The sequence below is a fragment of the Salvelinus namaycush genome, chromosome 9 (genome assembly GCF_016432855.1).
Source record: "Salvelinus namaycush isolate Seneca chromosome 9, SaNama_1.0, whole genome shotgun sequence".
Taxonomy (NCBI): domain Eukaryota; kingdom Metazoa; phylum Chordata; class Actinopteri; order Salmoniformes; family Salmonidae; genus Salvelinus; species Salvelinus namaycush.
The window spans coordinates 48,172,561-48,316,739 of record NC_052315.1 but is presented as its reverse complement, the minus strand read 5'-3'; the positions used below and the strand labels follow the sequence as shown (position 1 = coordinate 48,316,739).

Below are 144,179 nucleotides of genomic sequence, written 5' to 3'. Positions count from 1 at the left end.
GTACCTATTAGAACATCCAATAGTCAAAGGTAAATGAAATACAAATGGTATAGAGAAATAGTCCTATAATAACTACAACCTAAAACTTCTTAACTGGGAATATTGAAGACACATGTTAAAAGGAACCACCAGCTTTCATATGTTCTGAGCAAGGAACTTAAACGTTAGCTTTTTTACATGGCACATATTGCACTTTTACTTTCTTCTCCAACACTTTGTTTTCGCATTATTTAAACCAAATTGAACATTTCATTATTTATTTGAGACAAAATAGATTTTATTTATGTATTATATTAAGTTAAAATAAGTGTTCATTCAGTATTGTTGTAATTGTCATTTATTACATATATATTTAATTGGCATCGGCTTTTTTTGGTCCTCCAATAATCGGTGTCGGCGTTGAAAAATCATAATCGGTCGACCTCTATCATGTAGTAACCAATAAGGTGTTAAACAAATCAAAATATACAGTTGAAGTTGGAAGTTTACATACACCTTAGCCAAATACATTAACTCAGTTTTTCACAATTCCAGACATTTAATCATAGTAAAAATTTCCCGTCTTAGGTCAGATCACCACTTTATTTTAAGAATGTGAAATGTCAGAATAATAGTAGAGTGATTTATTTCAGCTTTTATTTCTTTCATCACATTCCCAGTGCATCAGAAGTTACATCAAATCAAATGTATTTATATAGCCCTTCGTATATCAGCTGATATCTCAAAGTGCTGTACAGAAACCCAGCCTAAAACCCCAAACAGCAAGCAATGCAGGTGTAGAAGCACATACACTCAATTAGTATTTGGTAGCATTGCCTTTTAAATTGTCTAACTTGGGTCAAACATTTTGGGTAGCCTTCCACAAGCTTCCCACAATAAGTTGGGTCAATTTTGGCCCATTTTGGCCTCCTTGCTCGCACACACTTTTTCAGTTCTGCCCACAAATTTTCTATAGGATTGAGGTCAGGGCTTTGTGATGGCCACTTGACTTTGTTGTCCTTAAGCCATTTTGCCACAACCTTGGAAGTATGCTTGGGGTCATTGTCCATTTGGAAGACCCATTTGCAACCAAGCTTTAACTTCCTGACTGATGTCTTGTTGCTTCAATATATCCACATTGTTTTCCATCTTCATGATGCCATCTATTTTATGAAGTGCACCAGTCCCTCCTGCAGCAAAGCACCCCCACAACATGATGCTGCCACCCCTGTGCTTCACGGTTGGGATGGTGTTCTTCGGCTTGTAAGCCTCACAATTTTTCCTCCAAACATAATAATGGTCATTATGGCCAAACAGTTCTATTTTTGTTTCATCAGACCAGAGGATATTTCTCCAAAAAGTAAAATCTTTGTCCCCATGTGTAGTTCCAAACTGTAGTCTGGCTTTTTTATGGCAGTTTTGGAGCAGTGGCTTCTTTCTTGCTGAGCGGCCTTTCAGGTTATGTCGATATAGGACTCGTTTTATTGTGTATATAGATACTTTTGCACCTGTTTCCTCCAGCATCTTCACAATGTCCTTTGCTGTTGTTCTGGGATTGATTTGCACTTTTCACACCAAAGTACGATAATCTCTAGGAGACAGAGAGCCAGTTTAATCATTGGGCTTGGTGGTTTTTGCGACTGCACTTGAAGATACTGCTTTGACTGACCATGTCTCAACTAATTTCTCTTTGCTTATTTGAGCTGTTCTTGCCATCATATGGACTTGGTATTTTACCAAATAGGGCTGTCTTCTGTATACCACCCCTACCATGTCACAACACAACTGATTGGCTGAAACGCATTAAGAAGGAAAGAAATTCCACAAATTAACTTTTTCGCAAGGCACACCTCTTATTCATCCCTTTACATTTGTGTTGATAAGGTAGTTGTTGTGAATTTGTTAATTACTTATTAGATATTACTGCATGGTCCAAACCAGAAGCACAACATTTCGTTACACTCACATTAACATCTGCTGACCATGTGTATGTGACCAATAAAATGTTATTTGAGTTGAAATGCATTCCAGGTGACTACCTCGTGAAGCTGGTTGAGAGAATGCCACGAGGGCAAAGCTTTCATCAAGGCAAAGGGTGGCTAGTTTAAGTATCTCAAATATAAAATATATTTTGATTTGTTTAACACTTTTGTTTTGGTTACTACATAATTCCATATGTGTTATTTCATAGTTTTGATGTCTTCACTATTATTCTACTATGTAGAAAATTTGTAAAAAATAAAGAGAAACCCTGGAATGAGTAGGTGTGTTCAAACTTTTGACTGGTACTGTACATGTTGGTTGTCTTGCTCTAGGACGCCCACAGGCTTCACAATACGTGTCTGAAAGCCTCCCGAGTGGAGCAGTGGTCTAAGATCCTGGTTCGAGTCCAGTCCCTGTCGCAGCCGTCCGTGACCGGGAGACCCATGGGGCGGCACACAATTGGCCCAGCGTCAGCAGGGTTTTGCAGGCAGGAATGTTCTTGTCCCATCACGCTCTAGCGACTCCTGTGGCGGGCGGGGCCTAATGCACACTGACTCAGTCACCAGGTGTACGGTGTTTCCTCCGACACATTGGTGCGCCTGGCTTCCGGGTTAAGCGGGCATTGTGTCAAGAAGCAGTGCAGCTTGGCTGGGTTGTGTTTCGGAAAAGAAGCGCGGCTCTTGACCTTCGCCTCTCCCGAGTCCATACGGGAGTTGCAGCGACGAGACAAGACTGTAACTACCAATTTGGATACCACGAAATTGGGGGGGGCGGGGAAAGACTCATCTGAAAGCCCCCGGTACCAGTAAAAAAAAATATGGAAGTACAGTGCATTCAGAAAGTATTCAGACCCCTTGACTTTTTCCACATTTTGTTACATTACAGCCTTATTCTAAAATGGATTAAATACACACAAAAAACTAAATCTTCACACAATACCCCATAATGACAAAGCGAAAATTGTTTAAAAACATTTTTTTACATAAGTATTCAGACCCTTTGCTATGAGATTTGAAATTGAGCTCAGGCGCATCCTGTTTTTCCATTGATCATCCTTGATGTTTCAACAACTTGATTTGAGTACACCTGTGGAAAATTCAATTGATTGGACATGATTTGGAAAGGTACACACTTGTCTATATAAGGGTCCAATAGTTGACAGTGCATGTCTGAGCAAAAACCAAGCCATGATGTCGAAGGAATTGTCCATAGAGATCCGAGACAGGATTGTGTCAAGTCACAGATCTTGGGAAGGGTACCAAAACATTTCTGCGGCATTGAAGGTCCCCAAGAACAGTGGCCTCAATCATTCTTAAATGGAAGAAGTTTGGAACCACCAAGACTTCCTAGAGTTGGACACCCAGTCAAACTGCGCAATCGGGGGAGAAGGGCCTTGGTCAGGAAGGTGACCAAGAACCCAATGGTCACTCTGACGGTGCTCCAGAGTTCCTCTGTGGAGATGGGAGCACCTTCCATAACGACAACCATCTCTGCAGCACTCCACAAATCAGGCCTTTCTGGCCACTCTACCAGACGGAAGCCACTCCTCAGTAAAAGGCACATGACAGCCAGCTTGGAGTTTGCCAAAAGGCTGTGCATTGATGCTCCCCATCCAACCTGACAGAGCTTGAGATGATCTGCAGAGAAGAATGGGAGAAACTCCTCAAATACAGGTGTGCCAAGCTTGTAGTGTCATACCAATAAGACTTGAAGCTGTAATCGCTCCCAAAGGTGCTTCAACAAAGTACTGAGTAAAGGGTCTGAATACTTATGTGAATGTAATCTTTATATATTTTTTGTTAAATTGTAATACATACGTTTGTAAAATGTTCTAAAAACCAGTTTTTGCATTGTCATTATGGGGTGTTGTGTGTAGATTGAGGTTGTATTTATTCCATTTTAGAATACGACTAATGTAACAAAATGTAAAAGTCAAAGGATACTTTCTGAATATGGACACTGTTTAGTGCCAAAATGAAGGTGTTAATACAGGTTTAAAAATTATTTTAAAAAAAATAAAAAAAAATCCTGATCTTCTGTATCTCTCAGATATAGGACAGACACTTCAGGACAAACTTCCTTTTGATTTTCTTTTTTTTGGGGGGGGGGGGGGAGACTATCTGTTCCATGTAGTGAATCTGCTATTCGGTGTGATTGTATGGGCTAATAGCAGAAAGGCCCAAAATAAATAAAAAAATTGAAAAAAATTATACTTTAAGGGATCTTTTTAAAATTCAAAATCAAATGGCTGAAGAATCCTTGTAACCCTCCCCCGGCTTAGACAGGCCGTAGACACTTATGGGTTAATATGAAGTTCATAGCACAAGTTTACATTAGTCTGTTGTATGGTTTTGATGCGCCCACGGAGCAGACTGTGCAATTTGCATTGAATAGGCCTACATCAAGTAGCCTATGCCTGCAGCTGTAAAGTTTTTGTAGGATGTTGTAGTCCAGCCTACATCATCTAGATTGCTAACTAAATATATAAGTGTTTTGAGTTCCTACTTCCTCAGGTGGTGAATAATATAGCCTATATAGGCCAATAAGCACAAATGTTGGCAAATTTGTCTGAAGAGCCAAAAATATTTGATTCTTCTGGATCCAATTTTGACAGGTAGCACATCAAAATATCAATCATGCATTCTGATGATCTCCAGCCTTGTCCTCGTCAACATTCACACCTGTGTTAACGAGAGAATCACTGACATGATGTCAGCTGGTCCTTTTGTGGCAGGGCTGAAATGCAGTGGAAATGTTTTTTGGGGATTCCGTTCATTTGCATGGCAAAGAGGGACTTGGCAATTAATTGCAATTCATCTGATCACCCTTCATAACATTCTGGAGTATATGTAAATTGCCATCATACAAACTGAGGCAGCAGACTTTGAAAATTACTATTTGTCATTCTCAAAACTTTTGGCCACGACTGTACATTATTTTCTTTAGGAATGTAGTGTAGCAAAAGTACTTTTAAGTATTTTTACTTAAGTATTTTACAGTAGTGCCCGTGGACCGTATCGGCAGTTGGGTTTAGCTGAACGCCCGAGGTAGCTTGCGTTGTATCGATTTTATGAGGGGTTAGTGTAACAGATTTATGAACGTGCTGTAAACTCACTCCACAGCTAGCTTGAAATGTTGCGGCTGGAGCCACCCAATCGGTGCCTTTTTGTATGGCTCAATCGGTTTACACGTTGTCAACCATCGTGGTCATGTGTATGCTGCGAAGCAGAGGATCACTGTTTCGAGCCCTGTGTGGGGACTGGGACAGTGGAGGAAGCTAAACTGTTTAGCAGCACCCTGACCTCTGTGACACCTACTTCTCCTGTGTGTTTTTGTGAAGAATGCATGGCCAAAGAAGGAACGCTTCTCTTTTCTGTGGATGTCTGCCCTGCGGTCATAGATTTGGATGTAGAGGAAATGGCCCCGGTGGTGCTATTCTGTCTACAAACAGCTCCACGTATGAGTCTTTCTATAAATAATGGGGCCAATGTGTGACATTGGTATAAACATTTCAAAATGGTTTAAAATAAAAAAGTAAAAAATGCATTTCCACAAGTGTACTTGGAGGAATAAAGATGAATATATGCTAAATGATCCATAACTCCAACTATACTACACCATAGGCGTAGGACTATGCATCCTTTTAAGCAGGGTTCATACAGACATTGGCAAGTCACATTCAAAGACTTTCAGGGACGTTTTAAAGCACTTAATTGTAATTTAAGGACCTCAATGTTATACAATGATATATATTTTTTTATAATTGTACATATAGAACCTAATATGGAACCCATTTGCTGTTTTTATAATGAAAGTGACCACAAACCACGTTTGTTTTTAAAGGAAGGATTTGTATGGAAAGCCAAGTGGAAGCCAACATTAGATTTTGTTATCCTCATAATAACTGCATGTGATTTTTCGAACAGAGTAGTGCAATACCCTTCAATTGAAGCAGCGGGAAACAAACAAAAGTGGTCACATCTCTCAGAAAAACCGATTTATAAAATGTAATCACAAATAATTAGAAGGGAGCAGGAGAACTTATAAATTGTCTACAAAAATTACAGTATCTTTTCAAGCCCCAAATTGAGGATATTTACATTTTAAGGTAGGCCTATTCCAGTATTGGAATTTCTGAGCTCCAAATTAAAGTGCAGGTAGCCTACTTCAAGCCCCTTGTATGGTTTAAAATTGCAAGTCTAATATGGAAAACAAACTGTATTTTTCATGTTTATTCATTACCAGATAACCTAGTGGGCTTACTCACAATATTATGTAACTTGTCATTTATATACAGAATAATTAATAGGAATAGCGATGGGTGTTGCGCAATAGTCTATCCTACACACTTGTGCGAAGTAGACTCTGTGTTCAATCCCAGGCACAAAAACATGAACTCTATACCTTGATGCTTTCACTGTTAAATCTAACAAGACCCTGCTGTACATCAAGCAGACGACAACAAATGACCAACATCATTTCGCTAGGGATATTAGCTCCAATGTGGATCCAGGCACCACGGTCTTCACCGGCATAATGAATGAGACACCAACATATTCTGGACATTCCTCGCAAACATCTTTTTTCCCAGCACTTGGGATGTTGCATCGCATGCTTAATCACAACAGCTGTTTGTCATTTGACTGTCATTTCGAAAATTCCTTTCTGGATCAGATGATGATGTGTGACAATATCGTGGCGTAACTAATCAGCTGGCCACCAAATGCGCACCCAACAATTATTATGCATCATTATTGAAGAACCACGTTAATGACGGTATCAATTTAGGTTTTAAGTATGAAGGTAAGGTGACTCTTTCGGTTAAAAGCATTTGGTTTTGCAATGCATCAATTATTTTGGGTGAATGTGCCTATGAAAACTGTTTTCACCCCATAACATAGGAGTCATAACATATGTTACGTAGTTACACTGCATTTCTGAGGTCTCTGTACAACAAACTGTCTGACGGCTAGATCCAGGATTCTTACAGGCTTCAAGTTCAATGTCTAATTGAACTGATTAATGCTAAATATAATATAAAGACAACTTACACTGCCATAAATGCAAGGACAGAAAAGTAATGTTTTTTTTAAATAAAATTTTATTTGGCACATGCGCAGAATACAACCTTACAGTGAAATGCTTACTTACAGGCCCTTGACTCTATTTCTTGAACTGCATTGTTGGTTAAGAAAATATTTACAAAATAAACTAAAGAAAAAAATAACAATAACGAAGCTATATACAGGGGGTACCGTTACTGAGTCAGTGTTTGGGGGTACAGATTAGTGGAGGTATTTTGTACATGTAGATTGGGGTAAAGTGACTATGCATAGATGATAAACAGCGAGTAGCAGCAGTGTAAAAACAAAGGGGGCTCAGTGTAAATAGTCCGGGTGCCATTTTATTATTTGTTCAGCAGTTTTATGGCTTTGGGGTAAAAGCTGTTAAGGAGCCTTTTGGACCTCGACTTGGCACTCCGGTACCGCTTGCTGTGCGGTACTGGAGTGAACAGTCTGTGATTGGAGTCTTTGACAATTTTTTTGTGGTCTTCCTCTGACATGCCTAGTATATAGGTCCTGGATGGTAGGAAGCTTGGCCCCAGTGACGTACTGGGCCGTACGCACAACCTTCTCTAGCGCCTTACGGTCGGATGCCGAGCAGTGGCCATACCAGTTGGTGATGCAACCGGTCAGGATGCTCTCGATGGTGCAGGATGCTCTTTGTCACGCAATCTTAGATAAATCCATCAAGACACCAACCATGATAAAGGGTTAAACAGGTTTTAAATGAACATGTGACTTTTAAGTAGAGCATTGACCCCCCCCCCCCCCTTATTTCTTAACTTCTCTAGGATAGGGGGCAGCATTTTCACGTTTGGATGAAAAGCGTGCCCAGAGTAAACTGCCTCCTACTCAGTCCCAGATGCTAATATATGCATATTATTATTAGTATTGGATAGAAAACACTCTGAAGATTCTAAAACTGTTTGAATCATGTCTGTGACTATAACAGAACTTATTTGGCAGGCAAAACCCCGAGGACAAACCATTCAGATTTCTTTTTTTTGTTGAGGTCACTCTCTTTTCAATGAGATTTCATTGGGAATCCAGATTTCTAAGGGACCTTCCTGCAGTTCCTATCGCTTCCACTGGATGTCAACAGTCTTTAGAAATTGGTTGAGGTTTTTCCTTTGAGAAATGAAGAAGTAGCCATGTTCAGAATGAGGCTCCAGTAAAGTGTACTGTTTGTTGGAGGCGCGTGACCAGAAAGCATGCTACACATTATTTTCCTCCGGTATTGAACACAGATCATCCCGTCTTCAATTTTATCGAGTATTTACGTAAAAAAATACCTAAAGTTGCATTACAAAAGTAGTTTGAAATGTTTGGACAAAGCTTACAGGTAACTTTTGAGATATTTTGTAGTCACGTTGTGGAAGTTGGAACCGGTGTTTTTCTGGATCAAACGCGCCAGATAAATGTACATTTTGGATATATATCGACGAAATTAATCGAAGAAAAGGACCATTTGTGATGTTTATGGGACATATTGGAGTGCCAACAGAAGAAGCTCATCAAAGGTAAGGCATGAATTATATCTTTATTTCTGCGTTTTGTGTCGCGCCGGGAGGGTTGAAATGATGGTCTGTGATTGTTAGCTGGGGTGCTATCCTCAGATAATAGCATTGTTTGCTTTCGCCGTAAAGCATTTTTGAAATCTGACACGTTGGCTGGATTCACAACAAGTGTAGCTTTAATTTGGTATGTTGAATGTGTGATTTCATGAAAGTTACATTTTTATAGTAATTTATTTTAATTTGGCGCTCTGCATTTTCACTGGATGTTGGCCAGGTGGGACGCTACCGTCCCACATATCCCAGAGAGGTTAATGTAATGACATTACAAAAAAAATTGCTGATTTATTTTCAATTACTTAACTGTAACACGCTGCCCAGTGTAGGAAATCCTCACTGGTACCCCTAGTGTTTTACAGAAGACCCATATAGTCTGGGCCTGCTAAAGTAGGACTCTGGGGTGGAAGTATAAAATATCAATTAATTCAACCGGTGTTTAATAATCTGTTTGCTGTGTTTCCTCTGCATGTCTTCGCAGCAAGGTGCGTTAGCCCCCTGGTCCAAAGCAACATTCAAGGCTGCAAACACCAATAACATTCAGTTGAAACAAGAATAAGCTAGCATAAGTTTGAATTTGTTTAGATAGGCAGTAGTATTAGTAGGTGAAACACTAACTGCATTTGTCAAAGAAACAAGATCAAGGGCTAGAAGAGCAGTGGTCTCAAGTTGTGCCAAAAGCTGAGGAATTGGGTAACATGCTGACCACTCGCGTTGCAAAATAAATTTAAACAAACATGTTATTCAATTATTGCACCCACCCTGCTCGCGCGCGCCAACGAGCGTTGCCAAGCACTAAAATAGAAGTCAGTTCTATTTGTGATGCTGAACACGGTGCAAATCCTGCCTCTCCCATCTCCTCCTCGTTTATAGAGGCAGATTCCCATGTGCCATCTCCTCATTGGTTATACCCACGTGGGTGATTGAAAGATGTACTGAGTTCGGTCAGTCATCGTGATAACTATGAAAGTTAGATGAAAGTTAGTTAGATACCAAAGAAGAAAAAGCCTGGAAGGAGGAGAGATGACTAGAAACTATTCGGTTGACCGTTTTATGTGTGGATTAATTGTCGGAGTAGAGGACCTTGTGCATTTCAGGTAAAAATAACAAAGCCGCGTTTATATCCCAGGACAAATTATCTAGCAACAGCAAGCTAGCTAAATAGGACATATTAGCTAGCAACTGCAAGCTAGCTAGCTAAATTGCCATAAATGTTTAATGCTTTTCGACCTGTCCCCAAATTAATATAATTGGTTCAGAGTTTGTTTTGATATTTTAACCTGTGTTTGGTGCGGGGGGACAAAGTTAATTTGCGCACGATGGCGCACAGTGTAAGAATGACAGATGAGAGTCTGAAGTGGTTGACAAACCACTTTTTGTCCTTTTGCCCAATTTATTTTAGAGGTTCTGGTCCAGTTACTTGCAGGTACATTGTGGAGATAAACTTGGTTGGCAGTGGATGGGGAATCTATTCTCCCCATCGCGTCAATGGATGTGATGGGACAGAAGACCATATGCAGGCTCTACATGTGTACTGTTTTGCTAGTTATTCTAGTTCTGTTCAAGGTGCCTATTCATAAAGGCCTAGTCCTATTACAAATATGGGGATGGATGGAGAGGTGCCAGGAAAGAGGATTCAGCCTCCTAGAGAATAGAGTTGGTGCCGTCTTCTACCGTCTTCCTCTATAGGATTCCTGCAGGTCAGATTATACCACCCCCTCTCCCATTCCTCCTCCCTCTCTTGGTTTAGGGTTCTGGAGTGTCCCGATAAGTGGTGTGATTCTGGGATTAGGGTTAGTTCCACTGGAGTGTCTTTTGGGATAATAGATGCTACTGGGAATGTGGATGTTGGGAAACAAACAACACATTATCACTGGAGGACAGAGAACACAGAAAGCCCAGCTGGTGACTGTCTGCCCAGGACCTTACAAAGACTAGGCTCCCGCAGGGGGTCTTTGTGTTCGTTGTGTATGTGTGCGCATTACTTTGTTCGTACAGTGTATGTGTTTTGTGTTATTGTCTAGGCCTAAGTATGTTTTAGGTCAATTCCACGCTAACAGTGATGCTGAGATTTTTCACTTTAAAATTTGAAACAAGGATTGCAAAGTTACCAAACTGCACTGATCTTTAAGTAAATGTGTTTTTGTAATATATTCTGTGGAAATTGGTAAAAGTTGTCCTTGTGCATAGAGTTGTATGGTTTGTTTAACTTTGCAATCATTCATTTTGTTTGCCGTACATTTTTAAAGTGAAAAATCACTCTTATGGTAGAATTGCTCTTTATAAGATTGTAGCGAGTAGAGTGGCTGTCTAAGTTGTGCCCAAAATGTAAACAAAAAGGTTACGCCCTTTGTTGGGAGTTGAGGAAAGTGTCAAAAACAATTTTCCTCTTGAGTCTGTCCTACGATCCGCTGTCTGTCCTATGATCCGCTGTCAGCATCCCTGTTCTCAGTGTTCCTGTGAAATGACCTAAGTGTGTGTGTGTGTGTGCGCCCGCCCACCTGGGTGTGACTCAAACCTAGCGCCATAAGTGGTTTCTTCTGCGGACACGACAGCTCAAGCTCTCTCACGCCAAACAGCCAGTTAGTCAGAGGCACAGATAAAGTTGCAGAACAATAATTGTCTGTGTGTGTCGTCTGTCAAGACCAAAGCTCTCCACGTGCTGAAGAATCGCTGCATTGTCTCGTGTCATAAAATACTCACAGCTGTCACAAGGCCATGGCCAATAAAGAGTTAATGAAGTGCCATTCGGTCTTTATTTGCGCTCTGCACAGAGGTGTCACTGTTTAAAGAATAAAGATAGCCAAGTGATTATGATATTCAGTGTTTTGTGGTGGCAAGTGAGATGCAATGACATGCTAGGTGTTCCCATATAATTCCAGTCATTGATCCAACAACTATCCATTTAAAAGCGCGTCTTGGCAGAAATGTATATGAGTGCATTCGGAAAGTAATCAGACCCCTTGAATTTTTTCACATTTTGTTACGTTACAGCCTTATTCTAAAATGTATAACATTTTTCCCCCCTCAATCTGCACAAACTATCCCATAATGACAAAGCAAAAATAGGTTTTTAGACATTTTTGCAAATGTATTACAAAATATATATATATATATAGATATATATATATAGATATGTATATGTACAGTGGGGAGAAGAAGTATTTGATACACTGCCGATTTTGCAGGTTTTCCTACTTACAAAGCATGTAGAGGTCTGTAATTTTTATCATAGGTAGTACACTTCAACTGTGAGAGACGGAATCTAAAACAAAAATCCAGAAAATCACATTGTATGATTTTTAAGTAATTAATTTGCATTTTATTGCATGACATAAATATTTGATACATCAGAAAAGCAGAACTTAATATTTGGTGCAGAAACCTTTTTTTGCAATTACAGAGATCATACGTTTCCTGTAGTTCTTGACCAGGTTTGCACACACTGCAGCAGGAATTTTGGCCCACTCCTCCATACAGACCTTCTCCAGATCCTTCAGGTTTCGGGGCTGTCGCTGGGCAATACGGACTTTCAGCTCCCTCCAAAGATTTTCTATTGGGTTCAGGTCTGGAGACTGGCTAGGCCACTCCAGGACCTTGAGATGCTTCTTACGGAGCCACTCCTTAGTTGCCCTGGCTGTGTCTTTCGGGTTGTTGTCATGCTGGAAGACCCAGCCACGACCCATCTTCAATGCTCTTACTGAGGGAAGGAGGTTGTTGGCCAAGATCTCGCGATACATGGCCCCATCCATCCTCCCCTCAATACGGTGCAGTCGTCCTGTCCCCTTTGCAGAAAAGCATCCCCAAAGAATGATGTTTCCAACTCCATGCTTCACGGACCAAGGTTTGGTAACTAACTACTGACATGGTACAAATTGGTTTCATGAGAATCACCCCAATAGTCGCAATGAAGCGCATCATGCCTTTTATTCACGCCCAACAGATGTGTTGTTGGCGTCACCCTGCCACCTCACTGGGTTTACTTCTATATCGTAACGATATGATGGGGTTGTTTAAGGGTAACACTTATTTTTTAAAGACAACATATTCTCTCTTACGAAAGCGACCCGACCCAAGAGGGAGCAAACGAAATGGAACCGCACAGCATCTCACAATGCTAGGCCGTAAGAGCAGAGTTGAGCGTAAATGGAGCATAACAGATAGCCCCGTAGTGGCCCAGCAGTGTTTTCAAGTAAAGTTTGTTTACATCTCTCTAAAGCATAATAAGGGAGTCCTGATCCAAATGGTTCCTCCGCAGGGATTTCAGCAATGCACATACTCTCTTTCCAGAGCAACACACACACACGTAAGAGTCCCTGAGGGCCTCTCTGGTTCACACCGTATCATCACTCATTATGAGAATCGGTCTGCAGCTCGTGCCGTGCACCAAAGCTTCTCATACACACCACTGATGAGGGCCCAAGGGAGAGAGCGAATCACGCGCGCACACACACACACCTCCCTTTCCCAGCTTGTCAGTCCAGGGGGGTGGGGGGTGGGTATGATGGACTAGCCAAACCAGTGAAGCCACATGCCAAAAGCCCTACACTGGCAGAGAGAGCGGGAGGGGTGTACTTCACCACTAGGCTTCTCAGCACATTTTCATGCCCTTATATGTTCATGAGCCACTCGAGGGAGGGGCTGCCCGCCCCTCGCTGTCAGTTTCACATATCACCTCCAAACAGGAAGTGTTGTGGTGCAACTGAGTAGCGGCGGGCAGACAGATGCTGGAGGCGCCGACCTTATGAAGAGAGGGCAACTCTCTGGGTGTACAGTGGCTGAGAAGTGAGAATTTTGGTAGTGAACTCACTCTATTCGTCCTTCATGATTTAGCCTCAATAACAGAAAAGACAGGGAGAGGAAAGTTGACCATAAATGGTTGAAAACATATTTACCCAATGTTATCCCTATCCCTCTGTGCGTGTCCTGATGTTTGTGTTGCTGACCTCACCAGTCTCCAGACCTGAGATCTCAAAGTTTAGGAAAACGTTGCCTGTGTGACTCACTGATCTAAGAGATTTGTGTTGGTACTAAGCCTACCCTTGCATTTCTGACGTTTGTGTTTGAAAGTGTGTTCCTTTTGTTTTTGCAGGTACGCATAGCAGCAAACTTTGTCATCCACGCCCCACCAGGAGAGTTCAATGAAGTTTTCAACGGTGAGCTTTTGTGTGTGGCCTATGTTTTAGGATGCGTGTGTGTTGACCAAAGCCAGGAGCAGGGGATCACAACTCGCACTTTAGGTAGTAAGCTGTAGCGAGTATTTCTCCCTAGAGATGTTATGACACATAATTCCTCAGCACCTTGAAACCACACACATACAGAGCCTTCTCTCTTAGCATCCAGCTAACACTCACACATACAGAGCCTTCTCTCTTGGCATCTAGCTAACACTCACACATACAGAGCCTTCTCTCTTGGCATCTAGCTAACACTCACACATACAGAGCCTTCTCTCTTGGCATCTAGCTAACGCTCACACATACAGAGCCTTCTCTCTTGGCATCTAGCTAACGCTCACACATACAGAGCCTTCTCTCTTAGCATCTAGCTAACGCTCACACATACAGAGCCTTCTCTCTTAGCATCTAGCTAACGCTCACACATACAGAGCCTTCTCTCTTAGCATCTAGCTAACGCTCACACATACAGAGCCTTCTCTCTTAGCATCTAGCTAACGCTCACACATACAGAGCCTTCTCTCTTAGCATCTAGCTAACACTCACACATACAGAGCCTTCTCTCTTAGCATCTAGCTAACACTCACACATACAGAGCCTTCTCTCTTAGCATCTAGCTAACACTCACACATACAGAGCCTTCTCTCTTAGCATCTAGCTAACACTCACACATACAGAGCCTTCTCTCTTAGCATCTAGCTAACGCTCACACATAGAGCCTTCTCTCTTAGCATCTAGCTAACACTCACACATACAGAGCCTCCTCTCTTAGCATCTAGCTAACACTCACACATACAGAGCCTTCTCTCTTAGCATCTAGCTAACACTCACACATACAGAGCCTTCTCTCTTAGCATCTAGCTAACACTCACACATACAGAGCCTTCTCTCTTAGCATCTAGCTAACGCTCACACATACAGAGCCTTCTCTCTTAGCATCTAGCTAACACTCACACATACAGAGCCTCCTCTCTTAGCATCTAGCTAACACTCACACATACAGAGCCTTCTCTCTTAGCATCTAGCTAACACTCACACATACAGAGCCTTCTCTCTTAGCATCTAGCTAACACTCACACATACAGAGCCTTCTCTCTTAGCATCTAGCTAACACTCACACATACAGAGCCTTCTCTCTAGTTTTCTTAACTGTCAGCTCTGAAAGAGAGGTGAGCCTTGTTTTTTAATTTAATTGAACCCTTATTTAACTAGGCAAGTCAGTTAAGAACAAATTCTTATTTACAATGACGGCCTACCAAAAGGCCTGCTGCGGGGACGGGGGCCTGGGATTTAAAAAAAAATACAATATAAATATAAGACAAAACACACATCACAACAAGAGAGACACAACACTACATAAAGCGAGACCTAAGATGACAACATAAGGCAGCAACACATAACAACAAAGCATGGTAGCAACACAACATGGTAGCAGCACAAAAACATGGTCCAAACATTATTGGGAAAAGTCAACAGCACCAAGGTCAAGAAGGTAGAGACAACATTACATCACACAAAGCAGCCACAACTGTCAGTAAGAGTGTCCATGATTGAGTCTTTAAATGAAGAGATTGAGATAAAACTGTCCAGTTTGAGTGTTTGTTACAGCTCGTTCCAGTCGCTAGCTGCAGCGAACTGAAAAGAGGAGCGACCCAGGGATGTGTGCGCTTTTGGGGACCTTTTAACAGAATGTGACTGGCAGAACAGGTGTTGTATGTGGAGAATGAGGGCTGCAGTAGATATCTCAGATAGGGGGGAGTGAGGCCTAAGAGGGTTTTATAAATAAGCATCAACCAGTAGGTCTTGCGACGGGTATACAGAGATGAGCAGTTTACAGAGGAGTATAGAGTGCAGTGATGTGTCCTATAAGAAGCATTGGTGGCAAATCTGATGGCCGAATGGTAAAGACCATCTAGCCGCTCGAGAGCACCCTTACCTGTCGATCTATAAATTACGTCTCCGTAATCTAGCATGGGTAGGATGGTCATCTGATTCAGGGTTAGTTTGGCAGCTGGGGTGAAAGAGGAGCGATTACGATAGAGGAAACCAAGTCTAGATTTAACTTTAGCCTGCAGCTTTGATATGTGCTGAGAGGACAGTGCACCATCTAGCCATACTTCCAAGTACTTGTAAGCTCTAAAACTCTCAGAGGTAGTAATAACACCTGTGGGAAGAGGGGCATTCTTCTAACCAAACCACATTAACTTTGTTTTGGAGGTGTTCAGTACAAGGTTAAGGGTGGAGAAAGCTTGTTGGACACTAAGAAAGCTTTGCTGTAGAGCATTTAACACAAAATCCGGGGAGGGACCGGCTGAGTATAAGACTGTGCCATCTGCATATAAATAGATGAGAGCTTCCTACTGCCTAAGCTATGTTGTTGATGTAAAGTGAGAAGAACGTGGGGCCTAGGATTGAGCCTTGGGGTACTCCCTTGGTGACAGACAGTGGCTGAGACAGCAGATTTTCTTACTTTATACACTGCACACTCTGAGAGAGGTAGTTAGTAAACCAGGCCAAAGACCCCTCAGAGACACCAATACTCCTTAGCCGGCCCACAAAAATGGGATGGTCTACCATATCAAAAGCTTTGGCCAGGTCAATAAAAATAGCAGCACAATATTGCTTAGAATCAAGGGCAATGGTGACATTGAGGACCTTTTTAAGGTTGCAGTGACACATCCATAACCTGAGCAGAATCCAGATTGCATACCCGAGAGAATACTATAGACATCAAAGTCAGTCAGTTGATTATTGACAAGTAGCATCCCACCTCTTCAACAGCCAGTGACACTGCAGGGCGCCAAATTCAAAACAACAGAAATCCCATCATTAAAATTCCTCAAACACACATGTATTTTACACCATTTTAAAGATACACTTGTTGTAAATCCAGCCACAGTGTCCAATTTCAAAAAGGCTGTACGACGAAAGCCAACCAAACGATTGTTAGGTGAGTGCCTATTCACAGAATAACACAGCCATTTTTCCAGCCAAAGAGAAGATTCACAAAAAGCAGAAATATAGATAAAATTAATCACTAACCTTTGATGATCTTCATCAGATGACACTCATAGGACTTCATGTTACACAATACATGTATATTTGTTCGGTAAAGTTCATATTGATATCAAAAAATCTGAGTTTACATTGGCGTCTTACGTTCAGAAGTCACAAAACATCCTTTGATTTTGCAGAGAGCCACATCAATTTACAGGAATACTCATATGTTACTCAATACTCAATTTACAGGAATACTCAACTGTTATGCATGGAATTTTAGATGCACTTCTCCTTAATGCAACCGCTGTGTCAGATTTCAAAAAAGCTTTACGAAAAACGCAAACCATGCAATAATCTGAGTTGGCGCTCAGAGCCCAATCAAGACACAAATATAGCCGCCATATTATGCAGTCAACAGAAGTCAGAAATAACATTATAAACATTCACTTACCTTTGATGATCTTCATCAGAATGCACTCCCAGGAATCCAGGTTCCACAATAAATGTTTGTTTTGTTCGATGATGTCCATCATTTATGTCCAAATTCCTCCTTGTTGTTCTAGCGTTCAGTACACTTTCCAAACTCACGATGCGCGGGCAGGTCCAGCGGAAAGTACGGACGAAAAGTTAAAGTTATATTACAGTCCGTAAAAACATGACAAACGAAGTATTGAATCAATCTTTAGGATGTTTTTAACATAATTCTTCAATAATGTTCCAACCGGAGTATTCCTGTGTCTTCAGAATAGCGATGGATCAGAGCTCGCTCTCACGTGAACGCGCATGGTCAGATCATGGTCACCTCATGGGAGACCTGACTCATTCCTCTCTCCTTCGGCCCCACTAAACAGTAGAGGCATCAGACAAGGTTCTAACGACTGTTGACATCTAGTGGAAGCCTTAGGAAGTGCAACATTACCAATATCCTACTGTATCTTCAATAGGAGCTGAGTTGAAAATCGACCAACCTCAGATTTCCCACTTCCTGGTTGGATTTTTTCTCAGGTTTTTGCCTGCCATATGAGTTCTGTTATACTCACAGACATCATTCAAACAGTTTTAGAAACTTCAGAGTGTTTTCTATCCAAATCTACAAATAATATGCATATGCATGTCTAGCTTTTATTACTTTGTAGCAGGCCGTTTACTCTGGGCATGCTTTTCATGAAAATACTGCCCCCACCCCAAAGAAGTTAAGGAGCTCCTTTAGCACCTCGGACTCTGTGACTGCCTGCAGGGAGAAACTTTGTAGCGGGGCAGTGGGAAAAAGGGAGAAGCATCAGGGATAGTCGCATTAGAAGGGGTGGGAGATGAGGAAATGTAGGACGGGCAAGGAGGCATGGCTGAGTCAAATAGGAATCCTGACTTAATGAAGTGGTGATTTAAAGAGCTCAGCCATGTGCTTCTTGTCAGTAACAACCACCTCATCAACATTAAGGGACATGGTCAGCTATGAGGAGGAGGGTTATTCTCCAGGTCTTTAACTGTTTTCCAGAACTTCCTGGGGTTAGACCCACAGAGAGAGAGAACTGCTCCTTAAAGTAACTAACTTTGGCCTTCCTGGATAGCCTGAGTGCACGTATTTCTCATTTGCCTGAACGAGAGCCAGTCAGCCTGCGTATGCGTGTGCCGAGCGTTTCGCCAAATGCAATTCTTGAGGTGGAGTAACTCTGCAAGATCACGGTCGAACCAGGGGCTGAACCTGTTTTTAATTCTCATTTTCTTTATGGGGACTTGTTTGTTAACAATACCTCTGAAAATATCAAAAAAGAAGGCGTCTTCGACAGAGGGGATCACACTGATTCTATACCATTTTACAGAGGCCAGTTCATGAAGGAAGTTTTTTAGCAAGCGTCTATGACAAATCACAACAGTGCGTGTGTGCTGGAGGCGAGCGAACGCTCGGGAGAGAGGGGTGAGTGTGGTGGGGGTACTGTACCGGACAGGGGGAGACAGGCCTTCTGTATAGCTTGGAAAAAGAACATTGGAAGCAGTAATCTCTGGTTAATTCTGGTCAAAATTAGGTTGTAGGTTTGGAGTATTGATCTGGAGCTTAAGGCCATGCTGTGGAGGGTAGCATCATGCATATGTACCTGTCTAAATAATCCAAGTTTATCTAACTCCAAATCTATCCTTTTGTAAAAAAAAAAACATGTTGAAAGATGTGAGAGCTCCCATTTAGCTGTCTCTCTCTCTCTGAGGGGGGCGTGTCAACAAAGTTTGACACGTAGCTGGCCCATATCCCCCTCAGAATGTGCACTAGGCCTATACTGCTAACATAAAGCATGAATGGCAGACCAGTCATCACTAGGGCTGTTACGGTGACCGTGTTACCGCACCAGCGGTCATGAGTCATGACGGCAGTCAAATTCCACGTGACTGTTTAGTCATAGTAATTAGGCTTCTCCCAGCTCTGATGCTGCTGATCTGCTGCTAACCTCCCTTGGGTACGTGAGACGTTAGCGTCCCACCTCTTCAACAGCCAGTGAAACTGCTGGGCGCCAAATTAAAATACAGAAATACTCATTATAAAAATTCAGAAAACAAAACATATTTTACATAGGTTTAAAGATTAACTTCTTGTGAATCCAACCACTGTGTCAGATTTAAAAAATACTTTACGGAGAAAGCATACCTCACGATTATTTGAGAACATAGCCCACTAGACAAATCATTACAAACAGTAACCAGCCAAGTAGAACAGTTACACAAATCAGAAATAGAGAAAATTAATCGCTTACCTTTGATGATCTTCATATGGTTGCACTCAGCAGACATTCATTTACTCAAATGTTCCTTTTGTTCGATAGTCTCTTTATATCCAAAAACCTCAGTTTTGTTCGCGTTTTCTTCAGTAATCCACAGGCTCAAACGCAGTCAAAACAGGAAGACAAAAAAATCTAAATTGTATCCGTAAAGTTCATAGAAACATGTCAAACGATGTTTATATTCAATCCTTCAGGTTGTTTTTAGCCAAAATAATTGATAATATTTCAACCGCACAATAACGTCGTCAATTTAAAAGGTAAACAAGAAAGGCACTCTCTCGGTTGCGCGCATGAAAAAGCTCTGTGACACTTTAGGGTCCACTCATTCAGACTGCTCTTACTTTCTAATTTTTCAGGTTACAAGCCTGAAACAATTTCTAAAGACTGTTGACATCTAGTGGAAGGCATAGAAACTGCAATTTGAGTCCTAAGTCAATGGATACTGTAACGGCATTGAATAGAAAACTACAAAACCAACAAAAAAAAACGACTTCCTGAATGGATTTTTCTCAGGTTTAAGCCTGCCAAATCAGTTCTGTTATACTCAGACACTATTTTAACAGTTTTGGAAACTTTAGAGTTTTCTATCCAAATCTACCAGTTATATGGATATCATATCTTCTGGGCCTGAGAAGCAGGCAGTTTCATTTGGGCATGCATTTCATCCAAAATTCCAAATGCTGCCCCCTACCCTAGTGAAGTTAATAGCTTACCAAACTTGCTAACTGCCAGGTACTCAGCACTCTATTGTCCCTCTAATCACTTTGACATCAATGTAAATGTAATCGCAAATCTAATCAAACACTTCATGAGCGCTCATGTTGCACAACATTTATTTAGGCTATGCACCTACGTGAGAACAGTGATTGCCTCTGTTAAAAAGAAGATCCCATCAGCTTTCTATAGGCTAGGCCTACTATATGTATTTCTCACCTAATATGAAGCACATTGCTTGTCTTTACAACAGGAGTATAGCATACCTGGCTGACATGAAAATGAACCATGGGAAAAGCGTCCTCCATTCGCTATTTAAGTGCACAGATGATGTGTTTTTTCCCCGCTGCCCCTGTTTAGAGACAGGTGCATGATAATGGTCCATTTTTAAATCAAAACAAATTTCACACATATTATTCAGTATATGTTAAGACCAGATTAAATCAAGAGTGTGAGGGGTGCCAATATTAGCCGATCACTTATGAATGATATGTTATGACTTGTGAATGATGCCCAGCATAAGGCAAGAAACAGCGCATGCTTTTTTTTGACTTTTTCCAGGTTTGTATCACAACTAAAGTGGCCAAATAACTTCTTAAAATGAAGCACATTAATCAGCTTTACAATGGGTGTTGAGCCTAACTGGCATACATAAGCAGTGCTTGAGTTTCAAGTTTGAGGAAGATAATTTTCACCATAAAAATACCTTTTTATTTATTTATATATATATATATATATATATATATATATATATATATAAAGCTTTACGTGGATAATCACATTTGTGGTCACTTTTGAGAATGGTGTGTTGCTGCTAATGGAACATTTGCACTTATAGTTTACTGCGATGTGCGCTTTGCTGCTCTTATAATGTGAAGAAATAGCCTAACTTTTTATTGCTACTGTAAATAATGTGAACCCTATGGAATTACCTGGACTTCTACATAAATTGGTCATAAAATTTGATCTGCATCTAAGTCACAGCAATAGACAAACGGTCTGCTTAAACTAATAACACTCAAACAATTAAACGTTTTCATGTCTTTATTGAACACGTGTAAACATTCACAGTGCAGGGTGGGAAAAGTATGTGAACTCTTGGTTTTAATAACTGGTTGACCCTACTTTGGCAGCAATAACCACAACCAAACGTTTTCTGTTACGGATCAGACCAGCACAATGGTTAGGAGGAATTTTAGACCATTCCTCTTTACAAAACTGTTTAAATTCAACAATATTCTTGCGATGTCTGGTGTGAACCACTCTCTTGAGGTCATGCCACAGCATCTCAATCGGGTTGAGGTCAGGACTGACTGGGCCATTCCAGAAGGCGTATTTTCTTCTGTTGAAACCATTCTGTTGATTTACTTCGGTGTTTTGGGCCGTTGTCCTGTTGTGCTACGATTGGCAGACAGCCTTACATTCTCCTGCAAAATGTCTTGATAAACTTGGGAATTCATTTTTCCGTCTGATAGCAAGCTGTCCAGGCCCTGAGGCAGCAAAGCAGACACAAACCATGATGCTCCCTCCACCATACTTTACAGTTGGGATGAGGTTTTGATGTTGGTGTGCTGTGCCTTTTTTTTTCTCTCCACACTTAGTGTTGTGTGTTCCTTCCAAACAACTACATTTTTAGTTTTATCTGTCCACAGAATATTTTGCCAGTAGCGCTGTGGAACATCCAGATGCTCTTTTGCGATCTTCAAACGTGCAGCAATGTTTTTTTTGGACAGCAGTGGCTTCTTCCGTGGTGTCCTCCCATGAACACCATTCTTGTTTAGTGTTTTACATATCGTTGACTCGTCAATAGAGATGTTAGCATGTTCCAGAGATTTCTGTAAGTCTTTAGCTGACACTCTAGCATTCTTCTTAACCTCATTGAGCATTCTGCGCTGTGCTCTTGAGGTAGAGTAGCAACAGTGCTGAACTTTCTCCATTTATAGACAATTTGTCTTACATTGGACTGATGGACATCAAGGCTTTTAGAGATACTTTTGTAACCCTTTCCAGCTTTATGCAAGTCAACAATCCTTTATCTTGGGTCTTCTGAGATCTCTTTTGTTCGAGGCATGGTTCACATCAGGCAATGCTTCTTGTGAAATAGCAAATTCTAATTTTGTGAGTGTTTTTTGTAGGGCAGGGCAGCTCTAACCAATATCTCCAATCTCATCTCAGGTCGTTAGCCTCGGGGTTCACATACTTTTTCTAACCTACACTGTGAATGTTTAAATGTATTCAATATAGACAAGAAATATACAATGTGTTATTAATTTAAGCACACTGTCTATTGTGGTGACTGAGATGAAGATCAGATCTAAATTGATGCAGAAATCCAGGTAATTCCAAAGGGTTCACATACTTTTTCTTGCCACTGTATTAACATTTTAAGTTAAACGTTCTCAACTGTTGCATCGGGCTCATTGCTTGAAACAGTTTTTTTGATGCTAGTGGTTACATTAATTTGGGATCTATTGCATCCCACAACTTTACCAGACTATGATTGGAATATTTACAGTGCATTCGGAAAGTATTCAGACCCCTTGACTTTTTCCACATTTTGTTACGTTACAGCCTTATTCTAAAATGTATGAGATTTTTTCCCCCCTTAAGTCTACAACCAATAGCCCATAATGACAAAGCGAAAACAGGTTGTTAGAAATGTAATACCTTATTTACATACAGTACCAGCCAAAAGTTTGGACACCTACTCATTCAAGGGTTTTTCTTTATTTTTACTATTTTCTACATTGTAGTAACCAAAAACGTGTTAAACAAATCAAAATATATTTGAGTGTCTTCAAAGTAGTCACTCTTTGCCTTGATAGCTTTGCACACTCTTGGCATTCTCTCAACCAGCTTCATGAGGTAGTCACCTGGAATGCATTTCAATGGTCTGATGAGTCTAAATTTAAGTTTTTTGGTTCCAACCGCCGTGTCTTTGTGAGCCGCAGAGTAGGTGAACGGATGATCTCTGCATGTGTGGTTCCCACCTTGAAGCATGGAGGAGGAGGTATTATGGTGTGGCAGTGTCACCAGCAAAGCACCGTCTGTGATTTATTTTGAATTCAAGGCACACTAACTTCTTGAGCCTATGGGGGCGCCATTTCGACTTTGTTAAAATGAGTTCCCAAATTAAACTGCCTCGTACTCAATTCTTGCTCGTACAATATGCATATTATTATTACTATTGGATAGAAAACACTCTCTAGTTTCTAAAACCGTTTGAATTATTTCTCTGAGTGAAACAGAACTCATTCTGCAGCACATTTCCTGTCAGGGAGTGAGATTTCAGAAATCGAGGTCCCTGTTCTGAGGCCAGTTTATAAGTCCCCATGTAAGCCATCGGGCTACATGCACTGCATACGTCTTCCTCTAGATGTCAGTAAGCGGGGAGAATTTGAATGGAGTGGATTGCGCAATCTGGGCCCTTTATAAGACCGTGGAACGGAAGTACCGTCCTTTTCAACGGTGCGCCTGACGCATGAAGACATCACAATGGCTTCCTGCAAACGCTTTCGTTTTAGTAGTTCTATATCTCCGGTCATGTTTTTATTCGTTATAGGTGTTAAAGACATCATAAGGTAGTTAATTTAAACCGACTTAGCAGTTTATAGCAGTTTATTGCGATTTTCTGGGATTTCTTTGCCATGCGCTTTCACGAGTTGGACACCTCTCCAGTTGGCGGCTAACATTAGCGGCTATTTCGACCGGACAAGAGGACATCTTTCAACCCAAAGACGATTGTTCTGGAGAAAGGACACCTTGCCCAAGATTCTGATGGAAGCTCAGCTAATAGTAAGCAGTCTTTATGCTGTTAATTCGTACTTATGTTGACAAATGTCAGATAATAATTCCGCCATGAATTATGGTGCGGTCTCGCTTTAGCGCACGCTGTATGCTTGAAGTAACGGTAATTTTAAAAATCTAACCCAGCGATTGCATTAAGAACTAATTTGTCTTTCAATTGCTGTCCAACCTGTATTTTTTAGTCAAGTTTTGGAATAGTTACTGATTAGAATAGGTGCCTCTTCAAAGATTTCTCCTGCCATTTTCTGGGCAGCTTTGCTACTTTTCTCATTGTATAACCACGATTTGTGCCGCTAAATATGCACATTTTCGAACAAACTCTATATGCATTGTGTAATATGATGTTATAGGACTGTCATCTGAAGAATTCTGAGAAGGTTAGTGAAAAAATGTATATCTTTTGGTGGTTTATACGTAATCGCTATGTTTGGCTTGAATCAATGCGGTTGTGATGTTTGCTATTGTGGTATGCTAATATAACGCTATATTGTGTTTTCGCTGTAAAACACTTAGAAAATCTGAAATATTGTCTGGATTCACAAGATCTGTGTCTTTCAATTGCTGTACGCTGTGTATTTTTAAGAAATGTTTTATGATGAGTAATTAGGTAATACACGTTGCTCTCTGTAGTTATTCTAGTCGAGTTGTGATGGTGGCTGCAATGGTAAACTATGATTTATACCTGAAATATGCACATTTTTCTAACAAAACATATGCTATACAATAAATATGTTATCAGACTGTCATCTGATGAAGTTGTTTCTTGGTTAGTGACTATTTATATCTTTATTTGGTCGAATTGGTGATAGCTACTGATGGAGTGAAAAAATGGTGGAGTAAGAAAAACGGTGTCTTTTGCTAACGTGGTTAGCTAATAGATTTACATATTGTGTCTTCCCTGTAAAACATTTTAAAAATCAGAAATGATGGCTGGATTCACAAGATGTGTATCTTTCATTTGGTGTCTTGGACTTGTGATTTCATGAACATTTTATTATATGATATCCCTGTGGCTTTAGGCTAGGCTATGCTAGTCAGCTTTTTTGATGGGGGGGATCCCGGATCCGGGTTTGGGAGGTGTTAGAGGTTAACCAGCATGGCTACCACAGCATTATGCAGCGATACGCCATCCCATCTGGTTTGCGCTTAGTCCCACTATAATTTGTTTTTCAACTGGAAAATTACCCCCAAAACACACCTCCAGGCTGTGTAAGGGCAATTTGACCAAGAAGGAGAGTGATGGAGTTCTGCATCAGATGACCTGGCCTCCACAATCACCCGACCTCGACCCAATTGAGATGGTTTGGGATGAGTTGGACCGCAGTGTGAAGGAAAAGCAGCTAACAAGTGCTCAGCATATGTGGGAACTCCTTCAAGACTGTTGGAAAAGCATTCCTCATGAAGCTGGTTGAGAGAATGCCAAGAGTATGCAAAGCTGTCATCGAGGCAAAGGGTGGCTATTTTGAAGAATCTCAAATATAAAATATATTTTTGATTTAACACTTTTTTTTGGTGACACATGATTCCATATGTGATTTTTCATTGTTTTGATGTCTTCACTGTTATTCTACGTTGTAGAGAAATCCTAAAAATAAAGAGAAACCCTTGACTGAGTAGATGTTGTCCAAACTTATGGCTGGTACTGTAAGTATTCAGACCCTTTGCTATGAGACTCGAAATTGAGCTCAGTGCATCCTATTTCCATTGATCATCCTTGATGTTTCTACAACTTGATTGGAATCCAGCTGTGGTAAATTCAATAGATTGGACATAATTTGCAAAGGCACACGCCTGTTTGTATAAGGTCACTTAGCTGAAAGTGCATGTCAGAGCAAAAACCAAGCCATGCGATCGAAAGAATTGTCCATAGAGGAACAGATCTGGGGAAGGGTACCAAAAAATGTCTGCAGCATTAAAGGTCCCCAAGAACACAGTGGCCTCCATCATTTATAAATGGAAGAAGTTTGGACACCACCACCACAATCTGGGGAGAAGGGCCTTGGTCAGGGAGGTGACCAAGAACCCGATGGTCACTGACAGAGCTCCAGAGTTCCTCTTTGGAGATGGTTGTCCTTCTGGAAGGTTCTCCCATCTCTGCAGCACTCCACCAATCAGGCCTTTTAAGGTATTGGCCAGATGGAAGCTAGTCCTCAGTAAAAGGCACATGGCAGCCCGCTTGGAATTTGCCAAAAGTCACCTAGACTCTCAGACCATGAGAAACAAGATTCTCAAAGTGCTTGTCAAATTGTGAATGACAGACATTGTCTACAGCCTGTGCAAAAAAAACAAAGCAGAGCTCATGTGACTTTTTCAAATCATCATTAGTCGCATCATGCAGCCTTAGAATGTATGAAAAATCAAAACATATAGTCCACCGTTAGTATCACAACTAAAGTTACATTAATAATTCAATTAAAGCATATTGGAGTACCTGTTTCTTTAACTGCTCAACACAGAATAGCCGCATGTTCGCACTCCCTCAAATCGATTGGAGAAAATATCCTTTCTAAGCTAATCTTGTCTGCTCATTTTAATTAATGTAGCCCACAGACATATGGCATAGCCAAATCAGGGCCTAATATAAGGACAACTCGGAGTATGCTTTTCTTTTCTTTTGAAATAGACTACATTTTCTTCGTGTTTCTTTATAGACTTGTCTAAAATAATGGATTTATTGTGATTGCGTATGCTATATTACACGGATTTATTGCGTGGAAGCAAGGAGATGCTAAATCGTTTTTTTTGTTAGTTAACAGTCAACTATCGTGAGACCGGCAGTTATTTGCTTGACAATCACCGGGTGACAAAATGTCATGACCGCCACAGCCCTAGTCATCACCAAGCCAGACTGGGTCATACAGTCAGTAGGGCAGCTCTTCCTCACTGAGGCCTCAGCCCAGTGCATATGAACACACACATGCCGGTGAACGGACAAAAACCCAGGGACTAATTAGCACACTATCTAGGTTTCCATCCAATTGACAACAGATTTTATGCAAATATTCTAAAATCTGCATAAAAACAATATTCCCACCAGAGATTGTTCCATCAAATTGAATTGCTGCAGATTTAAAGGCTGTGCGTGATGACAGTGCACATAAAAATACATTTTGCGGTTAAATCCACTGTACTGAATAAAAGTTAAATGGGTTTCCATCACATTTTCAGCTCTAGTGATGGTTTTCTCACAATTTGTTTAGCGTTATATAGCGTGTCTACCCACGCTGGTATTGGCACATGCTCTCTAGCCAACAGCACTCACTATCTGCGTATATCCTACATGATGAGAATATATGGACAAAAGGGTGAGATTATAATTTTTCCAACGTCAGCCACGCATCGATTATCATGTCACCAGAATAAGACCCTAGATATTTATTGTAAAGGAGCATCAAGCTCATCACCTTGTACTTTTAACACCCTGTGAAGTTCATAATTTATTTCATCTGTAGTTGAATAAACTACTTTTTCAAAGTCATAGTGGGAGGACCACACTACATGTCATCGCGTGACTCAACGTTTACTTCGATATGATGTTAATGTTTATGCATAAAAGCAGTTCCGCTGACATTTCTCGCGTAGTTCATTTTGCTGTACCTGCTACGTGCCGACCCGGTAGCGACGAACCTATCGTTTCTACTTGTAGAATCGCAATGCTCATCAGAGGCCAACAACTTGACTTTGAGCCAATCACAAAGCACGAACCCCCACATGGGGGAACCAACAGGAGTGACAACAAAAATGAAGGAAAGGGGGCATCTTCTCTGTACAGCCACAGATTAGCCAATCAGACTTCATATGCAATGGTAGCTAGCTAAGTGCACAGATGCAATGCACACAACACTAAATACTTCCTCCAAGCTAGCTAAACACTGTAGCTAGTATTGACATTATAATTAAAGTGGATTAGATAGTTTCCATAAAACAGCTGCCTGTGTTAGTGCCTGTAGCTAGCTATGTTGGGCTAGTTAGCGAATATGCTAACGTTAGTGGGCTAGCTAAACATTTGGATGTGGATTGGCACTGGCACTACGGGATTATGGAGAGTACATTTTGTTTCTTCGTTATCTATCTTTGGTCATGTGGCTAGTATCAACAAGGGCCTTCTACAAAATAGCAACATTTAGCGCAGCTAGCTACTGATGGGGGGTCACCTTGGGGTCATGAATGGGGCTGCACCAAATGATTGATGTATTATAATAATTGATTATGCTTATGTTGTGTTAAGAAGGGGAAGGGCTGTAAGACCCCTCTCCCACTACATTTATAGGGTCCTGGACTACAGATTAGCAATATATATATGCATTATAAGGTTTAATATTGTTCCACAGTTCTTTTCTATTCTCTGCTTTTTATAAGAAACGGTCTGAGAGATGTGTGAGTTATTGCAGTCAAAACAGGGTGTCTGTGAGAAAGCGCCTCAGGGCTAAAAGAGATTCATAGACACAGAACCCTGCAGGGGAGTGAAAGAGATAAGAGACTAGTGAGACATACCACTATAAAGCAATTTGGGGAGTGGAGAATTACTGCTGAGCCCTTAGAAAACACTGGAACTATTGTCTCTCCTGCAAGTTTGTATAACTGTATATGCATGGGCTTGGTCTCATGAGTAGAAGGTGTTGACGTAGGCAGTTACATCACTAGGGGTTGACTGCAAGCATATTAAAGCAACTTGGACCCTTTCCTATTTTGCAGAACTTACTCGGAAACATGCGTGCTATATTCCCTTTGTCAACATCTGTCTGCAATTGCATTAATAAAGGTTATTGTCTGATTGCTGATTTCACCAATAAGAAAATGATCGACAAGGAACCTACCCCAACACTACCAAGCTAACATTGGAATCTAGACCATAAGCAACACGAACATGCATTGCCAAACAACACTCCTGCCACCTTCTGGTTTGGTGTATTTTGGTGGCTGATGACTTCAAGGTCTTTGCTGTGTGAACACAAACGAGATTGACTGCCGACAGTGTTCAGAGGTGCTAAGTACTGTGTGCAGCAAACGTTAGACAATCCCTACCGGTGTGTCTGAACTTTAACACACTGCCTCTGTTAAAAATGTGACACACTGTCAAAGGACAGGGGAGCCTCCTTTAAGCAGCTGACAGTGAGATGAGGTTGTGAAAAGAGGGGAGGAATTGAGAGGATAAGTGTGTGTTGGGGAGAGGGCTTAAAGATGATCTATTTATTGGATGGATTCCGAGGGCTGTGCGTGCGTATAATCCTGCCCCCCATCATGATTAGCTTTGTCACTGAGGAGCGCTGGGGGGCTGTCTGCGCCTCCTTATCGCAGCCAAACACACACACACTCCCCGCTACCAATGTGCCATCGCTTCTCCTTTCATCTCTTTTGATTTCACAGCCCTTTACTTTGTGTCAGCTTGTCATGTCTTCTTTAACCTCATTCTAAGTCTCTCTCTTTCTCTCTCTTTCTCTCTATGTTTCTAATGGTCTCAGTCTCTCTCTCTCTCTCTCTCTCTGTGTGTGTGATTTTTCAGTTTTAGCCCCATGCTAGGTGTGTGTGTGCAGTTATTTTTTTGTGTGAATCCTTCTGTGTTTGCTGTAGGTTTCTGAGCTCTGACATGTGGTTCTGTTCTCCCCCACAGATGTACGATTGCTGCTCAACAATGACAATCTTCTCAGGGAAGGTGCAGCGCAGTAAGTCGACACTCTTTACTGTCAAAGTGACTCAGGCTTGTGGTCAGTTGACGTCATAGACAGTCTACTACATGGAGTGAATGTACTATTGACAACTGTGAAATAGTCATTGTTTCTCCAGGAAGTATTTGACTACTGACACTGATTTTTAAGCTTGTACCTGGTTTTCTGTTTTGATTCTGTAGTGCTTTTGCACAGTACAACGTGGACCAGTTTACTCCGGTGAAAGTAGAGCAATATGAAGAACAGGTAGGCTACACTCATTATCTTATGTCAGATTGCAATTTTTCACCTGTCCGTTGAGAGACAAGCGTCACGTAGGAGTGAAGCCACCTGTCGGAATACAATGGTCTTCACCATGTCCTCCAGAAATGCAGAGGAACAAGACACCGTAGTCAGCCCCTCTAGAACCATACCCTATGATGCTATTGACCCGGTGTCATTAGAAACGGATCGCTATAGGGATAAACAGCTCTGGTCATTTGGACTAGATGAATGAGACCAGCCTTAGGGATGTCTAAGTGGATGAACTGAAGAATATTAGCCTTGTCGCATTGAAATCGATTGTGTTGTTTCTATGTTTGCTATACAAACAATAATTCCTCTCTTGGTACTATTCCAGTTCAGCATGATTGTGCTGTTGCCTAGGTAACGCAATGATTCACTGATAAATGTTTTGGTTAGCACACTAGACTGTCAGGAATATAAGGAATGGGTCACACAACTCATATACACTGAACAAAAATATAAACGCAACAATTTCAAAGATTTTACTGAGTTACAGTTCATATAAGGAAATCAGTCAATTGGAATCAATTCATTAGGCCCTAATCTATGGATTTCACATGACTGGGAATACAGATGCATCTGTTAGTCACAGATAACTTAAAAAAAAAAAAAAAAGCTTTGGGCGTGGATCAGAATACCAGTCAGTATCTGGTGTGACCACCATTTAGCTCATGCAGCGCAACACTTCTCCTTCACAGAGTTGATCAGGCTGTTGATTGTGGCCTGTGGATTGTTGTCCCACTCCTCTTCAATGGCTGTGCAAAGTTGCTGATATTGTCAGGAACTGGAACACGCCGTTGTACACGTCGATCCAGAGCTTCCCCAACAGGCTCAATGGGTGACATGTCTGGTGAGTATGCAGACCATGGAAAAACTGGGACATTTTCAGCTTCCAGGAATTGTTTACAGATCCTTGCAAAATGGGGCCGTCGTGCATTATCATGCTGAAACATGAGATGAATGGCGGTGGATGAATGGCACTACAATGGACCTCAGGATCTCATCACGGTATCTCTGTGAATTAAAATTGCCGTCAATGAAATGCAATTGTATTCATTGTCCGTAGCTTATGCCTGCCCATACCATAACCCCACCGCCACCATGGGGCACTCAGTTCACAATGTTGACATCAGCAAACCGCTCGCCCACACGACACCGGTACAGTTGAAACCGAGATTCATACGTGAAGAGCACACTTTCCAGCATGCCAGTGGCCGTCGAAGGTGAGCATTTACCCACTGAAGTCGGTTATGATGCCGAACTGCATTCAGGTCAAGACCCCTGGTTAGCAAGATGAGCATACAGACGGCTTCTGACAGTTTGTGCAGAAATTCTTTGGTTCTGCAAACCAACATTTTCATCAGCTGTCCGGGTAGCTGGTCTCAGACGATCCCGCAGGCGAAGAAGCCGGATGTAGAGGTCCTGGGCTGGCGTGGTTACACGTGGCCTGCGGTTGTAAGGCCGGTTGGACGTACTGCCAAATTCTCAAAAACAATGCTGGAGGCGGCTTATGGTAGAGAAATTAACAGTAAATTCTCTGGCAACAGCTCTGGTGGACATTCCTGCAGTCAGCATGCCAATTGCCCGCTCCCTCAACTTGAGACGTCTGTCGGAGGATGAATATTTTCCAGAAAATCAACCAAGTTTCAATACCGGGAATAATTCTTATTTATCCCGAGAGTCCCGGGAAATACCGCAAAAATTGCAAGTGACCATTTAAAGCGTGGTCACTAGGGTTCTCCCAAAAGAAGATTGTCGGTGAGCCATATTGCCATCTTGGCTGTGCCACTATGTAAATATTTCACAGCAAGTGAAACTGATATTTAGTAATGGTAGAGTGACGCTTAGCACCAATAATATTGTTGTGAATTGCAAAACAGGCCATTCAAAATTCAGAGATTTATCATGTTCCTCAATATGGCGCATTTCACCAGTAGGCCTAGGCTATCTCTACACAGAGCGCCCTCAGGAAGCACAGAGCGCATCCCAAGTAGGCCATTAGCGCTATCGAATCATTCATACCTTGTAACAGCAGTCAAATAAAAGTCAAATGACCAAAGTTCGCTTGCTAGATAACCTCCTGTAATGACAATTACAACGATACCGAATGAACACTTTTATTTTAACTTAGTATAATACATAAATCAATTTAGTCTCAAATAAATAATGAAACCTGTTCAATTTGGTGTAAATAATGCAAAAACACAGTGTTGGAGAAGAAAGTAAAAGTGCAATATGTGCCATGTAAGAAAGCTAACATTTAAGTTCCTTGCTCAGAACATGAGAACATATGAAAGCTGGTGGTTCCTTTTAACATGAGTCTTCAATATTCCCAGGTAAGAAGTTTTAGGTTGTAGTTATTATAGGAATTATGACGCGTCGACTATTTCTCTCTATACCATTTGTATATCATATACCTTTGACTATTGGATGTACTTATAGGCACTATAGTATTGCCAGCCTAATCTCGGGAGTTGATAGGCTTGAAGTCATAAACAGCGCTGTGCTTCAAGCATTGCGAAGAGCTGCTGGCAAACGCAGGAAAGTGCTGTTTGAATGAATGCTTACGAGCCTGCTGCTGCCTACCACCGCTCAGTCAGACTGCTCTATCAAATCATAGACTTAATTATAATAGAATAAAAACACAGAAATACGATGTTATGTCATAATTATGTAAAATTCTGGCAAATTAATTACGGTCTTTGTTAGGAAGAAATGGTCTTCACACAGTTCAACGAGCCAGGCAGCCCAAACTGCTGCATATACCCTGACGCGAATGCGCTTTTGTTAAATCATCACCCGTTTGGCGAAGTAGCATGTGATTTGATGATAAATGAACAGGCACCGCATTGATTGTATGCAACGCAGGACAAGCTAGTTGAACTAGTAATATCATCAACCATGTGTAGTTAACTAGTGATTATGTTAAGATTCATTGTTTTTTATAAGATAAGTTTAATGCTAGCTAGTAACTTACCTTGGCTCCTTGCTGCACCCGCGTAACAGGAGATCAGCCTGCCACGCAGTCTCCTTGTGGGTTTCATTGTAATCGGCGTCCAAAACTGCCGATTTACCACCGATTTGTTATGAAAACTTGAAATCGGTCGACCTCTAATCTTAACGAAGACCAACTCTGTTAAAAAAAAACAATGTCCATATCTACTCTCATACTGTTTGTTGATCACATTAGCTACCGAAGCTCTCATATTGACAACACCAGTCAAAATGGTGCTGAAATGATCATCAAGGTGGCCACACGCGACTATTGCTTTAAATTAGTATAACGGTTGCATATGACGGAGTGTAAGCAAGAATTTGATACATGCCTTCAATGGCATTAGCTTACTTTATTCCAATATTTTCATCATTCAGTGGATCATAACTAAGGTGGGTTTTCCTCTCTTCTGTGCTTTTTCTTGGCCCAACTGCCGACCGACTTCACCGCGTTGTCCTCAACACCAGTTAAAATCAATATAACCTACTGTTTTCAAATTAAATGTTTTGTCACATGCGCTGAATACAACAGGTGTAGACATTACCATGAAATGCTTATTTACAAGCCCTTAACCAACAATGCAGTTCAAGAAATATAGTTGAAATATTTATTAGATAAATAAAAAATGAAGACAAGAAAATGACAGAACAATAACAAAGCTATATACAGGGGGTACCAGTACCGAGTTAATGTGTGGGGGTATATGTTAGTCGAGGTAATTTGTAAAGTGACTATACATACAGTCGTATGAAAAAGTTTGGGCACCCCTGAGGCTGCATAATAATTTACTCTGTCGTCACAGAAAATGATCAGTGGCATGCCATTCATTTTCTAATAAAAGCTGAGTACTGGGGTATTGTCCAGACAAAGATTTTTAGTGTAGCAATATTAAGTTGTATGAAATTAAATCAGATGTGAAAAATAGGCTATGCAAAAATGTGGGCACCCTTGTCATTCTGTTGATTTGAATACCTGTAACTACTTAGCACTGATTAATTGGAACACACAATGGGTTTGGTGAGCTCATTAAGCCTTGAACTTCATAGACAAGTGCATCCAATCATGAGAAAAGGTATTTAAGGTGGCCAATTGCAAGTTGTTGTTCTCTTTGACTCTCCTCTGAAGAGTGGCAACATGGGGGCCTCAAAACAACTCTCAAATGACTTGAAAACAAAGATTGTTCAACATTATGGTTTAGAGGAAGGCTACAAAAAGCTATCGCAGAGATTTAAGCTGTCAGTGTCCACTGTGAGGAACATAGTGAGGAAATGGAAGACCACAGGCACAGTTCTTGTTAAGGCCAGAAGTGGCAGGCCAAGTAAAATATCGGAGAGGCAAAGGCGAAGGATGGTGAGAACGGTCAAAAACAGCCCACAGACCACCTCCAAAGACCTACAACATCATCTTGCTGCAGATGGTGTCACTGTGCATCGTTCAACAATTCAGCACACTTTGCACAAGGAGAAGCTGTATGGGAGAGTGATGCGGAAGAAGCCTTTTCTGCACACACGCCACAAACAGAGTCACTTGAGGTATGCAAACGCACATTTGGACAAGCCAGCTTCATTTTGGAATACGGTGCTGTGGACTGATGAAACAAAGATTGAGTTATTTGGTCATAACAAGGGACGTTATGCATGGCGGCAAAATAACACAGCGTTCCAAGAAAAACACTTGCTACCCACAGTAAAATTTGGTGGGGGTTCCATCATGCTGTGGGGCTGTGTGGCCAGTGCCGGTACTGGGAATCTTGTTAAAGTTGAGGGTCGCATGGATTCCACTCAATATCAGCAGATTCTTGGGAATAATGTTGAAGAATCAGTCACAAAGTTGAAGTTACGCCGGCGCTGGATATTTAAACAAGACAATGACCCAAAACACTGCTCAAAATCTACCCGGGCATTTATGCAGAGGAACAAGTACAATGTTCTGGAATGGCCATCCCAGTCCCCAGACCTGAATATCATTGAGAATCTGTGGGATGATTTGAAGCGGGCTGTCCATGCTCGGCAACCGTCAAACCTAACTGAACTGGAGATGTTTTGTAAGGAGGAATGGTCCAAAATACCTTCATCCAGAATCCAGACACTCATTAGAGGCTATGGGAAGCGTCTAGAGGCTGTTATTTTAGCAAAAGGAGGCTACTACTAAATATTGATGTGATTTTTCTATTGGGGTGCCCAAATTTATGCACCTGTCTAATTTTGTTTTGATGCATATTGCACATTTTCTGTTAATCCAATAAACCTCATTTCACTACTGAAATAGTTATTTGATAGATCAAAATGAAATTGCTGATCCAAACACCCAATTATTTATAAATGGAAATCATGGAAATTGTCAGGGGTGCCCAAACTTTTTCATACGACTGTAGATAATAAACAGCGAGTTGAAAGGGGGGGGTTCGTCAATGTAAATGGTCCAGGTGGCCATTTGATTAATTGTTCAGCAGTCTTTCTAAAAAGCTGTTATTTTTTTCGGGTTGGAGCTCATTTTAATTTCTCTGATGTCGGACCAGGCCTGGGCTCGAGGTTTAGTTCTGATGTGAAATTTCATCTGCATTCGGACTGGCAGTGTCAATTATGCGTGTGCTTTGAATTTATGCCGACTTTGTATGAAGTAAATATGCTAGGCTAAAGGCTTCCATGTGACAACCTGTTTAGATAATGTGCAATTTTATTTTTGGCCAATCTACTGCTGCACATGTTGTGTATTTTGTCGAATTGCATTAGAAAATATTGTAATTTCTCAGGTCTTGTCATTTAATTTTTTCGGGAAATGTGAAATGATCCCGGTTAACCGTGTTAATCCCTGTTGTGTAACAGAACTGCACATTTTAGTGGCCTGTTAGTGTCCCCAGCACAAGGTGCACCTGTGTAATGATCATGCTGTTTAATCAGCTTCTTGATATGCTGCACCTGTCAGGTGGATGCATTATCTTAGCAAAGGAGAAATGCTCACTAACAGGGATGTAAAGAAATTTGTGCACAAAATTTGAGAGATATGTATTTTCTGCGCATGAAAAATTTCGGGGATCTTTCATTTCAGCTCATGAAACATGGGACCAACACTTTACATGTTGCGTTTTTATATTTTTGTTCAGTGTATTTTTTTTGTCCTATTCTTAACTACACAACCATTTTCTCTAATCATTTGACCCCTCCTCCTCTCCAGGTCTTAATCACAGAGCATGGAGACCTGGGCAACGGCAGGGTCCTGGACCCTAAAAACAAGATCTCCTTTAAGTTTGACCATCTGAGGAAGGAGGCCAGTGACCCACAGCCACACGCTTTGGACGGAGCAATGGAGGGCTGGAGGAGTGCTGTGGACGGTGCTGTCCGGGCCTACGTCAAGGAGCACTACCCCAACGGAGTCTGCACTGTACGTTTGGGCTGCATAACACCTTTTTCTTGCACTGATCCTGCACTGTTGAATTTGTCATTAGATCATGTAGCTAATATTATGTGATAACGGAGTTCTCTGAAAATATGTGTCGCTTCTCCCCTTAGATTTACGGCAAAACCATTGATGGACATCAAACCATCATCGTGTGTATCGAGTGTCATCAGTTTCAACCCAAAAACTTTTGGTATGTATGGATTTTTGGAATCAAACATGCGGGGTGAATGAAGTACACTTGTAGTTTAGGTTTCTAATCGTTTACAATGCCTTCGGAAAGTATTCAGACCTTTGACTTTTTCCACATTTTGTTACATTACAGCCTTATTCTAAAATGGATTACATTTTTTTTTTTATCAGCAATCTAAACAATAGCCCATAATGGCAAAGTGAAAACACGTTTTTTTTTTTTTTGCACATTTATTACAAATAAAAACAGAAATACCTTGTTTACATAAGTATTCAGACCCTTTGCTATGAAACTCGAAATTGAGCTCAGGTGCATCCTTTTTCCATTGATCATCCTTGAGATGTTTCTACAACTTGATTGGTGTCCACCTGCGGTAAATTCAATTGATTGGACATGATATGGAAAGGTACACACCTGTCTATATAAGGTCCCATGGTTGACAGCCCGGCCAAACTGAGCAATTAGGGGAGAAGGGCCTTGGTCAGGGAGGTGACCAGGAACCTGATAGTCACTGACAGAGCTCCAGAGTTCCTCTGTGGAGATGGGAGAACCTTTCAGAAGGACAACCATCTCTGCACTACTCCAACCAATCAGGCAGTTATGGTAGAATGGCCAGACGGAAGCCACTCCTCAGTAAAAGGCACATGATTGCCCGCTTGGAGTTTGCCAAAATGCACCTAAAGGACTCTGACCATGAGAAACAAGATTATCTGGTCTGATGAAACCAAGATTGAACTCTTTGGCCAGAAAGCCAAGTGTCACATCTGGAGGCAACCTGGCACCATCCCTACGGTGAAGCATGGTGGTGGCAGCATCATGCTGTGGGGATGTTTTTTAGTGGCAGGGACTGGGAGACTAGTCAGGATCGAGGCAAAGATGAACGGAGCAAAGTACAGAGATCCTTAATGAAAACCTGCTGCAGAGTGCTCAGGACCTCCGACTAGGAAGGTTCACCTTCCAACAGGACGATGACTCTAAGCACACAGCCAAGACAATGCAGGAGTGGCTTCGGGACAAGTCTCTAAATGTCCTTGACTGGCCCAACCAGTGCCTGGACTTGAACCCGATCAAACATCTCTGGAGAGACCTGAAAAAAGCTGTGACGCTCCGCATCCAACCTATCCAACCTGACAGAGCTCGAGAGGATCTGCAGAGAAGAATGGGAGAAACTCCCCAAATACAGGTGTGCCAAGCTTGTAGCGTCATACCCAAGAAGACTCACGGCTGTAATCGCTTCCAAAGGTGCTTCAACAAGGTGCTGAGTATAGGGTCTTAATACTTATGTAAATGTGATATTTCCGAGTTTTTTTTTTTATACAGATTTAGGGAGAGAGGAATAATTTAAAACATTTTAGAGTAAGGCTGTAATGTAACAAAATGTGGATAAAGTCAAGGGTTCTGAATTATTTCCCAAATGCACTGTAAATGGTTTCTAAATCTCTCCGGGCAGAATCAAAGTATGTTTAGCCTGTGAACCATCAATTGTCTTGTTTACACGCTAAACACTGTTTCAACACTATCTAAGCTTGCTTTGTTCGGTACTTAGCTAACCGCTGCCTGTTGGTTTAGAGATCAGTGGCCCCCCATTACCTTGTTGAGCCAGCTCTGATCAGGTTAATTTAATTGAGTAAGGGTTATGGCAATCCTCTTTGCGGGTGGGCTTTTACTGGGCTTAAGGCTCCTTGAGTGTAAAGATCTGATTTCCGCTGAGGAAAGACTTGGCTGTGTAGTGGAGGTAGAGGGAGACGACACTAAACTCAGACGCACTTTATATGAGCTTGTGGATGTAAAAAAATGTTTTGTCTTTTCTCTCTCTTTGTAAAGGAATGGACGTTGGAGGTCAGAGTGGAAATTCACCATCGGCTCCTCCACTACTCAAGTGGCCGGAATAATGAAAATCCAGGTGTGTGTGTGTACACGTGTGCGTATTTATACAGAGACTTCAAAGTATTCACACCCCTTTACTTTTTCCACACCCCTTTACTTTTTGTTGTGTTACAGCCTGAATTTAAAATGGATTCAATTGAGATGTTGTGTCACTGGCCTACACCGGTGGTGGTCGGTGCCGTTTTAAGATGAGGGAGGACCATTTTTTATGAACATGGCTTTTTTTCTATTACAGCTTATTAGATGACTGTCATTCCTATTTAAATTCACCCATCTCAATGTAACATCGATAGGTTTAGGCTAGTACATGAAACACACGTTTTCCCTATACCCATCATCAGGTTGCTACAACCTAGCCTACGAATGAAAGTTTACAACGTAGGTGCACAGGTTGAGAGGTTAATGTGAATAATCTAGGTGACAGACAGTGACACATTCAATACCGCCTTGCACAGTCTTGCCTGCATCTAGCTGATCTAGGGTGTAATCATTAGTCCAACAGTTTCTATTGGATATATCCAAGTCATTTTATCCCCTTCATCTCAATTTCTGCCCAAAATGACACTCAAATCTAGCTGCCTGTAGCTCAGGACCTGAAGCAAGGATATGCCTATTCTTGATACTTGATACTATTCGAAAGGAAACACTTTGACATTTGTGGAAATGTGAAATTAATGTAGGAGAATATAATACAAACAAAAAAACATGTTTTCTAATTGTATTTTTGTTGCATCATCTTTCAAATGCAAAAGAAAGGCCATACATTGAGAGAGGAAGCTGAGGATAATTTAGATGTTGTCCACAACAGGGCAACAGTGTGTGCAAAGTTTTAGACTGATACATTTCAAGAATATGAGAGCTACATAATATTTAGTATGAGTCTCCCAGGTGTCCCTCACGACTTTGCCCAAATGTGGCCGAATTAGTCGATTGATACATTTTCAAGTACATAACTATAGAGAACATACAAAAATGCTATGGTAATAATTTGCCAAAAAAAGTTTACACACTCCCAGGAATGTCCTACATGATGGATCATTAGCTTCCCTACATAAAAGGTACTAACGAGATGCGACGAGAACGCTGATCCAATGCCTCCCAACACAGAAGTGAACTATTTAAGATAAGGGCCAAGTTAGCAGCCAACACTGATGTAATGTACACACTCCACAAACCACACACGAAGTGAAAAAAATAACTATTTACAATTTGAGTATTTCGTACACCCACAGTCCTCTACACCAGATTGTGCTGCTGATGCCAAGTCCCATAGCAGTCTCTTTCTGCTGTGAAGCAGAGGGTAACAACACAAGTAGTGCAGGTGATGGGAGATTTCTTGTGGCACAGAGTACAACACCTCCCTGCTGTGCTGTTTTGGTCCTGTGGCACATTCAGGTCTACAGTTATGTATTTTGGGGTGGGTGTGGAGCCAGAGACCGAGACAGCAGCAGGTGTCAGACTGGAGGAACCAGTTCCTACATTTGAATGAGTGTGGGATGGAGGACTTGAATGTGGTCTCTGGAGTTGACTCCCAGAGGTCATCTGAGTCTCTACCACTATTCATGAAAGTAGCCACCCTTTGCACACTCTTGGCATTCTCTCAACCAGCTTCATGAGGAATGCTTTTCCAACAGTCTTGAAGGAGTTCCCACATATGATGAGCACTTGTTGGCTGCTTTTCCTTCACTCTGCGGTCCAACTCATCCCAAACCACCTAATTGGGTTGAGGTCGGGTGATTGTGGAGGCCAGGTCATCTGATGCAGCACTCATCGCTCTCCTTGGTCAAATAGCCCTTCCACAGCCTCAAGGTTTTGTTTTGAATCAATGTCCTGTTGTAAAACAAATGATAGTCCCACTAAGCCAAAACCAGATGGGATGGCGTATCACTGCAGAATGCTGTGGTAGCCATGCTGGTTAAGTGTGCCTTGAATTCTAAATAAATCACCAACAGTGTCACCAGATAAACCCCATCACACCACCTCCTCCATGCTTCACGGTGGGAACCACACATGCAGAGATCATCCGTTCCCTTACTCTGCGTCTTACATAGACATGGCGGTTGGAGCGAATAGTCAAAAGGTTGGACTCATCAGACCAAAGGACAGATTTCCACCGGTCTAATGTCCATTGCTCATGTTTCTTGGCCCAAGCAAGTCTCTTCTTCTTATTGGTGTCCTTTAGTAGTGGTTTCTTTGCAGCAATTTGACCATGAAGGCCTGAGTCACGCAGTCTCCTCTGAACAGTTGATATTGAGATGTCTGTTACTTGAACTCTGAAGCATTTAGTTGGGCTGCAGTTTCTGAGGCTGGTAACTCTAATGAAAAAATCTATTGTTGTAACTCAACAAAATGTGGACTAAGTCGAGAGGTATGAATACTTTCTGAAGGCACTGATTATGTGTGTACATTTGGGCATGGTTACTTTTATGATCATCACACACTACTCTGGGCTCCCGAGTGGAGCAGCGGTCTAAGGCACTGCATCTCAGTGCTAGAGGCGTCACTACAGACCTTGGTTCAATTCCAGGCTGTGTCATTACCGGCCGTGATTGGGAGTCCCATAGGTCGGCGCACAATTGGCCCAGCGTCGTTGTAAATAAGAATGTGTTCTTAACTGACTTGCCTAGTTAAATATATGTATTTTTTTTTACTCTGTCTGGATGTAGGTTCATTACTATGAAGACGGCAACGTTCAGCTGGTCAGCCACAAAGAGGTCCAGGAATCCATGTCCATATCTGTGAGTGCTTTATTAAAATAGAATACATGTGGAACAACCCCCATTGAAAACATTCACAGAAATGAACCCCTCTGCTGTAAAGTATTTGGGTTAGGTATGTAATTTCTATGCTCATTACTTGGACATCTCTTGTTTCACCTCCCGATTTCCACTCTGTTCCTCTCCACCAGAACGAAGCTGCAACTGCAAAGGAGTTCATCAAGATCATGGAGGCTGTGGAGAATGACTACCAGGTGTGTGTGGGATTAGGAATGGGAACTCTTTGATATGGGCACATACAGGTAACTGCCAAAATAAAGGAAAAGCTAACATAGTGTCTTAATACGGTGTTGGACCGCTACAAGCTACAAGTGTCTGGCACTCTTGGAGGGATGCAACATCATTCTTCCACGAGAAATTCCATCATTTGGTGTTTTGTTAATGGTGGTAGAAAACGCTGTCTCAAGCGCCGCTCCAGAATCTTCCCTAAGTTTTCAAATCGGGTTGAGATCTGGTGTCTGAGACGGCCATGGCATGTGGTTTACGTTTGTTTTCATGCTCATCAAACCATTCAGTGACCACTCGTGCCCTGTAGATGAGGGCATTGTCATCCAATGGGGACATAGCCATGGTAGCCAAGATAATGGCTTGCCCAGCATTCTTATGTGACCCTAAGCATTATAGAATGTTAATTGCTTTTAATATACTTTGTATCCCTCATTTACTCGTGTTTCCATTAATTTGGCTGTTACCTGTACATATACAAATTGCTGTAACTTCAAGTACATGCAATAATGAAGCGTCATATTTTGCCATTGGTGTCACATGACATGTCTGTCAGGTTTTGTTCATATACTTGTGTAACGTCAAAACATTATCTGGAAACCATTACCACATGACACTATTCCTGTCAATTGTGGTTCTTATTAGAGATGGGCACGGTTAACGGATTAATTGAATATCCGAATAGATGTTATTATTTGATTACTTTAAGTGAGTGTTTATTTTTTAGGTCTATTTTAACAGTGGGAAAAAAAGTCAATTTAAATTACCCTTATGACATTGTTAAAACTTCTTGCGGATCAGTGGGACGCTACCGTCCCACTTCGACACCTTCCGGTGAAATTGCAGAGCGCCAAATTCATATTAAATTACTATAAATATTAAACTTTCATGAAATCACAAGTGCAATACTTTCCCCTGCCATTTCAGTTCTGTTATACTCACAGACATTATTTTAACAGTTTTAGAAACTTTAGTGTTTTCTATCCAAATCTACCAATTATATGCATATCCTAGCTTCTGGGCCTGAGTAGCAGGCAGTTTACTTTGGGCACGCTTTTCATCCGGACGTCAAAATACCACCCCCTATCCCAAAGAAGTTAACTACAAAAATATACTTTGACATTTTTCATTTAATATAACAACCAACTTTTGAGTGTAGTTTTTATAATGGTGCCCGTTTAACCCTCCAGTCTGCCCTGACATTGGTGTGCTATTTTCCACCCATTTCAAATAGCAATTACAGGAATGCGCACCTAAATGTTTCCACAAGACCTGACACATCAATACAAAACACTCTTAACTTTTTTGTATCAGTTCTATCATGGTGAAAATCAGGCTTCTCTTTCACTGAGTAAGTTTACATGCACACTAATAATTCGATATTAAACTGATTATAGCATTAGGCAGAGTATTGCATTAGTCATGTAAACACCTCACTCGGCTTATCTTAATCGGGCATAAGGTCATTATCATAGTAAGCATAGGCCGATTTAAAACACCTGCTTTTCTGAGCAATTTGTTGAATAATTAGGACATGTAAACAGTTTAATCGGAGTTCCAGCTGTGTGTTATCTGAGCATGTGCCAGCAACGGTAGCGCAAGCCTCCCTCTTATGTGCGAGTGAAGTGAGTTCTGGAAAAACTTTAAGTATGCATCTTAGAAATATTTGTCAACTCAGAATCAAATGGGTTATCAAAAATAACATGGTTACTGTGGTAGAATGTTTATTTGAATGTCCACTTGCATCATTTTGGTTGGTCAAGAGAAATTCTCCATCCGGATATCATAATTTTTTTGTTGTTGATATTATTCTAATAGTACAATAATTTCTGAAATGCCTATCTCTATTGTGACACCCCAAAGCCCTCCCTAATTCCGCACTCCTCTTTCCCCGTCAGACCGCCATCAACGAGAATTACCAGACCATGTCGGACACTACTTTCAAAGCCTTACGCCGCCAGCTTCCTGTGACGCGCACCAAGATCGACTGGAACAAGATCCTGAGCTACAAGATCGGCAAGGAGATGCAGAACGCTTAAAACAAACTGAACAGAAAACCCCAGCATTGCATGGCTGGATTATTGTATCGTCTTTGTACAAATTAGATCAATGGGAGTGGAAAAATGTATGGTCTCACAGGAAAAAAAATGGCAAACATTATTACACCTATTAAGATGTCTACTTTTATTAATGCTTTTATACAGACACAGTTAAAAAGATAATCTGTATAATACATAGATGATAAAGAAAATAATCATATTATTGGCCAAATAAGATGTGGATGGAGGATGTAGTACCTAGAAGAGGGGTGGAGCTTCCTTCATATGCAAACCTGACAACCTGATATATATTTATGATTATGGTAGTTAGACCACACCTTTGACCCAAGGGGAAACTATACCAATTGCAATGATGAAATTATTATTTTGAGGAATATGTCTCTGTGTATACATTTAGATTAGGACTTTATTGGCTAATGGAGGAAAATACTCCTGTACTGTAAAAGAGTCCTTCCGTTGTGTTCAATGGCTTGTACTTTTATGACATCAGAATGACGTCTTTTACAAGCGGTGTATCATATTCGACCACTCAATGTTCTTCTTGGTCCCCCTTATTGGTTCTCCCCACACCGTTTACCCCAGACCATACGTTAAAATCTCAAGTTTGTGTGACCCTCCAAGCTTAACTCATCGATTTCTGAACTGAACTTTCATGACACCGTGAAAGTATGGTTCCTATAATACCCTAACAAGCTTAATTATTAATACCTCTTTAATTGCTACCAAATGTGGATTAAAATGTTCAATTTAATTTACAATCAAATGAAACAAGTATGTCTTATTTTGAATTAGGACAGACCTGACTGTATTATAACATGGCACATTGTAATATATACCTGTATTAAACATCCTTGTCCTTCGGTTTGGGGATTTATTTCCTTGAGATTGAATTACAATTAATCTCAACTTTTTTGCATTAAATTACACATTTTCTATTTACTGTCTCACTCAATTTTGACCATTGATAGGGTTCCTGTTATAAGGTTTAATGTTAAACACTACTTCTACATTTTACTTGCAGTCATTAGCGGCCGTTAGAATCTGTTCCTTTTTTGTTGTCAGAATACAACAGGATATAATAAGGACTACATGAAATATGTCTTGCATGGAATGGACATTAAAAAAAAGGACTGGTCTTGAGATATAAAAAAAAAAAAATATGAATCCAATGAACTGAGCAGGCTGGGCTGACATGTTTATAACCATGCTAGGACTTTCTAATATCAGTATGCATTTATAAGATTGTGCTGTTATTATTTCTAATATTCTCTATTACTGTTACTATTTATTTTTGTCTGACTGTTTTACATGTTATTTGGCTAATTCTCTTAAGCATCCTCATCGATATTCATGTTATCATGGGACTGCCCATATTTCCCTCTGGCCAATGCCAATTGTCGGCCAAGGGTTTGCCTTAGGATGCAAAGGTGAGTCAGGGAGATGGTCTGATGGTCTTCGTGACAACAGACTTACATGTGGGGAGAGGTTTTAGTGGGTGGAATATTAGGACAATTGGAGGTTTACAAAGTTGCAGCTACAGTATACTTAACAGTGCAAATTATTATGGTACAACTAAACTCAGCAAAAAAAGAAAGGTCCTCTCACTGTCAACTGATTATTTTCAGCAAACTTAACATGTGAATATTTGTATGAATATAAGATTCAACAACAGAGACAAACTGAACAAGTTCCACAGACATGTTACTAACAGAAATTAAATAATGTGTCCCTGAACAAAGGGGGGGGGGGGTCAAAATCAAAAGTAACATTCAGTATCTGGTGTGGCCACCAGCTGTGTTAAGTACTGCAGTGCATCTCCTCCTCGTGGACTGCACCAGATTTGCCAGTTCTTGCTGTGAGATGTTACCCCACTCTTCCACCAAGGCACCTGCAAGTTCCCGGACATTTCTGGGGGGAATGGCCCTAGCCCTCACCCTCCGATCCAGCAGGTCCCAGACGTGCTCAATGGGATTGAGATCCGGGCTCTTCGCTGGCCATGGCAGAACACTGACATTCCTGTCTTGCAGGAAATCACGCACAGAACGAGCAGAATGGCTGGTGGCATTGTCATGCTGGAGGGTCATGTCAGGATGAGCCTGCAGGAAGGGTACCACATGAGGGAGGAGGATGTATTCCCTGTAACGCACAGCGTTGAGATTGCCTGCAATGACAAGTTCAGTCCGATGATGCTGTGACACACCGCCCCAGACCATGACGGACCCTCCACCTCCAAATCGATCCCGCTCCAGAGTACAGGCCTCGGTGTACCGCTCATTCCTTCGGTGATAAATGCAAATCCAACCATCACTCGTGGTGAAACAAAACCGCGAATGGTCAGTGAAGAGCACTTTTTGCCAGTCCTGTCTGGTCCAGCCACGGTGGGTTTGTGCCCATAGGCGACGTTGTTGCTGGTGATGTCTGGTGAAGACCTGCCTTACAACAGGCCTACAAGCCCCCAGTCCAGCCTCTCTCAGCCTATTGCGGACAGTCTGAGCACTGACGGAGGGATTGTGCGTTCCTGGTGTAACTCGGGCAGTTGTTGTTGCCATCCTGTACCTGTCCCGCAGGTGTGATGTTCGAATGTACCGATCCTCTGCAGGTGTTGTTACACGTGGTCTACCACTGCAAGGACGATCAGCTGTCCGTTCTGTCTCCCTGTAGCGCTGTTTTAGGCGTCTCACAGTACGGACATTGCAATTTATTGCCCTGGTCAAATCTGCAGTCCTCATGCCTCCTTGCAGCATTCCTAAGGCACATTCACACAGATGAGCAAAGACTTTGGGCATCTTTCTATTGGTGTTTTTCAGAGTCAGTAGATAGGCCTCTTTAGTGTCCTAAGTTTTCATAACTGTGACCTTAATTGCCTACCGTCTGTAAGCTGTTAGTGTCTTAACGACCGTTCCACAGGTGCATGTTCATTAATTGTTTATGGTTCATTAAACAAGCATGGAAAACACTGTTTAAACCCTTTACAATGAAGATCTGTGAAGCTATTTGGATTTTTACGAATGATCTTTGATAGACAGGATCCTGAAAAGGGGACGTTTCTTTTTTGCTGAGTTTATATGGACTTAATCATCATGGTGCATTTTAATGGTAAGTTTACAAACATTGGTTGTGATAAGTATAATTGAAACTTGAGTATCATTATGGTAAGTGGGGAATTAAGTATAGCAAGTTATAATTGTAATGGCTTAGCAGATCATAAAAAATGAAAAAATGTATATGGCTAAAAGAGAGAATATAATATCTATTGTTTACAGGAAACTCATTCTACAAATATAGATGAGATTGGGTGGAAAAATGACTGGGAGGGAGAAATATATTTTTGTAATGGGCAAAGAAACTCAAAAGGGGTGATTATACTAATTAATACAAATGTTGATCCAATTGTGCAAACAGATCTGCAAGGAGATTATTTTAAATATGCTATTGGACAAAAAACAGATCTGGCTAATTAATCTATATGTGCCAAATAATAATGATCCACACTTTTTCGAAAATATATATAATAATCTATTGAGGTCACAAGCAATGAAATAATCTATTATTATGTTGGAAGATTATAATACGGTTTTAAGTATCTCAATGGATCGTAAAGGAAATCACTCTACAAACTATCACCCTCAAACATTTAAGGAGACCACAAAGATCATGGATGCATTAGAACTAGTGGATATATGGAGGTTGAAAAAAAACCTGACCTAGTGAGATATACATGGAGGAGGCTTAATCAAGCTAGCCGTCTTGATTACTTCCTAGTCTCATTCTTGCTGGCATCAAATGCAAATCGGACCACCATCTATTTGGCCTCCATATAACTCTTACAGAATTTCAAGTGGATGGGGATATTGGACATTTTATCAAAGCCTATTGGATGACAATTTGTTCTTAACTAAGACAAAATAATGAATTGACTTTTTTTTATACAACATAGGTACAGCAGATCCCCTTCTGGTATGGGACACTTTTAAATGTACTTTTCGAGGCCATTCAATACAATACTCATCATTAAAACTAAAGCAGTTTAGGTCAAAAGAGATTAGACTAATAAAGAAAATAGAGGAATTAACAGTGCAGGTCGATGGTAATGGAAACTGTACTATAGAAGCACAAAATAGGTTAGAGGAAAAAGAAAAATAATTGGAGGTACTTATTCAAGAAGTGTAATGTATTGCAAAAATAAAGCGAATTGGGTGGAAAATGGTGAAAAATGCACAACATTTTTCTTGAATCTTCAACATAGAAATTCTACCAAAAATAATTAAAGAGAAACTCCTTAGAAATGGAGTTATCCATGATTCACCAAATTATATTTCGAAAGAGGACGCAAAATATTTTAATTATATGTTTTCTTTTCAGTCTCCTCCATTTCCACTGAATGATGTTAACTGTAAGGATTTCTTTCCTAATAATAATCCAAAATGAACACATTTACAGAAAGCCCTGTGTGAAGGCCAATTTACAGAAGAGGGACTTTTTGAGGTAATAACATCTTTTCAGTCTGGAAAAACACGGTACCAGGTGAGGTATATCAAACCTTTTTTGGTGTACTCAAATATCCATTATTAGCATGTTTTAATTACTCTCATACAAATGGTAGACTTTCAGGTACTCAACAAGAAGGTCTGATTTCACTACTACTAAAACAGGTGGTTAGTATAAAGATCCAGTCCATTTAAAAAACTGGAGACTTCTAACACTTCAATGTTGCGATGTGAAAATCCTGGCGAAATTGAGTTTGAGTTTATTTTTACAGGGACAGTGCACATTAATCAACGTTTCAGTAAAAGTGCCGGTTTTAGCCAGCCGGCTAATTTTCAACCGCAGTCCCTGGGCAGGTTATTAAAAACAATTACAATATAGACAATAGCAACATAGAACAAAACATAGCATACAGACATAGCAACATAGGACAAGCAAGACGTAGCATACAGACAGAGCAACATAGAACAAAAAGCAGCAAGACAAAATTCATAAAAGCAACAAAGTGTTTCCACACCTCACAAGTTACAGACAACAGACATGGAAAGCGGCAACACACAGCTAGGGACCATGTTCACAAATCTGATTGACCTTTAGCCATGTCTTCAAGCATTTTGTGAAAGTGTGATATGTGGTGCAGTTATGTGTGTCTGATGGCAGTGTATTCCAGACATGGGAAGCTCTCACAGAAAAAGCGGATTTACTAAAGGTGCTTTTCCTTAGGGGAACTACACAGTCACCTCTCATGGCAGACCTTGTGGATCTGCTGCCATATGTTTGGGTTTTCTGTTTAACAAAAGTACTGAGTGGAGGGGGAGCCAAGCCATTTAGGATCTTGAATACAAGACATGCATCGGTGTATTGCACAAGATTTTCCCAACTCAGGAGCTCATGCTTTCTGAGGATGTGACAGTGATGATGGCTATTGGGCTTCCTATCAAGCACTTTGAGAGCCTGTTTGTAGACAGACTGAATAGGTCTTACTGTTGTACAGCAAGCTTGGGCCCAACTAGTCAAGCAGTATGTTAAGTGGGGGAGTATCATAGATTTGAAGTACAGTTTTGCTACCTCTGTAGTCAAACAATTTCGTATAAATCGGAAATTAGCTAGGTTGAATTTGGTTATTTGAATTACCTTTTTCACATGCTTTTTAAAAGAGAGGTTGGAATCAAGTATGATACCAAGGTACTTAAAATCAGATACCACCTGGAGCTTCTCCCCTGACACATAGACATCTGGCTCAGTAGCATCTGTTGCCCTCTTTGTGAAGAACATGCAAACAGTTTTTTTCACATTGAGATGCAAACACGAGTCACTGAGCCACTTTGTAACCTGGACCATTACAGTAGTGAGTTCTTGTGCAGCTTGTTGTTTGCTCTTTGCATGCACATATATCACTGTATCATCTGCATACATTTGAACTTCAGACCCAGTACAGACAGAAGGCAGATCATTAATGTACAGGCTGAACAGGAGGGGCCCCAGTATTGACCCTTGGGGCACACCCACATCATAGCTAAGAGTGGGCGACAGCTCATTGCTCACTCTGACACACTGAGTTCTGCCTTCAAGGTATGATTTCATCCATCTCAAGGCATCGGGGGAAAAGTTGAACTTGGACAATTTTGTGATGAGAATCTCATGGTTAACAGTATCAAAAGCCTTCCTTAGGTCCAGAAACACAGCCCCAACAACGCCCCCTTTGTCCATCTTGGACTTCACATTTTCCAGAAGAAAGCAGTTGGCCGTTTCTGTGGAGTGTTTCGCTCTGAAGCCAAACTGCATGGAATGTAATGTGAAGGGGCTGTTGTTGAGGCGGGCAATCAGTTGTTCTGCTACACACTTTTCAACAACCTTTGACACCACAGGTAGTATACTAATGGGCCTGTAGTTACTCACGTCAGCAGGGTCGCCTGATTTAAAGATGGCCGTTATTATGGCCGACTTCCATACCCTTGGAAACACCCCGAGACCAATAGATGTGTTGGTGACCTTAGTAATGGGGCCAATGAGTGACTCTTTGTAGTTTTTAAGAAAGGTAGAGTCCATCCCAAACACATCTTTGGCTTTAGAGTTCTTTAGTGAGCTAATCACCTTGTCCACCTTTGACTCAGAAACCTCCCTTATGATGAAGACAGGTTGAGCATCATTTACTAGCACTGAGCCCAAGAAACCAGTGGAGGGGTTCTGTGTCAGTACCCTGACAGAGTCAATAAAGTAGGAATTGAAGGCTATTGCTATTTCGACTGCATCCTGTGTTAGATTGTTATTCACCATGATTTCTAGTCTTTTTGCAGTGTTACTATGGTCTTTCCCTGTTAACTTTTTTAGATTCTCACAGATCAGTTTAGAATTTCCCTTTGCTTCACCAATTATGTTAATAAAAAAGTTTGCCTTGGCCTGTCTGATTTCTTTCATCACCTTATTTCTCAACATGGTAAACCTACGTCTGTCATGCTCTAATTTGGATCTTAGGGCTATTTTTAGATAATAATCTCGTTCTTTCATCAATTTCCAGATTTCTCCATTTAGCCAAGGAAGAGTGCTCTTTTGGCCAGGTTTGGATTTGATTTTCTTTAGGAAACCATTTAATGTAGTCTGGATTGTGGATAGAAAAACTTGACTATCAGCTTCCACGTCTGCATAGGACAAGAGATCATTCCAGTTAATTCCCTTAATTGCGTTTTCAAAATAGCTTAATTCACTCTTAGGTATTCTTAGTTGATCAGGCTTTCTAACAGTAGAGAGGTTAAACCTGCTCTTAGACAGATTTCTGGCTATAAGTGTCAGATTATGATCAGATAGCCCAGTAACCATATTAAATGATTTAGTCACTCTCTCTGGTTTATTACTGAACACCAAATCAATCTGTGTTTTAGAGCAACAAGTCACCCTGGTTGGCCCTTTAACTAGCTGTGTAAGGTCAAAGGTATTAGTGATCCGTTTGAGGGTTTTCCTACAACACTTGTCTTCATAATTAATGTTAAAATCTCCCATTAAGATGACCTCTTTCCCAAAATCACATTCCCTAAGCATGTTATTAAACTGATCAAAAAACACACTTTTGGTGGAAGGTGGCCTATACATTCCAATGAGGGTAAAAGACATTTGGGGAGACAGTGTAATGTTCAGGCCAATACATTCTAGTTCATTATCACATGACCACTCAATTTGTTTACATCGGATATGTTCTTTAATGTAAATCATCACACCCCCTCCTCTTCCTTCAGTCCTGTCTCTCCTGAAAACATTGTAGCCAGGCACAATCAAAGCAGCAGATGGAGAGTTTTTATGGAGCCATGTCTCTGAGAGGCAGAGAAAGTCAAGGTTGGAGTCTGTGAATAGATGTTGAATTTGATCACTTTTTGGAATGACACTACGAATGTTCAAGTGCCCCCCTAGTAGTCCCTTGGGCTTAGCTCGTGGGTCCCAGATGACTCGAGAGTGATTGACACATTGAAAAAAGTTACATTTTCTGTGTTTTCTGACGGCTGGGTTTAGGCCGTTTTGTTTCGTTTTGATTAGGGGCAGTTCGGTAGCGCAATTAACAATCCCTCCCGCCTGCACTGGATGCGGGTAACTAATTAAAACAGCTTGCGTACCAGAAGCAGAGTCAGGGATCGCATATAGCGACTTTGGTATGTTTGAAGAGTCAAAATCTATCCTGGAGCCGGGTGAGTCGAGAGAAACCATAGGACCATAGCACTCACCCACTTCCACAGCGGCGACGATCAGTGGACGAGGCCATCCACCGCTTTCCACTCCGGTGCGTATCGCTGGCTCGGTGATGTTGGGCCCAGGATTGAGTTGCACATCCCCGGAGAGCAGGAGGGTAGTGAACAGATAGTTTAACAGTTTCCGATAAATGTTGGACTTGTGTTTGTTGCGCCTAAGCGGTTCAGTAGAATAAGGAGCGAGGTAGACTTGGCCATTATTCAGAACATTATGGTATGCTGTGTACTGTCCGCTCCCGTGGAACGGTGAACCAATGTGTTTGGTGTTAATATTCTCCGGTAGTAGACTGATAGTGTCATCCCAGCAAGGACGCACTGAGATTATCAGTAGAGCAGCTACATAACTGACAATCATGGCAGAGTACTGGAGATAAAACACATAATTGCGCTTTAACTCTTTGCATGAGTTACTTAGCTGGGGTCGGCGTACACCTGATGGTTTAGATAAAATTACAGCATTCGAATGAGAAGCGGCACCTGCCGCACCACCCTGTCTTCCGTCCGCCATTTTGCAAAACAGGCTTGGTCTCCTGTTTCACTCTGGTCTCCTGCAGTCTGTTTTGGAATGGGTGGCCAGTAAAAAACGCATAGCACATCGAATAAAAAAGGATTTACCAGATATTGTTCATCCTGATACGACTGTTTTTTTTACATGGACGATATATTGGAGATAATATACGACAATTACTTGAAACAATTTAACATTATGTAACATCGAAGATACCAGGCCTGGTCTTCATAGCAGATTTTGAAAAGGCGGTTGATAAAGTATGACTAGAATTTCTATGTATTTTTATTTTATTTTTATTTAACTAGGCAAGTCAGTTAAGAACAAAGTCTTATTTACAATGACGGCCTAGGCACAGTGGGTTAACTGCCTTGTTCAGGGGCAGAACAACAGATTTTTACCTTGTCAGCACGGGGATTCGATTTAGCAACCTTTCGGTTACTGGCCCAACGCTCTAACCACTAGGCTACCTGCCACCTGGATTACTTTAATTTTGGTGAACCTCTTATACAATGGGTTAAAGTTATGTACAGCAACCCCAGATGTTAAATACTAAATAATGGTTACTTCTCAGAAAGTATTGAGCTTTTAAGAGGAGTAAAACAAAGCTGTCTGTTGTCTCCATATCTATTTATTATGGCCATTGAAATGTTAGCTATTAAAATTAGATCCAACAAGAACATCAAGGGGTAAGAAATCCTGTGGATAAAAACAAAAGCGTCAATGTATGCCGATGACTCAAGTTGTTTCTTAAATCTGCAATCTGGATCCCTGCACAGTCTCATTGAAAATCTTGATCACTTTTCTAGCCTATTTGGATTAAAAACGAATTATGACAAGTGTACCATATTACGTATCGTTAAAAAACACAGTGTTTACACTACCTTGTAGTTTACCAATGACATGGGCGGATGGTGAAGTAGACATACTTGGTATTCACATCTCAAAAAATATAAATGAACTTACCACAATTAATTTCAATAGAAATAGATTGCCTTTTTGCCTTTAAAAAGATTACAACTTCTCATTTCCGACTAATTGAAAATCAAATTTTGTTTAAAGTATCGCCCTTTCTTAAACAAGCCATACAAAGCTGGTTGGAATTTCAGTTTTATCCTCCAGAAAAGATTTAACAAATATTACAACAAATATTATGGTTAAATTAAAATATACTGATAAATAAAAAACATTCTTTATGGATTTTTTTAAAATGGTATTATATTTGATAATGATATTATGAATAGAAATGGAGGAGTTACAGTTGAAGTCAGAAGTTTACATACACCTTAGCCAAATACATTTTAACTCAGTTTTTCACAATTCCTAACATTTAATCCTAGTAAATATTCCCTGTTTTAGGTCAGTTAGGATCACCACTTTATTTTAAGAATGTGAAATGTCAGAATAATAGTAGAGAGAACGATTTATTTCAGCTTTTATTTCTTTCATCACATTCCCAGTGGGTCAGAAGTTTACATACACTCAATTAGTATTTGGTAGCATTACCTTTAAATTGTTTAATTGGGTCAAATTGTCCATTTGGAAGACCCATTTGCGACCAAGCTTTAACTTCCTGACTGATGTCTTGAGATGTTGCTTCAATATATCCACATAATTTTCCTCCTCATGATGCCATCTATTTTGTGAAGTGCACCAGTCCCTCCTGCAGCAAAGCACCCCCACAACATGATGCTGCCACCCCCGTACTTCACGGTTGGGGTGGTGTTCTTCGGCTTGCAAGCATCCCCCTTTTTCCTCCAAACATAACAATGGTCATTATGGCAAACAGTTCTATTTTTGTTTCATCAGACCAGAGGACATTTCTCCAAAAAGTACGATCTTTGTCCCCATGTGCAGTTGCAAACTGAAGTCTGGCTTTTGTATGGCAGCTTTGGAGCAGTGGCTTCTTCCTTGCTGAGTGGCCTGTCAGGTTATGTCGATATAGGACTCATTTTACTGTGGATATTGTCACGACTTCCGCCGAAGTCGGCTCCTCTCCTTGTACGGGCGGCGTTCGGCGATCTACGTCACCGGCTTTCTAGCCATCGCCGCTCCATTTTTCATATGTCCATTTGTTTTGTCTTGTCCCATACACACCTGGTTTTCATTCCGTCATCAATCTACATGTATTTAGCCCTCTGTTTCCCATCATGTCTTTGTGTGTAATTGTTTATTGTTATGTGGTTTGTCAGGCGCATTACTTTTGTTATTTCCGTGGTTTTGGCACTTGTATGTTTTTATTGTGCTGTCTATTTGGAACGGAATTAAAGTGTGCCTGTATGCTACACTCTGCTCTCCAGCACCTGACTTCGCCTCCGCTACACACGCTTAACAGATATAGATACTTTTGTACCTGTTTCCTCCAGCATCTTCACAAGGTCCTTTGCTGTTGTTCTGGGATTGATTTGCACTTTTCGCACCAAAGTACGCTAATCTCTAGGAGACCGAACGCGTCTCCTTCCTGAGTAGTATGACGGCTGCGTGGTCCCAAGGTGTTTATACTTGCGTACTATTGTTTGTACAGATGAACGTGGTACCTTCAGGCATTTTGAAATTGCTCCCAAGGATGAACCAGACTTGTGGAGGTCCACAAATGTTTTCTGAGGTCTTGGCTGATTTCTTTTGATTTTCCCATGATGTCAAGCAAGGAGGCACTGTTTGAAGGTAGGCCTTGAAATACATCCACAGGTACACCTCCAATTGACTCAAATTATGTCAATTAGCCTATCAGAAGCTTCTCTGCAATTTTCCAAGGTGTTTAAAGGCACAGTCAACATAGTGTATGTAAACTTCTGACCCACTGGAATTGTGATACTGTGAGTTATATGTGAAATAATCTTTCTGTAAACAATTGTTGGAAAAATGACTTGTGTCATGCACAAAGTAGATATCCTAACCGACTTGCCAAAACTGTAGTTTGTTAACAAGAAATGTGTGGAGTGGTTGAAAAACGAGTTTTAATGACTCCAACCTAAGTGTATGTAAACTTCCAACTTCAACTATATGTCACATATGCAGTTATTGAAAATTTGAATATCTACTTAATCCAAATTTACAACCAACTGATTACAGCACTACCACAAAAATGGAGGAGGCAAGTGGAAAATTGAGAAGGTAGGGGACTTGTTTGCATGCCAAATATTAAAGATACAAATTGGCTGAAAGGAATTGGCATAAATAGAAAAATATACCAGTTTCATCTGAGGACAAATATGTTGACAGCTGCACAATGCAGGTTGTAAAATAAATGGGAGAGCTTTTCAATGTACCAATTCCATGGTTTATGGTTTATGAACTGGTACAAAAAACTACACTTGATTCAACACTTAGAGTTTTTCAATTTAAATTATTATATAATTTAAATTAATATAACATCTTCGTTCCAAGATGGCTTAGCAGTTCAGACGTCATTTTGTCCTCGTATTGTCGTGTCCTGTATATATATATATTTACACCTTTCTTCACATATCTTTATATATTTTATTATCCAAGAACTCGACTGCAAGGGCTTTCCTGCAACCCGCCTCACCAATTACAAAAAAAGGTATTATTTACCTCAAATCTGAAAATCCACAGTGGAAGCTAGCCAGGGGCTAATCAGAAGCTAGCCAGAAAGCTAACCAGAAGCTAGCCGGAAGCTAGCTAGAAGCTAATCTGAAGCTGCCCAGAAGTTGGCCGGTTTGCTGGCTGGCATTGGTGTTTCAGCTGCCCACGTTTTGTGGTCATCACCTATTCCTTTGGCTCGATAATCTACCGGCACTTTTGTGCAACGCGACTCGGACCGGAGCATACCGGGCCTTTTTTTTCTCAGTGTCCCCGGATTTCAGCCGCAGGCTCTGGACATTTGCACGGAGCCCCACCGGGCCTTCACGACTGACTGCCGACGTTGTCTGCCCGAGGGAGTTGTCCAGCTGGCACCTCCGTCGCGACGTTGCCTGAACGCTCATCTGGGGCCCGCTAATCGTTAGCTGTCTTATCGGCTGCTATCTGAATAAGTATATCGGACAATTTTTTCTTGGGTCACTGTATCTATTTTGCCAGTTGGATTGGTCCCCTCTACCACACGGAACCCCACTGGTCTACGGACGGAGGCGCACGAGGTGTCTAGAAATAGACCTCCATCCTATGCTATCTTGCTACCGATAGCCATCTACCCGGCCAGCTGTCTGGATCGCCGTGACCCCAACCAACCTCTGCTCGCTGGACCCTTATTGATCACTCGATTGAGCATGCCTCTCCTTGATGTAGATGTGCCTTGTCCGTTGCTGTTCTGGTTGGTGTTTGTTGGCTTGTTTCGCTGTGGGGCCTCTGGCCCTGCTCACTGTACCATGTCCAACCTTTTGGTTCCACCACCCACATGTGCGATGACATCACCTGGTTTCGGTGATGTTTCTGGAGACAGTGTCTCTCTCATCATCACTCGGTGCCTAGGTTTGCCTCCACTGTGTTCACATCCTACCATACCTTTGTCTGTACATTATTCCTTGGAGCTATTTTATCGCCCCCAGAAACGTCCTTTTGCTCTCTGTTCTAGACGTTCTAGACGACCAATTCTCATGGCTTTTGGCCGTGCCCTTGTCCTACTCCTCCTCTGTTCCTCTGGTGATGTGGAGGTGAATCCAGGCCCTGCAGTGCCTGGCTCCGCTCCTGTTCCCCAGGCGCTCTCTTTTGATGACTTCTGTAGCCGTGATGGCCTTGGTTTCATGCATGTTGACATTGGAGGCCTCCTCCCTGGGTTTGTTTTGTTCACTGCTTTGGCGCACTCTGCCAGCCCGGATGTTTTAGCCGTGTCTGGGTCCTGGCTTGGGAAGACCACCGGGGATTCTGACATTTTCATCCCCGGCTGCAGGATTTTCAGACGGGATGGAGCGGCCGGGGGGGGCGGTGTTGCAATCTACTGCAAAGATTGCCTGCGGAGTTCTGTTTTACTATCCAGGTCTGTTCCCAAACAATTTGAACTTCTACTTTTGAAAATCCACCTCTCTGGAAACGGGTCTCTCACCGTTGCCGCCTGCTGTAGACCGCCCTCTGCCCCCAGCTGTGCTCTGGACACCATGTGTGAACTGATTGCCCCCCGTCTATCTTCAGAGCTCGTGCTGCTAGGCGACCTAAATTGGAACATGCTTAACACCCCAGCCATCCTACGGTCTAAGCTTGATGCCCTCAATCTCACACAAATTATCAATGAACCTACCAGGTACCACCCCAATTCCGTAAACACGGGTACCCTCAGATATCATCCTAACCAACTTGCCCTCCAAATACACCTCTGCTGTTTTCGACCAAGATCTCAGCGATCACTGCCTCATTGCCTGCATCCGTGGTGGGTCGGCGGTCAAACGACCTCCACTCATCACTGTCAAACGCTCCCTGAAACACTTCAGCGAGCAGGCCTTTCTAATCGACCTGGCCGAGGTATCCTGGAAGGATATTGATCTCGTCCCGTCAGTGGAGGATGCCTGGATATTTTTTAAGGATGCCTTCCTCACCATCTTGAATGAGCGTGCCCCGTTCGGGAGGTTTGGAACCAGGAACAGATATAGCCCTTGGTTCTCTCCTGACCTGACTGCCCTTAACCAACAGAAAAACATCCTATGGCGTTCTGCATTGGCATCGAGCAGCCCCCGTGATATGCGGCTTTTCAGGGAGGCTAGAAACCAATATACACAGGCAGTTAGAAGAGCCAAGGCTAGCTTTTTCAGGCAGAAGTTTGCTTCCTGCAGCACAGATTCAGAGAGGTTCTGGGACACTGTGGAGTCCATGGAGAGTGGGAGCACCTCCTCCCGGCTTCCAGCTGCACTGAGGATAGGAAACACTGTCACCACCGACAAGTCCACTATGGTTGAGAATTTCGGTGGGCATTTTTCTACGGCTGGCCATGCTTTCCACCTGGCTACCCCTACCCCGGTCAACAGCACTGCCCTCCCCTCTGCTACTCGCCCAAGCCTTCCCCATTTCTCTTTCTCCCAGATACAGTCAGCTGATGTTCTGAAAGAGCTGCAAAATCTGGACCCTTACAAATCAGCCGGGCTAGATAATCTGGACCCTTTCTTTCTAAAACTATCTGCTGAAATTGTTGCCACCCCTATTACTAGCCTTTTCAACCTCTCTTTCGTGTCGTCTGAGATTCCCAAAGATTGGAAAGCAGCTGCGGTTATCCCCCTCTTCAAAGGGGGGGACACTCTTGACCCTAACAGCTACAGGCCTATATCTATCCTACCCTGCCTTTCTAAGGTCTTCGAAAGCCAAGTCAACAAACAGATTACCGACCATTTCGAATCCCACCATACCTTCTCTGCTATGCAATCTGGTTTCAGAGCTGGTCATGGGTGCACCTCAGCCACGCTCAAGGTCATAAACGATATCTTAACCACCATCGATAGGAAACAATACTGTGCAGCCGTATTCATTGACCTGGCCAAGGCTTTTGACTCTGTCAATCACCACATCCTCATCGGCAGACTCGACAGCCTTGGTTTCTCTAATGATTGCCTCGCCTGGTTCACCAACTACTTCTCTGATCGAGTTCAGTGTGTCAAATCGGAGGGTCTGTTGTCCGGGCCTCTGGCAGTCTCTATGGGGGTGCCACAGGGTTCAATTCTTGGACCGACTCTCTTCTCTGTATACATCAATGATGTCGCTCTTGCTGCTGGTGATTCTCTGATCCACCTCTACGCAGACGACACTATTCTGTATACTTCTGGCCCTTCTTTTGACACTGTGTTAACAACCCTCCAGGCGAGCTTCAATGCCATACAACTCTCCTTCCGTGGCCTCCAATTGCTCTTAAATACAAGTAAAACTAAATGCATGCTCTTCAACCGATCGCTGCCTGCACCTGCCCGCCTGTCCAACATCACTACTCTGGACGGCTCTGACTTAGAATATGTGGACAACTACAAATACCTAGGTGTCTGGTTAGACTGTAAACTCTCCTTCCAGACTCACATCAAACATCTCCAATCCAAAGTTAAATCTAGAATTGGCTTCCTATTCCGCAACAAAGCATCCTTCTCTCATGCTGCCAAACATACCCTTGTAAAACTGACCATCCTACCAATCCTCGACTTCGGTGATGTCATTTACAAAATAGCCTCCAAAACCCTACTCAATAAATTGGATGCAGTCTATCACAGTGCCATCCGTTTTGTCACCAAAGCCCCATATACTACCCACCACTGCGACCTGTACACTCTCGTTGGCTGGCCCTCGCTTCATACTCGTCGCCAAACCCACTGGCTCCAGGTCATCTACAAGACCCTGCTAGGTAAAGTCCCCCCTTATCTCAGCTCGCTGGTCACCATAGCAGCACCTACCTGTAGCACGCGCTCCAGCAGGTATATCTCTCTGGTCACCCCCAAAACCAATTCTTCCTTTGGCCGCCTCTCCTTCCAGTTCTCTGCTGCCAATGACTGGAACGAACTACAAAAATCTCTGAAACTGGAAACACTTATCTCCCTCACTAGCTTTAAGCACCAGCTGTCAGAGCAGCTCATAGATTACTGCACCTGTACATAGCCCATCTATAATTTAGCCCAAACAACTACCTCTTTACCTAATGTATTTATTTATTTATTTTGCTCCTTTGCACCCCATTATTTCTATCTCTACTTTACACTTTCTTCCACTGCAAACCAACCATTCCAGTGTTTTTTTTACTTGCTATATTGTATTTACTTCGCCACCTTGGCCTTTTTTATATTTTTATTTATTTATATATATATTTTGTTTGCCTTCACCTCCCTTATCTCACCTCACTTGCTCACATTGTATATAGACTTATTTTTCACTGTATTATTGACTGTATGTTTGTTTTACTCCATGTGTAACTATGTGTTGTTGTATGTGTCGAACTGCTTTGCTTTATCTTGGCCAGGTCGCAATTGTAAATGAGAACGTGTTCTCAATTTGCCTACCTGGTTAAATAAAGGTGAAATAAATAAATATAAAATTCTTGCCACCAACAGAATGCTATATATATGGGGCATATAACAATCTCAGCTCTGTAGATTTTGCTGTGAAGAGACAGAATCAATAGATAATTTATTCTGGTATTGCCCCTTTGTAGCTTGTTTCTGGTCACAGGTTCAGGAATGCTTAAAGAAATCGCAACATGCAATTAAAATTAACCTTACAAATAGCAGTGTTGGGCAATTTGGAAAGCCATAGTCAGTCAATAAATAATATTAAAAATACTCATAGGAAAAGTTTTCATTTTTAGCTCACAATCTGTGGATACTATACGATTAGAAAGGTTCAAAAACTATATAAAACATCACAGCACAATTGAAAAATATATGGTACATGGAAACCAAACGAGGGTGGTCTATGGTGATAGGTGGGATGGGCTGAGAGTGGCTGAGGGTTGGGATTAAAGAGTTTATGTTTGGTAATGTATTATTGTTATGTGACTGCTTTATATAAAAGTACCATGTATGTAAAAATATATATGTAAAATGTATTTGTAAAATGTATGTATATGTAGCAAAAAATCTGTAACAAAAATAAGATTTGTCCTACGAAGGGGGGTGGGGGGGAGGGGTTAAATATATATATTTTAAATAACAAAAATAAAAATAAAACGCTGCTCTTCTGGCACCGAATGACCGATTGCAACGAAACTTGACATGTGGTATCTATGGACAAAGGTCTCGCAATATTTTCCAGACTAGTACCTAAAACAATAAACCTTCACATGGGTGTGGCCTGGCACATAAATGCATATAAATCAGTCAAGGATATTCGTAACACAATTTGGTACATGTTGCAAACACTGTCAAGAATCAACATATGCAAGAACATTCATAGCGACCACACAGTGGTGCTATAATGGGCACACATTTATATCTCTTGATCTGACTCAGAATGCTGAATTTTGGCACACATGGTCAGGGATAACCCATGCGATTTCTCAGACACCACTAGCCCAATTTTGATTAAACTTGGATGAATGAAGCATCTTGCCATAGAGATCCAGCATTTACAAAATTACACTGATTGGCCCAAGGGGGGCGCTATAATAATCAACTGTATGTACATTAGTCACACGTGATATCTCAGACACCACTGGCCCAATTTTGATTAAACTTGGATGAATGAAGCATCTTGCCATAGAGATCCAGCATTTAATAAATTACACTGATTGGCCCAAGGGGGGCGCTGCATCATTCGTGGGGGACTGCATGTTTACTGGCTTTTTTTTGTATCATGGTCAATGATACACTGAGCAGTCATACGAGACAGAGTCTACTAAGCTGTCACTCTTTCTCGCAAGACTGATTGGAGAGGTTGTGTGGAGGGCTCTGTCCTTTTTCTTTAGCTTATTTCTTGTTTCTATTTTCACGGTGGAGGGCTAAAACATTGTTATTGTCCCCCACAATGAAATCGGAGGGGGACTATGGATCTGTCTCAGTCCGTTCGTATGTTAGTCACACACAATATATCTCAGCCAACACTGGCCTGATTTTGGGTGAATGATGCCATAGAGATCTGGCATTTACAAAATTACACTGATAGGACCAAGGGGAGTGCTATAGTAATCAACTGAAATAATATCCCCTGTCCTGTTTGAGTTTGAATTGTTGTCACTAATTGGCCCTCTGGGGGACAACTGTTGCCTTGTTCTCATTTTAAAAAAGGTGGAAGATAGTCATCTTTCATAAATAATTTGAATATGTTTTTGTGTATGTTTTGTTGTACTATACTAATAAACTCTCAAATGACAGGTTTCATCAAGGATGTTTCCATCCTTGAAAGTTATTGAAGTATCATACACCGTCCCAGAATACACTGAGAGCCCAGAGTATCATGGCTGAAAATGGGACAGGCTTATTAATAGAGCAACTCAAGTCCTCCATTGCCTGGTCTTGGACATACTTCTGACAGCCTGGTTCTTTGTTATGGTATTTTTGGTTTACATTTTACGAGTGCCATTCAGATACAGCGACAACCTGACCGCAGGTGAGAGTCTCTTATGTCAACATCCTTTTTTAACGACTTCAAAGTTTTAGGTAGGTAACTTGCTTGCTAAGAAAGTTCATTGGGACTAGCTCTAGCTAATGCGTGTTCGCTAGCAGACACGTATACAGTCTCGCGCTCTAGCCAGACACAAGTCTTGTTCTTCTCTCGCTTGTTTTGCTAGCATAGCCTAGCTAGTTTTAGCTAGTACGAAAATGCAACTGATGCGGTTATTGCTGGCTTTCACATAACTCATTCTCGGTAAGACAATTCAACATGTTCGCATTTTGTGTATAGTGTTTGTGGACACTGTAACCACACTTTCAAAGTTTCCATATTTGCTAGCTGCTGTAGCTGGTCCGCAACCCCTTAGCTATCTTACAAAGTCATGTTCCAAGTGCAATTAGATTACTTTAGCTAACTGTACCTATTACAAGCATGCCGCCAGATTGTGCGCTAACGTTGCAGTTCAATTCATTTTTGCTTTGTCTTTTTTTTTTACCCAGCTAGCAAATCCACTAGTTAGCTAACGTACATGACTAGACATTAAGGAATGTCTCATCTTTGAAACCGTGACTGTGTTTGTAGTAATAATAAATTGTAATATATATATTTATATATTTTTAAGTCGGTCTCGGATAGGGGTATAAAATAGATATGTGAGATGTCTGATGTGGGTAGCTAACTATACCGAACAAAAATATAAACGATTTCACTGAGTTACTTCAATGAAGGAAATCAGTCAATTGAAATAAATTAGGCCCATATTTATGGATTTCACAAGACTGGGCAGAGGCGCAGCCATGGGTGGGCCTGGAAGGGCATAGGCACCCACTGGGGATCTATGCCCAGCCAATCAGAATGAGTTTTTCCCCACAAAAAGGCTTTATTACAGACAGAAATACTCCTCGACACCCACCTCCCACCAGACAATCCTGCAGGCGAAGAAGCTGTATGTGGAGATCCTGTGCTGGTGTGGTTACACGTGGTTTGTGGTTGTAAGGCCGGTTGGATGTACTGCCAAATTCTCTCAAATTATGTTGGAGATGGCTTGTAATCAAAAAGATTACATTAAAGTATCTGGCAACACCTCTGTTGAACATTCCTGCAGTCAACATGCCAATTACGCGCTCCCTCAACTTTACGTCTGTGGCATTGTGTTGTGTGACAAAACTGCTACTGGCTTTTATTGTCCCCAGTACAAGGTGCACGTGTGTAATCATCATGCTGTTTAATCAGCTTCTTGATATGCCACACCTGTCAGGTGGATAGATTATTGTGGCAAAGGAGAAATTGTCACTAATAGGGATGTAAGCAAATTTGTGCACAACATTTGAGAGAAATAAGCTTTTTGTGCGTATGGAAAATTTCTGGGATCTTTAATTTCAGCTCATGAAAAATGGGACCAACACTTTACATGTTGCGTTTTTATATTTTTGTTCAGTATATAAAATAGCTATATGATTATGAAATACTTAGTGTTTACTTCTGTAACCATTTTATCAAACACATGGCATGTGTTTTCTGGTTGCCGTTTATGATTTCAGGAGAGGCTTAACAAGCACTTGGGGGGTCAGAATAAGTCATTGTTGGCTTGTCAGTCATAGTCAGTCAGTCATAGCCTAGTCAGTCATATGATTTTCATAAAAAATGTTATGTCAAAGTTGGCATTTGATTAGGTGGTTCCTTGTGAACAGGATCTAGTCTCTCTGTCCTCTGTGACAGAGTAGTGGTGAGGAGCAGATGGAAGAATGTGCTCTTTCAGTGGGCCAGCTGGCTGTCTGAGGAGTGGAGGGCCAGGCAACGTTTAGATACACAGACTAGCTGAGGGACATATTTGGTATAAAATCACCAGTTCAGTGTGCATTATATTGTGTTTTCTTGTCTCTGTCTTATATTTTTTACTGTCATTGGTGTTTGTGTATGTTTGCTGGCGAGCAAACGTGTGTGTGTCGTGGGGGGTTGACGTAGGCACAGGGTGGTAAGAACTGGAATGGGCCTGGGGAAGCAGACCAGGCATGCATGTTGAAATGCAAAGTCACTGTACTTGACTTAGGTGCCGGGTTCAGGTTGGCATGAATGCTCAGCCTCACCCACAACCCCATTTTTGCTGATGATGTCTTAAAGCTGCAATATGTAACTTTTTGGGCGACCTGACCAAATTAACATAGAAATATGAGTTATAGATCTTTCATTGAAAGCAAGTCTAAGAAGCAGTAGATCTGTTCTATGTGTGCTATTTCTATGCGTTCCGTTATTTTTCATTTTTGCATCTTTTACTTTCGGTTTTGTACACCAGCTTCAAACCGCTTAAAAACTATATTTATGGTTATGGAAAATATTTCACAGCGGTTTAGATGGTACAATGATTCTCTACACAATGACTTCTTGTTTTGTCCCATAAACTTGAAATTAGGTGATCTATTTTAAATTTAGCAACCAGGAAATGCGATTTCTGCATAAAGTATTGCACCTTCAAAGTAACTGCACAGTGAAAACCTTACTTTTAAAAGTTCATATTCTGTTAAAGGAAAGGTTCACCCATTTTGAATGTTATATTGTTTTTTATGCATTTCATGTTTTCACGTGTTTCTGAGTTGTTGGCATTCAAGCAGGCAGAAATCCGGCCGGTATGATGTAGCACTGTGATAAATTTGCTCATACTACACTGGATGTTGATAGATATTTTTGCAATCTACTTTGTATTCCTATTAATTCATTATTATTATTTTTTTTAACTACATTGTTGGTTAGTCTCGTAAGTAAGCATTTCACTGTAAGGTCTACACCTGTTGTATTCGGCGCATGTGACTAATAAAATTAGATTTGATCATACAAGTCAGATTTCAATACTGGCCGATGTCATAACTCGGGAAGATGTCTTCTCTTGAATGAGCCATTGAGTATATTTTTGCGATATTCCTATCTCTAGAAATTTGCAATTAAACGGAGGTTCTGCCTATTTTGACCAGGGTGCATTGCATGGTGTTGTTGTTGCCAGAGATATTATATATATTATAAAGGAGATGGGAATCCAAATGAATAAAGGAACGTAAAATGCTCCACCCAGCAGACTGTCGACCATTGCGTTCACTTTGTCATGCAGCGTCACGCGGTTGCTAAGTTAGTCGTCACACAATCCTTTCTCAAAGGTGCTTCTACAAAGTATTGACTCGGGTGTGAATACTTATGTAGATTATATTTCATTTTCAGTAAATTTTCTTAAATGTCAAACAGGTTTGCACTTGATCGTTATGGGGTATTGTCTGTAGATACACTACCGTTCAAAAGTTTGTGGTCACTTAGAAATGTCCTTGTTTTCCATGAAAACATACATGAAATGAGTTGTAAAATGAATAGGAAATATAGTCAAGACGTTGACAAGATTATAAATAATGATTTTTAATTGAAATAATAATTGTGTCCTCAACTTTGCTTTCGTCAAAGAATCCTCCATTTGCAGCAATTATAGCCTTGTAGACCTTCCCATTCTAGTTGTCAATTTGTTGAGGTAATCTGAAGAGATTTCACCCCATGCTTCCTGAAGCTCCTCCCAAAAGTTGGATTGGCTTGATTGGCACTTCTTACGTACCATATGGTCAAGCTGCTCCCACAACAGCTCAATAGTGTTTAGATCTGGTGACTGTGCTGGCCACTCCATTATAGACAGAATACCAGCTGACTGCTTCTTCCCTAAATAGTTATTGCATAGTTTGGAGCTGTGCTTTGGGTCATTGTCCTGTTGTAGGAGGAAATTGGCTCCAATTAAGCGCTGTCCACAGGGTATGGCATGGCGTTGCAAAATGGAGTGAAAGCCTTCCTTCTTCAAGATCCCTTTTACCCTGTACAAATCTCCCACTTTACCACCACCAAAGCACCCCCAGACCATCACATTGCCTCCACCGTGCTTGACAGATGGTGTCAAGCACTCCTCCAGCAGCTTTTAATTTTTTCTGCGTCTCACGAATGTTCTCCTTTGTGATCCGAACACCTCAAACTTAGATTTGTCTGTCTATAACACTTTTTTCCAATCTTCTGTCCAGTGTCTGTGTTATTTTGCCCGTCTTAATCTTTTCTTTTTATTTGCCAGTCTGAAATATGGCTTTTTCTTTGCAACTCCCGGAGTCAGTTGCCTCTTCACTGTTGACGATGAGACTGGTCTTTTGCGTGTACTATTTAATGAAGCTGCCAGTTGAGGACTTGTGAGGCATCTGTTTCTAAAACTAGACACTCTAATGTACTTGTCCTCTTGCTCATTTGTGCACTGGGGCCTCCCACTACTCTTTCTATTCTGGTTAGAGCCAGTTTGCGCTGTTCTGTGATGGGAGTAGTACACATCCTTGTACGAGATCTTCAGTTTCTTGGCAATTTCTTACATGGAATAGCCTTCATTTCTCAGAACAAGAATAGACTGACGAGTTTCAGAAGAAAGTTCTTTGTTTCTGGCCATTTTGAGCCTGTAATCGAACCCACAAATGCTGATGCTCCAGATACTCAACAAGTCTGAAGAAGGCCAGTTTTTATTGCTGCTTTAATCAGAACAACAGTTTTCAGCTGTGCTAACATAATTGCAAACGGGTTTCTAATTATCAATTAGCCTTTCAAAATAAACTTGGATTAGCTAACACAGCGTGCCATTGGAACATAGGAATGATGGCACAACACTGCTGTCTAAATGTTGACGGTGATGGTCGGGCTTACCACGTCATCAGGAGACTTAATGATGGTGTTGGAGTCGTTCGCGGCCACGCAGTCGTGGGTGGAGAGGAAATACAGGAGGGGACTAAGCACGCACCCCTGAGGGGCACGCTTGTTGATGGTCAGCGTGGCGGATGTGGTGTTGCCTACCCTCACCACCTGGGGGCGGCCCGTTGAAGTCCAGGATCCTGCTTTGAGGGCACTATGGTGTTGAAAGCTGAGCTTTAATCAATTAACAGCATTCTCACATAGGTTTTCCTGTTGTCCAGGTGGGAGAGGGCATTGTGGAGTCCATTTGAGATTGCTTCATCTGTGGATTATTGGGGCAGTATTGCAATTGGAGTTGGTCCATGGTGTCTGGGATGATATTGTTGTGAGCCATGACCAGTCTTTCAAAGCATTTCATGGCTACAGATGGAGGTGCTACGGGGCGTTAGACAGGTTACCTTGGTGTTGTTGGGCAAAGGGACTATGGGGGTCTGCTTGAACCATGTAGGTATTACAGACTGGGTCAGGGAGAGGTTAAAAATGTCAGTGAAGACACTAGTCAGCTGGTCAGCACGTGCTCTGAGTACGCATCCTGGTAATCCTTCTGGCCCTGTGGCTTTGTGCATGTTAACCTGTTTAAAAGTCTCTTACTGAGTCTTACATCGGAGAGCGAGATCAGTCGTCTGGAGCAGTTGGTGCTCTCATGCATGGTTCAGTGTTGCTTGTCTCGAAGCGAGCTTAGAAGGCGTTTTAGCTCATCTGGTAGGCTCGCGTCACTGCTGGGTTTCCCTTTGTAATCTGTAATCCGTTTGCTAGCGCTGCCACATCCAATAATCGTGAGCACTGGCGTTGTTGAATTAAATCTTTAGTTCTGTATTGACGGTTTTCCTGGTCATGCCGGTGACTGATGTAGTAAACTCCTCAATGTTATAGGATGAATCCTGGAACACATTCCAATCTGTGCTAGCGAAACAGTTCTGTAATTTAGCATCCACTTCCATATTGAGGGCATCTGTGGTACTTCCTGTTTGAGGTGTTGCTTGTAAGCAGGAATCAGGAGGATAGTGTTATGGTCAGATTTGCAAAAGTGAGGGCAAGGGATATGCTTGTATGCATTTCTGTGTGTGGAATAAAGGTCATCGAGCTTTGTCACCTCTAGTTGTACAGTTAACATGCTGGTAAAAATTAGGTAAAATGGATTTCAGCATTAAAATCACTGGTCATGAGATGCGTCACCTCAATGCGCTTTTTCTTATTAGTTTATGGCCCTATATTGCTTGTTTAGTGCTTGTGGTAGTATATAGACAGTTATGAAAAATAGATCTTGGTAAATAGAATTGTCCGTAGGTATTCTGAGGTGTTCTAACTCAGACGAGCCAAATCTTGAGACTTCCTTTAACATTAGAGATTGCATCAGCTGTTATTAACAAAGAGACACACTCCTCCCCTTTTTGTCTTACCAGAGGCTGCCGTTCGATCTAGACGATGCATGGATAAACAAGCTAGATGTATAATTGTCCTTGTTCAGCCACGACACTGATAAATCTAGAATATTGCAGTTCTTCAGGTCCCGTTGATAGGATAGTCGGAGCTCGTCCAGTTTGTTCTCTCTCTAGTGATAGTGATACATTCACCAATAGAACGGAGGGTAGAGGTGGTTGATTTGTTTGCCAACGTAGTCGTCTCGGTTATCTCTTGCGCCATCACTTCCTCTTTCGAGTCGCAGGGATTAGGGTCTTGTCCGGAGTAAGCAAAAAGTCCAGAGCTGCCAACTTGTTGAAGTAGAAATTATCATGCAAATTAAGTTTGGTAATCGCTATTCTGATGTCCAGATGCTGTTTTTATGGCTACGACGGGTACAAAAAAAGTTAAGATCGCCGTAGTTTAACACACAAAATAGCAGAATTGGTCAGGAGCCCGTAAAGTGGCTGCTATCCACTGCAACGGCATCTAAAAAACAACCATGGTTTGCCAGTTATGTGATAGCTAACATGGCAGCAAGTTTTAGAGGAATGATGCCGTATTTTTTTTTTTTATTAACAAATATTCTATCATATAATAGCAACCAAAATATAAGACATTTTATGTTCTGTTTGCATATATTTTAGAGACTATTTATATTGAACATTTGTATAAATCCATCAACTGTATAAACTATAATTATGTGACAATATTTTAGGTTGACTAATTCAATTACACAATTTCGGATACATCACATGCCTTACTTTTATTTTCCTGCATAATTAAAAGCAGGAAATGAATCACCTATGCCTCTACTTCCAATTAGATATGTTTTGGATTTCTCCCTGACCAAGATGGCTGCCATTTTCACCGCATTCTGGAACTTTAAAGGGTTTGTGACTCTAGTAATTTAATAGGATCTCTATGATATGTTCTAGAGGTCGACCGATTATGATTTTTCAACGCCGATACCGATTTATTGGAGGACCAAAAAAAGCCGATTACCGATTTAACCGGCCGATTTTTTTTTAATTTATAATTTTTTTTTTTTTTGTAATAATGACAATTACAACAATACTGAATGAACACTTATTTTAACTTAATACATCAATAAAATCAATTTAGCCTCTAATAAATAATGAAACATGTTCAATTTGGTTTAAATAATGCAAAAATAAAGTGTTGGAGAAGAAAGTAAAAGTGCAATATGTGCCATGTAAGAAAGCTAATGTTTAAGTTCCTTGCTCAGAACATGAGAACATATGAAGCTTGTGGTTCCTTTTAACATGAGTCTTCAATATTCCCAGGTAAGAAGTTTTAGGTTGTAGTTATTATAGGAATTATAGGACTATTTCTCTCTATACGATTTGTATTTCATATACCTTTGACTATTGGATGTTCTTATAGGCACTTTAGTATTGCCAGTGTAACAGTATAGCTTCCATCCCTCTCCTCGCCGCTACCTGGGCTCGAACCAGGAACACATCGACAACAGCCACCCTCGAAGCAGCGTTACCCATGCAGAGCAAGGGGAACAACTACTCCAAGTCTCAGAGCGAGTGATGTTTGAAACGCTATTAGCGCGCACCCTGCTAACTAGCTAGCCATTTCATATCGGTTACACCAGCCTAATCTCGGGAGTTGATAGGCTTGAAGTCATAAACAGCGCAATGCTTGAAGCATTGCGAATAGCTGCTGGCCAAACGCACGAAAGTGCTGTTTGAATGAATGCTTACGAGCCTGCTGGTGCCTACCATCGCTCAGTCAGACTGCTCTATCAAATCATAGACTTAATTATAACATAATAACACACAGAAATACGAGCCTTAGGTCATTAATATGGTTGAATCTGGAAACTATCATCTCGAAAACAAAACGTTTATTCTTTCAGTGAAATACGGAACCGTTCCGTATTTTATCTAAAGGGTGGCATCCATAAGTCTAAATATTCCTGTTACATTGCACAACCTTCAATGTTATGTCATAATTACGTAAAATTCTGGCAAATTAGTTCGCAATGAGCCAGGCGGCCCAAACTGTTCCATATACCCTGACTCTGCTAGCAATGAACGCAAGAGAAGTGACACAATTTCACCTGGTTAATATTGCCTGCTAACCTGGATTTCTTTTAGCTAAATATGCAGGTTTAAAAATATATACTTCTGTGTATTGATTTTAAGAAAGGCATTGATGTTTATGGTTAGGTACACGTTGGAGCAACGACATTTCTTTTTCGCGATTGCGCAACGCAGGACACGCTAGATAAACTAGTAATATCATCAACCATGTGTAGTTAACTAGTGATTATGATTGATTGATTGTTTTTTATAAGATAAGTTTAATGCTATCTAGCAACTTACCTTGGCTTCTTACTGCATTCACGTAACAGGCAGGCTCCTCGTGGAGTGCAATGAGAGGCAGAGCGTTGGTTAGAGCGTTGGACTAGTTAACCGTAAGGTTGCAAGATTGAATCCCTGAGCTGACAAGGTAAACATCTGTGGTTCTGCCCCTGAACAAGGCAGTTAACCCACCGTTCCTAGGCCGTCATTGAAAATAAGAATGTGTTCTTAACTGACTTGCCTAGTTAAATAAAGGTGTAAAAAAAAGTATATACTGTATATTTCCGATTCTTATGAAAACGTGAAACCGGCCCTAATTAATCGGCCATTCCAATTATGCTCTAGTATGTTCCTCCATATCATTTATGGCAGGGGTAGGCAACTGGATTCAGCCGTGGGTATGTTCCTCAAATCATGGTATGTTCCTCATATCATCTACTGCAGGGGTAGGCAACTAGATAACATTATTAAAAAAAAGATTTGCCTTAACTTTGGGGGGCCAAGAAAAACACTTGCAGGCCTGTTTTGGGCCGCCTGTTGCCAACCCCTGATCTATGGTATTACTATAACATTACAGTTTTCTATTTCTGAGTTCCCCTTTCCTCCCCCTCATGCAAAAACAGCTCTGGGTATTTCCCTGGAAGCTAGAAGTCAATGGTGTGCAGCAGTGGACCATAGCAGAAAATTTGCCCAATAAAGTAGAAATGAAGGGAGTTCAGTTCTAGCCATAAAAGTGGATGAGAAAATATACTTGACTCGAGTATGCATGATGTCCTGTGTCTGACTGGCTGTGAAGAAAGTAATAGAAGTGCCACAGTCCTCTTTAAAGATAGATTCCCTTTTTTACCAGATCCTCCTCCCTCCCTTACTGTGACTCATGGGTGAGAAAGAAAGAACCTCTTTGTGGAGAGGACCCATGAGCACCAACGTGTAAAGGTCATATCAACATGTCAGAGTCAATATTTTTGGGAAATTATAGTATTCGGAAAGGATTGACCCCTTGACTTTTTCCAAATTTTGATTCGTTACAGCCTTAATCTAAAATGGATTAAATAAATAAAAACAATCATCAATCTACACACAATACCCAATAATGGCAAAGCAAAACAGATTTTTTGACATTTTTGCAAATGTATTAAATAAATTAAAACAGTATTCAGACCCTTTGCTAAGAGACTCAATTGAGCTCAGGTGCATCCTGTTTCAATTGATCTTGATTGGAAAGACATATACCTGTCTATATACAGTGGGGCAAAAAAGTATTTAGTCAGCCACCAATTGTGCAAGTTCTCCCACTTAAATTACAGGCCTCTCTCATCTTTTTAAGTGGGAGAACTTGCACAATTGGTGGCTGACTAAATACTTTTTTGCCCCACTGTAAGTTCCCACAGTTGACCGTGCATGTCAGAGAAAAAGAACAAGCCATGAGGTCGAAGGAGCTCCGAGACAGGATTGTGTTGAGGCACAGATCTGGGGAAGGGTACCAAAAAATGTCTGCAGCATTGAAGGTCCCCAAGAACACATTGGCCTCCATCATTCTTAAATGGAAGAAGTTTGGACCCACCACGACTCTTCCTAGAGCTGGCTGCCCGGCCAAACTGAGCAATTGGGGGAGAAGGGCCTTGGTCAGAGAGGTTACCAAGAACCCGATGATCACCCTGACAGAGCTCTAGAGTTCCCAGACATTGTGGCCAGACATTAATCAATCAATCAAATGTATTTATGAAGCCCTTTTTACATCAGCAGATGTCACTAAGTGCTATACAGAAACCCAGCCTAAAACACCAAATGGCAAGCAATGCAGATGTAGAAGCACGGTGGCTAGGAAAAACTCCCTGGAAAGGCGGGAACCTGGGAAGAAACCTAAAGAGGAACCAGGCTCTGAGGTGTGGCCAGTCCTCTTCTGGCTGTGCCAGGTTGAGATTATAAGAGTACATGGCCATTAAGGCGAGATTGTTCTTCAAGATGTTCAAACGTTCATAGATGACCAGCAGGGTCAAATAATAATCACAGTGGTTGTAGATGATGCAACAGGTCAGTCGCTCAGGAGTAAATGTTAGTTGGCTTTTCATAGCTGATCATTCAGACGTCGAGACAGCAGGTGCGGTAGAGAGAGAGAGAGCAGGTCAAACAGCAGGTCCGGGACAAGGTAGCACGTCCGGGAACAAGGTCAGGGTTACCTAGCCGCAGGCAGAACAGTTGAAACTGGAGTAGCTGCACGACCAGATGGACTGGGGACAGCCAGAAGTCATCAGGCCAGGTAGTCCTGAGGCATGATCCTAGGGCTCCGGTCCTCCGGTAGGGGAGAGAGAGAGGTAGAATTAGTGAGCATACTTAAATTCACACAGGACACCAGATAAGATCGGAGAATTACACCAGATATGACAGACTGACCCTAGCCCCCCGGCACATAGACTATTGCAGCATAGATACTGGAGGCTGAGACAGGGGTTGGGTCTGGGGACACTGTGGCACCGTCCGACGATACCTACGGACAGGGCCACCCAGACAGGATATAACCCCACCCACTTTGCCAAAGCACAGCCCCCACACACTAGAGGGATATCAACAGACCACCAACCTACTACCCTGAGACAAGGCTGAGTATAGCCCCTAAAGATCTCCTCCGGACAGGAAGATGACGTCTGACTCAACCCACTCAAATGACGCAACCCTCCTAGGGACGGCATGGAAGAGCACTAGAATGCCATTGACTCAGCCTCCGTAATAGGGTTAGAGGCAGAGAATCCCAGTGGAGAGAGGGGAGCTGGCCAGGCAGAGACAGCAAGGGTAGTTAGTCGCTCCAGTTCGTTGCCGTTCACCTTCGCACCCCTGGGCCAGACTACACTCAGTCATAGGACCTACTCAAGAGATGAGTCTTCAGTAAAGACTTAAAGGTCGAGACTGAGTCTGCGTCTCTCACATGGCTACGCAGATCATTCCATAAAAATTTAGTTCTATAGGAGAAAGCCCTGCCTCTAGCTGTTCTAGGGACAATAAGGGGGCCTGCGTCTTATGACCGTAGCGTACGTGTAGGTATGTATGGCAGGACCAAATCAGAGAGATGGGTAGGAGCAAGCCCATGTAATTCTTTGTAGGTTAGCAGTAAAACCTTGAAATCGGCCCTAGCCTTAACAGGAAGCCAATGTAGAGAGGCTAGCACTGGAGTAATATGATAGAAATGTTTGGGTTTAATCAGGATTCTGGCAGCCGTGTTTAGCACTAACTGAAGTTTATTTAGTTCTTTATCCGGGTAGCCGGGGAGTAGGGTATTGCAGTAGTCTACTCTAGAAGTGTCAAAAGCATGGATGAGCTTTTCTGTGTTTTTGGACAAAACTTTTCAGATTTCAGATTACAAAGATGGAGGAAAAAAAAGCTGCCCTTGAAATATTCTTGATATGTTCGTCAAAAGAGAGATCAGGGTCCAGAGTAACGCCGAGGTCCTTCAGTTTTATTTGAGACGACTGTACAACCATCAAGATTAATTGTTAGATCCAACAGCAGATCTTTGTTTTTTGGGATCTAGAACTAGCGTCTCTGTTTTGTCCGAGTTTAAAAGAAGAACATTTTCCGCCATCGTCTTCCTTATTTCTGAAACACAGGCTTCCAGGGTAGGCAATTTTGGGGCTTCACAATGTTTCATGGAAATGTGTCTTCCGCATAGCAGTGAAAGTTTACATTGTGTTTCCAAATGAAATCACCAAGATGTAGAATATATAATGAAAACAATAGTGGTCCTAAAACGGAACCTTGAGGAATACAAACTTACAAACTAATTTATTTGTCAGAGGACAAACCTTCCACAGAGACAAACAGACTTCTTGCTGACAGATAAGATCTAAACCAGGCAAGAACTCGTCCGTGTAGACCAAGTAGGGTTTCTAATCTCTCCAAAATAATGTGGTGATTGATGGTGTCAAAAGCAGCACTAAGGTCTAGGAGCACTAGGACAGATGCAGAGCCATGGTCTGATGACATGAAAAGGTAATTTATCACCTTCACGAGTGCAGTCTCAGTAATATGATGGGGTCTAAAACCAGACTGAAGCATTTTGTATACATTGTTTGTCTTCAGGAAGGCAGTGAGTTGCTGCGCAACAACTTTTAAAAATGTTTTCCAGAGGAATGGGAAATTCGATATAGGCCTTTATTACTCCCACTTTTAGGGAGTTTGGTACACATCCGGTGGATAGAGAGCCATTTATTATGTTCAACATAGGAGGGCCAAGCAGACAGAATCCACTCCTCAATAAAAGCCACATGACCGCGGCACGGACTGGGAGACTAGTCAGGATCGAGGGAAAGATGAACGGAGCAAAGTACAGAGATCTTTTTTTTCTTCTTTTTTTTACCCCGTTTTCTCCCCAATTTCGTGGTATCCAATTTGTCTCGTCGCTGCAACTCCCGTACAGACTCGGGAGGGGCGAAGTTCGGGAGTTCCGTGCGTCCTCAAACACAACCCAACCAAGCCGCACTGCTTCTTGACACAATGCCCACTTAACACGGAAGCCAGCCTCACCAATGTGTCGGAGGAAACATTGTGCACCTCGCGAGCGTGTACTGCGCCCGGACCGCTGCATGAGTCGCTAGTGCTCGATGGGACAAGGACATCCCTGCCGGCCGAATCCTCCCCTAACCTGGATGACGCTGGGCCAATTGTGCGCTGCCCCATGGGTCTCACGGTCGCGGCTGTCTGCGTCACTCGGGAGCCTAGACTCGAACCCAGAATCTCTAGTGGCACAGCTCCTCAGACCACTGCGCCACTCGGGAGGCCCGTACAGAGAGCTCCTTAATGAAAACCTGCTGCAGATCGCTCAGGACCTGACTTTTCACTGTCTAACAGGACAACGACCCTAAGCACACAGCCAAGACAATGCAGGAGTGGCTTCGGGACAAGTCTCTGCATGTCCATGAGTGGCCCAACCAGTGCCTGGACTTGAACCCGTTCGAACATCTCTGGAGAGACCTGAAAATATCTATGCAGCAACGCTCCCCATCCAACCTGACAGAGCTTGAGAGGATCTGCAGAGAAGAATGGGAGAAACGCCCCAAATACAGGTGTGCCAAGCTTGTAGCGTCATACCCAAGAAGACTCGAGGCTGTAATCGCTGCCAAAGGTGCTTCAACAAAGTACTGAGTAAAGGGTCTGAATACTTATGTAAATGTTATATTTCAGTTTCTTATTTTTTATGAATTAGCAAACATGTCTACAAACCAGTTTTTGCTTTGTCATTATGGGGTATTGTGTGTAGATTAATGATTTAAAAAAATTGTAACCCATTTTTAGAATAAGGCTGTAATGTAACAAAATGTGTAGAAGTCAAGGGGTCTGAATACTTTCCAAAGGCACTGTAAATCCACTTCACTTACTGTAGTTCATTAACCAAAATATATATATTTTTAAACTCATGTCATAGCCGACACCCCATTATTTCTGCAGACATTTGAATCTTAATTCGAAACAGATATATAAAGAGTTTTTGGAAAACGTGGTCACAAAAAACGGAGGGAGATTTTTACCAAAATTCAATTAGCAAACTTTGCATCGGCACAGTTCTTCCAGTAAATATGTTTTTGTGAAATGTTCAGTGGACATTTTTTTAATTAATCCTTGTGCATAGGGTTGTAAGGTTTGTCAAACTTTGAAATCAATGGTATTTGTTTGGTAACAGTGAAAAATCTGTTTCTCAGCAAAATTCCTTTATCATGGAATTGCACAGAGGTGAGAGAACAGCCCTAAGGGTTGGTAATTGGGGAAACCCTGTCATGCATCTAGTCTGTGTCCCAAATGGCACCCTGCTTGGACCATTTTGTGCCAACATTGTAGAACTCTGCTTGCCATGCACCCTAACAACTGGTGTGGAGTCCATGCTCAAATCTGCTCATAGGCCTACCAATGTTTTTTTTCGAGCATCTTATAGCCCAGAGCATTGGCTCTATGTAGGCCTACCCTAAGATTCCATGAGATCTCCTAGCCTGGCGACTTCAGTTGCAGTGTCAGCTTGGTGGAAATACCAATGTCCCTTGTGTTTGTGAGAGGGACCTGTGCTAAACTGACCCTCAGATGTCTCTATATACACACACACACACACACACACACACACACACACAGCGTAGCTAGATCCAACTGGAATGGGGGCCTTAATTTAGAACTTGTGTGCAGTCAGTAACATGAGCACCGAAAGCAATGTTTGCCATTCCTTTGACAGGCCAGGCTGCCCTACCCTACGAATCGCTCTAGTTCGCAACTGCACTCTGTACAAGTGCTGCTAGCCAATATATGTCAGGGTCAGTGTTTTTTCTTGATCCAAAAGGGGCTTAGGTGGTGGAGGGCTCAGCCGCACCCCCATCATGGCGGTGTAGAGAAACTTTTGCATGTTAAAGCCAATTTCCTGCAATTCTACACATTTATCCATGGAGCTAATATTTATTTTGACCATTTTAAAGCTTATTTCCTGCAATTGTACATATTTTGCCATGAAGCTTGAGAAATTATTTTGTCATTTTAAAGCTAATTTCCTGCAATTCTATGCATTTTGCCATGGCTAAAACTGTGTTCTTTTGCTCAAACATCAAATCTGCAAAATCAATACTGCTAATTTCATTGTTTTTGGAATTTTCTATTCTCTATTCTTTGACTGTTTAGCTTTTATGTTGGTCATTGTTAGTTAAAGATTATATTATTGAAAAATATATATGCCCATTATCTTTTCTACATACTTAATCTGGTTTTAGTCGTTTAAGTTTACACTGAAAGCATTTTTCATATCTTTAATAATTTGTTTTTACACTGTTTGGCCCACCCAAGGCTTTCAATGGCAGAAATATCCCTGAGGGTACTAGGGGTAGGCAATGAATCCCAAGGAAGTAAGACTAAGACAATTAGGTTAGTGTAGGACTATAACATGATCAAGTGTGTTAGATTAGAAGAAGCCTTTGGGAGGAATGACCACTCTGCTCATTCAATGAGCAATCTGATCTTAGCCTGCTAAACATCCCTGTCACTCCAGGTGCACTCATTAATAGGGTTTCCCACTTTCCATAGCAGGACAGTTTGGTTAATGGCCAGGCCGTAGATTTGAATAGTGTTTAGAATTTTTGCATTTGAAGTTTGAATTCATGCAAATGGTACAAAGGGAGTTATGAATGATGTCGGCGCATATGATACTACAACCGTACTGTAGCTGGAGTGAAAAACATTGGGTTTCAGGCCTGTAGACTCAGATTCACAGCTGGTGAATAAGGCCTAGCCTAGCTACCAAGCTTCTAGTGATTTTGTATGTAGTAAGTAGGCCTATCACCAATCTTCCATCTATATCAGCCTGCTCAGAGAAGCACAAGATTGAACTTCACTCAACTTTCTAGAGTTTTCCCCTTTTTAGTTACCACTATCAATGTTTCGCTCTATTGTGGGAATTGTGCTCAAATCAACTCAATATTAGCCTCTTTCAATGTAACATACCAAAACAAACTATGCAAAACTAACTGAGCAATATATTTTCTTGTAGGCAGAGTGCATTGGAGTAGGTTCTATTGCATTGACAGTCAAGACTCAGGCCCATACTCTACACAGACCGGTACGCCATAACCAATCAGAGCTACTAGGCCTATATGCAAATAGCCATTGCCATACAGTGCAGTCGGAAAGTATTCAGACCCCTTGACTTTTTCCACATTTGTTTACCTTACAGCCTTATTCTAAAATTGATTAAATCTTTTTTTAAATTCTGCACAAAATACCACATAATGACAAAGCAAACACAGGTTTTCAGACATTTTTGCAAATGTCTTGGCTGTGTGCTTAGGGTCATTGTCCTGTTGGAAGGTGAACCTTCGTCCCAGTCTGACGTCCTGATCGCTCTGGAGCAGGTTTTCATCAAGGATCTCTACTTTTCTCCGTTCATCTTTCCCTTGATCCTGACTAGTGTCCCAGTCCCTGCCACTGAAAAACATCCCAACAGCATGATGCTGCCACCACCATGCTTCAGTGTAGGGATGGTGCCAGGTTTCCTCCAGACGTGAAGCTTGGCATTCAGCCCAAATAGTTCAATATTGGTTTCATCAGACCAGAGAATCTTGTTTCTCCTGGTCTGAGAGTCTTTAAGGTGCCTTTTTTACAAGCTCCACGCGGGCTGTTGTGCGTTTTACTGAGGAGTGGCTTCCGTCTGGCCACTCTACCATAAAGCCCTGATTGGTGGAGTGCTGCAGATATGGTTGTCCTTCTGGAAGGTTCTCCCATCTCCACAGAGGAACTCTGGAGCTCCTTAAGAGTGACCGTTGGGCTCTTGGTCACCTCCCTGACCAAGGCCCTTCTCCACTGATTTCTCAGTTTGTCTGGGTGGCCAGCTCTAAGAAGAGTCTTGGTGGTTCCAAACTATATCCATTTGAAAATGATGCAGGCCACTGTGTTCTTGGGGACCTTCAGTGCTGCAGACCTTTTTTGGTACCCTTCCCCAGATCTGTGCCTCGACACAATCCTGTCTCGGAGCACTACGGACAATTCCTTCAACCTCAAGTCTCATAGCAAAGGATCTAAATATTTATGTAAATAAGGTATTTCAGTTTTTTATTTTTAATACATTTGCAAACATTTCTAAAAATATATTTTCACTTTGTCATTATGGGGTATTGTGTGTAGGTTGATGAAAATATTTAAAGTTTTTTACATTTATTTAATCCATTTTAGAATAAGGCTGTAACGTAACAAAATATGGAAAAAGTCTAGGGGTCTGAATACTTTCTGAATGCACTATATATGGACATGTGCCATTCACTTTGAACTAGACTGTGTTTACAGCATGAGCCGTCGCAAGTAGATGCGCTTGTTTTGAGAATTAATGCTAGTTAATGAGTTTATTAGCCCATTTATAGCTAATTTCTAGTCTACAATGGGGGAGTGGTTGCTTCCTACAAGAGCACAAAATGTGTGGATATTTAGCCATATTTGAAATAGCAAGTCAGGTGAAGAGCTTTTTTTATGTCTTAAAGGGGCGGTGTTGTATTTTGAGACTGGCTTGAATAAGCTAAGTAGCCAATAGGCAGAAGGTAGCATAATTTGTCTGGTTCTTTGTAATAATGGTATGGTATGGGGAATAATTATAAAATTAAGTCATTTCTTGCATCATACACATTTTCAGTCACCTCCTTGTCTGAAGGACAAATGGATAAACAGGTTAATGTCAAGCCCTGCATGTTGTTTTCAAGTCTCATGGAATGTAGGCCTGCATTTAACACCACACATTTGCTGCTACTGTAGGCTGAATGATAGAACTGCTATTTCCATGTTAAAATGTTATGGGATGTATTTTTCTCCCTTGTTTTTTATGGTAGGCCTCTGGCAGGCCTCCATTATGATGAAATAGCCACAATAACCTACTTGGCCACTGTTACTTGAAGCATGCACAGCCTCAGTGTTCACAGTAATCTCTCGCTGGAATTTGCACAGGAATGTCGCAATGTTTATGTTGGGCCCAGCAGACCTGAAATTTGCCTAGTGCCCCAATAAAATGTATTTGAGGGAACATTGCCTATCACATGTCATCAATTGTAGGCTATTTTTTTTGCCCATCCATAGGTTTTGTTCAGGAGATATTTGGGCATTCATTCTCCTTGTATTAATCCATTGAGTGTATTTGGCATTCCATATTCCATGCAGCCATGTCTATATAATTATATTCCTCATCTGGTTGGAGTGCTTGGCATTCCTCAGGGCTATATGCAATCTCCCTTGCACTCGCTGTCTCTGGAATGGAATTAGTGTTTGGTGCCAGGCGGAGTGTGTGCATCTACCTTACTAATGGTTCTGACAGACAGGTGAGATCGAGTCACTAAACATTTTGTACTAGAATTGAGTCACACACTTCATTGTAACCTTTTATTTAACTAGGCAAGTCAGTTAAGAACAAATTCTTATTTACAATGATGGCCTACCCCGGCCAAACCCTGGCCAGTTGTGCACAGCCCTATGGGACTCCCAATCACAGCCGGATGTGATGCAACCTGGATTCGAACCAGGGACTGCAGTGATGCCTCTTGCACTGAGATGCAGTGCTTTAGAATGCTGCGTCACTCGGGAGCCCAAGTTCATTGCCTCATAAAGTTAGTAAGGTAAGGCACAGCTTTCAAAATGACTCACTCATTAACTTACTTTATGCCCCAGTCTCCAGCTTCCATGTAGGCTTCTTATTCAGAGGATAGTTCCTCAAACATTTCAGATTATCTAACTTGTTAAACGTATCTCAATAGTTAGGCTTCCTTTCCTCATCAACTTCTCCCTCATGACCCAAGGTTCTTGATGGAAAGGAGCCAACCAAGGTTGAGACACGGCCTCAGAGTGGAAAAGCTCCACTAAATACCTGCAACAAGTCAGATAAGACTCCCTTCAGAGGAAATTAAGCTGCCATTCTCTCTGTGGCCAGTAGGTGTCACTAGTGTCAGAGCCTAAGCAGTACTGACCCAGTTATCTGAATGCTCTTGCTGCATTTGAATGGTGACCCAATGTAGGTAATCAAAGCGTTGCTGAACTTCCTTTGTGGGTGCCTCATTCTTCTGCTCATGCCTGAATGGAAAATTAAATAAAGAAAGATGAATAAATGTCTGGTTATCAAAGGCTGCCATGGGCTGTCTAGTCTAAGTACTGGATGGGAAACATCAATTTATGACACCCACACACACACACACATTTAAGTGCTTACGAATAAATACAGAAACTCACCTACGCATATCTACACAACACATTGTTCCTTACTGTAGAGGCTATCTAGGCTTGGCAGGTAGCCTAGTGGTTAGAGCGCTGGGCCAGTAACCGAAAGGTTGCTAGATCGAATCCCCGAGCTGACAAGGTAAAAATCTGTTGTTCTGCCCCTGAACAAGGCAGTTAATCCACTGTTCCTAGGCTGTCATTGTAAATAAGAATTTGTTTGTAACTGACTTGCCTAGTTAAATAAAGGTTCTTGAGGAGGACCACTAATGAACATAAAAATACATGGACATTGAAACACAACTGAAGTAATTTTTGGGTTAAAAGTTCAGATTTGACCACTGGGCACATTGGTTAAGAATTTAAGAAATGACCACCGGTACACTACAGTGTCAGTTTGTACGCTCTAGGTAGAAAGGACAGTTTGTTATTTATGTGTGACTGATTGGCTATGTGTATTGTCTCCAATTTCACAGGTTATGGTGGTTTGGTTTTGTGATCAGAGCCTGGAAAAGTGGGTGGGTCCCTTCTAGAGGTCAACCGATTAATCGGAATGGCCGATTTTAATTAGGGCCGATTTCAAGTTTTCATAACAATCGGAAATCGGTAATTTTGGATGCCGATTTTGCCGGTTTAAAACAAATGACGGCCTAGGAACGGTGGGTTTAACTGCCTTGTTCAGGGGCAGAACCACAGATGTTTACCTTGTCAGCACAGGGATTCAATCTTGCAACCTTACGGTTAACTAGTCCAACGCTCTAACCACCTGCCTCACGAGGAGCCCGCCTGTTACGCAAATGCAGTAAGAAGCCAAGGTAAGTTGCTAGATAGCATTAAACTTATCTTATAAAAAAACAATCAATCAATCATAATCACTAGTTATAACTACACATGGATGATATTACTAGTTTATCTAGCGTGTCCTGCGTTGCATATAATCAATGCAGTGCGCATTCGCGAAAAAGGACTGTCGTTGCTCCAACGTGTACCTAACCATAAACATCAATGCCTTTCTTTAAAATCAATACACAGAAGTATATATTTTTAAACCTGCATATTTAGCTAAAAGAAATCCAGGTTAGCAGGCAATATTAACCAGGTGAAATTGTGTCACTTCTCTTGCGTTCATTGCACGCAGAGTCAGGGTATATGCAACAGTTTGAGCCGCCTGGCTCATTGCGAACTAATTTGCCAGAATTTTACGTAATTATGACATAACATTGAAGGTTGTGCAATGTAACAGGAATATTTAGACTTATGGATGCCACCCTTTAGATAAAATACGGAACGGTTCCGTATTTCACTGAAAGAATAAACGTTTTGTTTTCGAGATGATATTTTCTGGATTTGACCATATTAATGACCTAAGGCTCGTATTTCTGTGTGATATTATGTTATAATTAAGTCTATGATTTGATAGAGCAGTCTGACTGAGCGATGGTAGGCACCAGCAGGCTCGTAAGCATTCATTCAAACAGCACTTTCGTGCGTTTGGCCAGCAGCTATTCGCAATGCTTCAAGCATTGCGCTGTTTATGACTTCAAGCCTATCAACTTCCGAGATTAGGCTGGTGTAACCGATGTGAAATGGCTAGCTAGTTAGCGGGGTGCGCGCTAGTAGCGTTTCAAACGTCACTCGCTCTGAGACTTAGAGTAGTTGTTCCCCTTGCTCTGCATGGGTAACGCTGCTTCGAGGGTGGCTGTTGTCGATGTGTTCCTGGTTCGAGCCCAGGTAGCGGCGAGGAGAGGGATGGAAGCTATACTGTTACACTGGCAATACTAAAGTGCCTATAAGAACATCCAATAGTCAAAGGTATATGAAATACAAATCGTATAGAGAGAAATAGTCCTATAATTCCTATAATAACTACAACCTAAAACTTCTTACCTGGGAATATTGAAGACTCATGTTAAAAGGAACCACCAGCTTTCATATGTTCTCATGTTCTGAGCAAGGAACTTAAACGTTAGCTTTTTTACATGGCACATATTGCACTTTTACACTTTGTTTATGCATTATTTAAACCAAATTGAATATGTTTTATTATTTATTTGAGGCTAAATTGATTTTATTGATGTATTATATTAAGTTAAAATAAAAGTGTTCATTGTTCATTCAGTATTGTTGTAATTGTCATTATTACAAATATATATATATATATATATATATATAAATCGGCCGATTTAATCGGTATCGACTTTTTTGGTCCTCCAATAATCGGTATTCAAACACACAGCTTTTCTCCAATGGTCAACAGTAGGGATTCTTCAATTAAGTCAATTAAAGTTCAATTAAGTCATTCAACGATAGACGACTTGTTTTCATGCAAATCTTTTCACTTGACCCTGCACCAAATACTTTAATGTAAAATTGCACAACTAAGATCTCCTCTTCAAAAAAGTAAATTTTAATGACAGATTTCTTGAGTTACATTAATTCTGACTTTTGAGGAAGTGTATACTGGCTATGGGGTCTCAAGATTGACAAACATTACTATTGCGCTTTTTCTCATTTTGCATGATTAGGTCTTTTTAAGGGAGTATGTGAGCACATTTGTTCGACTAGCATAGTGGAGTTAATCTAGGCGTCAGCCGAACCAAAGCATGCTTGACTTCAATCAACTAAAGGCCTGTGATGTTAGTGATGGAGTCAAGTTGATTGGAGTCTTTGGTTGGTTTTGACACCACTTGTTTTAGTCCAAACTGAGTGGACAAATGAAATCAAATTTTATTTGTCACGTGCCGAATACAACAGCTGTAGTAGACCTTACCGTGAAATGCTTACCTACAAGCCCTTAACCAACAATGCAGTTAATAAAATAGTTACAAAAATATTTACTAAATAAACAAAAGTTTAAAAAAAATCGAAAATAAAAACACTTTGAAACAAAAAAATAAGTAACACAATAAAATAACAATGATGCTATATACAGGGGTACCGATACCGAGTCAATGTGCGGGGGTACAAGTTAGTTGAGGTAATTTGTACATGTAGGTAGGGGTAAAGTGACTATGCATAGATAATAAACTGCAAGTAGCAGCAGTGTAAAAACAAAGGGTGGGGAAGGGGTTCATGCATATAGTCCGGATGGCCATTTGATTAATTGTTCAGCCGTCTTATGGCTTTGGGGTAGAAGCTGTTAAGGAGCCTTTTGGACCTAGACTTGGTGCTCCGGTACCGCTTGCTGTGCGTTTTACCCGAGAGAACAGTCTATGACTTGGGTGACTGGTGTGGGCCTTCCTCTGACACTGCCTAGTATATAGGTCCTGGATGGCAGGAAGCTTGGCCCCAGTGATGTACTGGACTATATGCACTACCCTCTGTAGCGCCTTACGGTAGGGATATCCTTGTCTCATCGCGCACCAGCGACTCCTGTGGCGGGCCGGGCGCAGTGCACGGTGTTTCCTCCGACACATTGGTGCGGCTGGCTTCCGGGCTGTGTTAAGAAGCAGTGCGGCTGGTTGGGTTGTGTTTCGGAGGACGCATGGCTTTCGACCTTCGTCTCTCCCGAGCCCGTACGGGAGTTGGAGCGATGAGACAAGATAGTAACTACTAACAATTGGATACCACGAAATTGGGGAGAAAAAGGGGGTAAAAAAAATATATATATAATTTAAAAAATTATAATTAAAAACAAAAATCATATTTCATCCCGCCAGGCGCGACACAAAACTCAGAAATAACGATGTAATTCATGCCTTACCTTTGAAGATCTTCTTTTGTTGGCACTCCAATATGTCCCATAAACATCACAAATGGTCCTTTTGTTCAATTAATTCCTTCGTTATATCTCCAGATCCAGAAAAACACCGGTTCCAACTCGCACAACATGACTACAAAATATCTAATAAGTTACCTGTAATCTTTGTCCAAACATTTCAAACAACTTTCCTAATAAAACTTTAGGTATTTTTTAACGCAAATAATCAATACAATTTAAGACGGGATAAACTGCGTTCGATAGCAGATAAAAACAAAGTGGAGCGAGCTTTCGGGTCACGCGCCCCAACCACAACAGTACACTTCACTCGACCCTCGTTCTGAACAGGGCTACTTCTTCATTTCTCAAAGGAAAAACATCAACCAATTTCTAAAGACTGTTGACATCCAGTGGAAGCGATAGGAACTGCAAGCAACTGCCTTAGAATTCTAGATTCCCATTGAAAGCCCATTGAAAAGAGAGTGACCTCAAAAAAATAAATTCCTGGTTGGTTTGTCCTCTGGGTTTCGCCTGCCAAATAAGTTCTGTTATACTCACAGACATCAGTGTTTTCTATGCTAATACACACAGGAAATGCAAGTATTCACAGAATTAAGAACTATTATAAAACTGGTAGTGCAAGAGTGGCCTCTTGAAACGCAAGCTGCCAAACAAGGACTCTAAGTTACAATTGTCAAGAGTCAATGTTGGTCTTACCCAGGACCGGAGGGCAACAAGATGGCTCCCATTCCCAACCGCTGTTTGGACAAACAATAGATAGAGATCCTTGATAGAGATCCTTGATGAAAACCTGCTCCAGAGCGCTCAGGACCTCAGACTGGGGCGAAGGTTCAACTTCCGTGGCCCAGCCAAAGCCCGGACTTGAACCTGACTGAACAGCTCTGGAGAGACCTGGAAATAGCAGCATTGTTCTGATCATGAATATGATTGGTCGCTAGAGAGATTCAGGCGGACAGGGATGGCTATTTCCGAAGTTGGTATATGGTATTACAAATACAATTGGTATTTTATTAGGATCCCCATTTTAGGTGTTGCGAAAGCAGCAGCTACTCTTCCTGGGGTCCACACAAAACATGAAACATGACATAATACAGAACATTAATCGAGAAGAACAGCTCAAGGACAGAACTACATAAATAAAATAAAAATGCACACACAGCCTATATATCAATACTTACACAAAATATCTAGGTAAAATAGGGGAGAGGCGTTGTGCCGTGAGGATTTACTTTGTCTGTTTTTTGAAACCAGGTTTTCAATCTCATATTGCTCAAATCAACTGAAGGGAGTTCCATGCAATAATGGATCTAAATAATGCTGTACGCTTTCTTGAATTTGTTCTGGACCCGGGGACTGTGAAAAGATCCATGGTGGCATGTCTGGTGGGTTAAGTGTGTCTGTCAAAGCTTTGTGTGAGATGACTATGCAAACCATTTAGGATTTAACACAATGTTTCTTATAAAAAATAAGTGATGCAGTCAGTCTCTCCTTAACTCTTATCAAAGAGAGACTGGCATGCATAGTTTTTATATTAGCCCTCTGATTACAATGAAGAGCAAGATGTGCTACTCTGTTCTGGGCCAGCCGCACCTTAATCCTCTAAGGTCGATGTCCGCGCCCCCACAAATCCAATTAGCATAATACACAAATCCCCATCAAAATCCATCATTTTAAACTAGAGAAGTTGTTTTGGATGCTTCTCAATCCACCGCATTCGCATATGTAATACTTCTGCATCTGCGGTGACAGAGCTAGAGCGGTATTTGTCAGACCATGAGACAAACAGTTTTCTCACAAAATCATATCTAGCGTCCAAACGGTTTTGCCTACAAACTATTAAAGAAAGATAAGACTCTCACTAACACGATGGTGTTCTCCGTTTTGCACTACAACCAACACAAGCGTCTTGCGACTCGTCTGAAGTCGGGACAGCCGATCTGCCAACGTTTGTCTATAGCGTCCGAACAGTTTGGGCTACACGCTAATATGACCCCTCTGTGTAAATGTTGGTTGTTTTGTCATTTGTTTTGCTCTAGGATTCCCACAGGCCTCGCAAGACTCGTCTGAAGTTCCCCCAGTACCTGTTGAAAACATTTATGGAAGTATATATGGAGACATTTTTGTCACTAAACAAAGGGATTAAATGCATGTCAAAATAAATAAGAAATATCTGGAAATATTAGTTATCTGTCAGATATAGGGCAGACACTTAAGTGAGAATGTCCTCGAAGCCGGTGTTTGGAAGATATATTGGCATAGGTGTTGTTAATATACCCGTTTCAATATTTCCTCTAAACACCGTCTTTGAAGGCATTATCACTTATATACAACGGTTTACAAATATATTCAAATAATGATGACATATTTTCATTAAAAACGTTATTTTGATTAATTTGTTCATACTATTTCATCCTTTCACAAGATATAGTCCCAATACAAATCTAGGGTTGCTACCCAAGCCGGCTGGTCGTTCGTTCTATCGGTTCGGTTGCTAGAGACGCAACCCAGTCTTTCGTTCTAAATGTTCCATTGCCATACTGGCTGGCAACGTTCTTATCCCTTGCTTGCTAGCTAGCCAACTACGGCTAACTTACAGTCACATCAAAAAGTGCAGCCAGAATAACAGCAAAGTAGCCATATTTGCATTTATTTAAGCTGTTTTCTAGTGACATTTATTTGGTTACATACATAACAATGAGCTAATGAGGTGCAATTTCGCCTGGCATAGAAAATGTGCTCTCTCGTCAGGACACTGTTGTTCAGAGGAGCTAGCCTACAAAACAGATAAAACAATCACTTCAAACTGAAGATGGAAAGACTGCAAACTAGCTGCACTTCATTTTTTTGGACCTTTTTTCAATTTACATTTCTTCGTCCAGAAAAACAATGCCAGCTGATTCATGATTTCGATTGGCTGAGAAACGCTACCTGCCTGTCTCATCCCGACTCCTGACACGTTCATTACTATGGGACAGCTGGAGATCGAATTTGAATATTGAAACAATGTTGCAAATGTCGGAGAGACAGACCGCAAGGTTGATACAAATCTCCGCTGTTGAAAATGTAATGTTAGTCTAAAAGAAATGTGAGATAATGTCTACATGCTTTTTATAGTGGAGATCAAGTTTATAAAGTACCTGGCTGGGCTGATGAGACAGAGGACTGCGCAGTCAGATGGAACAGAGTTAAACAGGCATTTTAACGTCAGATTTAGACAGTGGTAACTTGTGGAATAGACACCGGCTGGGATGCGGTTTTAACCAATCATCATTCAGGATTAGACCCACCCGTTGTATACTTCCAAACTAACTTTTTTTGGGGGGGGGGGGGGTGGCGGCTGACTGTTGTTCCATTTAGAGAATCTGTTATTCTATGCGTTTGTATGGGCTAATAGTAGTAAGGCCAAATAAATATTTTTATCAACAACAAAAAATAGTTTTTTATACTTCAATCAAATAGCAAAGTGGTTGTTGGTATGACCTTCTTATAACAATTCCATATAGCTTATTAGAAACCCCTTCCCCTGCTTAGACAGGGCTTAGACTGTTTAGTAATAAATACATGTCAAAATATATCTTTCCTATATCCCGGCTTAGATTGTTATGGGTTAACTAGGTCTTTCTTTGCAGCACTTGACCACATGACTACAATAATCAAGATAAGACAAAACTAGAGCCTTTGGGACTTGCTTTTTGGAGTGTGGTGTCAAAAAAGCTGAGCTTTTCTTTATTATGGACTGACCTCTACCCATCTTTACATCCATTGAATCTAGATGTTTTGACCATGACAGTTTACAATCTAAAGTAACAGAAAGTAATTTAGTCTCCTCAGCTTGTTCAACAACCACACCATTCATTACCAGATTCAGCTGAGGGCTAGAGCTTAGGGAATGATTTGTACCAAATACAATGTTCTTAGTTTTAGAGATGTTCAGGACCAGTTTTTTTACTGGCCACCCATTCCAAAACAGACTGCAACTCTTTGTTAAGAGTTTCAGTGACTTCATTAGCTGTGGTTGCTGACACATGTATGGTTGAATCATCAGCATACATGGACACACAGGCTTTGTTTAATGCCAGTGGCAGGTCATTGGTAAAAATAGAAAAGAGTAGAGGGCCTAGAGAGTTGCCATGCGGTACAGCACACCCTACATGTTTAACATTAGAGGCTTCCATTAAAGGACATTTGGAGTTCAATTAGATAGCTCTGAATCCAAGATATGGCAGAGGTTGAAAATCCACAAAAAAACATATGTTTTCTCAATAACAGGTTATGGTCAATATCAAAGCCTGCACTGAAATCTAACAGTACAGCTCCCACAATCACCTTATTATCAATTTATTTCAACTAATCATCAGTCATTTGTGTCAGTGCAGTACATGTTGAGTGCCCTTCTCTATAAGCATGCTGAAAGTCTGTGAATTTGTTTAAAGAGAAATAGTGTTGTATTTGGGCAAACAGAACAGTTTGCTAAGAGCTGGCAACAAGCTGATAGGTCTGCTGTTAGAACCAGTAAAGGTCGCTTTGCCACTCTTGGGTAGTGGAATGACTTTGGCTTCCCTCCAGTCCTGAGGACAAAGACTTTCCTCTAGGCTCAGATTAAAGATATGACGGATAGGAGTGAGCTACCATCCTCAGTAACTTTCCGTCTAAGTTGTCCATGCCAGGAGTTTTGTCATTTATTGATCGATAACACTAGTTTTCCCACCTCTCCCACACTAACTTTACAAAATTCAAACTTGCTTTTCTTTCATTCGTTTTTTAATGCATGAATACGATGGCTCACTGTTCATTGTTGGCATTTCCTGTCTGTTTGCCCACTTTGCCAATGAAGTAATCATTAAAATAATTAACGTCAAATGGTTTTGTGATAAATAAACCATCTGATTCAATGAACGATGGAGTTGAATTTGTCTTTCTGCCCATTTCATTTAAAGTACTCAAGTTTTTTTCCCCCATCATTCTTTATATCATTGATCTTGACTTCATAATATAGTTTTAATTTTGTTCAGTTTAGTCACATAATTTCTCAATTTAGTAAGTAAGTATTTTAGTAAGTATTTAGTAAGTAAGCCAGCCATCAATAACAGTAAGTCAGCCAGTCAGATGTGCAGCCAGACTTATTAGCCACTTATTGATGGCTGTCTTGCTGCGATTATAACTAGTCCCTCATCCCCCATCCACCTCACCTGGCCCTTGTGGTCGCCATGACAAAGGCCCTGCGTCCTGAAGGTCGTCAAGGCAACGAGAGGCCAGAGAGTGTGCAAATTGGCAATGCTCAACTCAAATAGCTATCCTGTTCTGAATCTGAACCGATGATGATTGAGGACGTTATGGGCTCTCTCTGCTTTACTGAAGGCGGCAGCTATTCTCTCACAGCTCTTCCGCTCGCCATAGAAAAGGACAAGGTCCCTTAGCACTTGTTTCCATTCTGTTGAATACTTTTGTGTAAAAAAACGAATTATTTCATATTGAATCAGGTCCTGGACTTGTTCTAGGCCAGCAGTGCCCAAGGCCTTTTTTTTCTTCCTCTTGGTTCACCTTGTTGAATATTGACAGCGTTGTCTTTAAGCACAGGTCCTAAATAGGGCTGGGACGATACCAGTATCCCGATACCCCTTAGTATCGTGGCAAGGAAACAAAGCGAATTTAACTTTTTTAGAAAAACAACCCTATTGTTTGAAACAAACGTCATAGTGTTGTCATCATAGTCACATATATTTATTTTCCAAGTTATAGCGCAATAGTTGACATATAGCGGGTTTTTTAAAAGACCAAAGAGTTTAATCTGCTTCGTGTTTTCATTTTTGGCTTGGGAAAAATATTGCTATAGTAGTATCATCACAGCCTTAGTCTTAGATCAGTTGAGTGTTTTAGAGGATGATAGTACGTCTGACGTTATAGATAGTAATGTGGGGTTCATGCCTTGCTTACCCTAGCCCTAATTATGAACCCACTCATAAATACTGATTCTAGATCAGATTATGGGAGCTCCAGTTAGATGAAATATTAGGGAAAGCTGACATTTGAGCAGATTAGGATGCCCATGATTACAGATAGGGATTGTTTTTATTAAAGCTAATCCTTGTACAGAACATCCCTCCTCCTCCCTTCCCCCTCTTATCTTCCCCTCCTCCTCTCCCCCGGTGCGGTGTTTCAGAGACCCTTGTGTAATTAACATGGCGACGTCTTTAGTAGAAGGGGAGGGATGGCGGGATAGAAGAGGTAGAAGGATGAGGGAGGGAGGGAGGGAGGGATGGGTGAAGGTGGGCCGGTCCTGTCTCCGCTTGAAGGACAAAGACGTTGGGTTTTGGCGAGGGAAGAGAGGGAGCCACCATGTGTGAGGGACAAAGGAGAAGAGGCCTTAGTCAAGACTCCCTCTTTCTCCCTCCCTCTCTCTCCTTCGCCCTTTCTTTCTCAGTCACAGAACTAGGCTTAATCCTAATGCTGCTATCACACTCCAGTCCTTTATTCAAATGACAGTTTGGGCTGTCTGACATGACAGCAAGTCTTACATATAGGCCCAGTGCTAACACACACACACACACACACACACACACACAAAATATTAACTCTTTTAATAGTGTACAGTTTTTAACACGCAATGGCATTTAGAATTGTTGCGCAATGAAAATGCATGATGACTAACGAAAATACACACAAGCCAATTTAATTCCACTAAATTATCCACATTAACCTATAGACCGATAACCACGATGGTCAAATGAATTTACATCCACTGGTATTTCAATCAATGAATAAAAAGCATTATTTTGCAATGGGATTTTTTTGTTTTTCACCCGGTCATTTTGGCAACTCTTTTATTCATCGTTGTTTTTTTTTAATCGCCCAAAGCCGGCAATTGCTGGCTAACGGAAACCCTGACACACGCACTCATCATGAACACCCTTGATTATTACATAAACACTCAGCATAGCCGCCCAGAATACACACATACTCGTGGTCTCCTAATCACATAATCACCTACGTATGCATTCTGATAATGATATTCTAGCTCTAATCTACGACTATGCATTCATGTGTACAACATGCAGATTCATGCAATAGGTTAGAGATAATACTGAGTTAATAATCACGTGCTCTTACCAGACTGTGGGTATCATGCTCAATCAGTGTCATCATTCAAATTAAAAGATGTTTCAGTTTGACGCGTGCCTGATTTTGTTTGCTTACCATTGCGTTTTGCTGAATGTTAATGTGATTACAACCCACACACACACACATATATATATTATATACCTAATATTTTTGGTAGCTTATATGGTTGAATGTGGTTAGATAATTCCCTGTACTGTAGGTAGGTGAATTCACCTGGTGTATGTGTTCATTAGTGTAGCCGCTGCACAGGCAGGTATGCACACAGCTGTCTCCAGAGTAATGGTTCTTATTCATTTCAATTTATGGACCTGCCCCTATTCCCCTTAGCCTACTTAGCCTACCGCTCCTCCGGTGGGGGATGTGTGTGTGTTTGACAGCAGGTTTTTTGGGGGGGACCATACTAGACAACCCCATATGATTGGTCTTTTCCCAGTACCACTTGCGTGCCCCCCTCCCTCCCTCCCCTTCGCCCTCTCTCCAGCAGCAGTCAGTGGGCGCATTTCTCTGCCCAGGCATTGCTTACCCATGCTAGGTCTTATAACGCCTGGATAGGTATTTTTAAGTATCAGCTAACATCATATGTCATAGCAATCTCACCCTTGGCAGCGTTGGAAGAAAGCGGATGTTGCCGGTTTTCAGGAATACAGTATTTTTAACCTAACTTCCGATTCCTCTGCTCAGGCGTCTTTTTTCGCCTTCTACGTTAGGTTATAGCAATCTGGTACCTGACAACGCAGTTGATGACGTGGCACGCAACTATTGGTTGATGCATGCAACGTCTGAGCAGGGGAACGCGACCAGTGTTTGTCAGGGTTCCTGACATCACTCACTGTTTGCATAGATATAGAATTACCCACCAGGCTGCCTACAGGATTGCAGTATTTGCTTTCAGCTTTTTTACCCGGGACAGCCCGCCTCTCGTTCTCGGCTGCGTGGACATATACAACGAGAGATAGAGAAACGGAGGATAGTAGGAGACAAGAGGAGGAGAGGAAAGGAAGAGCTAGCTGCAGCAGGCAGGCAGCTCCTTCTCTGTCTGGATTTAAACACGCATGTTTTCTGTGGAGAAGGATTTCTATTGTTGGAGGGGTTTTTTCCCCTCTCTTGAGGCCCCTGTTCAGCGGCTGGACCGTGTGTCTTTTGGGAGCTGTGTGTGTGGAGGAAGGCCGTTTAACGGCTACAGGAGCGGAGCGCGAAGCTTGCGAGCGAGCAGAGCATCTGAAAGCCAGGGCAGGCCGGCTGGCTGCATTGTGTGCTTTGATGACCCCCGCTGTGTAGCTGCCTGCTCATCAACCCCCCTCCCTCTCTCTCTCTCTCTCCCTCCCTCTTCCCTCTCTCCCTCTATCTCCATCGCAGCGCCCGGCCCAGCCATGTTTGGCACAGAGTCCTCATGTAAGTACCGTATCGCCATCCTCCAGCCTCATCTATCTTTCTCTCTGTGTGTTGTGTGTTGTCTGGTGTTACGGTGTCTGTTCGCTTCATTCTGGGCTGCTCGCTTCATTCTCTTTCCATCCCTCTCTTTTTCCCCTTTCTCTGTCGTTCGTGTTGTTTTCCTTGTTTCCTGGTGACAGATTGCTCGGCAAGAAAGCTGGGATCTACCATTTTGCATAAAGGGTCTATGATAGCTGGTTGTGATGCAAAAATCCATCTCTCTCCCTCTCAATCCCTTCCAACACCTTCCTTCCCTCCCCTCCTTTTTCCCCGTTTTTTTTATCCACAATAGTCTTCCTGCACGCCTCCATGTTTATCCCAGATTTATCCGATTTTATTCTGTGATGCATTTTATTCTCTTCTCACCTCTCTAAATGTAATGGCTTGGCTAGCTATCCTGAAATAGACACAATTACTGACTCTCTGTGTGCATGTTATGTGTGCGTGCATTCCACGTGACATGTTTTATAGATAGATAGATGAATGGATCATATTTTTCTACAGTGAGCTTTAAGAACCCTCCTGCCATTGCAGGTAGTTCTCTCAGTCTCTGTCTCCATCTCTCTCCTGCTCGGTCAGGTGACATTGAGCAGGGTGAATGTAGCATTTCCACACGCTAAGGAATAGAGCTGCTAGCATCGGGGGCTCTAAATTAACATATTTCATTTGTAGCTCGGGTGCTCCCAACTTTTAAAAGTTAGGAGCACCAGAAAATATTTTGAGACGTACCCTGTATTGGGCCTTTATGTATTCGAGCTACGTCTGAAGCAGATGTTGTGCCCTAGAAACTATGTAACAATGTAAATACATTTGTTTATTATAAAAAGCCAAAATGTTGACACAAATACCAAGTCATTTGTGGAATATTATCCGTCTTTCTGTGGCCTCAAATGTTCAGATATAGTTTACTAGTAAAGTTACCAGGTGGCTAGCTAAGGAGGTAACATGACTGCACAAGGTGTAAACAAATGGCCCGCAAGCAGTTTTAGAACGGCCCGCAACATGGTTTATGTATGTAAAATGCAGCTCCCCAATCCCCCTGCAATAAGAATAAATAAACATTGGGCTGGTAATATGGGTAATATCTTTTTAACTGTTAGGGCTAAATACAAGCCATTTTCCCTGTAGTAATGGTACAGCTGTGATTTCAATGGACATGTGTTCACTGTATATTTCAATAATTACAAGATGCTCCCAAATAAAAATTCCAGGTCACAGTAAGTATGGGGTAACTGCAGCCCAATATGGCGAGTAGCTATGTCAAAAGGAGTGGGTGTGTGGAAAGCAAATCGGCTAATTTGGGAAGATTTGTTGCCACTCAAGACCGTTTTGCGTGGCTGATTGGGGTGCACGACGAGTCAATAAGCCGATGACCAGTGCACCCGTATCAAGGTGCCTGCCGACCTGAGGTCGGGGCAGCTGTATCAGGGTGTCGCCGGCGGTAGCTAACGTGGCAATTTTTTTCCTTCCCGTGATTTTAATTCAAGTAGGATAGCTACACAAATAACTAATATTAATAACCATCTAGATGTCACCTTGATACATATAAACAGTTTAAGTATGTATCAAGGGGATGAACGGCGTCAACACCGGGACATGGTGTCCTTAGTTCCCGCAACGGCGTGGAAAGTAGCTACCTAGTAGCTAATATCAGAGTGATAGTGACGGGGCCTAAAATTAACTTTTTGGTCCATCAGCTACTGTGGGAGGTAGATTTAAAAAATCTACCAGCCACTCAGATTACCAGCCAAAATATTTTTTTCCCGCAAAAATGACACCAACAAAACACAAACGGACGAATCAAGTCAAATTGTATTGGTCATATACACATGGTTAGCAAATGTTAATGCGAGTGTAGCGAAATGCTTGTGCTTCTAGTTCCCGAGTAATATCTAACAAGTAATCTAACAAATTCACAACGACTACCTTATACACACAAATGTAAAGGGATGAATATGTACATGTAAATATAGGGATGAGCGATGGCCGTGCGGCATAGGCAAGATGCAGAAGATGGTATAGAATCCAGTATATACATTTGAGATGAGTAATATAGGCTATGTAGACATTATTAAAGTGCCGTTATTTAAAGTGACTAGTGATACCTTTTATTAAATCCATTTATTACATTTATTAAAGTGGCAAGAGATTTGAGTCTGTGTGTTGGCAGCAGCCACTCTGTTAGTGATGGCTGTTTAACTGTCTCTCGGTCCCAGCTTTGATGCACCTGTACTGACCTCGCCTTCTGGATGATAGTGGGGTGAACAGGCAGTGGCTCAGGTGGTTGTTGTCCTTGATGATCTTTTTGTCCTTTCTGTGACATCGGGTGGTGTAGGTGTCCTGGAGGGCAGGTAGTTTGCCCCCGGTGATGCGTTGTGCAGACCTCACTACCCTCTGGAGAGCCTTGCGGTTGTGGGCGGAGCAGTTGCCGTACCAGGCAGTGATACAGCCCGACAATAAGCTCTCGATTGTGCATCTGTGAAAGTTTCAGAGTTTTGGGTGACAAGCCAAATTTCTTCATCACGCTATCTGTGTGGGTGGACCATTTTCAGTTTGTCCGTAATGTGTACGCCAAGGAACTTAACTTTTCACCTTCTCCACTACTGTCCCGTTGATGTGGATGGGGGGATGCTCCCTCTGCTGTTTCCTGAAGTCCACAATCATCTCCTTTATTTTGTTGACGTTGAGTGAGAGGTTATTTTCCTGACACCACACTCCGAGGGCCCTCACCTCCTCCCTGTAGGCCGTCTCGTCGTCGTTGTTGGTAATCAAGCCTACCACTGTAGTGTCGTCTGCAAACTTGATGATTTGAGTTGAGGCATGCATGGCCGCAGTCATGGGTGAACAGGGAGTACAGGAGAGGGCTGAGAACGCACCCTTTTGGGGCCCCGGTGTTGAAGATCAGCGGGGTGGAGATGTTGTTTCCTACCCTCACCACCTGGGGGTGGCCCGTCAGAAAATCCAGGACCCAGTTGCACAGGGCGAGGTCGAGACCCAGGGTCTCGAGACCCAAGTCAAGGAACAGCATTCTTTCATAGGTATTCCTCTTGTCCAGGTGGGATAAGGCAGTGTGCAGTGCAATGGCGATTGCGTCGTCTGTGGACCTATTGGGGCGGTAAGCAAATTGGAGTGGGTCTAGGGTATCCGGTAGGGTGGCGTTGATATGATCCCTAACTAGTCTCTCAAAGCACTTCATGACAGAAGTGAGTGCTACGGGGCGATAGTCATTTAGTTCAGTTACCTTCGCTTTCTTGGGAACAGGAACAATGGTGGCCATCTTGAAGCATGTGGGCACAGCAGACTGGGATAGGGATTGATTGAATATGTCCGTTAACACACCAGCCAGCTGGTCTGCGCATGCTCTGAGGACGCGGCTAGGGATGCCGTCTGGGCCGGCAGCCTTGCGGAGGGTTAACACGTTTAAATGTTTTGCTCACGTTGGCCATGGTGAACGGGAACCCACAGGCTTTGGTAGTGGGCTGTGGCACTGTATTGTCCTCAAAGCGAGCAAAGAAGTTGTTTAATTTGTCTGGGAGCAAGACGTCAATGTCCGCAACGAGGCTTGTTTTCTTTTTGTAATCCGTGATTGACTGTAGACCCTGCCACATACGTCTCGTGTTTGAGCCGTTGAATTGCGACTCTACTTTGTCTCTCTACTGATACTTTGCTTGTTTGATTGCCTTGCGGAGGGAATAGCTACACTGTTTGTATTCGGTCATGTTTCCAGTCGCCTTGCCATGATTAATAGTCACAGTGGGTACAACATGACCAATGCACTTGCTAATAAACTCGCTCACCGAGTCAGCGCATACATCAATGTTGTCACCAATAATGGCGCCGACAGAGATGGTCGCCTCTCTTCAGGTCCTTTAGGTCCCTGTAGTAATTTAGTTTTTTTTATGTATTATTACTTACATTGTTAGCCCAGAAAATCTCATGTGTTATTACATACAGCCGGGAAGAACTATTGGATATAAAAGCGACGTCAACATACCAACGTCACGACCGGGAATACGACTTTCCCGAAGCGGATCCTTTGTTCGGACCTCCACCCTGGACGTGGGATCTTATCCCAGAGGCCGATCCAAAACAACGTGGTCGCCGCAGGAGAGGCAGACGGAGCAGCCTACTGGTCAACTGGCTGAGAAGGCGAGCACACCATATACCGCTTCTGAGCATATTACTCGCCAATGTCCAATCTCTCGACAACAAGGTCTTCCAGAGAGACATTAGAGATTGTAATATTCTCTGTTTCACGGAAACGTGGCTCACTCGGGATATGTTGGCGGAGTCGGTACAGCCACCCGGTTTCTTCACGCATCGCGCCGACAGTAACAAACAACTCTCTGGTAAGAAGGACGGCGCGGGTGTATGCCTTATGATTAACGACTCATTGTGTGATCTTAACTTCTCTACGCTACGGATCCCTTTTTTCGGGATCATTTTCCTAAACAACCGCTGAATTGCAGGGCGCAAAATATTACTGAAAATATTTATAATCATGCAATCACAAGTGAAATATACCAAAACACAGCTTAGCTTGTTGTTAATCCACCTATCATGTCAGATTTTGAAAATATGCTTTACAGAGAAAGAAGCTTTTGTGAGTGTATCAATCGATGCTAGAACAGCTAGCCCCAAATTAGCATGGTCACGAAAGTCAGAAAAGCAATACAATTCATCGCTTACCTTTGATAATCTTCGGATGTTTGCACTCACGAGACTCCCAGTTACACAACAAATGTTCTTTTTGTTCGATAAATATTACTTTTATAACAAAAAAACGCCATTTGGGTTGCGCGTTATGTTCAGAAAAACAAAACCTCGTTCCGTTCGACGAAAATTCCAAAAAGTATCCGTAATGGTCGTAGAAACATGTCAAATGTTTTTTATAATCAATCCTCAGGTTGTTTTTAACAAACATAATCGATAATATTTCAACCGGACCGTAACCTACTCAATAAGAGAGAAAAAGTAAATGGAGAGCTACCCTCTCGCGCGCAGGAACTAATCTGAGGACACCTGACTACTTTTGAAAAATCTCGCTCATTTTTTAAAATAAAAGCCTGAAACTATGTCTAAAGCATGGTCACAGCCTGAGGAAGCCATTGGAAAAGGAATCTGGTTGATACGCCTTTAAATGGAAGAAAGACGGGCCAGGAAACACAGCTTTCTAAAAAAGCTTCTAAACACAGCTTTTTTTTTTTTAAATCACTTCCGGGTTAGATTTTCTCAGGTTTTTGCCTGCAGAATCAGTTTTGTTATACTCACAGACAATATTTTGACAGTTTTGGAAACTTTGGAGTGTTTTCTATCCTAATCTGTAAATTATATGTATATTCTACGATCTGGACCTGAGAAATAGTCCGTTTACCTTGGGAACATTTTTTTTATTTTTATATATTTTTAAAAACCCTAGCGTCAAGAGGTTAACAACATACAGGAACTTAAGTCCCTTTGTTCACCTGACATCAAATGCTGACCGCATTTTCTACCAAGAGAATTCTCTGCGTTTATAGTCACAGCCGTGTATATCCCCCCCAAAGCAGATACCTTGACGGCCCTGAAATAACTTCACTGGACTCTATGTAAACTGAAAACCATACATCCTGAAACTGCATTTATTGTAGCTGGTGATTTTAACAAAGCTAATCTGAGAACAAGGCTTCCTAAATTCTATCAGCATATCGAATGCGCAACACGGGCTGGTAGCGTTCTCGACCATTGTTACTCTAACTTCTGCGATGCATACAAAGCCCTCCCCCGCCCTCCCTTTTGCAAATCTGCGTCCAGCCTATAGACCGAAAGTTAAACAGGAAACGCCCGTGCTCAGGTCTATCCAACGCTGGTCTGACCAATCGGATTCCACGCTTCAATATTGCTTCGATCACATGGACTGGGACATGTTCCGGGTAGCCTTATACAATAAGCATGCTTTGTAATGTTTCTAAAACAATAAATGTATTTCTAGTAAGAAGTAATGTGGTATATTGTTTAATAAAAAAAGTTGTGACCTGAGTCTTTTAACCAAAATATCACAGATGAGACAAAAATGTTCAACTGCCTCTTTAAGGGCGGAGGTTACCATGGTAATGCGGCTCGAGTCGTGTTTGTGGCTGTGAGATATAGTCTGACTAGTAGCAGCGTTGTCTTCTCTTCCCTAGCAGTTGAAACTCAAACATAGAAAAAAACCTAGCTTGTGAACGAAACAATGTAAATAGACTTTGTACTTGTGTTTCTTGGCTGACTTCAGTAAACTTTAGTTTCAAGTAAACTAGACCAACTTTTCTGCCTGTGCGCAGCGCTTCTAGAAATGAATCTTTCACTCACCTCTTCATGTGCGCACAGTCCCCAGCCAAACAGTGTTGCAGCGCGAGGTGGAATAGGCTATATAGGATTAATTTACCATCTATGAAACAAAACGGCAAAAAACAAATGCGAGTGAAATGCTCGCACTGTGGAGCCCTGACCACTCGCCAACATGTCTAGTGAAATAATCATCTTACCCGCAAATGCCAAAATCTACACACAGGTGTTCATTTTAGGCCCCGGACAGTCACAATAAACACACACACACACACACACACACACAACTCGTACAAGCATCAGTACTTTTATAAAAAATAAACAATCTACAGTTTGATAACTGAAAATCTACAATTATTTGTGTAGGTTTTCTGAATTTGACAACAGGTTTTCTGAAATTTTTGCAAATTGATTACAAATGTAAATGTATACCTTATTTACATAAGTATTCAGACCCTTTGGAGTTCAATTTTGAGTCTCATTGCAGAGCATCCTGTTTCCATTGATCATCCTGGAGATGTTTCTACAACTTGATTGGAGTCCACCTGTGGTAAATTCAATCGATTGGTCATGATTTGGAAAGGCACACACCTGTCTATATAAGATCCCACAGTTGACAGTGCATGTCAGAGCAAAAACCAAGCCATGAGGTCGACGGAATTGTCCGTAGAGCTCCGAGACAGGATTGTGTCGAGGTACAACAGGACAACAACCCTAAGCCAACAGTCAAGACAATGCAGTAGCGACTTCGGGACAAGTCTCTGAATGTCCTTCAGAGACATGAAGGACATTCAGTGGCCCAGCCAGAGCCCGGACTTGGACCCGATCGAACATCTCTGGAGAGACATGAAAATAACTGCCGCAACGCTCCCCATCCAACCTGACAGGTCTTGAGAGGATCTGCAGAGAAGAATGGGAGTAACTCCCCAAATACATGTGCAAGCTTGTAGCGTCATACCCGAAAAGACTTGAGGCCGTAATTGCTGCCGAAGGTGCTTCAACACATTACTGATTTAAAGGATCTGAATACTTATGTAAATGGTCATTGTTTCTTTTTTCGTTTATATTTTTTAAATACATTTGCAAATATTCTAAAAACCTGTTTTTGCATTGTCATTGTAAGGTATTGTGTGTAGATTGATTGAGGGGGAAAAAAGATTTAATACATTTTAGAATAAAGCAGTAAGGTAACAACATGTGGAAATACTTTCCAAATGCACTGTATATGCGACCAATATGGACGCATTTAGAGCCTTGGCTAGCATACATGCTGTCTTAGGTTTGATATATCACCAGTGTTTGGATGCGTGTTTATATATTTTTTTTATTTAGCAAATCCGTTAAAGTATTCCCACGAATAAAAAATATATATGTGATCGTGTCTTTACTGTAATAAAGGAATGATTTTTATTTTCAAATACATTCTCTGGCTGGGCATAGTTGTGGTCAATTTTCAGTGTATAAATTCTTATAATTATGTTCTGGCCCACTGACCACCCACTCCTACAAATATCAGCCCTCACCTGAATCTAGTTGCCCCACCCACCCCCCACAGTCCTTTTGAGGAGCTGTCACACTGATCTGCAGGTGGTCTGCTGTTCCAGCTAATATATTTGTGACCCCCCCCCCCCCTTTTGATCAGTCCCATGATGCCCCTGAATCTACCAGCACAATGACACAAGTAAAATCCACCGCTGTGATCTAATATAAACTGTTGTGGTCACACACAGTCAGTACCAAAGTTACTTCTTTCTCTCTCCTGACAGTCAGATTAGAGATTGTGTGCAACAGTCTAGCAGCAACCAGAGTCCCTTTCTGTTACCAGTTTCCCTGGCTTCTAAACAGAGAGCGGAGTTGAGTGGACTTATCATGCATCAAAATGCTGCTTCCTCGTATCATATCATCTGAATTGAATCTTTTCACTTGAGAAATTGTATGGTGGATAAGGATGATCTGTTATCTATCTGAAGATTTGATTTGATCAAACAGTTGAGTCCTGTTCCGCGGGAGTCTCGCTAAAGGTCATTCTGACCTGTTGTTGTCCTGAGGAACTTAGTGTAAGTCTGTAGCCAAAAGGTGCATCAGTGGAGGGTCATTACCTGCCACCATTAATGAACTACTACAATGCTTTGTCTACCTGGTGTGATACAAAGCAGAGTCAGTGAGTTGGTCAGCTAACTAACATACTCTAAAATAGCCAGCACTATGTCCAGATTTAAATGTGTGTTATGGGTGAATGTTACTGCTGGTAAGATATTACTCCTGTAGAGGCCCGCTGTCTGCTGATTGTTTCAGGGCTCAGATTTGTCCACCTGCTGCTGGTATACTCGGTCATGTTCTCTTATTTACGTTCCTATGGCGATTGCTTTGTGGTGGCGAGCATGGTTTCTTCCATTGTCGCATGGCTAACAACAGCAGGTGACCTGGCTAGGTTTTTGCTTTGACTTTTCAGTGTCTGTGGTGGCTGGCAAACTGGTTGGTCATTTTAGTTTCAATCTCACTACACTTACTAAACCTGAATCAGAAGCAACACACATCAGACACTTTTATGTTTTTAACTACAAACTCAGACTCACATGAACTACAGACTACCTAAATTGCATACAGTCTTCAAATACTAGCTCTAACAGTCACAAATAACTAGATAGCGGACACAATTTACCACACACTGTCACAACAAACTATAGTGCTTGGCCTATAAACAGGCAGGGTTGGGGAGTAACGGATTACATTAACTTCCGTTACGTTAACTTCGTATGGCTGCAATCCCGCTAACGGGATCGATATGACAACAGCCAGTGAAAGTGCAGGGCGCCAAATTCAAACAACAGATCTCATAATTAAAATTCCTCAAACATACATGTGTCTTATATCATTTTAAAGGTAATCTTGTTGTTAATCCCACCAAAGTGTCCGATTTCAAATATGCTTTTCAGCGAAAGCACTACAAACGATTATGTTAGGTCATCACCAAACCACAATAAGCACAGCCATTTTTCCAGCGAAATATAGCAGTCACAAAAAGCAGAAATAGAGATAAAATGAATCACTAACCTTTGATGATCTTCATCAGATGACACTCATAGGACTTCATGTTACACAATACATGCATGTTTTGTTTGATAAAGTTCATATTTATATAAAAAAATCTGAGTTTACATTGGTGCGTTACATTCACTAGTTCCAAAAACATCAAGTGATTTTGCATAGCCACATCGTTTCAACAGAAATACTTATCATAAATGTAGATGATAATACAAGTTATACACATGGAATTATAGATATACCTCTCCTTAATGCAACCGCTGTGTCAGATTTTTTTTTTTTTATTACGGAAAAAGCAAACCATGCAATGATCTGAGTACGGCGCTAAGACGACAAATCAACCCAAAGAGATATCCGCCATGTTGGAGTCATAAGTCAGAAATAGCATTATAAATATTCACTTACCTTTGATCTTCATCAGAATGCACTCCCAGGAATCCCAGTTCCACAATGAATGTTTGTTTTGTTCGATAATGTCCATCATTTATGTCCAAATTCCTCCTTTTGTTCGCGCGTTCAGTACTCAATCTAAACTCACGACGCGCGTGCAAGTCCAGTGGAAAGTACGGACGAAAAGTCCAAAAAGTTCCGTTACAGTCCGTAGAAACATGTCAAACGATGTATAGAATCAATCTTTAGGATGTTTTTAACATAAATCTTCAATAATGTTCCAACCGGAGAATTCCTTTGTCTTCGGAAAAGCAAATGGAACAGAGCTCGCTCTCACATGAACGAGCGTCACGAGCTCAAAGCATTCTGCCAGACCTCTGACTCATTCCCCTCTCATTCGGCCCCACTTCACAGTAGAAGCATCAAACAAGGTTCTATAGACTGTTGACATCTAGTGGAAGCCTTGGGAAGTGCAACATGACCCCATTTCCACTGTATCTTGGATAAGCAAAGAGTTGAAAACCTACAACCTCAGATTTCCCACTTCCTGGTTGGATTTTTTCTCAGGTTTTTGCCTGCCATATGAGTTCTGTTATACTCACAGACATCATTCAAACAGTTTTAGAAACTTCAGAATGTTTTCTATCCAAATCCTAATAATATGCATATCCTAGGATCTGGGCCTGAGTAGCAGGCAGTCTACTCTGGGCACGCTTTTCATCCGGACGTGAAACTACTGCCCCCTACCCCAAAGAAGTTAACAAGAAATTTGTGGAGGGGTTGAAAAACAAGTTTTAATGACTCCAACCTAAGTGTATGTAAACTTCCGACTTCAACTGTATATTGTAATCAGATACAGATACTTTCGAAAAAATATACTGAGCAAAAATTTAAATGCAACATGTAAAGTGTTGGTCCCATGTTTCATGAGCTGAAATAAGTTCTCAGAAATGTTCCAGAAACACAAAAAGCTTATTTCTCTCAAATTTTGAGCACAAATTTGTTTACATCCATGTTAGTGAGCATTTCTCCTATGCCAAGATAATCCATCCACCTGACAGGTGTGGCATATCAAGAAGCTGATTAAACAGCATGATCATTACACAAGTGCACCTTGTGCTGGCGACAATAAAAGGCCACACTAAAATGTGCAGTTTTGCCACACAACACAATACCACAGATGTCTCAAGTTTTGAGGGAGCGTGCAATTGGCATGCTGACTGCAGGAATGTCAACCAGAGCTGTTGCCAGAGAATTTAATGTACATTTCTCTACCATAAGCCGCCTCCAACATCGTTTTCGAGAATTTGGCAGTACGTCCAACTGGCCTCAACCGCAGACCACGTGTAACCATGCCAGCCCAGGACCTCCACATCTGGCTTCTTCACCTGCGGGATCGTGTTAGGGGGTGTTGAGGCGTATTTCTGTCTGTAATAAAGCCCTTTTGTGGCACACGTACTGTATACACAGGTTCGTTGTTAGGTTTGGGTATTGACTGCTGCTCCTCTTTCCTGGTTTCATTTCAATGGCCTTTTGCACTACACTGTAGAGTGTAGCGGTTTCTATGGGAAATGCACCTATAAATGGTGGATGTACAGAGTGGATACAGAACAGCACCAAAAGGAGGCTGAATTTGTTGTTTGTGTTGATTTTGCGAGTGTACAGTGTTTTGGTAAAGAATGAGCTGACTACAGCCACACAAGTCTGACCAAATGGTCCAAGCCACCTTACTTTTACTGTGATAAGTCTATTTTACACTTTGGCCATCATATTAGACTGAATCACTTGCCCAGCTGAGATATAGACCAAGAAAACTCATCTTATAATGGCGTCCTTGTGTATGTATTGTGCGAGGCACTGCATTTTTTGTGGTGAAGGTGACCTGTAGTTAAAGACCGAGTGGTATTGATTGATCGATCTCTGCCTCAGTATACAGCTTTGGCATGTAAGACTGCTGATATCATATGGTTAGCAGTTAAGATGGACACCACTACAATATACTCACATAGTGTGATGATGCTCATATGAAGGCCATTACAATATACACTATAGTTCAAAAGGTTTGGGTCACTTAGAAATGTCCTTGTTTTTGAAGAAGAAAAAAAAGTCTGTTAATATAACATCATATTGATCAGAAATACAGTGTAGACATTGTAAATGACTATTGTAGCTGAAACGGCTGATTTGTTATGGAATATCTACATAGGCATACAGAGGCCCATTATCAGCAACCATTACTCCTATGTTCCAATGGCATGTTGTGTTAGCTAATCCAAGTTTATCATTTTAAAAGGCTAATTGATCATTAGAAAACCTTTTTGCAATTATGTTAGCACAGCTGAAAACTGTTGTTCTGATTTAAAGAAGCAATACAACTGGCCTTCAGACTAGTTGAGTGTCTGGGGCATCAGCATTTGTGGGTTTGATTACAGGCTTAAAATGGCCAGATACAAAGAACTTTTTTCTGAAACTCGTCAGTCTATTCTTGTTCTGAGAAATTAAGGCTATTCCATGTAAGAAATTGCCAAGAAACTGAAGATCTCGTACAAGGATGTGTACTACTCCCATCACAGAACAGCGCAAATAGAAAGAGTAGTGGGAGGCCCCAGTGCACAAATGAGAAAGAGGACAAGTACATTAGAGTGTCTAGTTTTAGAAACAGATGCCTCACAAGTCCTCAACTGGCTGCTTCATTAAATAGTGCACGCAAAAGACCAGTCTCATCGTCAACAGTGAAGAGGCAACTGACTCCGGGAGTTGCAAAGAAAAAGCCATATTTCAGACTGGCAAATAAAGAAAAGATTAAGACGGGCAAAAGAACACAGACACTGGACAGAGGAAGATTGGAAAAAAGTGTTATAGACAGACAAATCTAAGTTTGAGGTGTTCGGATCACAAAGGAGAACATTCGTGAGACGCAGAAAAATGTAAAAGCTGCTGGAGGTGTGCTTGACACCATCTGTCAAGCACGGTGGAGGCAATGTGATGGTCTGGGGGTGCTTTGGTGGTGGTAAAGTGGGAGATTTGTACAGGGTAAAAGGGATCTTGAAGATTGAAGAAGGAAGGCTTTCACTCCATTTTGCAACACTATGCCATACCCTGTGGACAGCGCTTAATTGGAGCCAATTTCCTCCTACAACAGGACAATGACCCAAAGCACAGCTCCAAACTATGCAATAACTATTTAGGGAAGAAGCAGTCAGCTGGTATTCTGTCTATAATGGAGTGGCCAGCACAGTCACCGGATCTCAACCCTATTGAGCTGTTGTGGGAGCAGCTTGACCATATGGTACGTAAGAAGTGCCAATCAAGCCAATCCAACTTTTGGGAGGAGCTTCAGGAAGCATGGTGTGAAATCTCTTCAGATTACCTCAACAAATTGACAACTAGAATGGGAAGGTCTGCAAGGCTATAATTGCTGCAAATGGAGGATTCTTTGACGAAAGCAAAGTTTGGAGGACACAATTATTATTTCAATTAAAAATCATTATTTATAATCTTGTCAACGTCTTGACTATATTTCCTATTCATTTTACAACTCATTTCATGTATGTTTTCTTGGAAAACAAGGACATTTCTAAGTGACCCCAAACTTTTGAACGGTAGTGTAGATGCACATTCTGAACATTGACGGGGACGCCCTTCTGGGAAAGGACACAGGTGAAAATCCATAGGCTCCAAGGTGCGACAAAGAGAAAATGTTGACCTAGATCAAAGGATGGGGTTCGGTACTTGAACCTGAAAAGCATATGAGCAGACTGCGGCCGTGAACAGTGGATGGTAGGACACAATCCACACACTCGCTTTGGGATGCCAAGGGCAGTAGTAAAGTGAAAGATGGATTAATATCCTTCTCAGCGGCTAGTAGCTGCTCTGATAGGATCTTTAGCACAATAGACGACATGTCCTAGAACGAGCTAAAGGCTTAGAGACTGGGTGTAAGCAACGTGCCTTCACTGCTCTCAGACCTGAAGGCTGGAGAACGCGGTTGTCTGCCCCCATCTCCTAAACTATCTCGAGGATATCCGATCATCATCCTTGTCATCCCATAACTCGCCTTCGCCTGACACTACGTCGTCAGACCGTGAGGGGAGGGAATGGAGGCTATCCATGACCTCGCCCCAACTGGGTTCTGTTGCGGGGAGCTGAGCCTCAGCCTTCGCTGTTGGCTCGGAGGCGTGTGCTAGGCTTGGCTTGTCTTGTGATGGCTAGCAAATGGTAGCTTGTGTAAACCGTCTTATAAGCTGGCTAGTTAGAAGCCTTGTGGCTAATAGATAGCACTAATAAGCACAGTAGAATGCTATAGCCTTTAGAACTTTTAGACACTTTCCTTAATGGTTATAAGATATCTAGCTGGCAAACATTCAGTTGTGAATTCCATTCTGTAACTAGATTAGCTGGCGCGTGCTGCACAACAGTTAGTAACTCGCTTGTGAAGAAACACCATGTGACTGGAGACTGCCAAAAAGATTCATAATGACAAAATGTGACTGGTGAAATTAAGAATGTGATCTGCTGTGTCTCCTATTGTATTGCACAAGTTGACTGCAGGTATTTACTTAAAAAGTAGTTACAAATATTCAAACATTTCAAGGAAATAGTTTCAACAGTGTTGACAATACTGTGGTTATTAAAAATAAGAATTTGGTCTTAACTGACTTGCTTAGTTAAATAAAGGTGGGCTAACCCAGCCTGGTCTAATAGACTAGACATGTTATAGGTACATTTGTCCACTCAAATGAGTTTGATATGTTACATTTGGTATGGTTACATAAGAAAGAAAGATAGTTACTTAAGGCAAAAATGAAAGCAGGTTGATTTGTAGTGGTGGATGGGTGGGCGTATACACGAATGTCTAGCAACCCAAAGGTTGCGAGTTCGAATCTCATGGACAATTTTAGTTAGCTATCAACTTTTCAACTATTTACTAGTTTTTAGCTACTTTGCAACAATATTGATGACAACGCTGCTGTTTTAAATCCACTAGCGTTCTATAATTACACTAAGTTTGTTTCTTACATCTGCAAACAGCTAGTTTGTCTTAGTAAGTTAGCTGCTAATGCTAATCGGTAATGCTAATTGCTAGCTAACTAATAAGTGTACTGAGTCAGAGTAAACATAACTAGCCATATAGCCTGATAATACCAGTGATGGTGGAGACCTACATCTGCATGTGTAACAGTATCTTCTAAATCAAAGGAATACACGAAGCAAGAATATGTTAGCTACATGAAGTAGCTAAGCGAGAACATTCAATGTGTATAAAGATTATAGGGTCCCCTAGGAACACTTGTCAACACTTTGGTTTCTACTCTGTCACAATAACTCCTGCCTGGCATTTTCATTTGTTGTCATGTCAAACACTGTATTCAAAGTACCCAATATTATATTCTAACTATAGAATTAGAATAATCTATATAATCTAATTTACAACTTTTATTATTCAAAAACATAAAATACAGTCAAAAATGTTTATACCGTAATATAATACTTTGGCCATATCGCCCAGCTTTACTTAGCATGTTAGCTAACCCTAACCTTAACCCTTTTAGCTAACCCTAACTCTTTAACCTAACTCCTAAAAAAAAAAAAAATAACCCCTAGCCTATCTAATTTTAGCCAGCTAGCTAACGCTAGCCACCTACCTAGAAGTCGTAACATATTGAAGGTTTTTAGCAAATTCTGAACATATAATACCAATTGTAATTCGTAACATATACGAAATGGGTGATGGGCATACACAAATTAATACATACCATACGGAACATAACATATCATACTAAATTGAGTGTCTCGGATTTGTGTACAGAAAAATACAAAATGCTCTGAGACTAGGTTGGCTAACCGAGTCTCAATAGATAGCCGTGAAGCTAGCTACCAAAGGAGACTGAGAGGTAGAAAAGGAATTTCTACCCAGTTAAAATCCTTTCGGTCAATACTGAACCTTTCCACAGGGTCTGAAAACCTACACTTGGCAGTGATATCCTTCACGTTCGCTTTTGAGCAGTTAAGCAGGAAAACAGGGATCCAGTCGTGCTGAGGATAGTTGGAGAGTAATGCTCTTCGAGAGGGGAAAAAAGCGAGAATGACCAGATGCAGGGTGGGTGACTCCTTTATAAGGAGGTGAGGGGCTCACCTCATTCTCAACTTTACTTATCTGTCTCCGACAGACGCTTTTGATAGCTCCATCTGAGAGTATTGGTGATCCTGGCAAATCCCCATAGTGATACATCAACACAAGTATTTCAAAGAGAACTATTAAACGGTTGGGGGACAGAGACGCATATTTCTACATTGTAATGGGTACTGTGCAACCTTTGGTAGGCTGCTGGCAGGCTTTTTGGCTGCAATACAGCAAAGCCAATTCAGCCTATGCTCAGGGTTCTCACAGGGTAAGTTAAATGATAGGCTACAATGACTTTGCTCATGATGCACACCACAAAAAACACTGATACAAATGTAACAACAGCACAACAAAATAGATATGTTCCATGAATTTTCTTTCGCAGGTGCCTTTATCATACACTACTTGACCGAAAAGTATGTGGACACCTGCTCGTCGATCATCTCATTCCAAAATCATGGGCATTAATATGGAGTTGGTCCCCCCCTTTTGCTGCTATAACAGCCTCCACTCTTCTGGGAAGGCTTTCCACTACATGTTGGAACATTTCTGCGGGGACTTACTTCCATTCAGCCATGAGCATTAGTGAGGTCAGACACTGATGTTGGGTGATTAGACCTGACTCGCAGTCTGCTTTCCAATTCATCCCAAAGGTGCTCGATGGGGTTGAGGTCAGGGCTCTGTGCAGGCCAGTCAAGTTCTTCAACACCGATCTCAACATACCCTTTCTGTATGGACCTCACTTTGTGCATGGCGGCATTGTCATGCTGAAATAGGAAAGCGCCTTCCCCAAACTGTTGCCACAAAGTTGGAAGCACAGCATCGTCTAGAATGTCATTGTATGCTGTAGCATTAAGATTTCCCTTCACTGGAACAAAGGGGCCTAGACCGAATAATGAAAAACAACCCCAGATTATTATTCCTCCTCCACCAAACTTTACAGTTGGCACTATGCATTGGGGCAGGTAGCGTTCTCCTGGCATCTGCCAAACCCAGATATGTCCGTCGGACTGCCCGATAGTGAAGCATGATTCATCACTCCAAAGAACGTGTTGCCACTGCTCCAGAATCCAATGGTAGCGAGCTTTACACCACTCCAGCCAATGCTTGGCGATCTTAGGCTTGTGTGCGGCTGCTCGACCATGGAAACACATTTCATGAAGCTCCCGACAAACAGTTATTGTGTTGACATTGCTTCCACAGGCAGTTTGGAATTCGGTAGTGAGTGTTGCAATAGAGGACAGGCAATTTTTATGCGCTAAGCTCTTCAGCACTCAGCGGTCCCATTCTGTGAGCTTGTGTGGCCTACCACTTCGTGGCTGAGCCGTTGTTGCTCCTAGACGGGGCAGCACTAGCATGGCAGAAATGTGATGAACTGACTTGTTGTAAAGGTGGCATTCTATGATGGTGCCACGTTGAAAGCCACTGACCTCTTCAGTAAGGCCATTCTGCTGCCAATGTTTGTCTATGGAGATTGCATGGCTGTGTGCTCAATTGTATACACCTGTCAGCAACGGGTGTGGCTGAAATAGCCGAATCCATTCATTTGAAGGTGTCCACATACTTTTGTATATATAGTGTAATGTGACTAAAACTATGACTTATAATTTTATTTGATAATTGACAGCCAAGCACCAATCATGACACCAGCTTTCAGATAATAGCCTACCCTCGATATTTAGCCTTTTGGCTAAACACCCTAAACCCTCTTCATGTTGACTGCTAGGTTGGTGATGATGAGGGAGATTGGGTTGATTTTAAGGACACAGATGTATTAGATGTCCTGTTATGTTTTGAAATGCAAATGCATAGAATTCATCAACGTTGTTCAAGCATCTCTCATGGAGGCATCTTCAAAGGCAGTCCGGGTGAGCTCACAGCAGAGGGCCCTTAAGTAATTGGTTCAGGGGGATCTTGTTAAGAAAATTATCATTCATCATATTCCTGTTCATTCCCAGCAGCTACTGTACCACTGTATGATTTAGTGTAACGGCATCATACATTTAATTTCATTGGGCTCTCTGTCTGGCAGTTGTCCGCTTCTTATTGGGCTCTCTGTCTGGCAGTTGTCCGCTTCTTATTGGGCTCTCTGTCTGGCAGTTGTCCGCTTCTTATTGGGCTCTCTGTCTGGCAGTTGTCCGCTTCTTATTGGGCTCTCTGTCTGGCAGTTGTCCGCTTCTTATTGGGCTCTCTGTCTGGCAGTTGTCCGCTTCTTATTGGGCTCTCTGTCTGGCAGTTGTCCGCTTCTTATTGGGCTCTCTGTCTGGCAGTTGTCCGCTTCTTATTGGGCTCTCTGTCTGGCAGTTGTCCGCTTCTTATTGGGCTCTCTGTCTGGCAGTTGTCCGCTTCTTATTGGGCTCTCTGTCTGGCAGTTGTCCGCTTCTTATTGGGCTCTCTGTCTGGCAGTTGTCCGCTTCTTATTGGGGAAAGGCAACAAACATTTGTATTGTCTAAATGTAAAGAAAATGTAATAAATGAAAAGAGTAAAACATATGCATTCTATCTCCAAGACGGTTGGGACACATGGCATTAATGGACTAGCTGACTGTCTTTCTAGCATCTTCTAGTCATGCACTCTCGTGTAGGGTCGTTGAGAGGTGTTGTCATGGTTACCTGTTTCATGCAGAGGTGGAAGAAAAGCCCACCCCCACATTGAAATGGGAGCTACTGATTGGCTGAGTGGCTGGTTACAGACCCCCCCTCCTGATTCTACAATGTTACTAAAGGGAAAGGGGGATACCTAGTCAGTTGTACAACTGAATGCATTCAACTGAAATGTGTCTTCCGCATTTAACCCAACCCCTCTGAATCAGAGAGGTGCGGAGGGCTGCCTTAATCAACATCCACGTCTTCGGCGCCCGGAGAGAGGGCAGTCCTGCGTTATGATTGGCCTGACCAGCTGTCACTCAAATACAGATGCCTATCACGTACAAAGAAACTGGATTAACTTTTACTTGGTCACAATCCCGGATCCGGGAGCACCCTCATCAGTAAAAAAGCTGACTAGCACAGCCTAGCATAGCTCCACAAGTAAATACTAGCATCTAAATATCATGAAATCACAAGTCCAAGACACCAGATGAAAGATACACATCTTGTGAATCCAGCCATCATTTCTGATTTTTAAAATGTTTTACAGGGAAGACACAATATGTATTTCTATTAGCTAACCACGATAGCAAAAGACACAACTTTTTTTTCCCACCATTTTTTTACTGCATAGGTAGCTATCACAAATTTGACCAAATAAAGATATAAATAGTCACTAACCAAGAAACAACTTCATCAGATGACAGTCTGATAACATATTTATTGTATAGCATATGTTTTGTTCGAAAAATGTGCATATTTCAGGTATAAATCATAGTTTTACATTGCAGCCACCATCACAACTCTCACCAAAGCAACTAGAATAACTACAGAGAGCAACGTGAATTACCTAAATACTCATCATAAAACATTTATGAAAAATACACAGCGTACACCAAATGAAAGACAAAGATCTTGTGAATCCAGCCAATATTTCAGATTTTTTAAGTGTTTTACAGCGAAAACACAATATAGCATTATATTAGCTTACTACAATAGCCAACCACACAACAGCATTGATTCAAGCCAACAGTAGCGATAACGAATAAACCAGCAAAAGATATACAATTATTCACTAACCTTCTCAAACTTCTTCAGATGACAGTCCTATAACATCAAATTACACAATACATATATGGTTTGTTCGAAAATGTGCATATTTAGCGGCACAAATCGTGGTTATACAATATGAATAGTAGCCAAAATGCAAACAAAATGTCGGGAGAAATCTTGGGAGAGGCACCTAATCTAATCAATAACTAATCATAAACTTGACTAAAAAATACAGGTTGGACAGCAAATGAAAGATACATTAGTTCTTAATGCAACCGCTGTGTTAGATTTTTAAAATTAACGTTACTACGACATACAGCGTGCGTTAAAGCGAGACCGCACCGAAATTAATGGCGGAATAATAGTTTAACATTTTTCAACAGAACAACGAATTAACATCATAAATAGTTCTTACTATTTGATGAGCTTCCATCAGAATCTTGTGCAAGTTGTCCTTTGTCCAGAAAAATCGTTGCTCGGTTGTAGATTGTCGTCTTCAACTTTGGAATTAGCAGCAAACATTAGCCATGTGGCGAAGACGTGTCCAACTCACCATAACGCAGCACAAATAAAATACCGAAAATCGCAATATACTGATATAAACTGATATAACTCGGTTTAAAATAACTACATTATGATGTTTTTAACACCTATATCGAATAAAATCAGAGCCGGATATATCTAACGCCTATAACGAGAGCTTTTCAGAATGCAATCCTGAGGTCTGTCTTGCGTCATGACGAACGTTGAAAAGACTGCACACCCGGTTCCAAGAGCTTTTGTACGGCCTCAGATCTACCTAGACACCCCATTCCAATTCTCACTGCTTACTGACATCTAGGGGAAGGCGTATGCAGTGCATGTCGACCCATAGATTACATGCAAATTAATAAACTGACCGATTTCAGATTTCTCACTTCCTGACAGGAAGTTTGCTGCAAAATGAGTTCTGTTTTACTTACAGATATAATTCAAACGGTTTTAGAAACTAGAGAGTGTTTTCTATCCAATAGTAATAATAATATGCATATTGTACGAGCAAGAATTGAGTACGAGGCAGTTTAATTTGGGAACGGATTTTTACAAAGTGAAAACAGCGCCCCCCCTATTGAGAAAAGGTTTTAAGGAGGGCGAGGGGGCCCTCAAGCAAATTGTGTGCTGTGTGCTCTTAGGCAAGGTTTTATTGCCTTGACTCTCACTGTGTGTGGTTTGCCTGTGGTGTGTTTCTCTGACTGTCATCAAGACAGATGTCACAGAGAAATGGAAGGTGAGTTGTAGCCTACATAATGTGTGTCAGCTTCTCTTTACACAGGTGGAGTTGGGTGAAATGGTGATCTTTTCTGTGATGTCTCTTTTGGGCTATACTTCTAGGTCAATGGCCTTTTTGATAGTGTACTGTACAGTTGGTACATACACCGAGTCGTACTGTTAGTTTTTTATTCATGAACTCAACAATTTGCTCAGTATGTTGGCGAGTCGAGGTGCCTGTTCATATGAACTTGTACTGTGAGTGTATTTGTACTTGTGTGATTGTTTGCTCTTGGGCATGCGTGTGTTTGTTTTGTATATATGTGTCCTTCTTCAAACATTGGAGTTAACTGATAGCTGTGTATACATAAGGGCCATAGAGCTAGATGAGGATATCAGTGTCCCTGACAGATAGACATGTGCTGTCTCCCAAATTGCACGCTATTCTCCATATAGTGCACTGTTTTGAACCAAGACCCATGGGGTCCTGTAGGAAGTAGGGTGACATTGGTGACGCAGACCTGATTCTGTTCTTGGTCATTGTTGCTGGGAAGCACAAGGCTAATCTTTTCTGCACATGTGTATATTCTCCACACGTAGAGAACAGGCGAATGAATGGTGCTTGTTTAATAAAGTTATGTCAAAGCTGAATCAATGTCTGCAAGATGACATAATGATAATATGCTACATAACAGAACCGAATATAATAGCATAGTATAATGTTACTGTAAGACAAAAACACCAGCGCCACCGTATTTTTCTCTCATGTGGCCAAAACTCAACAGAGCGTGCCACTAGGCACAATACACATGTAGGCTACGCTGGTTTGTTAAAGCTCAGACACACCGGTAGGATTGTCAAATGTTTGCCTGCCGACAGTATTTTAGGACCTCTGACTGCCGACACGCTGTTCAATCTCTTTTGTGTTCACACAGCAAAAATCTTGGAAGTCATCAGCCTTGTTAAAATACTCCAAACCAGAAGGTGGCAGTAGCATTGTTTGGCCAAGCATATCTGTGCGTATTGCTTATGATCTAGATTTTAATCTATCTGCGCTAGTGTTGCTATTGTGTAGAAAGCCCTTGTTGATACTAGCCAGATAGCCACCACTAGATAACTATCTAGCAAGATGACAAAGAAACAATTTAATTCACTCTCCAATCCCATACTGCCAGTTCATAGCCAAATGTTTAGCTAGCTAACTAAAGTTAGCATATTCGCTAGCTAGCACATAAATAGCTAGCTAAGGACACTGCAGTAACTCGGCAGCTAACACAAGCAGCTGTTTCATGGAAACTAGCTAATCCATTGTGATTTAATTATACTGAACAAAGATATAAACGCAACATGCAACAATTCCATCTATTTTATTAAGTTCATATAAGGAAATTAGTCAATTTAAATATTCATTAGGCCGTAATCTATGGATTTCACATGACTGGGCAGGGGCGCAGTCAGTGGCTGGGCCTGGGAGGGCATAGGCCCACCCATATTCGTTTTTCCCCACAAAAATGCTTTATTACAGGCAGAAGTACTCCTCAGTTTGATCAGCTGTCTGAGTGGCTGGTCAGACAATCCTGTAGGTGAAGAAGCCGGATGTGGCGTTCCTAGGCTGGCGTGATTACACGTAGTCTGAGATTGTGAGGCCGGTTGGACGTAGTGACAAATTCTCTAAAACGACTTTGGAGGTGGTATTGTGTTGTGTGACAAGACGGCACATTTTAGTGGCACCTTTTATTGTCCCCAGCACAAGTTGCACCTGTGTAATGATGATGCTGTTTAACCTCTCTAGGGCCTGGCCAACATCCAGTAAAATTGCAGAGGGCCAAATTCAAAAACAGAAATACTCATTATAAAACTTCATAAAACATACAAGTGTTATACATCGGTTTAAAGATGAACTTCTTGTTAATCCAACCACGGTGTCAGATTTCAAAAAGGCTTTACGGCGAAATCATACCATGCGATTATCTGAGTACAGCGCCCAGCAGACAAATCATTACAAACAGTTACCAGCCAAGTAGAGGTGTTACACAAGTCAGAAATAGCGATAAAATTAATCACTTACCTTTGATGATCTTCATATGGTTGCACTCACAAGACTCCCATTTACTCAATAAATGTTTGTTTTGTTCGATAAAGTCCCTCTTTATATCCAAAAACCTCTTTTTGTTCTCGCATTTTGTTCAGTAATCCACAGGCTCAAAGGCAGTCACAACAGGCAGACGAAAAATCCGAAAAGTATCAGTAAAGTTTGTAGAAACATGTCAAACGATGTTTATAATCAATCCTCAGGTTGTTTTTAGTCATAATAATCAATAATATTTCAACCAGACAAAAGCTTCATCAATATAAAAGGAAAACAAGAAAGGCGCGCTCTCGGCCGTGCTCATGAAAAACCTCTGGAACACTGCAGTGTCCACTCATTCAGAGTGGTCTTACTCCCTCATTTTTCAGAAAACAAGCCTGAAACGATTTCTAAAGACTGTTGACGTCTAGTGGAAGCCATAGGAAGTGCAATTGTCAGCCATCCTCTTCGGCGCCAGCTTAACAACAACCTTTATAGTCGATTTGCTGCAAAGAAACCACTACTAAACGACACCAATAAGAAGAAGACTTGCTTGGGCCAAGAAACATTAGCAATGGACATTAGACCGGTGGAAATCTGTCCTTTGGTCTGATGAGCCCAAATTTGAGATTTTTGGTTCCAACTGCTGTGTCTTTGGTGAACGGATCATCTCCGCATGTGTGGTTCCCACTGTGAAGCATGGGGGAGGTGGTGTGATGGTGTGGGGGTGCTTTGCTGGTGACACTGTCTGTGATTTATCTAGAATTCAAGGCACACTTAACCAGCATGGTTACCACAGCATTCTGCAGCTATACGCCCTCCCATCTGGTTCGCACTTAGTCCCACTATCATTTGTTTTTCAACAGGACTATGACCCAACACACCTAAAGGCTGTGTAAGGGTTATTTGACCAAGAAAGAGAGTGATGGAGTGCTGCATCAGATGACCTGGCCTCCACAATCACCCGACCTCAACCCAATTGATTTGGTTTGGGATGAGTTGGACCACAGAGTGAAGGAAAAGCAGCCAACAAGTGCTCAGCATATGTGGGAAATCCTTCAACCATTCCAGGTGAAGCTGAGAGAATGCCAAGAGTGCAAAGCTGTCATCAAGGCAAAGGGTGGCTACTTTGAAGAATCTCAAATCTAAATTATATTTTGATTTGTTTCATACTTTTTTGGTTACTACATGATTCCATATGTGTTATTTCATAGTTTTGATGTCTTCACTATTATTCTACAATGTAGTTAAAGGTAAAAAAAGAAGAAGAAGAAAAAAATCCTTGAATGAGTAGGTGTGTCCAAACTTTTGACTGGTACTGTATATAATTTTTGTAATTTAATGAAATAAAATAAATATTAATAGCCAGCTCGTGAGGCACCTTGATGATGTGAGGCCTGAGGAAATTTCCTCTTCTGTCTAATGGTAAGTCCACCAGTGCATGGGAGTTTGTGCACTCTAATTGTTTCAAAGTCAAGTTGTTGGCCACTGATGAGCATTGCAATTATACAAGGTGAATTGTTAAGTTCGTTCGTACCAGTTCGGCTCGCAGCAGGTACTGCTTTTGTTCTAACAAGGGAAGAAATGGTCTCCCACTCTGAGTACCTCAGATTATCAGCAGTGAGATTCTCGTTGTTTCACCATCTACTTCAGAATTTGCTCACAGTACATAATTCAAAACAACACACTGTAGGCTACTTCAAAACAACAATGTATAACTCAAGATCTAAATGCATATACACATGAAACTGATTGCGATGAAATGGTTGGTATGCAGATGCTGCGTGGATGTTTTCACTGGTAAAACTTCAAATTATAATTCACTATTGAATGCGGTAGTGTTTTTGTCTTACGGTAACAATATACTATGCTATTATATTTGGTTCTGTAATGTAGAACACTATCATTATGTGATCTTGCAGACATTGATTCAGCTTTGACCTAAATGTATTAAGCGATCACCATTCGCCTGAGTAGCCTTTTCTCTACGTGTAAGGTAGAGAATATAAACCTGCGCAGAACGTCATCTGCAGATGCGTTTAGGGATCCTGCAGGTTCTTTAGTCAGGCAGATTAAAGATTCAGAGAAAGTCGGATCCGCAGCTGCTGCCTTTTTTATAAATGCCAACTGTTGCGTGTGAACTGGCGCATGCATGTGCTGTGGTATATTTTGTATTTACACAACGTTTCTGCGAGCGTGTTCTGCTTCCATGATCATTCTGATCAGAACAGCGGTCACCCGGGTGTCCCATCTTTACTAAAGGTCACATCTACTGGTCTGCAATGACATTTTGTTGTCTTGATTATTAAGCCAGTTGACATTTTCTGTAGACATTGTGCAACCAATGGTGGGCCAGCTAGATCTTAATTGCCCTTTTACTGATGAAATAATGAAACTTTGTGAGTGAAGAGTTGATCATATGTTGCAGTGTCAATTATAATGCAACTCAACTGAGCCAAGACCCAAAACGATTCATTGCATCTAGCCCTATTCATCACACGTGGACGTTTCATTTCCGCTGTGTTATGAGGTCAGACAGACTTGAACCTGCATCCGCGTCTGCAACAACATCATCCTACATATTCAGTCTTTCACGAGGCTGTACACACTGGAGGACAGCTGTATCTTCACCGGTAAACAAGGTGTAAGGCAACCCCCCCCCCCCACACATTTACGTGTACATAGGCCTACTGTTCACCACTCTCTCTCCATCCGGTAACTTCCTCTCCCATAGAGTGTAGCCTGTTTTAGGTCGGCGAGGCTTTGGCTGCTCCATAATGCTACCCTCTCAGGAGGAGAAGGAAGCCACTCCAGAGGGAGGAAGTGCTACAGCTGGTGCTGCAGTGTAGTAGTAGGATGGACTGGCCGTGTGTGTGTGTGGTTAATAGAAGGGCGCGAGGCATGTCTGAGTGGTGTCTTTGTCCCATCCTCTCTCTCTACAACTGTCTCCTTGAGAAGGGACACCCAGCTACCCTCTGGTCTAGACTGGCATCCAACCACCCTGTTATCTACCGCCACTGACAACTACACCAGTGTTTCCCCTACCATAAATGACGTGGAAAAAGCCGCCTGGCCTAGTTCTGTTGCCCATCTGCCTAAAACCAATTTGAAACCAGTGTTTACATCATTCACCTTACCAGCATTGTGTTTCCACATCTTTTTTCTTGCCAGTACATGATGTACTGTACATCCTGGCGTACTACTACAGTATTCACATTCCACCATCCAGGCCAAAAGCTCCCACAGATCGCATCACTGGCCACCTCATTATGGGATGATCTGGTTTTAAGGATCTGCATAGCAGGGCTTTAGTCTAGGCTGATCCCATGTGTGGTGTATCCCATGTTAGTCATGTGTATGATGGCTAGCACACCTAGCAGTGAACATTGTGACATTGCCGTAACACTGACACCACTGTGCTGATCTCCCCTGTCGTGTTGCATGAAAGTGTGTGTAAAAACCCTTTATCATGAGATCCTCAATACTGGGTCATTCCATATGATTTCAATCACTTTCTGACTGCACACCCTTTGATTTGAACGAAACCTTCTATACGTGTTTGTCCATGGTAGAAGCAATGTTCCCTCTAAGCTCCGGGCAGCACCCCAGGGACTACCGGCAGAGAAGCATGAGATTGAACTTCACTCAACTTTCTAGAGTTTTCCCCGTTAGTTAATGCGATCAACGTTTCCCTTTACTGTGTGAGTTGTGATCGAATCAATGCAATATTAGCCACTTTAAATGCGACATACAGAAACAAAACGAACTAGGCAAGAGATGTTGTTGTAGGCAGAGCGCATCGTAGTAGGATTCTATTGCATTGACAGGCACAACTCAGGCCCGTACTCTACACAGACCAGTTCGCCATAACCGATCAGAGCTGCAGTAGGCTTATATGCAAATAGACCATTGCTATATATGGATTTGTTCCATTCACTTTGAACTAGACTGTTTTACAGCATGAGGAGTCGCAATTATTCTGCTTTTGTTTTGAGATCAAAGCGAGAGCTGCATGTAGCCACGTGTGCACATTTGTTCATATCCTTTGCTAGTTAATGAGTTATTAGCCCAGTTATAGATCATTTGTATTCAGCAATGTGGGAGTGATTGCTTCCTACAAGAGCACAAAATGTGTGCATTTCTAGCCATCTTTGAAAAGCGAGTCAGGTGAAGAGCTTTTGTTTTGTCTTAAACGGGCGGTGTTGTATTTTGAGACGGGCTTGAATACGCTAAGTAGCCAATAGGCAGAGGGTAGCATCATTTGTCTGATTCTCTGTAATAATAGTATGGGAATAATAATGAATTTATTTTGTCAAGTGGTTTCTTGCGTCAAACAACACAACAAAATGTTCAGTCACCTCCTTGTCTGAAAGACAAATGGATAAATCGGTTGATGTCAAGCCGTGCATGTTTTTTTCAAAAGTCTCATGGAATGTAGGCCTGCATTGGCTGCTACCGTGAGCTGAATGATAGAACATCTATTTCCATGTTAAAATGTTATTTCATGCATTTTCTCCATTGTTTTTCATGGTAGGCCACTCTGGTAGGTCTACATTATGATCGAATAGTCACAGTAGCCTACTTGGCCACTGTTAAAACAGTAAATTAAAGTGGGTACAAGCTCAGTGTTCACAGTAAACGCAAACCAGAAATTTCACAAGTTTGAAGTTTGCACTCAACAGACCTGAAATTTGTTCAGTGACGAAAAATATTAGAGGGAACATTGGGTACAAGTGGTCAGAAAGTTACTTTTTAGACCTGAGTCCCAAAACATTCAGGAGAGAGTGCATTTTGAATATGAGACGCTACCACGAGCCTTCTATGTCTTCATCACTGAAAAAGATGAATGGTTGAGTTTGATATAATTTGAAAGATTAAAAACACGGTTGTCAAACTGTTTTATGATTCATAAATAAAAAATAATTTAAAGATTAAATGTACATTTTCTAAAAATGCATAAATGCCGCCCAAAAAATCTTAATGTTCATATACAGTACCAGTCAAAAGGTTTGACACATCTACTTATTCAAGGGTTTTTCTTTATTTTTACTATTTTCTACATTGTAGAATAATAGTGAAGACATCAAAACTATGAAATAACACATATGGAATCATGTAGTAACCAAAAAACTGTGAAACAAATCAAAATATATATTAGCTTCTTCAAAGTAGCCACCCTTTGACTTGATGACAGCTTTGCACACTCTTGGTATTCTCTCAACCAGCTTCATGAGGTAGGCACCTGGAATGCTTTTCCAACAGTCGTGAAGGAGTTCCCACATATGCTGAGCACTTGTTGGCTGCTTTTCCTTCACTCTGTGGTCCAACTCATCCCATACAATCTCAATTGGGTTGAGGTCGGGTGATTGTGGAGGCCAGGTTATCTGATGCAGCACTCCATCATTCTCCTTCTTGGTCAAAAAGCCTTTACACAGCCTGGAGGTGTGTTTTGGGTCTTAGTCCTGTTGAAAAACAAATGATAGTCCCACTAAGGGCAAACCAGATGGAATGGCGTATCGCTGCAGAATGATGTGGTAGCCATGCTGGTTAAGTGTGCCTTGAATTATAAATAAATTACAGACAGTGTCACCAGCAAAGCACCCCCACACCATCACTCTCCCATGCTTCACGGTGGGAACCACACATGCGAAGATCATCGGTTCACCTACTCTGCGTCTCACAAAGATACGGCGGTTGGAACCAAAATTCTCAAATTTGGACTCATCAGACCAAAGGACAGATTTCCATCAGTCTAATATCCATTGCTCGTGTTTCTTGGCCCAAGCAAGTCTTCTTCTTATTGGTGTCCTTCAGTAGTGGTTTCTTTACAGCAATTTGACCATGAAGGCCTGACTCAGTTGATGTTGAGATGTGTCTGCTACTGCTACTCTGAATAATTTATTTGGGCTGCAATCTGAGGTGTAGTTGTTTGCCGATTTTCTGAGGCTGATAACTCTAATGAACTTATCCTCTGCGGCAGAGGTAACTCTGGGTCTTCCTTTCATGATAACCAGTTTCATCATTGCGCTTTATGGTTTTTGCGACTGCACTTGAAGAAACTTTCAAAGTTCTTGACATTTTCCGGATTGACTCACCTTAAAGTAATGATAGACTGTCTTTCTCTTTGCTTATTTGAGCTGTTCTTGTCATAACATGGACTTGGTCTTTTACCAAATAAGGCTTCTTCTGTATACCACCAATAGCTTGTCACATCAACTGATTGGCTCAAACGCATTAAGAAGGAAAGAAATTCCACAAATTAACTTTTAACAAGGCACACCTGTTAATTGAAATGCATTCCAGGTGACTACCTCATGAAGCTGGTTGAGAGAGTGCCAAGAGTGAGCAAAGCTGTCATCAAGGCAAAGGGTGGCTACTTTGAAGAATCTCTATTTTGGTTACTAAATGATTCCATATGTTATATCATAGTTTTGATGTCTTCACTATTATTCTACAATGTGGAAAATATTACAAATAAAGAAAACCCTTGAATGAGTAGGTGTGTCTAAACTTTTGACTGGTACTGTATGTTGGAGCTTAAACCCTATTTTACCTCTGAGGTGTTTGTTATGCTCGTTATCGGTTGAGACACAGCAAACTCTTGAATACAAGGTGGGTGTCATGTTTTGACTGATAAATGTACTAAAATGTGAATAAAGTTACAATATCAACTTTAAAATGTTACCACAAAGATGGTTGGAGGTCCACACATCAATGAATGTTGACTTGAGTGAGAATGTCCATTGTTATAAGTTAAACTGTCAATCTTCCATAGGAAATCTAATGAAATCATAGAAATATAGATAATAGAATAGACAGTGGGTGGATCGATGGACATCTTACTGGTAGTAATTGGAAGTTAAAGTTTCATTAAATGTTAATGGTATACCAGCTAAATTGCAAGGGTCTGAAGGGATATGTCCATTCTATGAATTCTCGTTCTATGATTGAAATGAAACACACCCTGTATTCAAGAGTTATGCTGTGTCTCAACTGATGATGGGAGTAACACAAATATATCAGATGTCAAATAGGGTCTAAGCTACAACATTTGTGAAAATGAGAAGAATCGGAATTCATACGTTTTAGATAATTGACGTTTAAACAACAAATAAATATATATATATTTTTTTTTTCAATAAATCCTTGAATAGCAAGACAACCCTGTTTGTAAGTTTTCAAATTAAATCAAACTCAACTGTTTCTCTTTTTAAGTGATTAAGACATGGACGTTTCGTTGTAGGGCAGGGTATGCGAGATGGGTCAACTTTGAGCACCAACATTTCCTGAATGTTTTGGCATTCAGGTCCAAAGAGGTTGCTTTCCGACCACTTCCACCATGGGCAAATGTGTGAAAGGTTTCTTTCAAATCAAAAGGTGTGCAGTCCGAAAGTGATTGAAATCAGATGGAATGACCCTACCGTAGCTGGAATATAGCCTAATATAATGGTAATAGAAGGGATTTATGCTACGATACAGCTTTGTTAAATTCGTATCGGAAATGTGTTTTTGCTTTTTTTTGTTACAGAAATGCTAACAGAGTTTGTGTTTTTCTGTGTCTCCTCTATAGTAAGCATGTTTCTGAACACCCTAACCCCCAAGTTCTACGTGGCTCTGACGGGGACCTCCTCCTTGATATCTGGACTCATACTGGTAAGTTGATAATATTATGCCATTTAGCACGTTTATCCAAAGCTACTTACGGTACAGTGAGTACGTACATTTTAGTATATGATAATCTATGCTATTTAGCAGACAATTTTATCCAAAGCAACTGACTTACAGCACAGGGAGTGCGTAGCCTACACTACACTTAAATATTATGTGATGCCAGTGGGAATTGATCCCACAACACTGGTGTTGCTATCGCCGTGCTCTCACCACCTGAGCCACACAGGATCACCAAGTTGAGCCCTTATTTGTCTGTAGTACAGCGATTGAACTGTGCTACAGTGGTCTTCCTTACAAGGAGAAGAAAAAGAGAAGAGCTACAAGCTAGCGAACCCCCTACCTCTCTCCGTAGATTGGCCAGTTTGTTTAGTTGCCTGGAAACGACGACGAGTCTCACAGGCCTCTTAATGTGTCCTATGAATAATTACAGCGGAGAAGAAATTCTGTGTACTGGGCTCAGCTGTGATGTATTGCAATACAGATGTATATCAGTTATATTAATTACAGTCAGTGGAGACTGGAGAGGTTTAGATAATTGAATGGTCACTTTAGGACAGTACGTTACTGTGTCGCCGGCTCTAGAAGTAGCCTAGATAAGAAAGCGATACCGTTGGTGTGTATGGATTAAGACCATTAAAACTATTAAGACCATTAAGGTCAAGGAGTTTGTGCGTGCGTGCGGACACAGAGTCTGAGTTGCATGTCGGGCACTGTCTTGATTAGGCAATGCTAAAATAGAAGTGTCTAACGTGTGTGATTGCCTGTGTGCAACCTGTGTATAAATGTGTATCGGACGTGCAATTTGTCTCTTCATTAATACAGTATTTAGACCTCTAACTTCCAAACATTATGCTATGTTAGTTTGGGTTATGTTGTACTTAAAGCGGCATACCAAAATAAGACACTATTACAAAATCTCAGTAGTATGAAGTAGCCCAAATGGCATTTGACTGAATCGACACAGCCCTAAAGACAGATTTAAATATTTTTTTACCTTTTATTTAACTAGGCAAGTCAATTAAGAACACATTCTTATTTACAATGACGGCCTACCAAGAGTCACAAAGGCAATCCTATGGGGACGGGGGCTGGAATTAAAAATGTAGGACAAAACACACATCACGACAAGAGACACTACATCAAGAGAGACCTAAGACGACAACACAACATGACAACAACACATTGTAGCAGCACAACATGGTAGCAGCACAAGCACGGTACAAACACTGTCAGGCACAGACAACAGCGCGAAGGGCAAAAAGGAAGAGACAATAAAACATCACGCGAAGCAGCCACAAGTGTCAGTAAGTGTGTCCATGATGGAGTCTTTGAATGTAGAGATGGAGATAAAACTGAATAGAACACATACATATAGTATCATATTGTTTCTCTATGGCCCTAACCCTGCTGAATCATCCCTGAATGAACGGCCTCCTGTCTGTCCCGTCAGATATTTGAGTGGTGGTACTTCAGGAAGTACGGTACTTCCTTCATCGAGCAGGTGTCAGTGAGCCACCTGCGCCCTCTGCTGGGCGGCGTGGACAACAGCTCCCCAACCAACTCCAGCACCAGTAACGGAGACGCAGACTCCAACCGACAGAGTGTGTCCGGTAAGACTCAGAGATTTACTAGATAGGTAGAGCATTCGCTAGATATAAACATTATTTACTGGAGAGATATATATGTAAATGCTCCATCTAGTGAACGCTGTCTTAGCATTTACAACCTAGATGAAGCATTCAGTAAGCGTTCACCACTCCACATTGAAATGGCCTCATTGTTCGCCCTTATGCTAGAGCAGTGGTTTCCAGCCCGGATTACTAAACCCCCTGGGGATACTTTGCCTATCCACAGGGGGTACTTCAAGACTCATGAGACCATAGGCCTACTGGTAAAATGAACACGAGGGGGTACTTCAGGGGTACTCCGGGCAGAGCAAAATTCAGTTGCTGGTACAGTAACTGAAAAAAGGGTTGGGAGCCACTGTGCTCGAGCGTTTAACTACAGCCAGAAGTATAGAGACGCAACCCAGCTCACTTAGTAGAGATACCAGATAGAGCATTTACCATAGAAGTCTTCTTTGTTTTGCCCACGCACTTGATTAGAGCATGTAGGCCTACGACAGGCAAACGGAGCGTTTAGTACCATGGAGAGCCTTATTGTTCGCTCCCACACCAGTGAAAAATCCAATGCGTGTGTGTTTTTTGTTGGATTAAATGGATTATCTGAGCCATGTTGAATCAACACGGCATGATTGGAGAAATGGCTTTATAATTATTTGCTGTTGTAATCCCTCTGTCTGGTAAAGGAGAGTGATTTTAAGATGGCAACTGGCTAGTGGTGTTTATTTGTGGATTTGGGACGCAGTCTGGTAGTAAATATCTAAAGTTTATAGAAGCTATGAGATGGTCTTACTGTAAGGTACTTTAGTGTAGGAATATCATGATGTACACTTGATCCCTAGCTTGCTCAGAGGTACACTTAGGACTCTACTTTGTGTCTCACACACCTAAACAATGTATTTCTTCTTTTGTTCCCCCAGAATGTAAAGTATGGCGAAATCCACTGAATTTATTTAGAGGGGCGGAGTATAACCGGTGAGTCACACGATCCCTCACCCTTTCTAGCTCTCTCCTCCCTCACTCTCCATTTTTTGTCTTCTCACCCCCCTCACTCCCTCAAGAACTCCTGATTTTTTTTCTCTCTCTCTCTCTCTCTCTCTCTCTCTCTCTCTCTCCAGCTCTCAACCTCTGCTCTGTTGTTTTCTTCACTCTTTTCCAACCTCTGTTTTCTGTTCTTCCCTCATTCCCTCTCTCTGTTTCTCTGCCCTGATACGTGTTCTCGCTCTCTCTCCCTGGAGAATTGGTAGTAATGGCTGGGGCTGATATGCTGTCCCATGGTGTCAGCTTTAATGCCAACAGGTTGAGAGAATCCCATCTCACCAGGAGCCCACACTCATAAATCTGATCAGTGCTACCTAGTGCCTCCTCATCAGCTTTTTCCACCTCTCTTTTCTCTTTCGCTCTTCTCATCTGTCTTCTCTTCTACCTACCTCTCTTTCTCTCTCACTCCCCCTAGACTTTTTTTCTAGAACCGTTAAAATAACTTTTAACTGTGTGTGTGTGTGTGTGTGTGTGCGCGCGCCCTCCAGGTATACGTGGGTGACGGGCCGAGAGCCACTCACGTACTACGACATGAATCTCTCGGCACAAGACCACCAGACCTTCTTCACATGTGATTCGGACCACCTCCGGCCAGCTGACGCCAGTAAGGAACACATCACACAGAGACACACGTACACACACACACACACAGTCAATCTCACCCCATCTCCAGGAAGGTTTGATTCATGTTCACAAGTGTTATCGTGACCTCTCTGACCTCAATAACACAAACGAACACGTTTGTGTCTTCAGTAATGCAGAAAGCGTGGAGAGAGAGGAACCCACAGGCACGCATCTCTGCCGCACACGAAGCCCTTGAACTAGAGGAGTGAGTAGTGCTTATTTCACCTACAGAGCTATCATGCTGTGTAACATGGTTGGCCTCAGTTCACTCATGCATGTACATAATCCCATTATTTCTCCATGAGGACTCTTCATTAATAAATCATTCATAAATATAATTTCACCTCAATTGACTGAAGTGAAGTGGAATCAACCACATCTCTGCTGTATACAACCCGAATGAAAAGTGTAAGATGCACACATAAAATACTGTTTGTAGCTAATATAGTAGGTTATTGACCTACTTCGGACTTGTGCAAACAGCAGATTTGCACATTACTCTCTTCTTTTATTATATTTTTGCTTAGTGCAGGTACTTGTCTCCCCCTGTTTTATCCTCCAGCTATGCCATCTTCTGCTGTGTCGTTTTTTCCCCCAAATTCTCTCTCTGTTCCTCTCAGCTGTGCGACAGCATACATCCTGCTGGCAGAGGAGGAGGCTACCACCATCGTGGAGGCAGAGAAGCTCTTCAAACAGGCCGTGAAGGCAGGAGAAGGTTGCTACAGACGCAGCCAACAGCTTCAACACCACGGAGCGCAGTATGAGGCACAGCACAGTGAGTAGAGTACACACACACACACACACCCGCACTCAAACACTTACATAAACGCAAATAAATGCATTTGTGGGTGCTCGCGTACGGATTTGTCTGTATGTGTCTGTAAGCATGTGTCTGTTATACCAGTTAAAATAACTTTGCTGTGCTGTGTCTCTCAGGAAGGGACACCAATGTTCTGGTGTACATTAAGAGGAGACTGGCCATGTGTTCTAGAAAGCTGGGACGAACCAGAGAAGCTGTCAAAATGATGAGAGACGTAAGTACAGTATACGCCAAGCTGCCAGGATGTTACAGGTGAATCCTAGTTTCCACTTTAGTTGAATTTTCAGTTAGTCCAAGGGGGACTAAGTGAACATTTGACTTTAGTCAAAGTTAGGATTTGCCCCGTTTTTATATGCCCACGTTTTCAGTCACTATACATTTTCGATGATGATGATGATATTCTCTGACATTCATTCAATTGGGGGTATTTGATAAGAACATGTATCAGTAAATGTAAAAAAATAAAAATAATTCTACCATCTCAGATAGACCATGTAGGCCTGATGGGGCCTGTGGAGGGGGGTTTGAGGTAGCCTGGTCCCAGATCTGTTTGTGCTGTCATGTCATCTCCTATGGTCATTGTCATGCCAATTTTGCCATGACAGTAAAAAAAATAGATCTGGGACCAGGCTAGGTCTGAGGCTGTGTGGGACTGGGCGGGGGTAACTAAACTCATGTTGCTGACTGTGTTGTGTTTCACTGCCTGTCCGGTATTACATGTAACAACAGTTGTATGTTTTCCAGTTAATGAAGGAGTTCCCTCTCCTCAGTATGTTCAATATCCATGAGAACCTGCTGGAGTCGCTGCTAGAGCTACAGAACTACGCAGACGTACAGGCCGTACTAGCCAAGTACGACGGTAAGACACACACACACACACACACACTGGCGCACACACACACACACAGTGAGTGAAAAGAGTCGACGTTAATCGTTGCTTATTGGTGACGCTTGAATGCTTCTCTAACAGACATCTATGCAGCGCTAACAATGTCACTTGTGATAGTATTTCTGTGGATTAGACAACCAGCCGTAGGGGAAGTCTGAATGACAGACATTAGATAACGAAAGTCATAAAATGCAAATAATTAGATAATATATCAATACTTCTAACCGTTATGACTTGAAGTAAAGTGAGACTGTATTGTAGTAAAATCCTGACACCTGTAAACCCTTCTGGGTCTTATCCCAACTGTCCTACTCTCCCCTGTCTACTGTCATTTCATTGTGTGTAATTGTTATTTTTCCTCCACTTAACACTGTTCATGTCTGCTTTGTCTCCTCACAGATATTAGTTTACCCAAATCTGCAACAATATGCTACACAGCAGCTTTGCTCAAAGCCAGGGCGGTATCGGACAAGTGAGTATCCTTTTACTACTGTTAAATTGGCACCAAGTGGTTCACCTACCTGGAGTAGTATTTAAAAGTTAGCCTGGGGCTATTTGTGCGACAGAGAGAATGGTATTGAGTGATTTGCATTTTGAAATGGGTTAGGGGTCATTTTATTTAAAAATAGTTGTGTATTGTGAAAATACATTTTTTCTTAGCCCTTATGCCTGCCGGCACGCACACATTGACACTTTCATACACACCCACACATTCTCACACACACACACACACACACACACACACACACACACACACACACACACACACACACACACACACACACACACACACACTGATCCCCCCCCCCCCCCCCCCACACACACCCATCTTTGAGAGTGTCCTTTCTTCCCCATGCAGGTTTTCTCCAGAGGCAGCGTCGAGGCGAGGGTTGAGTACAGCAGAGATGAATGCTGTAGAAGCCATACACAGAGCTGTGGAGTTCAACCCACACGTCCCCAAAGTAAGACACAACAATGGAGCTACGCACCAAACACTGCTAGTAGCATTATTACTACTGTACCTCCACACACTGAACAAAAAATATAAAAGCAACGTGTAAAGTGTTGGTCCCGTGTGTCATGAGCTGAAATAAAAGATCCCAGAAATGTTCCCTTCTCACACGCAGCTTATTTCTCTCAAGTTTTGTGCACAATGTTTTTTACATCCCTGTTAGTGAGCAATTCTCCTTTGCCAAGATAATCCATCCACCTGACAGGTGTGGCATATCAAGAAGCTGATTAAACAACATGATCATATCACAGGTGCACGTTGGGCTGGGGACAATAAAAGGCCACTCTAAAATGTGCAGTTTTGTCACAAAATACAATGCCACAGATGTTTTGAGGGAGCGTGCACCTGGCATACTGACTGCAGGAATGTTCAACAGAGCTGTTGCCAGAGAATTTAATGTTCATTTCTCTACCATAAGCCGCCTCAAGTCATTTAGAGAATTTGGCAGTACGTCCAGCCGGCCTCACAACCGCAGACCACGTGTAACCACGCCAGCCCAGGACCTCCACATCCAGCTTCTTCACCTGCAGGATCATCTGAGACCAGCCACCCGGACAGCTGATGAAACTGAGGAGTATTTCTGTCTGTAAAAAAGCCCCTTTGTGGGGAAAAACTGATTCTGGTTGGCTGGATCTGACTCCCAAGTGGGTGGGCCTATGCCCTCCCAGGCCCACCCAGTCATGTGAAATCCATAGATTAGGGCCTAATGAATTCATTTCAATACTACTATTACTACTACTGTGCTTCTGATGGTGCTACTTAAATGAAATGCTGATTGATGTTCTCCTGGTTGTAAGATAACTGGTATAACTTTGCATTAAAAAGTATATGTTTATGTTGTTGTACATTTTATATTTTTCTTGCTGACTCTCGCTCTACACCCCCCCCCCTCCTCTCTCGCCTTCTCTCCTCAGTACCTGTTAGAAATGAAAAGTTTAATACTGCCCCCAGAGCACATTCTGAAGCGAGGGGACAGTGAGGCCATAGCCTACGCCTTCTTTCACCTGCAGCACTGGAAGAGGGTGGAGGGGGCCCTTAACCTGCTCCACTGTACCTGGGAGGGCAGTGAGTAACACACACACACACACACACCATCAGCTTGACCTTATATGCCATAACAGCTTGTTGTGTTACACATTTTGCCTTTACTCTGTAATATGCACATACACACACAAACGTACACATTTCGAGGGCAGGGATTACAATAAAACATTTAAAGTTTTTTCTCATGGTACTCCATTTTGATGCATAACCCCTCCCCACTTGGCTCAACACAAACATTTGTACATGACTGTACCTATTCTGAATGCTGTGTCTTCTTTTCTCCCCAGCTTTTAGAATGATCCCGTACCCTCTGGAGAAAGGCCACCTCTTCTACCCATACCCCATCTGCACCGAGACCGCAGACAGAGAGCTGTTACCAAGTAAGAGACGCTCTGGATTCAAGTTTGTGTGTGTGTGTATGTATGTATGTATGTATGTATGTATGTACTGAGTGTACAAAACATGAATATTAAGTTTCACCCCTCCCCTTTTGCCCTCAGAACAGCCTCAATTCGTTGGGGCATGGACTCTACAAGGTGTCTAAAGCGTTCCACAGGGATGCTGGCCCATGTTGACTCCATTGCTTTCCTCAGTTTTGTCAGGTTGGCTGGATGTCCTTTGGGTGGTGGACCATTCTTGATTCACACAGGAACCTGCTGGGTTTTTCACGCTCAACATCGTTGCAGTTCTTGACACACACAAACCGGTGCGCCTGGCGCTTACTACCATACCTTCTTTCCCATTCCCCTTCTGAATGGCACACACATGCAATCTGTCTCAATTGTCTCAACGCTTAAAAATTCTTCTTTACCCTGTCTCCTCATCGACACTGATTTGAAGTGGATTTAACAAGTGACATCAATAAGGGATCATAGCTTTCACCTGGTCATTCTATGTCATGGAAAGAGAAGGTGTTCCTAATGTTTTATACACTCAGTGCATGTGTGTGTACAGTGTGTTGACTGAGTTGTTGTGTGTGAGGTGTACTCTTGGGTTAAAATTCTCTGTCACTGCAACGGATTTCAGTCATATGGATGACGCATGAGGTTTGGGGGGGATTATTATTTTGGGTTAAAGGCCCAGTACAGTCAATTCCTATATATTTTCAAATAACTGCCCTATTTCTGGCCCGCAAATACATTTAGACAAACAAATCGGTCATAAAAAAGTCTGTGTGGCCCTCGAGTCAGAGTTTTCCCACTGATCTGAGGTTGACTTAAGTTTAAGTAATGGGATTTCTTTTAGCTTCAACCCCTCTGTAGTGTGTGTGTGTGTGTGTGTGTGTGTGTGTGTGTGTGTGTGTGCGTGTGCGTGCATACAGTGTTGACCCTGACTATGTATCTCTCTGTGGAAGCAGTGTGTCATAAGGTGTTGGTGTACATTGTGTGTGTATACAGTACCAGTCAAAAGTTTGGACACACCTACTCATTCGAGGGTTTATCTTTATTTTTACGATTTTGTAATAATATTTTGTATAATAATATTAAAGACATTAAAACTATGAAATAAGACATGGAATCATGTAGTAACCAGAAAAGTGTTAAAACAAATCAAAATATATTATTGATTCTTCAAAGTAGCCACCCTTTGCCTTGATGACAGCTTTGCACACTCTTGGCATTCTCTCAACCAGCTTCAGGAGGTAGTCACCTGGAATGCTTTTCCAACAGTCTTGAAGGAGTTCCCACATAGGCTGAGCACTTGTTGTTGCTTTTCCTTCATTCCGCGGTCCAACTCATCCCATACCATCTCAATTGGGTTGAGGTCGGGTGATTGTGGAGGCCAGGTCATCTGATGCAGAACTCCATCACTCTCCTTCTTGGTCAAATAGCCCTTACACAGCCTGGAGGTGTGTTTTGGGTAATTTTCCAGTTGAAAAACAAATGATAGTGGGACTAAGTGCAAACCAGATGGGATGGCGTATCGCTGCAGAATGCTGTGGTAGCCACGCTGGTTAAGTGTGCCTTGACCATGTGAAGCCGGTTGAGAGAATGCCAAGACTGTGCAAAGTTGTCATGAAGGCAAATGGTGGCTACTTTGAAGAATTTAAAATATGTTTTGTTTCACACTTTTTGGGTTACTACATGATTCCATATGTGTTATTTCATCATTAGATGTCTTCACCAGTATTCTACAATGTAAAAAATAAAGAAACCCATGAATGAGTATGTGTCTAAACTTTTGACTGGTACTGTACGTTGTGTATAAAGTATGTACAGTGTGTTGATGCTCTCTTTTGTATCTCTCTCATGTGGAAGCAGTGTTTCATGAGGTGTCGGTGTACCCTAAGAAGGAACTGCCATTCTTCATCTTGTTCACGGCTGGTCTCTGCTCCTTCACCGCCATGCTGGCCCTCCTCACACACCAGTTCCCCGAGCTCATGGGAGTCTTCGCTAAAGCTGTGAGTCTCCTGCACCGCTCTCACACACTATCCAGTTGCCTTTGTAAGTCAAATCCCCAATAAGGTTCTTTGCATTCAGATTCTTCGTACGGTGGCCATTAATTTGGTTGCGTTCATGTCCTGGACAGACTCTAACAATCATAGACCTGCCTTCATCAAGTCTGGATGACGGGAGACTAGCCAAGCTCTATACAAGTTGCAACATCCTCTATCAATGTAAGTTCTTGTAGATCAGTGGTGATGCGGGGAAGGAAATAAGTAAAGGACGCAGCTTCAGACTATGGAATCCACCCTTGTAGAACCTACACAACTCCCTCTCCCATCTGCCAGTGGAGGGCTCTGTCCTCTCCTCTACCTAATCTTCTTCCTCAGTAGGCTTGTACTGTCTGATGCCACTCCCCTGGAATGTGTGTGAGCTCATGTCTCTGCTCCTGGTGTGACACAATCAGCAGCTACTATCTCCTCTGCAGGGGCTTGCTCTGACCCCACACTGGTTGGGTGCTGCCTGCGAAGAGCTGATGGCACACACACACAAACATTTTAAATACTTTATTTGAATTCACAAATCACATTCCTTGGAAGGATTCAAACATTTCACCTGCAGTCTCGCCTTAGCCATAAAGGTGAGAATGTCCTCACCAATAGCAGCATTCTGGTATATGGAATGAGAGAAAGAATGGTCAGACACGTGTATACACACGCACAAGCTCTCTGACCCACTTCCAATACTTTGAAAGTGCACTCTTCTAAGACAAACTAATCAGCACCTGGTTTACACACTAGGGTTCAAACAGATGTACCTTCTTCCTTACTCGCTTCCTTAAAGTAATTGTCCAGTGTTTCCAGATTGCTATGAAATATGACATTTAATTATTTACAATATGAGTGAAATAGTTTTCCTTCCAAAAATGTCTAAGTAAGTATGTTAAGAAGCTGCTTTTCGGTGTCGGTGTACCCCAACAACAGACTTGTGTGGGTGGATACAGGTCATAAAAAAACAATGCGATTAGACTGGTGATTGGCCAGCTCATCCTCCTCAGGCTAGCTCATCCATCCGAGGAAATAGCAAGCGTTTTTGAAACTGTCTGTTTTGAGATACAAGTTTAAGGTGGGGTTTTTCCTCCAATTTATCCTTTGGCCACAAATACGATTATATGATGAGTCAACAATATTTGGGTATGAGTTATTAACAGAATATGAACTTTGAAGTGAGATTTTCACCGGGCATGTACTTTAAAGTAATCACTGATCTAATATGATTGAATTGATGAAAACACGACTTGGCTTTCACCTATCAGATCAGTGGCTTCTCCCAAGGAAGGCTGCATCTTCAAAGGGTTGGAACAGGGCCTCTCTCCCTCTTAGCGTGTAAACGAGGTGCTCGTTTCACCTCTCTCTTTCCCTGATGGCCTTTTTATCTGCCATCTGACAAAGCCGAGCCTCCATGACCCGCAATCCCTCTGAGGGAGCCCCTATCCCCCACATTGCATGTTGCCAAAACACATTAGAGAGGAGTGAACAGAGAGAGAAGGGGGTGTGGAACGGGGCGCTGACCGAGAGTCAACCACCACTCTCAGGGGTTAGAACACAGCCAGTAGTCTGTCAGTAGTCAACATACCCGGGAGAAAAGTTATGGTTCTGCCCCATAGAGCACAGTACCTCAACTGGCATGCTACAGTGCTCCTATCATGGTCCTCTAGCATTTGAGGTCATCGACAACGCACACTACCTACCTTGAAATGTGTTGAGATGGCTACATTCTAAACTGGCATGTTATGGAGCTCCTACCATGGGCCTCTAGCTAGCATTTGGGAGGCCGTCTACATACAGTACCTTGAAATGTTCCGAAAAAGATCTGGTTCACGTTGGTTCCAGTAGGAATTGGCGTAGTGTGTGAGAGGTCATGTGTTCTAATATCTCCTCTCTCCGCTGTCTGTCTCCAGTTTCTTAGCACCCTGTTTGCTCCTCTGAACTTCATCATGGAGAAAGTGGAGAGCATCCTGCCATCCAGTCTGTGGCACCAGCTCACACGCATCTGACAGTGACCAGCCCCGACCGGACTTGACTGACACACTTTGTGCCAATATCATGGATTAGACGGACAGTGAGGATGGATTGGAAGAGAAAGAAGAAAAGGGAAACATGGCGTTCTGAATTGCTTTTGACTTTGTTTGATATGTTTTCATTTTGTCTTCAAATCTCATGTAAAACCGTTTTTTTGTTGTACAAAAAAAAAGGTGATCAATTGTCATCATTAAAAAGTGGAAAAAGACAGGACTTTTTGTGTCTTGTCAAGCATATCAACATTTTAATAAATATTGGATCATAGCTGGAGGTTAGGTGACTAAACTGTGTTTTGTAACTGGCTTGCTGAGGAAAGGGGGTTGTGGTCAGGTCTGCTATCAATTTCCATAAACTATGTAGACATTGGGTTGTTTAGCAACAAACGGGGGTTGGCTTAGATAGTTGACATGTCCCCAATGTTTATTGAAAAGAAATACATTTGCACAATGAGCACTTGTCTCTCAAATACATCGTTCCAGTTGTTGGTTAGCTAGCTCGCTAATTTTAGCCATATTGACATGAAATCAGTCAAAACACCTCAAAACAAGACCTGGTATCAATGAATAACATGAAACGAGCCACTTACGATTCCCCACATGACAGTTTCTTGTCATTCTTGCTAGCAATCTGGCCTTCCAGAATCACACCGCGCGGACTTCCGCCCCGTGGAAGTGCGCACACAGTTTGTGACATGGTCAGCTAACCCATCTATACTGAACTTTCTTTTAAATTACAGAGTTTGTATTTACATAAAGGTTATTTTGTACTCGAAAAAAGTAAATAAATATAATGGAATGTAAGGGAAGAACAAAATTAGATTGGGTAACTTTGGACTGTAAAAAGGCATTATTGGCGGAGTAGCCTACATGTGGCATAGGAGCTCTGGTCAAAAGTAGTGCACTAAATAGGGAATAGGCTGCCATTTCAGACAGACGTTGTGCAAGCGGTTGGTTGGTGGTATGATGGTTCACTATGGTCACGTCTGGGCCTTGCAGGTATGCACATCCACCTCTAGCTTGCAGTCCCGGCAGTGTACAGCGCAGCACCAGTGGAACTTGCACTCACACTTGGTGTTGCGGCTGATGTGCGATGTGTCGTAGCCCCGGCCACAGCACATCACCTCGCAGCTGTCCACGCCGCGAGATGTCCGGTTGCATACCCGCCCGCCCGTCCCCACCGAACCTGAAGAGGGCGAGAGAAATGAAGAGAGAATATACGTGAGTCAGTAATTCCTAAAGCTTGTTTTACCTTGTGACCCACATATAAGCCTTTTCAAATGTGCTCATAACTCGCCAAATATACTTAATCAAAATCCTAGCAATCTAGCTGCAATCCAGAGTTTAGCCGCAATAGAGTGATAGTTGGCAAACAGCGGTCTAAGCCCCACTACCCTACAGGTATTGACATCATTCCAATAGAACAAAGCATACTCAATCTAAACTGGGTAGACAGCAAGGGATGGGAAGGATAAGAGGATGAAAAGAGGCAGGATGGCGGAGGAGAGATGAGAGATTGATGATAGAAGCCATCAGCTGGGGCTCAGGGTCTTCATCAGGTGTTAATTTTCCAGGCGCCTTCATTCTGTCTATACTGCTGGCGTATACTCTGGCTGGCACACAGTCTCACTGGCGCAAACACACACCCTGTTGGCTGTCATACACTCTTGCACCTCCTACCATCTCAGAATGAGGACGCTGCAAGGGCGTCTGACGGGCTTAATGGACTCACTCCCAGAAATCAGCCCATAATATAATTACACGATGAACTGATCAATACATTGTAAATATTCATCTTGAGGCCTCTACTCAAACCTCAATGGGATGCATCTCAATAGTCTAAAGTAGCTTCCTTAGCTCCCTCTGCATTATGCTGAAACCCCTGGACAGGGGAAGGTAAATGTCCTGTCTTAAAGGGGCTAGCTAGGAGTCGATTTGGGATTGGGAACAGATCATGTCTGTTCTAGGCAGCCTATTTCTATGCCCCGCTGCTCTTTCTCCCTCTGTCCATTTGACTCCATCTGTTCCTCTGCTGAGGAGGAGGAGCGAGGTAGGTATAGAAAGAGGGAGAGCAGCCAGGTAATGTCTGGGCACGGCGAGACTCCACCCACTCCTGACAACGTGTCCACCCCTCCTTCAGTCCCGGTATGCTGTACTGCTAGGGGTGACGTCACAAACACTCTTCCCCTCTTCTCTCTCCCTCTCCCTCTCTTCTCTCCTGGCGTCTGCTTATTGAATTAAGATGAGGGGGCGCCGAGAGATGAGTTTAGCACCTGAGCCTCCATGCGGCTGAGGGAAATTGATTTCACACTTCGGAGAGGCACAAGGGGGTGCAGTCTCCACTGTGTGTGTGTGTGTGTGTGTGTGTGTGTGTGTGTGTGTGTGTGTGTGTGTGTGTGTGTGTGTGTGTGTGTGTGTCGTCGCAGATGACTGGAGCTAATGTCTGTGGAGAGAGGTTCTCACAAGATGGGCTCTGATCAGTGAACTCTCCATGCTCACAGCCCATAAAAGGCCTTCGTGCACTGGAACTGTACTGTACAAATCAGTGTTCAAAACAGAACTGTACATCACACAGTCATCAAAACAGCGAAGGTAGCCTACTGTGAGACTGAGTATCTCAATAGTCTAAACCAGCTTTGTTTCCTTGTATCCTTTCCTTCACTTGCACTGACATGAAATACCTGTTCTCCGGATTACCTTCACCTATCCTGTGACTTTAGGTCAGTGTAATGAAGGAGAGGAGACAAAGAGAGGAAGCAACTTCAGAAAGGCCCCCCAGGTCTACATTAGGGGTGGTTGGCTTTGATGGGCAAGCGTGCAGAGGTGTGTGTGTGTGCCTTGCTCCAGAGTGGGTAATTTATAGCAGTGTGCAGCAGGTCGGGTTTCATCCCAAAGAACTGTGTAATGGCCCTTAAACTGGCCGACACCCGATCGCCTCGGATCACCTGCTGCCTGACAGGCACCCAGGTCCTCCGGATCACACACACTTTTCTTACCATCTCACAACCACACACTTTTATCCCCTTCTCTCTCTGTCACACCCACTTTATTTTCTTACCATCTCACACACACACACACACAACCACACACTTTTCTTCTCTCGCGCACGTACACAAACGCAATCCCTCTCTTTTGCACTTACTCACACACTCTACATCTGGTGTTATCCAGTGCAGCATGAAGAATAACCCTAAAGTACAAGAGACTGAGCGCTTACCCTCTGAAGATATTACCACATACTGAAGATATTATGGACAAGTAGTATGGTGGTCTACTCTACAGACAGACAGTCATGTCAGATGTCAAATAGACAAGACAGCACACACACTCTAGTCAGTCTCTTTGCTTGCTTGCCTGTCTGTCCAATGCCAGTGTATATAACTGCTTTGAACATCGAGAGCTGTGGAGTAAATCTGAAAACGCCAGACTCACCAGACTCTTGGTCTCGTATGCAGTAGTCTGGCGAGTCCTCGAAGTAGACCAGGTCGTTCTTGCTGGGCCGTTTAAGATGTCGCTGCGCGGTGGTGAAGCCCGTGCCATACTGGTTCATGACCACCTGCACTGCCCCGTTGTAGCGCCGCCGCAGATGGTCGCCCGTGCGGCGGAAGTCGGCCAGGGCCAGCCAGCAGGTCCGGACACTGCAGGAGCCGCTCACGCCGTGACACTTACACTCCAGAGACATTAATCGCTTCACTGCCTGGGAGATGAGGGAGAATATGCAAGTCAGGGAGCTAGGTGTGTGTCAAGTTGGTGGTAGAGTGGTGGTAGGATGTTAGGGTGTGTGTTAAGAACTGGGTAACAGTCGATATACTTCCTCTAGATCAGTGTTTGACTACTTGATTCAGGTGTGAATAGTTCAGGAACAATAAAAAAAATATGTAAAATGTCTGGTGATTCCTCTCAACACTGATCTAGATCCAGTTGGTTCTGGTCCATCCTCCAGTGTGTATGAACTTTGAACCCCACCTTCCTCCCGGCGCGGTTGTTATGAAGGTTCATCAGAGCCCTGGCATCTCTCTCCTTCCGCTCTTTGGCATCTACAAAGGCCTGGCTGAACCTCATGGCGTGCTCCACGTGGTCGCTGCAGCCGCCCCAGTCGAACGCCCCCTTGGCGTCCCGGGACGAGCCCTTCTTGGTGGGGTCGCAGGAGCACGACTGCAGCTCTCCCTGGCTGCAGGCTCGGGTCAGGGTGTGGACCACCCCGGCCGAGGAGATGGCGTACACAAAGGCTGCTTCACGACTGCCTGGAAGAAAGGGAGAGAAGGATACTGAATGAGCATTAGGGGTGTGACAGGAAGGACAGACAAACACAGGTAACATCATACACACAAGAGTTGTGTTTTTTACTGCCTGGGGGAATAGGGGGAGGCTAAGCACACTGGTTGGACACACACATACACTACACACACGCTTGGGACAGCATGCACACCAAATGGGATAAATTACGTGGACACACGTATCAGGCATACCCGCGGGCCAAGGCTCAAATGCACAAAAGCACACATATGCACATTGTACACACTTAGAAGTTACACCAATACGCAGATATAAATTGTATAACATCTAGGAATCCCATAAAGATGCATAGAAAATCTACAGAAATCGTGCATTACGTAAAAGTTATATCCGTAATCTCACTTGGGAGTGTCACAGTTCAAATAGGATCTTCATTGGAGCTTCAACACAAAACAGAAAGAGATAGCTGGTTATTGCTGCTGTTGGTGTACCTGCATGACTGCTTTCTTTCAAGTCTTTTATTTCATGCATGGCAGTGCTTTGCTTCATCTAACTCTGAGATGGATAAATGGGTAACATTTACCAGCGATGGTCTGATAAAGGACCCGTATGACCCGACTGCTCTTGTAACTGATGAGAGATCTGTGGGATCAAAGGCTATAGATGACAACAAGGGTGTGTGTGCATGCCTGTGTGAGTTGGTGTCCAGTCAGGAAACATCCAACTTCTGCTCTTCTGTGGGTGAGTGTCTTTAACACGGTTAATAGGGAGAATAAAACAACCAAAACGGTGAAAACATAAAACCAAAAAGAAACCCCAGTAATTGTTTTAAATTAGCATCCTGACATAGACAAAAAGTAGCTCTCACGGTACCACAGCGATAATGCTGCCAATCAGAGCAGCTTCCTAATGTCGTGTGACAAACCCATAGCCGTGCCTGGGAAGTATGAATACCACAGGCCCAATTAAATAACCAGATTAAACTGAACTCTCAGGGCCTGTTTCCCAGACACATATTAAACCTAGTCCTGGACTAAAAAATACTTTCAATGATGAATCTCCATTGAACATGCTTCTTGGTCCAGGACTAGTCTTAATCTATATCCGGGAAACTGTTCCCGCCTCAGATTAATTTAGGGCGAATATAGGAGCAGGACTGGAACATGAATTGGTAATTATTTTGGGCATCAAGTTCTATGATCGCCCCCAAGGTTTAGAGTGAATCCTGAGCTGTATACCAATTAAAAAGAGATTCCAAAATTGAGCGAAGTAATTAGTAGGACTGATTAGTCCATAGTTGGTCAGGTGACACTCTTATTCTTGACTTCCCACATTCGTCAGGCGTGGCAGTTTTATAAACACGCCGCGCATTGGATCAGAAACCGATCAGAGCATCAGCAAGCGCGCGCGTCAATTTGATAAATGTATGACAGTAAAGTGAGACAATGCATGGAATGCAATGCAAGCACGGGGGAAAACATCTGTTAAGGAAGAACATGCATTTCACACGAATTCTTTCACTTTGATAAACGCTAGAAGAACTTTATAGGTTCACCACTGTGAATAATTGGTTGGAGAAAAAGTGCATACCATTTTGCCTCTGATCTAGGAGCCTATAGTCTATAGCAGATGTGAATGATAAGATCACCATTTACAAGCCTATTGTGCAGACGTGCGTGTCTTGTAAATGAGGACAAAGATGAGTAGCCTATATCACTTTCCCAGGACACAATAGAAACAGCCCAGCATATCAGCTATTTCAGGGGTTTTCACAATTTTCTTGCAAAGGGACAAACGCCTAGGCAAACCGGCGACCCAGGGACACCCATCATATGCCATGTCAAAAAGTAATGTCCTGTCTTATCATCAGGTGAATGATAACGGCAAGTAGAAGTAATTTATTGTAAAATGAATAGATTTTGTGCACAGTTCATACCTGTATTTCAGTCAGAAAATATAAACCTACGTCTGCGCTGGATACATTTAATAGCTTAAATTCATATTTTTAAGGTGGGGTTTACACATTAGGTTTTTTCTCAATACTTACTACGCAGCAGTAGGCGTCCGAACACATTGTGGTCTCGCTCTATGGTATTGCAGTTCCAGCGGTGGTTCTGAAACTGATGTTGGCACTCCCCGATCCAGTCTTTAATCCCGGCTCCGATCGCCTGCATAATGTTGGGATGCTGGCGGCACAGCTGCCGCTGTTTGTTGACTAACCCTGGGATGTTGTCGCACATCACTTGCGACCCAAGGGTTCCCATGTACCTGCATACAGTGGTGGAAAAAGTACCTAACTGTCATACTTGAGTAAAAGTAAAGATACCTTAATAGAAAATGACTCAAGTAAAAAGTAAGTCACCCGGTACAATTCTACTTGAGTAAAAGTCTATGTATTTGGATTAAAATATACTTAAGTATCAAAAGTAAAAGTATAAATAATTTCAAAATCCTTATATTAAGCAAACCAGGCACCCTTTTTTATATATTTTTTTATTTACAGAAAGCCAGGGGCACACTCCAACACTCAGACATAATTTAGAAACAAAGCATTTGTGTTTAGCGAGTCCGCGAGATCATAGGCAGTATGGATGACCAGGGATGTTCGGTTGATAAGTACGTGAATTTGACTATTTTCCTGTCCTGCTAAGCATTCAAAATGTAACAAGTACTTTTGGGTGTCAAGGAAAATGGAGTAAAAAGTACAATATTTTCTTAAGGAATGTAGTAAAGTAAAAAATATATAAATAGTAAAGTACAGATACCCAAAGAAACTACTTAAGTAGTACTTTAAAGTATTTGTACTTAAGTACTTTACACCACTGACTACATAGAAAGTTGAGGTTTTGGCTTGGACCATGCAAATGTAATCTGTTTTAATGTCCTTGTGGCAATGATGGGTTATTTTTTTAAAGAATGGAAAAACTAGGCTTCTATAACACTCAAATAAAGAAATAAAAAATGATCTGCCCTATAAAATGTGTCCAAATTAAAGAAATGCATGTCTAACGTTATTGGGGGATACATTATATTATTTTACACACAAACATATGATCAATTTTTGGCAATGATTCAACTAGTTTAATTAAAACAATCATTTAAAGACAGATCATAGCCTACAGTATACGTGTCCTTGCCTATTAGCCTACTATAAAGTACAGACTTCATTGTGTAGGCTATACTTATTTTTCATATAGCCTATAAATCACTGCATAATATTTAATATATGTTCAATTAACTTTACACTCGCATTAATGGTTGGTGCCATGTTCCATTTTGTTTGTCTACTCACCATAAAGATCCGTCGACCCTTGACGTTAGCCAGCAGATTACTACAGATAAATAAAAACATTTTCCACTTGGCAATAAGTTCATATTACTAAAGTTTTGTCGGTGTGCACATTCAGGCACTTGTACTGAGCATTTCCATGAGTAGAAAACAACACGAGCGCGCGTCAGACAGGAGTCTTGACAGCTTCTCGATTGCACAAATCAAAGTTCTGCTTTGTCTTGCATTAAAAAAAAAAATCGATAAATCAGAAGAGGTTTACCGCCCGGATGGATCTTTGTACATATAAACCATAACGCTTATATGACAAAGACAATGGTAAAGAAGCTCATTAGATATTGGAAGCGCATAAGATATTGAGTCGATCAAAAGTTAACAGATATTTGCAGTGTAAAGATAGGCAGATGATCGTTTGCTATCAGGTTTAAATTGCTTACACAAGGGGTGGGCGCAGTCCTGTCTCAGGAATGAGGTGAAGAAATTAGATGTCTGAAAGTATCTGTTCAGGCTAGCTTGATACCAGACACAAATTTGGCCGATTTCCAAGCGGCAAGGTGTAGAATGTGGTACGACGTAATGTGTTAAACCCTGAGCGTTTTAACAAAAACAATCACATTGACGTGTTTGGAAGGAACTGGTGCGCTGCAAACGTGCATAGTTATGCTTATGCCTATAATACACAGTTGCCAAAAATTCCAGAAACGCACAGCCATGACGCCATATTATGCACACAGATTAAGAATTAGACGAGATGCGGCCATGATGACTAATATTATTTGAAGAAGCTAAATGCAGATTTCTCAAAGGCCGCCCAAAAGTTGTGGTGTATTTACAATTAGATTATCAAATTCTTTTGAACTCGTTTCTCGATCTGCACGATTGTCACATTGTATTTCCTTTATATTTGATCTCCGCTTCATGCAAGCGATTTAATGTTCCCAATCCCGTCTCTTCTTTGTAAT

At 41.9% G+C, this 144,179-nt stretch overlaps 3 protein-coding genes across 7 annotated transcripts in view; 2 read left to right on the top strand and 1 right to left on the bottom strand.

Moving 5' to 3' along the window:
• LOC120053522 (F-actin-capping protein subunit alpha-2-like) overlaps positions 1-44,407 on the top strand; it is a 52,605-nt gene extending 8,198 nt beyond the window's left edge. Inside the window, exons 2-10 of the mRNA XM_039000656.1 lie at positions 13,689-13,752; positions 29,674-29,725; positions 29,911-29,974; positions 36,183-36,389; positions 36,518-36,597; positions 38,422-38,500; positions 41,151-41,222; positions 41,393-41,455; positions 43,385-44,407. Of these exons, the coding sequence (XP_038856584.1) occupies positions 13,689-13,752; positions 29,674-29,725; positions 29,911-29,974; positions 36,183-36,389; positions 36,518-36,597; positions 38,422-38,500; positions 41,151-41,222; positions 41,393-41,455; positions 43,385-43,525 (822 nt within the window). The 3' untranslated portion in view covers positions 43,526-44,407. The remainder of the gene's footprint in view (positions 1-13,688; positions 13,753-29,673; positions 29,726-29,910; positions 29,975-36,182; positions 36,390-36,517; positions 36,598-38,421; positions 38,501-41,150; positions 41,223-41,392; positions 41,456-43,384) is intronic.
• A 17,677-nt stretch (positions 44,408-62,084) lies between these two features.
• On the top strand, positions 62,085-135,967 carry LOC120054154 (suppressor of tumorigenicity 7 protein homolog). 5 transcript variants are annotated; one of them, XM_039001584.1, is made up of 16 exons: positions 62,085-62,233; positions 93,611-93,646; positions 124,079-124,161; positions 125,630-125,789; positions 126,722-126,776; positions 127,331-127,446; positions 127,596-127,671; positions 128,087-128,241; positions 128,403-128,500; positions 129,031-129,145; positions 129,575-129,647; positions 130,035-130,137; positions 131,102-131,252; positions 131,519-131,611; positions 133,493-133,632; positions 135,576-135,967. In XM_039001584.1, the coding sequence occupies exons 1-16, from the start codon at positions 62,173-62,175 to the stop codon at positions 135,669-135,671; spliced, it is 1,611 nt and encodes a 536-aa protein (XP_038857512.1). In that variant the 5' UTR covers positions 62,085-62,172; the 3' UTR covers positions 135,672-135,967. The 5 variants fall into 5 exon arrangements, with proteins under 5 accessions (XP_038857512.1, XP_038857511.1, XP_038857513.1 ...); XM_039001583.1 differs by having other exon boundaries at positions 133,490-133,632; XM_039001586.1 differs by lacking the exon at positions 62,085-62,233 and adding an exon at positions 62,420-62,491 and having other exon boundaries at positions 133,490-133,632.
• Positions 135,968-136,672: 705 nt separating this feature from the next.
• On the bottom strand, positions 136,673-143,303 carry LOC120053521 (protein Wnt-2-like). Its single transcript, XM_039000655.1, has 5 exons — positions 143,221-143,303; positions 141,976-142,196; positions 139,659-139,936; positions 139,125-139,389; positions 136,673-136,878 (listed from the first exon to the last, which is right to left on the bottom strand). The coding sequence occupies exons 1-5, from the start codon at positions 143,301-143,303 to the stop codon at positions 136,673-136,675; spliced, it is 1,053 nt and encodes a 350-aa protein (XP_038856583.1).
• Positions 143,304-144,179: the final 876 nt, after the last annotated feature.

What these genes read in the sequence shown, in the direction of transcription:
- LOC120054154 (XM_039001583.1), top strand. Translation starts at nt 62,173, where the DNA reads ATGGTATTTTTGGTTTACATTTTACGAGTGCCATTCAGATACAGCGAC. An exon ending in CAGCGACAACCTGACCGCAG is followed by an intron (nt 62,234 to 93,610) that starts GTGAGAGTCTCT and finishes TCTCCATCGCAG; the next exon opens with CGCCCGGCCCAGCCATGTTT. An exon ending in AGAGGGGCGGAGTATAACCG is followed by an intron (nt 126,777 to 127,330) that starts GTGAGTCACACG and finishes CGCGCCCTCCAG; the next exon opens with GTATACGTGGGTGACGGGCC.
- LOC120053521 (XM_039000655.1), bottom strand. Translation starts at nt 143,303, where the DNA reads ATGAACTTATTGCCAAGTGGAAAATGTTTTTATTTATCTGTAGTAATC. An exon ending in AGGGTCGACGGATCTTTATG is followed by an intron (nt 142,197 to 143,220) that starts GTGAGTAGACAA and finishes CACTGTATGCAG; the next exon opens with GTACATGGGAACCCTTGGGT. An exon ending in CATACGAGACCAAGAGTCTG is followed by an intron (nt 136,879 to 139,124) that starts GTGAGTCTGGCG and finishes CGCCCTCTTCAG; the next exon opens with GTTCGGTGGGGACGGGCGGG.